The sequence below is a fragment of the Leuresthes tenuis genome, unplaced genomic scaffold (assembly GCF_036924035.1).
Source record: "Leuresthes tenuis unplaced genomic scaffold, fLeuTen1.0.hap1 SCAF_9, whole genome shotgun sequence".
Classification (NCBI taxonomy): Eukaryota; Metazoa; Chordata; class Actinopteri; order Atheriniformes; family Atherinopsidae; genus Leuresthes; species Leuresthes tenuis.
Window position 1 is genome coordinate 11,078,523 of NW_027325363.1, and position 144,179 is coordinate 11,222,701.

The following is a 144,179-nucleotide window of genomic DNA, read 5'->3' on the forward strand; positions in this document are numbered from 1 at the left end:
ATTTCAAGTTTCAGTGTATTATTAAACAAATAATTGACTGATTGATTTCTTCATTTTCTTTTCTGGCTTTATTTGAGCGTCATCACTGGTCAGCATTTTTCCCCTAAGTCTATATTTTCAGACTTTTATGATCTTCTTCTTGTGACCAAATTGACCCTGAATTTGAAATACTGCCTTTAGCAACAACCCAGCATATCATTCTTCAACCAAACAGGCAACAAATATGAATAATTTCTATTCCTAGTTTGTTTTTATTTTTGCAATCTGGACACTTGCTCAACTGACTATTTTAAATCGTAACCCCAGATAGGCTGTGGTAGGCTTCCATCTTTAGTTAAGTTTATTTAACTCCAGAATTCAGAGCTCTGTTATCGTGTCTGTCTCTTTAAAACACAGACTCTCGAAGGTTGGGGAGGATTTGTCGCGGAAAGCTGGGAGTGCGCTGCCCCGCTCGCCGTGTGGAGCGCTTCATATTCGCTCAAACTCACGACGCAACCTGCTACTGGCCGGATCAGAGCGCAGAAAGGAGAGGAATCGTTTCATTTAGGACCGGGCTAAATATAGCCAGGCCTCCTTTTTATGTTGTTTTCAGAAGAAGCAGTGGGGCATCCTAAAAAGAAAGTCAGCGTGTTTGTGTGTGTGAGACCATGCGGGAGTGAAGAAGTGATGCTGCTGAGTTTAGTTATTAGGTTTCTCCGGGGCGGTGCTGCTGCTGCTACTGATCCTGCAGCTGACATGGCCTTCTTTTAGGGGCATCAAAGTTTTTCGGGGTTATTTTACTCGCTTGAAGTGTTCCAGCTGAGTCTCTGTCTCCAAACTTGTTCCGCTGGCCTCGTTTTTCGTCAAATCTGCGCCCCGCTCAATGACTGAAGGTTTGGTTTAATTGATCAATTGAAGCTGAGTGGACAGTCAAGAGGCTACAGACTCCGGATTTGGCATCGGTAGAGTGTGGAGATGAACTTTGGAAATTTCCTACTTGTGATTGCTTCAATCCTCGCCATCGCTTCAGGTAAAATAATTATAATATTTAACGGAATTCTCCCTTTTAAAAAGAAAAGGCGCATTTTCTTACTGGTTATTTTCTTTCTGTCACACACTCGCATGCACTCCCACTCAAAAATGCCTCATAGGAAGCCTAGTTGACACGTCTTATCGTGTTTTCTGTCTCTCTAGATAGATGTAAATGTGTTTAATTGCCACTCCAATACGTTTATACGTTTTTATGGGAACTGAGCACATCCTCCAATCAAAAATGGATCATAACAGGGACTGAGATTGAGTTGTGTAATATTGAAATACCAAGTGTGAATGCCAAGAAGATTCACATTTTCTCACAGTACCACCCCCCCAAGGAGAGACCAACATCGAAAAAATTAAATCAGTAACTCTCTCTTTTAATGTAACTGTGCACATCTCCCCTCACCCTTTGGTACACATATTATTTAAAAATAATTAAAAGCTCAGTTTTGATTGTCTTTCACAAAGGGATTATTAATTTTAACCATTGCTTTAATGTGAGATTACATTCCCAAGCCTTAATCCAAATCGCAAGAGAAATCATGGCTCAGAAAAACTGCTCATGTGTGTGGAGACTGTGTTTTCATTCTCAGATGGGACTGAATGTTAGGTTTCCGTTATTAACTTCGGGGAATATTTATGTTAGTTAAACCAGAGCCTGTTTGTTTCTAGATTATTATGGACGGCACTGAGACAATGGAACATAAATGACATTTTCAAGAAAGTACATTAGCTGAACTGTGTCACAGAAAAACCTAGCATGGACAGTATTTTTCACGATGCCCTAAAGGTACCCTGTAAGGTTTTCAACCACTACAAGTGCTATGGAGCAGTGTTTTTGCACATGGGTCCTACATTTTGTGGCATGGTCTATATTTAGATGGTGCATCCCTTTCAGCTGCAACTCTTAGGAGTTTTGAGCATGGATGCATTGTGGGGAACTGAATTCCAGATTTTCAAGATGCTTTTGACATTCTGGCTCAGCAGCAAAACCTACAGCAAAAATGTAAATATTTTTAGGCTCCAGGAAAGTGATACAGTGCTTTTGTGGATTGACAAAATCACAATAAAAAGAGTAAAGCTGACCTTTGCTGAAGTTGGGGGTGACCTGTTGAAAGCTTTAGAGATGGTTCTTGCATGACTGTCTGTCATGCGAGCAGTACTGCTGGGAAAGGGGTTGCAATAAGGCTGAGGGGTAGTGTCATATTCAGCACTCTATATACTCCTATGGTTTTTCCCATGAACAAATAAACATGGACAGAAAAGAAGAAGATGGATATCAGATAAAAGCAGTGCAGGTTTACATTTCAAAGACGGATATGCGCTGCCATTTTTGTTACACCTCAATACCCATAACACGTGGCATGCATTCAGGTTAGAAACAGTGGCCACGTTCCCTTTGATAGATTCTCAGTTAAAAGACACAAATAATAAAAGGAGCATTGAAATGGTAGAGATAAGTTCCATGAGTGTACAAAATGTTTATGTGCTTGTTTGAGGTGATTTTTTTGCATATTTCAAAGAAGACTTCAGGTGTGTCAGGGAGAGTGGAAACAACTTTAGAAACCTAAAGATTGAAATAAAACTGACTCATAAGCTTTTTCTGGTCTGAGTTGGCAAAAGAACCCAGATATGATACAATATTCCAGATATTTCCAGAGATGAAAGAAATTCTCACAGGGAAAACGTCTCTTCATTTACCTAGTAGGAGTCTCCACCAACTCCTACAATGAATATATTCAGCTGCTATTTGCTCCAGCATGCTTATAGGATAGTTGCCAACATTTTCTGCTTTAAGATTTGTACTAAACAGAATTTTGAAGGCAATGAACCAAAACCATAAAACCATGGGCAACTAAACCAATAAGCATTGTTTTAAAATACCATAAAGTGAAACAAGGCCCTAGAGACATTTGCATAAATGCTGCATACAAAAAACATGCTTATACTATGCCCTATGTTACATGCAAAGGCGTATTTTCAACAATTAGTTTTAATCTTTCTTCAAATCGTGTTTACACGTGTAAACATGAGCAACTTAGAGCTATTTAAGCCTCATTTGGAAAAAAAAGTGACAAAAATGAATAATTAAATATATATATTTCTCAGCTTTTATAATATAGTCTTATTCGTTTCTGATTTTGGGTGCTGTAAATAACCACAGCGCCATGGTTATACATCAGGATGGAAATTAGATTTTTAAACAATAATGAGTACTTAGAGATTGTTCTGATTTTCTAGCACAATATTGATTCCAGATTTCCAGAGGCTGTTTAAGAAAAGCAACATAATGCTCCGTCTGTTAAGCTGTCTCACTCCTCTGGATCTTCTCACTGCAACCCTGTATACTGTTCAGGTTATGCGTTCATCTATTGAAGATTAAGAAGAAGTTACCCATAGCCCTTATTTTCACTATGTGAGAACTGATGTATGTTTTGGACTTCTTGTTTCTAACCTCATGTTTCTAAATCTCTCTCTTTTTTAAAATCTCTGCTGGGTTAAAATGGTTTGTTTACTGATTGATTGATTGATTTGCCCAGCGGTTTTTATTCTGGTTGTGGTTCCAGAACTCAGACCACCAAATAAAACAGATTTAATTTTCTCTACATCACTGATGAAGGTCTCAGTTTCACATTGAGTAAAACTGTACTTCTTCTTTGCTGTTGCTTTCAATGTCCTATTTGATTAGTTGTGGTGCACCACAATGTAATTATATGCAAATGACTAATTACGGGATTCAAGGCTAAAAATGGGCGTGGAAATCAGCCTAGAGCATGTGAGTAAACTTTCAGGGTGACTTAAATTTGTAGGAGGACCATACCTATTGCTTTATAATCCTGCATAAAGAATGTGCATACACAGTTTTATTCATGAAAACTACAGTTTTATGCATCAGACTCCGCATGTCTCTACTTCTTCTGAATTACCTGTGAACACGTCTTGTGTATTTTTGTGTTGTTGTCTCTCATTTTTGGGACTGACACTGATGATAAGCAAAGTAAGCAAATATCAACTGATACTTATCAATGCAGCAGATTGTAGAAGTGCGGCACCGTTTTCAGTCTTTGTGAGGGATAAACTCTCACTATCTCTCAACATTAAAGGCACTTGTCAACACCCATACCAACTGCCTCCATCCATTAATCTGGAGTGAGCATCTCCTCTCAAACTCACCTCTGTTACTGTGCACATTCCCAGCGGTAATGTGTGTAATTTCCACAAAGTGCTTGAAAGAAGAGGATTCAAAAAAGCCACATGGCCACTCTCTGGCAGATACTGTCCAGTTGAAATGTGACACTTGCAGCAAGATAGGCTTTGTTTATGTTAAAGTTCCGTCAATAAATTTCTCTCTGTGGGTTTTGAGATAATGTGCAGAAGGTATCGTCCATGTTCTCTCAAACCTCTGTGTGATTGAGAGGAAAACAACAACAGTCTCCTTCAAAGCAGCTCAGCTCTTCCACACACACACAAAACAAATCTCAATTATTACACTCCAAAACATCCCATTGAAATTTCAGTTATCTGAAGATGTATTCACTCAGCTGTTGTGGTGCTCACTGTGGAACCAATCGATGCTGAAAACAATTCTTAGCTGGTGGTTTGCGTCCACTCTGTCCTTTCGATCATTACTTAGTGACACATGCGGCTGAAGACTGACTAAAGCCTGTTACTTTCCTGCTTGATGAAACAACTGTGGATGATAAAACCACTGTAGATGCTGGTTAGTCATCTAATGTGCCACAGCCTTGAGTCATGTTGCCGGATGATGATGGTGTCCCACTTCTTTTGCAGCGCTTGATGACACAACTTAAATATTAGATCATGGACAAGGAGAGCAGTTGTGTTTTACAAGTGGGGCCAAAAATAAATAAACTTGACTTCTCTGCTTTGAAATGAAGTTTGCAGTGGCACGTTAGAGATTACTTGGCAATGTCACAAGAACTCACTGAATGTTTTTGGCCTTTTCAAGTATGCAAATGAAGCGAAACTGAAAAAAACACAAAGAAATCTCAGCAGACAGCCACCAGCCCCACAGGCAAGCTGCCAGCCTTCTGGTCCTGTCTCGCTTTAACTTGCATGAGTGTAATCTCTGAGCTTTCTGCAGGTTGTTGTTTTTTCTTAAGATATGAAGCTGTGAGCTCAGACAGGTCCAGGTTCTTGTATCTGCTTTATTCTGCGCTTGGCAGTTGCTAAAAGGTTCAGGAGATCTGAGGCAAAACAGGATGTCCCCTCTGTGGCTTCCATGTTTTCACACATTAACACAACAGCAGTACAATTCTGCCCCTGGGGATGATGCAGGGTTAATAATTGTAAATGCTAATTAATGAAAGTCCCCACTCAGACCCCTCCCACCCTCATTACGTAATGCCACAGCTTGGAGCCAAGAAACGCCAGATATGACCTGAATCAACTGGGTTTTCAAGACATGATCTTGATCTCCCTCGCGACTCTTCCCAAGCTTATGCTGTGTGTTCAATGAGGCAAAAATTAGGAGACGCCATGAGCAAACATGTGGGTGTATGTCAGAGTTTGCAATTAGGACCAATGCAGTAACTTGTCTATCAGAGCTGCGTGTGCCACTAATGGGCTTTAATTTAAATGAGTTGTCTCTCTTTTGCAGGAATTAATTTAATTTCCTTTGTGAATAAATGAGAATATTGTGCAGCTAGTCATCATAATACACACTATCAACTCATAGGAACTCAAAACTGTTTCTGCATTAAAGATTTGCAATCTTTGTAACGCCATTTAAAAAAGGAAACAAAAATTCCTGCTAATCAGATGTTTTTTCGGATTTTCACTTTGTAAAAACCTGATGAAAAGTGACCTATTAAACAACAGAATAAAAATAACTGGATGATGTGAAATAATAAACGTGCAGAAGATTATCTGCTGCTCACCTTCTTTTTGTAAAACCCTTTTTGTTTATGTGTCTGGTCAATAAATGTACTTTACCTCTCTGTACACTGTCTGATTAGGCGTCTTTGGCATCTGAAGAGTCATATTTCCCTCAAGAGTTGCGGGAGACCAAAAACAGAGCTGAAAATTGAGAGTGACAGAAACATGACTCCAAATTAAACCTGCTTGTCAGTCTCATGATATGTGGTTTTGGTTTAGTTCTATGTTTCTGTTTTTAGTCAGGAGCCTTTTAAGGCTTGTTTCTTTCTGTTAACTGTACTTTTAGATGTTCTAGGTCTTGGTATGCCTTCACTCTTGTTAATTTAGAACCAGCCTCTATTTGTGTGCCTCAGTTAGTTTAGCTTCCCACCCTTGTTTCACACCAAGTTTTTGTTTTCTGATTGCTCAACACCTGTGGAGTTTTTAGTTTGTCATTACTTCTGTCAGTATTGATTCCCCTTGGTTTCCTTTAGTCATTGTAAGATCCTCATCATAGTCCCTTGTTCTGTTCCTGCTGATGTTCAGCCACTGTCAACTGGATTTGTATTTTTTAATTACATTTAGGATAATTTTTTAAAATTCTTGGTATATCCCAACTAAAATATTTCAATAATCTGGAGACATCTCTGTGTGTAAAAACAGGCATGGTTCTGTCATGGAAATCACTGCATGGATTATGGAACACCTCCAGAATTCATTGTCTGTGAACACAGTTCACAGTACCATCCATGAAGAAGAATATTGCATAAGCCATATGTGAACATGATCAAGAAAAGTCGATGTCTTCTCTGGGCCAAAACTTATTTAAAGTGGGCCCAGGCAAAGTGGAAAACTGCTCTGTGGTCAGATGAATCAAAAGTCAAGTTTTTTTGGAAATCAAGGATGCTGCATCTTCCAAATAAAAAAAAATGGGGTTCTTCCTTTTTGTTATCAGAACTCATTTCAAAAGCCCGCATTTCTGATGGAATGAGGTACATCAGTGCCTATGGAACTTGCAACTTCTGCAACATCTGGAGTACTGAAAGATAAATACAGGTTTTAGAGAAACATAAGTTCCCATCCTGGTGATGTCTTTTTCAAAGAAGGGCTTGAATATTTCAGCAAGACACTGCTAAGCCACATACTGCATCTATTACAACGGCAACTGCACTACTTTATGGTAAAAGACCAACTGAAAACATTTGGAGCATCATGAAAGACAAAATACAACAAAAAAGGCCCAGGACTTGAATCCAATATCAGATGAGTATGGGACAAAATTTCTCTCAGCAACTGGTCTCCTTAGTTCGTAGATGTTTAGACTGTAAGACTAAAAGAAGAGGGCATAATACACAGTGGTAAACATGGCCCTTTGCCAACATTTTGAGATGTGTGGTTGCCATCAAATCCAACATAAGCTATTATTTTTCATGAAATATATGTCTCACTTTCAATATTTGAGACATTTGTTGCTATGTTCTTTTGCGAGTAAACTATTGGTTTATGAGATTTGAAAATAATTGTATTCTGTTTCATCTACATTGTACACAGTGTCCCGACTTTTTGGGGAATTGGAGGTAGTTTTTTTATCGGTTTAAAGTTATTGACTACTTCATAAAGCAGTTGTAATATGGAGGGACATCAGATTTAATGAGATTTTCCTCCAAATCTGTCTCTTTACACCATGTAGTTTATGGCAGGGAGGTAGAAAAAGACGCCCCATGGCAATCTACAACTGGGAAAGAAGAAGTAATGCTCACAATATTAAAAAGTCATAGTAAGAAGAAAAAAGTAAGCACTGATAGTAATTTGGTATTTTGTACTCTCTAGAATATTACAAGAAATTTGTGATATACATTTTTAGCTGTGATTCAAATGAATGAGGCTGTTTAACAAAATGTGCTGCATCTCTCTTTGAGAAGCAACTCTCACTCAGACACATTCATTTGTATACTGGATGGCCTTGAGAGTGTACTGGAGAGCGATAACCTTGTGTGAGCTCGGCACATTCTCATCCTTAAAGCTTCCTCCGTTTGTGCGACAGCTCAAGGTTAACTGCCATTCACTCTTATGGCTTATCTTGACTCTGTTTTGCTCCTTAAGCTCGCAGAAGTTAGTGCATTTTAATGGAATTGTCAGCTCTGACGCCGCAGTATAGAGGTGAAGTGTGCTTTGTGACAGGAGTCTAACAGTGTATTATTTTGAACAACCTCAGTTCCAAAAAGGTTGAAATACTGTGTAAAATGTGAACAAAAAACGGAGTACAGTGATTTTCAAATCTCATTAACCAAAATTTTATTCACAACACAACAAAGAACAGATATTAAATGTGAGACATTATACTATTTTTAATGAAAAATAGTCAAATGCTGCAATCAAATGTAAGATAACCTCATTTTTTTCATTATAGAGTGAAATGTCTCACTTTCAACATTTCATATATCTTCTTTGTTCTATAATGAATTAAATATTGATTTTTGGATTTACAAATAATTGCATTTTATTTTCCATTTTTCACAGCATCCTATTTTGATGTTGACTTCAAAGTTCTTGGTAAATCTGTTGAGAGTGGGATTGAAGCTGCACAAGCTCACTGACACCCACAGGTGTGTTGTATTTGCACCTGAAGCAGTCTGCTGAGGCACCTGTTTCTTCTTCTAAAGTCTTTAAAAAAAATGATTATATGTAAATTGTCAAAGTTTAAAAAGTGCTGTAATTCGACACAACACATCGAATTGTTGCTGGGCATTTTATGATTTGTAACAGTATTTCTGGTGAACGTGAGGAGAACTTTCTAAAGCATCTCTTCCTATTTCTATGTGTTCTTCCCTGCTTGTACATACCTTGTACATTTGAAAGTCATTTCATAGCAGAATGCCCCAGATTCAAATTTTCACACAAGTCACTCTCTGGGTTTCCATATGCTCACAGATATCTCTGAGGACCCAGCTCTGGCTCTAATGGGCCGTGTTTATGATCCGACTAAACACATACCTTTAGAGATCCCCATCGCCTCCCGTGACATTTATTTTTCTGTGACACAAACAGGGTTGACAGAGTTCTTTTTTAGCTAAAAGGTGCTTTCAAGTGCTGCACTGCAATCTTCCTGTCATGAGGCAAACGTTACTCCGAAAATATTCACTCTCACAAAGAAAATGTGTTTCGGCCTTGCTCAAAGTGACGCAGACTTTTGGCTGATTGCACACTTGTCACATGAACAAGTTGATGCTTGTCACTTCGGCCACCTGAAGTTGTTTGTAATTCTTCTTTTTTTTTGACAAGATTATTTTCTCTGTAATATGTCAGCATGGTGCCCCATTGTGCCACTTGCACGACAGCTGTAGTTATAGTAAGTGACTCATTGATAATTTCAGCACTGGCTTTATCAGTAAGAAAAAGTGTTTTTAACACAATTTTATTTCTCAGCTGGACTGTGGCCGCATATCCAGAGGCGTTTAAATGGCTTTTGATATTTTCAAAGGCAGCTATCCTATTAATTGACTTGAATAGAATAAAATCAGTGCACAGAATTAGTCATGGTGTTATTTGTGCTCTTCGGACCAACTGAAAATAACAAGGATTTCACAGAAATTGCCCACACACAGCTGAACAGTACAGAACAAACAGTCTTAACTACAGTGGTTATAAATTAGAATAATTAAAGAATTTAAATGACCTGTTGATAATAAACGATGGCTTTGTTAATAGCTGACAAATGGTTCTTTTGGGTGCTGGTAATGATGAAGTAATCAACTCGATAAGCATGTGTGTCTGTAGGTAAATAGTCATTTGTCAGTATTAAAAGGAGTCCCTGAATGTTAAATTATTTTCCATTTTCCTTTGAGAGTTTGGACAATTTGAATATTAAGGAAATCAAAATAATATAATTTTTTTACTTGTTTTCACATCAGTTGTCAAAAAAAGTCTCGAAATCACAAACATTACCGTATTTTGCAGTTTTAAGTTCAGCAAATCGCTCTTCTGATTTTCGAATGTGAACAGTGTATGTGCAGCATGACGTGTGGTGCCCTTAATGAGAAATCCACTAAAAGAATGTCCGTCGTCTATATACATCTCATCTTCAGCTTGAGCATTTTCAACTCATTATTACGCTGTCGACCCACTGCTTTACAACTCTTATCAATTTTGCTTCCAGCTTCAGTGGGCAGCTGCTCTCACAAAAAAAAAGCTCCAAGAGCCACCCTGACTGCCAACCTGCAGAGCTCTGAACAGCAGACTGACACAGTTAGAGACTAGATGGTGAACAAAGTGGAGCATCTATAGCTAATGAGGCAGACGTTTCCCTGCAGAGTTGAAACAGACTTAACACAGAGCTGAAAGGAGAGTGATTATTGGACTTGTATTCATCAGGAGCCGAGACAAGACTAAGTCAATGTTAATGTTACTTGATATATACTGCATGTTTAGATGCAGAAGTACATGTAGTTCAGCCTGGTCTCACGGTAAGTTCTCAAAACAAAATGGACTCATGCAGATGTGACACCCAGCATGACTTGCAAAATTGTACTTTTTTTAGTTAGAGGTTCCTTCACAACTTGCTTCAGTGTCTCTACTTTAATGAAGGAAAATCCATTTTAGATAGTTTAAATGTAAAGCAAATCCCTTTATGATGCTATCTGTAAAGCCCAAATTGAAATACGAAAAAAAAGAAACCACGAAAGCTAAACATAGCTGTCTTTGTAAAATAATCTGTGGCCCATGATCCAAATATTTAATTAACTTTTTGAAGCATATCAAATTAAAGTTAGCTTTAGTGCTGAACTTTTGATTTGTGTGGTAAAGCCCATTTATTGGGATAGAAACTTGTGCAGAAGTCAGAAGATACTTAAAAGGTGATTTCACTGAGTTCACAGTTTTTTGTTAGTTTGTTTTTTGCATGGCAAGCTGCAGTGCTCAAAGTTTTTAATGACTTTGGAGGATCTTTGCCTAAGAGAATGACCTCTGTCTGTGGGTTCTCTTGGCGTTGGCACAAGGATGTAAAATTTAAAACCATGTCCCCGGGAGAAAGCCCGGGGCTGTGCTGTCACTGGCATTGACATGGCAGCCAAACCTTGTACATCACATGATTCATACTGACCCAAAATGTTTTCCAAAACACAGCGAATACCATTTGTGTTCCAAATGCTGTGAAGTAAATGTGTATCATCAGATTGTGACCCATTTGCTCCAGTTACATATGGCAAGTCTAGAAAGTCAGTATGAATATTTTATTCTCTTCCATTCATGTGCTCTCAGCCTGCTGGAGTCTGGGATGCTTTGTGCTGTGGACTCAACATTACGAAGGTTTGGGAGACCTGCACAAACCTCATGAAAGGACCCTGGCAAATCTTAGGTGTTTTTGCACCACTGAGTGTCTTTGAATGAATGGGGTGTTATCTTTTAATCCAATTTCCAGTTTCTTTTAATACTGTGTACTCATGTTTAAAACCAGTGGTAGAAACTGGGTGTGAGTACTTGCAAATATGTGTATTTTTACTAGATCTGTGAAGATCTATTAAAAGATGCAGCTGAGTTACATTGAGGGAAGTGTTGGATACATTTTTCTGAAGCTTAAATCAGAAGTTGTTCTATATCAGTATCTCGGTTTTAGCTCCAGAGAATTTGGCCTTTATTCCTTTTTTTAGCTTAAATTTTTAGAATCTTTATTCCAAGTATACAAAGTCAATGTGAATCTAAACTACAGGAAGACTCTTAAAAGAGGTCAACTCTTTCTCTCCTAGTATATTTTTTTCTTATGTGTGTGGTAAAATGATGTTACCGCTGAGGAAGAGAGGACCTTTGAGTGATGTAACTGAATTACATGAGCTGGGATTTGAAATCCTTTGCGTATTTTATATCCATGGTTCAACACATCACTGAGCTGTGCAGACTCTTTCTTGTGGACAGTCAAATACATAAATATGTACTGGCTGCAGTTGCACATACAACAGACAGACATGATGAAATATCATCTTAAAGAAAGCATGTAATGCTATTTAAAGGAATATCTTACACGTTCTATTTTTCTTTTTACACCAGGACTCTGAAGGTGCAATAGCACATTTTAGTGGCTCGATTAGTATTCAACCACATCCTGCATTAGTGTCTCGAGCTGTCCTGCTTCGTGACCCCGGGGTGTGAGCTGGGAGCACTCAGATCAGTCTTTATATGTTTACCTCAGGCTTATGCTCTGATGATGACTCCTTGTCCGCATGGATCAAATCAGTCCATGAAAAGACATAAATCTCCTTAGCAAAAGTGCTGGTACATCCTGATGCCCCCTAGCTAGAGTATAATATAATAGCAGCATGTGTGTGATTAGGTTATTCCTGACTGCATCCCTACAGTAATAACAGAGAATTTTTAAACAGTCAGAATCTGACTTTAATGTCTCAGCAGCAGCATAATAATCAGTGACACAGTGACCATTTTATTTCCTTCCTTTAAAAAAAAAAAAGTGAGGTAGAGACCATCTGCTCCTCAGAACCAAACTAGAAGCAGCAGCTTTTGAATTATTCATTTTTCTGACTGTAACACATTGTTGGAGACATTTGGTAGTGCTCTAAGAGCTTACCTCAGGTCTCCAGGCAGCGCACCTTTCCCTCACAGCCAAGATTGTAATGGATCCCGAGGGAGACAGATTTATGTAGAAGAGAAGTTATCCTTATCCCTCTGCATCGCTCCTTCTCTCTATTTGGGTCTTTCCCCTATTAAATACTAAGAACTCCCCGTCTTATTCTCAACTTTCCATCAACTGTTATTTCGACATCTGCAACAATCCTAACTGACATGGAGATTAGCCATTTCCATATCACATGGATGATTGGATCCTAGGAGCAGGTGGTGGCTTCAGCAGAACATTTCACTCCCTATAAAGCTTATGTATGTTGTGCCTGCTGTGTGCAGATAGGGGAAGAGTAAGTAGGCATCAAATGTTTCTAAAAGTCATGGGAAAATGTGAGGTCAAGCTTTAAGAGGAAATCGCCAATACATGTTGCTTTGTTACTCACAAATGTTTCCAGAGCATCTAATGCGGGATGTCCCCATCGTTCAGATGGCTTTGCTTCTGTCTGTCCTCTTTAGAATATTTTATTTGTATGAATGGTATGTGGTCAGCTGGCTATATAACATCTGTCCTCTCTTTTACTCACAGGATCCCGAACACGGTTTGAAGACAGCGCTCCACGGATTGCGGAGGACCCCTCAGATTTAATTGTCTCCAAGGGGGAGCCTGCCACCCTCAACTGCAAGGCAGAGGGCCGACCAACCCCCAGCATAGAGTGGTATAAAGATGGTGAGCGTGTGGAGACCGACAAAGATGACCCCCGTTCTCATCGCATGCTCCTACCCAGTGGTTCCCTCTTCTTCCTGCGCATCGTACACGGACGCCGGAGCAAACCAGACGAGGGAGTCTACACATGTGTGGCCCGCAACTACTTGGGAGAGGCTATCAGTCGGAATGCTTCACTGGAAGTTGCAGGTAAGCCTCTGTATCCTTGATAATTACCTTGATATTGTGTTTTTTTTTGGATTACATCTATATAATTTGTGTAAACAGAGGTTTCATGGTCGTGTCCCAGATCCTTTTAGCTGTCTGCTGGTGAGTCGTATATAAGAGTAATGATAAATGATAGCCAGACTGTTGGAAGCAACTACTGCTGAAATATATTTAGTAATAAGTTCTTGCCTTTAGTGTTGTGACTGATTATACTGCAAAGGTGACAATAAAGCATTTTGTGTTTGTTCTCTACATGGCAGAAAACTTGCAAAAATGCTGTTTTAAGTCCCTGCTTGTATTCACCAGAGCTTTGGTTTTATATAAAAAACAAACATGACACACAATTTTTTAATCAGAAACTGTGACTTTTAAGGACGTTTCACATGTCATTTCAAACCATCAGCAGTTATCCATGACATTTCTTGTTGTCTTGTGTCTTAAACAAAGAGGTGACGTAAGGCCAGCAGTCTTTCAGCTTTACCTCAGTTAATGGCAGTTAGGGTCCTCTGCACTAGCTTCGCCACAATACTGCAGTCAATATCTTTAATGCAAAAGTATCGCCTTTTTATGACAGAAATTAGCTCTTGTTGCATAACAAATTAAGACTTTTACAAAGTCTTAACAAAACACATGGAGAGCCTGTAAATTAAGATGAAATGTTAAACTGAAAGCATGTAAACCTGACGATAAATTGTTATCCATGCTTTCATTGACAAAAAAACTTACATCTGTATTGATGATAATTTTAGATTTAAAAAGGTAAAAAATTCGATCAGTTCCAGCTTCTAACGTGGGCAAATTTGCTGCTTATCATTTGAAGTAGTTTTTTCTGTGTTAAGTTGAAGTAAGAAGTTTGGAAATTTGAAATTAAATTATTTTTCTTCACAAATCAAACAACAATGATTCCTTTTAGATTTTTGTAAAATAATTCAAACTGAGCTGTTCTCACATAGTAAAGCACTAATAATAAAAAAAAATCTGTATTAGTTTGTAGAAAAGATCACTTTATTTGCATTCCTCATACTTTTAAGCTCTCAAAAAGTGACATTAGAGAATTTGACATTGCTCTCTGGCTCTTCCTACAGTTGTGGGATGTAACACCACTGTCATGAAAACAAATCTCCATGTAATCCCTACACACAACATTTTTGTGGTGTTGAAGAGGCAACACAAATGCCACCAAAGGCCCACAAAGCGAAACTGTGTAGTGTGATGCTGTGTATTTTAGCCCCTGGGGACTTTAGGGCACTTTCATGCTCAGAAATGTATACAACAAAAGTCAATGTACTTCTAAATTAGTCATAAGCACATAGTTTTAGGGTTCACAAGTTTATCTGGCGTTGCTTTAATCCCTTAAGTACATTTTCTGAGTAATACTGGCAAACTATTTTTACAATCTTTACATTTACATGCACAGTGAAGTTGAGCCACAGTTATTGCTTGACAAGTCCACGCATTTGGACTCCTCTCCTTGTACTAGTACACATGTACAAGAGGGAAATCAATTTATTCACCAAAGTTAGTCTGAACTCACTACACTAGGAGTTGAAACAACCCCTTTCTGCTTGTGAGTATTGGACTTTTTCCGGTTGACCTATTAAATTACAGACAATTGACAAATAATGTAGCTAGCGGCAAATTATTAACCAAATCAAGCTGTGAATTGGCCAGCTTTACAGGTTTTGACATTTCACACAAGCTGTATGCTTTTTGTTTTTCACAAATAAGGTGCATGTAGGTTATTCTCAGTGTCTGGCTTTTCTGTTACTACTGCGACAAAACCCAGAGCAGGAGCCGCAGAGTGCTGAGGTGAATTTGAATCGTGCTCAACATATATTTGCAGGTATAATTTAAGCATAACTGCATTATCTGGGTGTCTTAGTTCCATTCCAGATATTTGATTAAGTGCAGTTTGGTCAGCCTGGAAAGTTTCTCAGTTGTAAATCTCAACTGCATATAATTTTTCATATAACATCATAGGTGTTGCTTTTTCCAGTTCTGCTGATAGCTGTAGTTGAAATTGTGCTGTTTTCAACATTGTTTTCTGCATTGAACACCTGTAAAAGTCTGCCTTAGGTCTAGCTTACACAATAATTTGAGTGTATTAAGACTTATATAAAAGTGAGGAGTCCATATCTGGAAAGAAAAAAAGCCTCATCTGCTGCAGTCAATAAATAACTGGAGCTCTCCTGTAACATCCAAAAACATTTAACAAAATCAACAAAGAGCCTGTAAAATTTCATCTTTGTGTCATAATGAATCTGTTCACTGTCCCGTGACTGTGTTTAAGGTAACTTTTATTAAACTGAAGAGTTGTAGAAAGCACGAGTTACCAATAGAGAATAACTTCCAGAGTCACTAATTCTGGTATTTCCATTTAGATTACTTCTGCTGGACTTGCTTAACCCTGATGTGTGTTTTACTAATTGTACTTGAAGGAAATGTACTTGTTAATATCAATTAAACATGCCTCCTTGAAGTCCCATTAGCAAGTGTCCGTGCCATCATTTAATGATAAGTCCAGTTGCTGAATGAGCTTTCTCCATCTTTGTTGTTGAGATTCAGCACACAAGAAGTTGAACACGCAGCTTTCCATAAAAAGGTCATTTACACACAAATCATTTTCAGAGATTTCATTTCTGTGTGACCGAAAGTCAATTCAGAATCAGCGGCTTGAAGCAGCCATTTTACTACCTGCATTCAAGTTGTAGTCATGTTCATGAGAAATACGGTTGAAAATTAGTAGACAAAGTTCAGCTCTACACAAAACTCCAAAGCACAGACGACTAGAGCGTGTGTTTTCATTCACTGATCCTCTGCCTTTCATTGTCCAGAGACATATTTTCAAAAGCATTTGGGCAACTCCAACCAGTGAACCGCTGTGATTTTTGCAGAAAATAAATGATCACTGATCAGTTATGTTGGACATCTAGAATATCATTACATTTTGTCGTCAGCTGCTGAAGAGTATGGTGGGGAAGTGTGATCTTCCTCATATGTTGGTGAAAGTGCCAGGGCACGTGCAATTGTCATCCCTCCCTGCTAATTGTGCCAGTGTGGCTCAGCTCTGGGATCCTTGCCTTGAGGAAATGGATTAGTCAGTGGGTTGATTAGGGGAAGGAGCAAAACAGATTTGCAAGGTCGAATTGTCTTCATTAAACATACAAAACAGCAATTTGAGCACTGCCTTATCTTCCACCATGCTAAGGCTTCCTTACTGGCAGTGTATGCGTGTAGGTGTGTGTGTGTGTGTGGGTGTCTGTCCTTATGGCTGGCTGACCTCATCAGCAGCTGTGTCCAAAAATAGGGACAGCCCTCTCAGATATAATGTACATTGGGAGGCATAAGCATCTGCAGCTCATGCAGATATCCAAGCTGGGAGCAGATAGGGTGTGTATACTGTCATATTGCCTCTTTTGAATTGTTGATAATGAAATTTAGCATCGTGTGCTGCTGCAGATTACAGCACCGTCATATGGAAGAAGAGATGATTCACCTGCAGACACAGAGTGACTAACAATATTAATAAGTGCCTGTTTTGTTCTTATCTCTCAGCTTGCAGCCATTGAGGGCATATGCTAAGGTAGCATGGTGGTGGTCTTAGAGTCCCCCTCCCCTCAGTGTGAGGTTGTGCTGACTGTGGGGTAAACAGTGACCCAATTAGCAGTGGCAGGGAGGTAGGGGGCGGGGGGTATGCAGTGTTAATGAGAGGCCAGTTTTAAGCTGGTGGTCTTGCAGAAATGTGTGTTTGCTGAGGCTGTGTGTGAGGTAAGGGTCTGAGGAACAACAGGTGGGCAGAAGAAGAGCTTTAAATTCCCTTTGAGCAGTAATTAATACTGATGCATCTGTTCGACTGTTTCTGCTCAGACGAGGCGCCAGGAGTGCTGATGCTAACCTGGTTTTAACCACATTAGTTTCAGGTTTTTTCCCATCAGTGGTGCATTTTGCTTTGGACTGCATGACCAAGACTTTTACACTGCCACACACTTTACAGCCCTGTGATTCGTTTGCTCTAAATTTGGCACAAATAGCACTTATTCCAGGAAACTGCAGGTGCTACGGGTAACCGGCAATAGCCTAGACCTCATACTGAGAAGTTTTTCTACATTTCCTTAACATCTGAGGCATGGTTTATTTTGTAGTATTGGCACAAATTATATTCTAGCACCCAATAGGCATGTAAATAAACAATCTGTTCCCAACTTTAAATTATTTCATTATTTTATGACACATACATGTGGTTAGCTGTCACTGGGATTAAATTAGAGTGAAGTAGATCTGATGTTCTGTTCCCCAGTGGAACAAAATCTTAGAGATAACAAAGTAAAACGAGGTGGATGGGGTGACACATTTCATCAAGTTGCTGCAAATGTTCCCAAGTAGTTAATTTAAAACAGTGTTTCTCAATTCTGGTCCTCATGACCGGAATTGAGAAACACTGATTTAGAATAAAATTTAAAAAAACAAATAAATACCCTTTGTAAAAATGTAGTGTTTTCCCCAACCGACCAGTTTCCGAGGCACCTCTAGCCAAAGAGAAAAGTCAGATTACTTTAAACCAACCGAAGAGCCCTGAATGTAAAAAAAAAAAACTTCTAGTTTAATTTTAGTGGAAAAAAACACAGCAAACCAGGAAACTAGAAAACATTTGGGCTCATCTTGGAGGCAAGCAGTCAGTTCTCCTTGATACATCCTAGTGGAGACATACTCTGCATCCTCTGCATAGTATGTTAGAGTAAACTGATTTTTATTTTTTAAATGAAGGAGTAACACAACCCTGTCTAGAAGAAGCCAAACCAAAATTCACTTTTGCTTTTTCCCTTTTTGTTACATAAGGAATCATACCAACCGCTAACTTGCATCCCTTTCTACCCATCTGTGCCTCAAATGTTAATGTCTTTCACAAAAGGTATGTTTTCTGAGACATACAACAGCTTTTTCCTGTGGACTACCAGATATAAAATAGCTAAATTTCTTTAAATCATTAGTGTGTTCAAAGTCTAATAGAAACTAGCGCACACCCTTATCCAGACCTCACATGTGACCATCATGTACGCTTATAGCCTGGAAATCCATAATGCCATCCATGTGTAATCCCTTTTGTGAGAGCTTTTTGGGAAATGAATGATATTTGAACATTACCTCTCCTTTCTTAACTGGATTAATATGATCAGAAAGATTCTATTGTAATGATTCTGTTGTCTAAAGTGCTCAAAGGCATATTTCTTTTTAGGTGGTATAACTCAATTGAAACTTTTGCTGACATGAAAAATCCTTTTTTCCATGTATATTGAGTGTTGAATAAAAAACAAATTTAGTTCAGCTTCACAAAGTGAATCTGTGAAGTGTGGCTTGTCACCGTAATATTTGTCATATCGGTTTCTGCTGTGTGTGGCCATTTCTATCATTTCATCCTCCCACCCCTGTGCAGGAGAGGGATGAGGTGTGATCACGTTGGCTCTTTTGAAGTGTGACACATTGTTATAGCTCATCTTTTATTCCCCAAAAATGGGAGGAAAACCAAATGTATATTCATAGCAGATAACTGGAAATGTTGCTCATCATTTCCAGAAGGAATGAGACAAGATTTAAGACTCTGAATGTGGAGATAACCTAGCAGAAACAAATGATGACTTCACCCCTGAGTCACGAGGTCTGCATAAAAGCGTAATTCCTTTAAACGATTCAAGAACATAGACTGTCCCTGTTTGCTGCACATTTGCAGGTTAAATAATGTCTTTCTGCTCAAATGCATTTTGTGTGCCCTAAGGTCCACATGTTGTGTTTTTTGTATAGCCGTTGTTTCTCCCTTGTAGAGTATGTCATAGTAAGGAGCTGGCATTGCTCAGAATGCCAGCAGCACTCATTATTCTAGCTTTCTTTTTTCTGCTTTTCACTGTAGGCTGCCAGTAACCGGCTGACTTGCATGGCTGTTGTAAAACCAGACTAATGAGGCAGTGGGAGTGGACTGAAATCTATTCCCTTATTCTTGGATTTTTTATTTTATTTTATTTTTTCAGGGGAAGGGGGGGAAACGGTAGTTCTGGCAGTTTCAAAATCATGAATGTGAATGTGTTCCTGTTTCAGAAAGTAGACAGTGACATGGTGTGCAAGGATTAGAATAAAGTAGGACAAATGAAAAATAAAACTTGCTTAAAAAGCTTTATAGCCAGATGTTCCTCTTACTTCTGATGAGGGATTATGAAGGATTCAAAGTTCTGAAAGCAGCTTGTTTTCTGTTTCCTTCAGCTTTGTGTTCTCCTTTCATTATAGAGCGTCAGCAGGTATTTATCATCCCTAATAAAGCTGAAAGCTGTGCGCTAAGGGTATATCTAAGTATGCAGTTTCTATGAGACCAGTCAAGGGTCACTGATATTACACAGTGTTGTCTTCATTAGGTGTCTTTTTTTAACAAACATGATCCCATTTTTTGGAACACGGAAGAATTTATAACCAAACGTCTCTCATAAAGGCTGTTTGCTCTCAAGTAGCTTCTCATCCCCCATCAACACATCCAGACAATGGGTGGATTAAAGCAATATCTCTTCTCTGTAGACAAAGCCCCCGTTAGCTATGACAGGGCAGTATCATGGCAATGGGATTAGACCACCTCCCTAACGGGTTTACCATTCATGAAATAAAAGAACAATTGGAGTGATGCAGTAGGATCATTTCAGATTCAAAAATGTGCACTTTTGCTGGCCTTTAAACTTTCCACCTTCCCCCCTGTCATCTACAGACACACAGAGACTGATCTCTATTCACACATCTGTCTGGCTTTCACTGTCTGCTTACCTCTCTTACTGTTGCCTCATGTTTTTATGCTTTTACTTACTGTCCTGGCTGTCTCACGCAGCCATCATGTCCCTGTTGACTGAGAGTACATTCAAATTGTCTGTGAACTGTTTATCACCTGCACCCATGCAAACCAAAGTGCCAAAACAATACCTAGTCATTTTTGTGTTTTCCTCTGTATTGTTCATTTCTCTACAAACACCAACAGATGGCCTTTGTGCTGTGTTTAGCTCCTGAGCTGAACACTGTATTTTAGAGTTAAATATCACTTAGAATTTAAGTGATGAATATTCTCGGAGAGATTAAATCTCCTAATCTGTATATCCCTGAAATATTAAAGTAATGAAAATGAATGGATGCTTTCTGAAAAGCGTCCACAGAAACAATGATCAAAGTTGTTTTTGGTTTGTTTTGCTGTTGTTTAAGCTCACAGGAAGTGCCTTGGGGAATATGAGGATTTGTCTCTGCAGAGTCAGGGTTAAACCTTAGCTTCCCTGCAGGAACTGTGCTGCCTATCTGAGCTCAGTGTGGATGGGCTGGAGCAAGATGAGATTACTTGGCAAACCCAGTTGTTTTATGTCTGGGAAGTTCCTGTGAACGGTAGCCCCCTCGGGAGGGGGAGTTTGTCTCTGTGTCTATGGAGAAGGATCGATTCCATAGTGGAGCCGTCATCGCACAGAAACATAAGTGGGAAGCTCTGTTCTGCGTGGCAGACTTTAAAGCCAGAGCCAAGGAAAGATCACATTAACTTTAACACAGCTTCAAAGAAAATTCTGTGGCACATGATGTCAAGAATATACTCTGCTCCCTGGCATGTGTTTCAACCATCAAATGTCCCACTTTCTAAGGGTCTGTGCCCAGGGGACTCTGGGATCCAAATGCTACAGGTGTGTGAGTGCATGGGTCTTCTGTGTGACTTTTGTTGGTGTGTGCGAGTGTACACTTCAAGGATGAGCTCACTGAGCACAATTTATTTCTTCATTCACTATGACATGGAAACAAAGGTCTCCCATCTAACCAGGCCTCACAGATCTAAAAATAATGCTATGCCTTAATTGAGCTCCTCAGCTCGACAGAGCAGCTGAAACAGGCAAACCAAGTCAACAATGGCAAAGTGATTTGGTGGTTTTGAAGCAGTGTTAGAACCTTGAGTGGTTATAGCTATTAATCCTGCAAGGACTCTTAAACTGTCTTGTCATGTGAGGATTTTTTGGGGGGATGTATTTCACTTCTCTACAGATGACAATCCCCCGCTAATCTCCGATTGGTCCGTTGACACCTGCTCAGACTCATATTACATCCATGAATATTTATAAGCTATCTCCGAAGCCTAATGTAAATTTGATTTTGTTAAACAGGTTATAAGTTTTCATTCTCTTCAGACTTCTCAGTTTTGTTTATCAAATGTCACAGCATTGAAAAAAATGAAAAGAAGGAAAATCCAATTTTCTTTCACAATAAAGAGGGTAAACTCCCATTTCATTTCAATAAAGTTAAGTTATATCACTGTCTGAGTGAAAGAGGCGTGCAGATAAGGTAAATGGATTGCGCAAAGAGAAAACTGTCTGCTGCCTCGCTAAGTTTTGGAATATTTATTGCTGTTTACCGAGGACAATCTCACCTGTTAACCCATTAAGACCAGTTGCAGCCGGATGCTCCCTTTCAGATTTAAAATGGTGTTTATGTGCTTCTCCGCTTCAAACCAGATGCAACAGCGGCTTTTTCATATGTTTTTTACCCCTTTCAAGAAATGTAATCAATGAGTCTTTTTCAAACATTGATGTATTTTGTAAAGACAAAAGCATTGAATGACCATAAAAGATTAAAATTTCTGCTGCGTAAACCTTAGTTACAAGTTCCCAGTTTCTTCAGGAGCAGAGAATTTAAGGATTTGGTGAACATTTGTGAAAATCTTTAGGTTTTAGGATGCTTTTATTAAAATTTGGTGTGTATTGGTTAAAAGGCAGGGAGAAGCATTTTCTGTTCTCATAGAATGACATTTGATATTTCTATAAAATATGAACTGTTCTATATATTACCTTTACACTTGAATCTGGCCCAATAATGACTGAAAGCTGTTTTATGGGCATTTTCAGTGGTAGTATAATTTTCCATTTCTTGGAAAACAATTAAAATGTTGATGACTCGTCCTACACTCAGCATCCTATTTTTGTCGATTATTGTCCGATTTTTATGTACATCCCCCAAGTTTCCAGTGACCTGGATACATTTTTATGAAAACTACCAACAAAAGAGGGGAAGCAGTGTTATTAAGGACTCAACCCATACATGTTAGAGATGTTTCACCCCCCTCCCATATGGAAAAAAGATACAGGACCATAAGGGTGAACAGAGTCAGACAGAGGAACAGCAGCCTCTTCCCCAAAGCTGTAGACTTCATTACCCCACAGACACTGAAGACAGAAAACAAACCAGTCAGCCTGTCTTATCTACTCCACCCCAACCCCAAACTGCTGCCATGGACCAAACACTTTACATCCAAGAGTGCAAATACAGTGTTTCCAATTTGTGCTGTACCAACCGTTTACAGTGGCATATTTTTTCTATGTTAATCAATGCTGCTGCTCCCATAGAGCTACCAAGCCAAGTTTTGCTGAATAGCTCTAATGACATAAAGTGTCATATTTTACCTATCCTTTCCTGGATGAGCAACAAATTGTTTTTAAAAAATATCATCAAGATAAATTGACTCACAAATTACAACATTGTCTGAAATACAATGTGCAAAGCTGAACAAACAACTATAGTTCTCTGAACAAACAACTAATTCTCTGTTAAATTATCAGAGCAAAAATCTGAATTAGATAAACTTGATTTGTTTGAGGGCAGACTATTTTTATAGCAGTTTTAAAGTTTATATTCCCTCGTCATCAGACTAATTAAAAATGATAGAATTGATCGCATTTTGGTTGCTATATGAATACTTCAGTTTTATAAGCAGGACTAGGGAGATGGGAAAGAGAGCAGGAAAAGCTGAGGAGGTGAAGATTGTAACAGAGGCGGATAGGTGAAGAAGAAGAGGGTGTTGGATGAGACCAATAGCTAAAAGTTTGTCATAGATTTGATAAACACTTGTCCTTGTTAGGAGCAGAAACTGACGCATGAGTTGGTGAATTTGTAAACTAATGACAAAGTAACATGATTAAGCATACAAATGTTATCAATTTAAAACTCTAATTGAAACTTCAGATTGTACTAATTTTGTTTTGATTTTATGTTGAAGAATAAGACAATACAAATTACTTGATAAAACAGCTTTCAATGATTTTTCTCTTAAATAACATTACATTTTTGCAACCTGTGTGAGAAAATTCAAAACATTTCTGTGATGGGCTTGGCCTCACACTGCTTCAAGACCCTAACAACACCCAAGAATCCAGAGTTTGAGACCTGCCCTAGGCAATGTTTTCTAGTCCTTCCACTTTTTACTTTGGGGTCAGATGTTAGAAATACATAGTTATGGTTAGAAATCTGTACATGGTCTGAGATTCCCACCATGTCACGTGGATGCTAGCCCACGACGCAGCCTGCTAAGTATACATTGTAAAAATGCGTTTTGCAGATACATGTACCTATTACATGTCTTGCAGAGAGACTGGGCTGAAACTTTATCTCTAGCCGATTTAAAATTAGAACTCTGAAAAGAGTCAAAAGCATTCAAATGGTCAAAAGCTACATGTCCCACACACAATCCTAGCATAAACATAAAGGAACAAGCACTGTTTGCTGAGTTAGAAACAGTATCATTGTAATTTATTAAGAATGTTATTAAAACAGTCTCTTAAAAAGTCATAAAAAATATTCATATGACTTCAGGGTAAGAAATGTAGTAAGGATCTTAAGTCCAGCAATATCCATAATTTTCTGCAGAGGAAAATTAAAAATCACATTTACGCAGAAAACTGGAGGAACTTCCCACCTTTGATGATAAAATGACTTTTTTTGTCCTTCCAGTGTTACTCCTGTGACAATACTTGTGCTTGATGGCTCTAACAGCCTTGAGTGCTACATGTTTTGAATGTCCATCAACAGTCTGAAAATGGAAGAAAATGATAGTTTCAAATTCATTTACCTTTTTCTTTTTTCTTTTTTTTTTGAGTATTTTAATTTCCAGGTCTTAAATATTTCCACATGCTATCATAACTTGAACCATTGTTTTATAGCTTTAATCAATGAGTGGGAAGTATGATTCTATCTAAGACAAGTTTGGGGCTGTTTGGAGTGTAAATGTTGTAAACACCAGACTGAAACACCTGACTCAAAGGTGTGTAAACGGGCTAACATTTGCCACAGATTGCCACAGATTGCATATGGCTGGAAAAGGAGAAGATATTTTTTTGTTGTATCAGCGAGACAGCTCTGAAATATTCATGACAGTGTAAAATGAGACTGCATTGATTGATTAGCCTGGGATAATACACGTTGGTTGAAATAAAAAGCCTGCAGGCTGTAGCTACAGGATGTGGTCCAACATGACGAGTGAAGCCGTTTAGTGTGTCTGTCTGTGTGTTTGAAAATGTGAGCCTGTCAGTGTCCAAGTATGAGTTTCCATGGTACAGGAGGTCTCATGAGAAGGTTCAGTCCACAGTTCACATTGAGGCTTTCATCTGTCAATCACGGCAAAAGATTAGAAGGTCGCCATGTCAAACCTCTCATCCTGCCCTCATCTAGAGGGTGGCAGGAGCCAAAACTTCAGCGTTGACACGAGGATAATTTTTTGCATGTAATGCTGATTCCACTTGAGCTAGAACTGTGCTGAAGATTTATAAAATAGCGATTCAAATCAGAGACACAATCTTTTCTTGAATGCAAGGGCAATTTTCTCCTCCTCCAACATGGGCTAAATTATGAATGTGATATTATTTGTTTACTCAATGTCGGACTGAAAGACGTGCATAATTCATCTGCTCTGACAGGATAGACAGGAGGAGTAGGACGCAGACTTGGGAAAACATTAAAACCACAGTCTAATAGGATGCTGCTGGGGATTTGAGCAGTCATGCATATGCCAACATAATAATGAGCTTAGTCTCATTCAGGTTGTATGCAGCTTACCCTCAGTGAAATGATGCTTCATCCAGGAAAAAGTAGTCTCAATTATATTTGAAGACAAATTGACATTTCATTTGATGATACTGGTTATGTGGTTGTGCTGCTTCTCACTAGTATGATTTCAAGTCATCAGACAGAATCCATCAGACAAACACAGCCTCTCAGCCTAATTAGATTTGTATGTCTTTTCTTCTTAGTCCTGAGAGATGATTTCCGTCAGGCCCCAAGTGATGTGGTAGTGGCTGCTGGTGAGCCTGCAGTTTTGGAGTGTGTGCCTCCACGTGGTCACCCTGAGCCCACCGTGTCCTGGAAACGCAACAACGTCCGAGTCAGCACCAAAGATGAACGCATCTCCGTGAGTTCAGCATTCATACAGAAGATTTAGGGGCCTACATTTCCAACTATAACCTGCTAAACTTTCAAGAAATGCATGAAGTGAAGTGCACAACTACAGTGCTCACACACAATTACATTTTTAAACAGTAAAGGTGGATTTAGGTTGATTTGATACATAATACATTAATACATGATATATCGTCATAAGTGAATTCAGTGAAAACCAAACAAATAAAGACATCATGGTGAAAATTTTTTTTCTCAGCAACCATGGAAGTTGTTGACTTTCACGTTTAGACCAGATTTCACTCAAATTAGCATTAAGTAATAGATTGTGGCTATACAACACATGCTCTTAATAGAGTGGTAGAGGACACATTCAGCATGTTTGGGGCTTCTAAAAAGCAAACAAATCTTGAATCTCTTACTGTAATTCAGTTGAATCTTTATGTAACAGACACAAGTACTGCAGGAAGGATTTTTTTCAGCGCTGTAATCACCCTTTTCATTGCATTTGAAAAAAAATTAAACAAAGTTAGACTTTAATAGCAACAACACACTAAAAATGTTTGCAATATAAGAAAAGAAAGACAGAAAAACTGATAGAATCTACAAGTAACAGTGTCCTGAAATATTGTACAATCAGCAGATTGTACAACAGATCTTTTCAAGCAAGTATGGGTCATGGCTCATCACTTTGTGCCAAACTCTGTCAGGGAATCTTCAATCTGCAACAAAAAAAACCAAATGGTCTTTTAACCTTTACAGTACGCATTACCGTGAAAAGATTCAGAAGGTCTTAGGAAATCCCAGTGCGTAAAGGCCAAGGATGTGCATGACCTTTAAGCCCTTTATCCCCCTTAAGGCATTGCATGAGAAACCTTCCTGACACCATGACCAGTAAAGCCACATGGGCTCAGGAGTACCTTGGAAACCCATTTTTACTCAACACACTCTGCCGCTGCATCCAGAAATGTAGCCTGAAACTGTGTTACACAAAGAGGAAGCTATATAGCAGCTCTGCAGATAATTCCGACTGAGTTTCCTGGATGCAAGCTAATCTCAGATGTACAGAAAGAAAGCGGACGCATTAAATCTGCTTTTGGGAAAAAATGTCTGCTTTCATTGTGCAAAGATGAGGAAGACCTTTGAGACTTTTTAGAGAACTTTGCAAAAGCCGGCATTAGTGACGGTATGGGGCAGCATTAGTATCCATAGCATGGGAAGCTTGCATATGGGTGAAGGTACCATAGATGCAGAGGCATATGCTAGAATTTAGATTATCATTGAGATATATGCTACCATAAAAGAGACGTCTTTTCCCTAGGACGTCCGTGGTTATTTAATCAGAACAATGCTTGATCTCATTCTGCACAACCTCCAAAAAGGTGGTGTCATAGAAACAGACTGACCTGCCTGCAGTCCACATCAGTCTCCGATTGAAAATATGTTGAGGACGATGAAAAGGAGAATCAGACAACAACAACTATAGCCTGCAGTGCAGATAAAGTCTTGTATTGTAGGAACAGACACAGATTCCTCTGAGAAAACTGCAACAATTCACATCCTCTGTTCCCAAAAAATCAAAAAGTGTCTTTAAAGGAAGGATGGTGGAACAAAATGGAGTGTATTGTTGGCATACAACCTTTTCTTTGTACCTCTGTCAAATGAAAATTACATGTTTATGGTTATGTTTTATTTGTTTTGTTGCAACTGCTGGCTTCAATGGAGAAGACTCAAGCTTACACTTTATTCCTTAGTGTCTCACATATGTTCTGACATTGAAGGAGAAATCTATTATACAAGAGGGAGAGATATTGAATTAGATTGACAATGGTTTCAAAAGACTATAATTCAGGGAAGACATCTTGGTATGCTGTGGACTGGAACATATCTTTGATTCCTTGATTCTTTGTGTCACTGTTGTTTTGTCCTCTCATGTGTAAAACCAAGAACTGAATCTGTGAATGCTGAAAGGTTTTTTTTTCAGAGGTGACAAGCTGAAACTAATGAAGGATTAACAGCAGTTATACAAGCAACGGCGGAGGATCATCATTATTTTTGGAAAATAAAATTGTAAGAATTATGTGTAAAGAATTACATCAATCCTCAACTATAAGTAAAGAGCACTCCACCACTTACAGATGACTAACGTTTAATTGTGAACTTCTGATACATGATAACTCTGGAAGTCTATTCCATGTGGATTATGTGGATTTTTTCCATCAAGGGCTGAAATGATATAATTAACATGTGTTATCTTTATTCAGGGTTTACAAAATAATAATGTCTTAAGCTCTAATTACTGTGCACATGTTTAGATACGTGGGGGCAAACTGATGATCTCTAACACCCGTAAGAGCGATGCTGGCATGTATGTTTGTGTGGGCACAAACATGGTTGGAGAGAGGGACAGCGATCCTGCAGAGCTGGTGGTGTATGGTGAGCTATATATTTACACATAGGTATTTCCAGCAGCATAAAGTAGATGTGCATTAAACCTTCTCATACCCTGCAGAGCGTCCTGTTTTGGTTCGGAGGCCAGTGAACCAGGTGGTCATGGAGGAGGAGACTGTTGACTTCTTATGTGAGGTCCATGGGAATCCTGCTCCCACTGTGCGATGGCGAAGAGAGGAAGGAGAGCTTCCCCGGGGAAGGTTAGAGTAATAGACATGAGTGCAGAGCAGTGGAGAGACATATAGGTGATACACAGGCTGAATCAAAAATACAGCTTTGCCATTGTGGTGGAAAATAAGCACTTTGTAGGTGTTGATTCCATGATTTAATTTGATATTCTGTTAAGGTCAAGGTGACTGTTCACGTTTACTCCCCTCAGATTGGAAATCTGCATTTTGCCTATCTTGCTTTCTGGCCCCAGCTGGTAGCAGGGCTCCAGTTAGTCTTAGTTTGCTCACATACTGTTTGAAACCACGGTAATCCCATGGTGGCATGAACTTGGACTGTGTCTCAGGACAGTATGAAAAACAGTTTCTCTATCTCTTGTTCACATATTGCTCTTTTGTGCATTTATAGCTATTTGTAGACTTGATCATTCCTTGAGCTCTGTGTTTATTCTATGCTTAAATGATTCAAAATAACAAAAATACAAATTCCTCTTAAAAAAGTCAAACTGGAATGAAAAGAAGTGAAAATAAGTAAATAAAATGAATAAATACATTTGATTCACATGATGCTTTGCATGGACAATGACAGAGGACTTAAACACTATATTTCATAATTTAAATAATTCTCTGCAAAAGCAGAGACTGATTTGACTTTGTATTCAAAATGCTGTTAGAAAATCAAAATTTATATAATCAAATGGAAAATCTCTTGGTAGGTGAGCTTAATTCCACCTGTTTCTTGATTCCCAATTGTTTTGAGAATTTTCTTGGAGTCTGTGACAATATTTAAGGCAGATAAGGCACACTGTTTTTCCAGATGACACTATCTGATAGGAAAGAAAATCCTGGCAACAAGATGATTGACAAGGAAAGGGAAGATATTATCTTGCACCACTAATAGATTTTTTCATTTTGTGCAGAATAGTGTGGGGATTCTTTTCTTTATCTTCCTGCAAAGCCCTGTTAGCCCTTTTATTATCTCACTTTCTTTATTCCCAGGTTTGAAATCCGCAATGGCAACAACCTTCGTTTGTTCCGTGTGAAAGAGCAGGATGAAGGCACGTATACCTGCACATCTGAGAACAGTGTGGGCAAGACAGAAGCCTCAGCCATGCTGCAGGTCCACGGTAAGAAACACATCATGCATATTGAATTTGAGGACGCACGCATACCTGAGTATGCACAAAGCAGCTCTCAATCCAAGGCTGTGTTCACTCACAAGGTAAAGTTAGGTCGCATAACAACAGCATCAACAGAAAGCCTGCTCCCACACGATATCCAATGGGCTGTGTGTTTTTATATCAGAGCATCTGTGTGAGTCCATGCTCAGGGGTGGTGCCAGGAGCTTATGGTAAACCGTATGGATTACCCCATTTGACAGATGTTTGGTAGATGTGTGCTTTAACTCACTGCCAGAGAGCAGTCACGGTATTAATAAGACATGACTCCCCCTCTCCCTTCCTGTCTCTTTATCTCCCTCCTCTCTCCGCCTTTCTCTGTGCCCCTTTTTTTTTCTCTGTCTTGGTTTGAATGTCTAAGATGACTTCATCCACTAATGCCTTTATCAGTGCAAATGAAATCCAAACCCAGCGTTTTCAGTCTCCTCACTTTTTTGTTTGTTTCCACGCCTTTTCATACTACATCAGGCTTTTTGTTTTGTGGCTCTTTGTTTTATCCATTTAATTAATTTTCCATTTCTCTCCATCATGTTTCAAACCCTGTCATCATTCCAGTCGGCGCATTCCGTAGGCTCACTCTCTATCTAATTCTTATCTGAATAAGGCATTCATGTTACTCGGTAATTCAAAAGAAAAAAAAAAAGAAGCTAATTTCTGTCTCGTATTCTTAATGGTTTTTAAAAGCAACAATCAGTGCTTAATAGCGTAAATAAGTGTCTCCATTAGGTCCTGACATGTTGACAACATTCCTGTTGCTGCAGTCAGGCATTAAATAAGCCTCGGACAGAGTGACTTATTGTACACCAGATTAAGGACTCCTCTCATACACTCATCTGTGTTGAAGGGAGTGTGTCATGATAATGTGACATGTAAATCCTTTCCTCATTCACAGCTAGAGCAGTTAAAATGCAGCTGAAAGGCTTTTATTCACAATTAAACTAACCTGTTTGGCTTAAATAGGAATGTGGTTTGACCCTAATGCTGCATTACTGACCTTAAACTATGATGGATATGCACATGTGCTTTTACATATGAGAAATACGAGGTTCCTATTAAAGGGGTATTTCTAGCTGTTGAGTGATTAAAAGACAAAAAAAAAAAAAGAAAGATCTACAAAATCAATTTCCCATAATGCAGTCCGATAGAATTTTCTACTTCTGCCTCCATTAATGGTAAACCACCACATCTTTCTTCTACTCCCTAATTTTGGAGCGCCCTTTCTTTTCATAGCCTCAGGCTTCACTAAGGATAACCTTGATGAGATCACTGTGACATTGTCAGCGATAACACAATATAGAGTCTGAGGGAAATAAATGTACTCTCAAGAGTGCATTTACAAAATATTGAGCACAGAACACAGACATATTGAGTAGATATAAAGATGTCAGACACGGAGAAATAAAACTGAATTCAAAAGAAGGCACATACAGAAAACACCACAAGTAGCACCAGGAAATGGCCAATGAAATGCCACTCTTGATACAGTGGCATATGCTGTGTTGAGATGATGCTGTCGACTGTTGTGCTACTTTCCAACTCACTTTCTTTCCTGTAATCAAGCTGTTACACGGGACCCGTCCCCTTACACATATGCAAATTTGAAAACCAACTTTACAACGTGCACTGCTCTCAAACGTTTTTTTGTCATCTGTCCCTTAACAGTTTACTTGGTGCAAAACAGTGCGTTTAAAATATGGGAACTTGAACATGTTCTGGTCCCTTATCTTAGTTTATTACCTTTAAAGATATCTGATTGTAAAGGAACTTCATCTTGCTCGTCGATGCAGCCAGTGCTTTATTGAGCTATATTTAGTTGGTATGTCGTCAGCCTTGCCACATAGCCAGGCTGTTTAATTAATGATCAACTGAGAGCTCAAGCTTTCAATCACAATTCTGATTATTTCATTCAGCAATAAACATTCAATCAATGTAAGACCAAAAATATTCGTTGTTATTATTTAGTCTCTCAGAAATGTTTTTAATGACATTATGGAAATGCATACCATATCCAACCCCTTAGTAAACCCATTAGTAGTGCTGTTTGTGTAAAAGTATTTCATTGGCATCTTTCAGCAAAATAAATATCACCACAAGTTTCAAGGATAGTCTGCATATGTGCATGTAAATTAGCGTTGGTCGCTGTTCCCAGCAGCTGTCCTCTCCTTTTTTGAAGAAATCCTTTTAAAAAGCACATTTTAGGGTCTCATTCACAAATAGAAGTTCATGGATATTTTTTTACGATTTGAAAAGAATTGTATATAGCAGTAAGAACTTTTCCCAGTAACCTGTAAACACTTGTAGATTAAATAAAAAATTATGCTTTTCTTTACAGCACTACTATTAGATATTATTAAATTTGCACATTTGGAGGCAGGTGTCATGGCACAATCTGATAACTAGACAGAAATGGTCATTCAAAATCAAACTGCCCATGCTGTGGGAAAATGTCACGAGTCATGAAAATCCTAGTAGCATACCAATCAAGAGCAACGGGGCACTGCTCGAGAACAGCGGCTGACCACAGTAGGATTGGCATATTCCTTTTCATCAAGCGCAGCATAAAAGCAAACACTTTTTTAATTCTCAAGAATTATACAAAGGAGCAAAATAGGAATTAGGAATAGTAAAACATTTATAATTAAACAAACAAATAGTTGCTTAACTATACCCTCATGTGAAGACTCTTTAAAGTGTCCTTTTAAGTCATACTGTAGGAGATATGGTTGTACTTACAAAGCACAGCACAGAGCAGTTGCTCTACTCTTGGTTTACATTTTTTGACATGTTTTAATTTCACCATAAAAATAAAAAGAGCACCATAGAGAGTCAGAGTAATAAAGATGGGTAGAGGTTAAGTTATCTGCAAAAATAAAAGCAAAAAACTGTCTGTAAATTGTTGAGCAATGTCAGAAAAATGCGTCTCTATTTAAAATTGTGGTGACTTTGAATATTCCATCTTCAATAGCTACATAAGAGGAATAATAAAAAAAAAAAACTAAGAGAATGTGGAGACAGCTCTGTGAGCAAGGGACACAGCCAAAAAAAAAAAAAGATTTGTGATCTTCAGTCACTCCACACCACTGCTTTAAAATCAGATATGATTCTGTCTTGGAAATCATTGCATGGGCTGAGGAACTCTTCCAAAATTGAGGAGGCAAAGCGAAAAAACTCTTCTGTGGACAGACAAATCGAAATTTGAAATTCTTTTTGGAAATCATGGACACCAAATCCTTCGTTCTAAAGTGCAGATGGACCATCAGACTATCACGTTTTAGGTTTTGATTCATGTCTTGTCTCGTCATTTCCTGTTTTATTTTGAAATACTAACTGCCCCTCTCGTTTCAGGTACCCTGCCCTTCCTCCTGTGTCAAGTGTCTGATTGTCTTCCCTGATTCCAAAGTGTATCCACCTGTTCCCCATGGCTCCTCATGTGCTCAAACAGTCTGCGTCTCCCTTGTCTTGTGCCAGTGTGTTGTAACTCGTCACGTTCTGCACTCTAGCGCCTTGTCCCACAGAAATCCACAGTCTTGTATCCACGAGCCCGTAGTTGAGCGATCCACCTACAGTGCTATTTTTGTTTGTAATTTATTCCATAGATCTAGTTTATCCTCGGTAAGTTTTCATAGTCTGTTTTGTTCCTCCCTTTTGGAGTGATTTTGATTTGTAACCGTTTCATAGACACCTCCGTTAGAGGAGCTTTGCGTCGTGCAATTGTTTAAGTTTCATAGTCCTCCGCTAGTGGACTGATTTTGTGTTTTGATTTTCAGAGATCCTGTTGTGCCTCTGATAAAGGAGTGCTTCTAGTTAATGGTTAAGTTTTACAGTACCTCCCTTCGTGGAGAGTTTTTTTGTTCTGTAGCGTTTGTGCCCTGTTTATCAGGTGAGCGTCTTTTGTTTAAGTCCGCCTCATTAGGAGATTGTGAAAGTTTATTTTGTAATCGTTCATAGCCTGTTCTGTTTTCCTCCTGGCGGGCAGAGAGTTTTTGTTTTGATAATTTTCACAGCTGCACCATCCTCATATATAGCTATTGAGGAGAGTGCTTAGGATTTTCATAGCCCCTTGTTTTTGCTCTGTCTGGAGATCCTCAACTTGTTTATTCCAAATAAACCTTCTTGCCTTGAAATCGACCCTGAATCTGTGTCTTATGGTCCGTGACACAGACCATCAGTATTCAGTTCAAATGCCCTCATCTCTGATGGCAGGATGTTATCTTAGTGCCTTTGTAAGTGGATACTTGCATATCTGAAAATACACCATCAATACTGAGACGTATACAGGTTTATAGCAATATATACTCTGGGTCAGATGGTGTCTTTTTCAGGGATTGCCCTCTATCATAACCAATTAGATTTTATTTATATAGCACCAAAGTACAACAAATGTCATCTCAAGGAACTTTAAAGATACGATCCAGTTCAAGCCAATTAGAATCCAGTTCATTGTAAGCCAATCAAATTCAATTCATTAAATTCCAGATTATTTCAACAAGACAACTATTACAATAGCACGGCTTCTTGTCACCTCCCATAAAATCCTATATCAGACGAGAATCGGACAATATTCTTCTCCCAAAAGTTATGAAATTGGTCTCCTCAGGTCCCAGCTGTTTTTAAAGGAGAGAGGATGTGACACAGTGGTGAACAGGACCATATCCCAATTTTTTTTAGTCACTTTCAACATTTCATATCCTTCCTATCTATGCTCAATTTTTAATCAGTATCATTTTATGAGATCTCCAAATAATTACACTCTGTCTTATTTACATTTTGCATCCAAACCATTTAAGAACTGGTGTTGTAGAAAATCCTCTTTGAGACTAAAAAATGTTTTAATTGAAAAGAGTCTGAACAACACTAATATCAGGTTGTGATAAAGTGGGAAGAAAGTATTCATTTTGACTAGAAAATAAGCCACATTTTCCAGGTGAAAGTAAGCATCATCTTAGATGTTGTGTTCAAATACGGTTTGATCAGATAATGTTCAAAAAACAGCAGATAAGCAATAAACCAGATACCAAGTCCTTCGAGTATTGTAATCATTTTCACTGTAGGCACAATTTATTATCAGAGCTTCTAAAATTGGGGAAAGACGGCCAAAGGTTGTTTTACATCAGCTGATATACTATCTAGCTGCCAAATGAATTAACATCAATAAGCTGATAACAGGTATTAGTCTCAGTTTATTGAAAATCTTACACCAATTATGAAATTATAGCATAAACCTGACAATAAGAGTTCTTGAGAAGATTCCCTCCTAGAAGCAGCCTCAGCTGAACCCCTTTATAACATCCTAACAACTTAAACACTGGAATAATTGAGAGAAATCTAATACTCTGTGTGACTGAGACATCCCATTTGTTGAAATACGTTAGAGCGTCTGATGAAAAGACATAATCTCATCACTTTCATGTTGATGAGAGTGTGAGGTGTCTTCTGTGGTTGTTTTCAGTGAAAGTATTAAGACACGATGCAGATGACTCAGTTCTCTCGTTTTCCTGAGCCAAATGTGTGTTTGTGTGCTGTTGTGTGATTCTGAAGTATTACTCATGTTATGAGGTCACAGATATTTTTACACACATTTCTGCTGTGGGGACATTTCTTAAGTGTGTGTTAGACAGGTGGTTATAAACAAGTAATAGCTACGTGAGGGAAATTAATGTAAAGTCTGTTTAATGTTTCCTTGTGCCATGAATATATGACCCTGTGTGTGTGGCCGTGTGTGTGCATATGCATTGTGTAGAGAAGATGACACCAGGCTGGATAAACTCCTCATTCAGTGCAGAATGTTAGACAATTATTCAGACTGGAGGTAGCAGGCAGTGGACAGTGTAAATCTTCAGAGGATGTGATAACGCAGTGATCTGACCTAAGCTGGAAATTGGCAGATCTGGAGAGACCTTTCTCAAAATAACTCTATAAATGTCATCAGCTTTTGCTGCTATGATCTGTTGTTTTTTTGTGTATTTTCTTTTTTCTCTCAGAGGACCTGAAGGTGATTTCTCTCATTAAAGATGAGAGAGCAACGGTAGTGTAGTGGCAGATCAAAAAACTTAGAAGGTTAAAGAGACAGCTCTACATCCTGCTTGTTAAGAGCTAATCAGGGCTTTATCACTCGAGATCGGTGTAAACAGAAGTGGTGAAGAGTTTCCCTCCATATTTTTGCATTTTGTTTTTTTTGATGAGCATTTCCCCGCCAGATTAAGGAATAAAGTTGTTTATATTTTGAGAAGACACAATGAAAGACAAGCAGGTACTTTCATGCCGAAGTAAACCTTTTAATGGATGATTGCTCTCCTTCTCATCTTCCAGTACCACCTCAGATTGTTACAAAGCCCCGAGACCAGATTGCCACCCAGGGGAGGCGCATTACCTTCCAATGTGGAACTACAGGAAACCCTCCACCTGCCATCTTCTGGCAGAAAGAGGGCAGCCAGGTAAGAGACTGGAGCACAGCATGGGAAACTGTAGGATGCTAAATATTAGAACAGAAGAGACACCCAGGAAAGTGTATTCTAGTTATTGAATCTCATAATGAGTGATTACGAATACACAGTTCCAAGTTCTCATGTATGCATTAGTTCTTGGTTTTGGTTTTGTATACTTTACTTATTGCGAGATTCACACCTTCTTCATTTTAAAGAAAAGAACGAGTCACCACAACAGAAGCAGGTTTTGTCTGATCTAATCATGACACCTTTTTTTGAAATGCCCACACGCTTCAAGACACATTTTCAAGATACGAATGCAGCAGACTTTCATTTGGCTCAGCCGTATCTTAGAGACAATGTGTTGGAAGATAGTACTGTATTGTGCTGGTGAGAAATGGAGAAATGTTCCTCCTCTTTGCGAGAACAGCATGCTGAAGGGGATGGGAGTGGAGGAATGAAGTCGGTGAAAGAGGGAGGGCTTGCAGGAAGTAAGCCAGGTGTTGAAACTACATCTCCAGGGCAAACCTGCAGATAAACACTGCCCTCATTCCACATTATCTCCAACCTTTTAACACAGTGTCTCTCAATTAGCAGCTGGGATCACTGAGTCAGAGGAGAAGGTTCAGACATTTTCAGGAGGTTGTTTAGCTACAAATATTTATGAATAAGCTACTGTCTGTAGGGTGCTATTGGCATGGCTTGGCTGTTTGTAGAGCTTTTTGCTGTATCTGGGGGATTATCTTTAGCCTTATAACCTTGGTCCGTCTACTGAAATCTAAGCCTCTTAGAGGAATGAAATGGATGGCTGAATGGACTGATGCATCCCTTCCCCCTTGCTCGCATCCACGTCAGTCATAGAAAAACAGGATGAGACTACTATAAAATGTCTGTTACTGGGCATCATCTTCCAAAACAACCCATCTGTTGTTCTTTTCCCTTTTCTTTTCATTTCATTTTGTGTTTGGGAGTTGATATGTTGTCCTTTGGATGCTAAATGATGCACCCAGCAGGGATGGAGTAATTAGTCTGTTAATAGTGAAATAGATCATGATGTATTTGTCAACAAATTAAATAAGTGATTATTTTTTCGAGTCATTTATCAAATGAGACGAATGGCTGCACAAATCTGTGCTCAGTGACAAACTTTATTTCAAACCAGTTGGTGATGGTGGTGACAAGAAATCGGAGGATCAGCAAAGTTATAATACTGCTCAGAATTTGAATTTAAAGCACAAAATTAAGAATACTCTTAAATTATGAATGCAAATAAATCAATAATCAGAATATTTTGATTACAAATATTTAAGGCTATATTTAATCAAATGTATTTTTGACCCAGTTTTGGTACTCTCTTGAATAGAATAGGAAGAACCATTTGTGCCAAATGTTGTGTTCACGTATAATGGTTTTACTACAACAAAAGAGGCTCCCTTGTTTATTTTGAACAGTTTTGAAAAATAAACTTGGCAATGATAAACTGTTGATAATGTCATCAAAAAGTTTCACAGTTCTAAAAAGTGAAAATGAGACTTGTGCTTGTGCTGATTGTGCAAAAACACTGAAGCTGGATCTGATGTGATTAAGTGGGGGTTTCACACACTGCACACTTAACCAAGTCAACCTCTGTAGGCAAAAAGGTCAAAGAGAGCACTGATAATGAAAGAAAGTTCATAATTTAAGTGACCCTCAGACGATGTTCTCTGATAATTTAAAGCTCTTTGGGAATGTCATGCATCAGTTTGTTAATAGGTGGCAGAATGACGCTCATGAGGATGAGAACATAAGACCTACAGTTAAGCACGGTAGAGGTTCAATCATGCAGTGGGGCTGTTTTGATGCCTGTGGTACAAAACTCACTGAATTCATCCTCAAAAAAAGGAGGTAATTATGAAATCAGAAGAATCCTAACGCATTTTAGAGTGAAATTTGTTGCCCAGTCTCCGGGAAGGTCGAGGGTCTCTTAGCAGGATAGAAAACCCAAAGTGCACATTAAAAAGCATGGCTGAAAAGGAAAAGAAGGACTGGTTAACACTGTTTTCTGACCTAATTCCCACTGAAATCATCTGAGGAGCTGAAGTGTGTCATTGCAAAAAGGAGTACTGCAAACATAAAAGAGCTTGAATGCAATAAGAGTGGGAGGAAGTACGAGCAGACATTTTTGGGTGTATGCTTGAACAACAGAGTCAAGCTGATGACACAGTTTTGGTCTGAATGAAAAGAAAATCTTCAACTCTTATTCAATGTGTCCTTTTTCGTTTGTGTATTCAGATGTTGCTGTTCCCTGGCCAGCCACCATCGCAGTCTGGACGTTACTCTGTTTCTATGAGCGGAGAGCTGACCATAACTGATGTTCACCCTGAGGACTCAGGCTTTTATGTGTGCCAGGCCATCAGTGTAGCAGGAAGTGTTTTAACCAAAGCACTCCTGGAGGTGGAAGGGGGTAAGTCTTGGATCCGCATGGTCACATATAAGCCTGGGAGAGGTTTAGTCTATACTATTAACTAATGATGGGAAACATATTAATTACTTAGTGGGTGCATAACAATAAGGCTCAGAGAGGCAGTGAAAACACAGATAGAGACCCATGTTGGATGAGCAATGAATTTAAGGACTAATATTCTTCCCCGGGCAGCTTATACACAACAGATTTATGCTTTTTTTGCCAGTCTTTATGTGACCTGTTGTTTTCTGTCTGTTAAGCACTTAGGCATTTTAACCTTTGCACCCTTAGCTGGCAAGTTTATAATCGTATTTTCTGTCTTTTGTTCATCTTACAAATGTGTTTTTCTCCACTTTTCTTCTCTATATTCTTGTTTGAAAAGAGATGACACCCTTATCACAATATTCTGCTTCCTTTCCACCTAAACTACCAGGTCCTTCAGGTCGTATCCCGCCAATCATTCAACAAGGCCCGGCCAACCAGACTCTATCTCGTGGTGCAACAGTGCAGCTGCATTGCCGCGTTGTCGGAGGTACCTCAGTGAAGATTTCATGGGAGAAGGATGGGGAGCGACTTCAGGGAAATACACCTCGACTGACCTTGATGGAGAATGGCACATTGCAAATCGCAGACATGAAGGTGTGTGTGTGTGTGTGTGTTTGTGTGCATGTGGGTGGAGTATTTATTGGAAAGGGCTTGAAAAGGATGAGTATTGAAAGTCAGCCGCCCTAAAACCGAAAGCAAACTGACTGAATGCCTGATGGAAACTACAAACACTGGACGGAATAATAGAATGTCTCATCTCTGACCTCTTGTCACCTTCCCCACAGCCCACGTAGTGACAGGATTTTATCTCATTTCAATCAGAAATTCCATTTTCGCCTGCAAAATTAAGGTGAGACTGAGTTTCAAAGACCAGTCTTTCCAAGGCGGTGCATTATCTCTCCAGTACAATTATGTGCTCATGCGGTGTGTAATTGTAATGTTAATGAAGGCGCTTGTTTATAAATGCTAATGTACTCTGCTTTGATGGAAGAGGAGTCAGAAGCCCCTTTGTATTGTCACCCCACCTGGAGGTCAGTGAGTGAATGCAGGACAGTGCAAAGGCAGCATCAGTTTCATTAATTGACTTGTGATAGCTTATTAATCATCTAACTGGCTTTTAATTAGATCTCCTGGCTGGACTTTGCCTATTCACCTCCTACCCCACCCTGTTTCTCAGTAGTGCTGTGCAGCAAACTTGGAGCATTAGGGTTTGGTCTAGTGCACCGCTGAGGCAGGGGAAATCTGCCATGGCAATGTGCTCAATGGAACAGAAGACATGCATTAGTGTGGCATCAAGGGGTTGACATAGGGGGAAAAAAGAGGGGAAATGGAGATGACGAGTCAGAGCCTAAAAATATTTACCCTGCTGTTGCCCCTACCATCCATCAATATTTTAGCGGCAGTTTGGAGTCATCTAAAAAAGTTCACCTGCCTGCATGCTGCGCTTTCTGTCAGCCAGAGGTCAACGCTGCGGAGGATGATCTCATATGGTCTGATGGTGGTTCCAGCAGACTGGCTCTCAGCCAGGACAGCACCAGAGCAAACACCACAAGTATCAGTCAAGCGTGCAGCCACATAGAGTTGATGATGTAAACAGACAGACAGGTTGAGTGTGGTGCAGTGGAGCCCCAGCAAGGAAGGAGAGTACTGGAAGATGGTACTGAAATGAAAGTACTGTTGCTTCCTTAATGTTCTTTACAGAAGGAAAATGTTGTGGGAGAAAAATGCAGAAATTGCCTCCGTTAAGAGTAAAAAATGCATTAGTTGAAATGTACTCATTTGACCACATAGTTATTTATAATACATTATTATGACACAACTGAAAAAAAAAAGTGAGGAAACATCTCCAGTCAACTAAATAAACAGTGAAGTGATTATCCCTCTGAAGCATTGCATCAAAGTCTGTATGTTCCAAACAACATCAAATGCCTTCTCCCTCTTCTCTGGAAACAGCTGATGATCATTTATGAATATGTAACCGCCTTCCTCTCTGTGGCCTTGTAAGAATAAGCTATAAGAGAGTCCATAGATGAAGTCTATGGACTAGATGAAGTACGTAGACTTCATCTAGTATTGTGAAGCTGCATTTGTCAAATAGGCAAAGTTTATAGAACTGACATTAGAATAAACTGCTGTCACTGAAGCAAAACAATCCAGGAATGCAATCCATGAATAAGCATGCAGAGATACCAATTATTATGGGAGCTGCACACCTTTTATAGTGTGTAGCAAACTCACGTACAATGCTATAACACAAGTTAACACTGCTTTTTGTATTCTGCTGCTCCACCATGAAACCAATGTTATATAGCATAGAGAATGCCCTTTTAAATCAGACCACATTAAAATGTTAATTCTTCTGCAAAGCACATCTATCAGGTCTGTGTTCAAATATTAGTTGCACTGATAGAGGCAGAGATGTAAGGTATAAAAAAAATCAACATGCATAAACAATTCAATAACAGCACCTTATAAATAAACATAAGCAAAGCTTGTAGCTATTACAGTGGAATAATTAAAATTCTGTTGCAACAGCTGATTAAGTTACTGTACTTGCATATGCTTAAGGTGGTTGGTCTCCACAAGAAGCTATATCTATATTTTTGGTCAAACAAAGCTGACAGTGTATAATAGAGGTGCTGCCTCTCAAGGACTATAAGTTACTTAGGATGTTTAACTTTAGCCTCCGTTGAACGTGACTAGTGTTCAGATTGATGTTAAGTCTTTTTTTGTTTCCTAACATGTATCTGAACATGCTTTCACTCTGAAACAGAGGGGTTTTAAATAGCAGGAAATGGGACTATCCCAAAGTAAGAGTTTAAAACGGGTAGGTATGCACAAAGACTCATGCAGAATTTGTTACTCCCCTTTCTGACAGCTTCTGTGGAGAAAATCAGATTAGCATGAATGACATTTAAATTAGTCAAGAAATATACGGATCCTTTACATAAACCTGCTGGACTCAGTGGCTTTATTTCAACAATGAATCATTGTTCTGTGCGTGCAGAGAAAGGTGCTATTTGTACTGAGAATTATTACACAATGCTGCAGTTGCCTCCAGCTCTGTTGTCCTTTTTGATGTGTTTCAGCTCATTTTTCAGTTTTCATGACCTACGGGGTTAAGGTCCTGGTTGACTTTCACTCAGAGTCAGGCAGCTATCCTCTGATTGCTCCATAACTTAAACAGGGATCTATTTAAATTCCAACAAAGGCTTTATGAGGTAACAATGTATTAGTGTTGTTTGCAGCTTTTTCTGCTGTCTTTTAATGTCAGTTTTGCTGTAACAGTTCTTCAGCAATTTTATAGTAATTTTCCAAGAAATTTGATGGATGTAATTCTGTGCTAATTATAAGCTGTTGGTACACATAATTGCTGTAATAACTTAGAGCAGCAGATATGCACAGCTAACAAAAAGACATTGTATTATATGGGAAATTCACAGTTTTCTAATTATGAATTCATAACAAAAGAATAACAAATGAGTTTAAATGGAGCAGTTCTCTCAGGGGTATTTTTATTCTCATTTTGAATCAGATAAAGTTGTGAAACTATTTGGAAATGACTGACTTTATGAATATTACAATGCAATATTTTACATTATAACTACATCAAACCACATTGGCGACCTGATTTACGTGTGGAATGTTAATTTTTAAAATATCGAGCACTTTTACCTGTCAGATGAATGCAGTGGAGTAGAAGTAAATTATGCAACTGCGTAGACTGACTGTACCAAGATTGCATTTTTTTTAATCATTGCTTAACAAATATAGTAAAAGCATTGTGTATCTCACTGTTCGGTCATCTAAATAGATCCAAAACAACCTTTAAAATGTTTTTTGTAAAAAAAGTACTTTCAGCAGTTACTTGACTTAAATTACTTTAATCTTTAGTGATGGTCATAAATGCTGACTGCTGTTTAACAGGACTCAGATTCAGGGATGTACACATGCGTGGTATCCAGCGCCACGGGGGAATCGAGCTGGAGCGGGATGCTAACTGTCAGAGGTACTTACACCAAAACTCTCCACACTGTCTCTTCGTTACACTTCACACTCTGTCACTCACACACAACACCTCAGTGCTCAAGAAACTACACACTCTGCTGGTGTTTCTCATAAGAGCACCATCTGTTGCCTTAATGAGACAGAAACCACAGCAGTGACAGCCAAACTGTTGGTCAGAATCAGTCCTTTGATGTGGTTGCTATTTTTATGATAGAGGACGGAGCGTCTTCAGGATCCAGAGTTTCTGAGTTCATCCAGCTTCCAGGACCTCCACAGAAGCCCATAGTGACAGAGGTGACCAAAAACACAGTCACCCTCACTTGGCAGTCAAATCCACATGAAGGGGGAGCCGCGGTCACCTCATACATTATCGAGGCCTTCAGGTTAGTAATACAATACTCACATTCCTCCATAATGGTATTTTAGATAAAAGAGCACTCCGCTTTGAATGTCTGAGTCAGAGAAATGTTTGTCTAACACACACCACATAAAAACTGTATGTGTATAAATGATCAAATTAACAATATGGCCTAATTTTATGTCTTTATCTTATAAGAATCATACCAAGCCTTATCTTCCACACTGCAGAAAATGCAGGATTTTAATTAGAATGGATTATATTCCCCATAAATTATTTAAAAAAACCTCTCTCTTTAAGTTATTGACTATTGACTAGTTATTATCACACCTCAGAGAAATGCTTTTAGGACCTTTTTCTTTCACATTTTGAAACTTTACTGTTGGAGGTAGATTATTTTTCTGGGTTACAAAGATTCATGTTTTTAAGACACTGTAGTATTGTGGTATGCACATACAGGCCACTGGACCAATTTAGTCCTCCAATACAATTTAAGTTGTCTTTATGAAATTTCAGTGACATCGATCTGTCAAAATAGTACAGAGGACCATTACAACAGCTCCTCCTTCAGTCCTGTCTTTAGCCTCTTCGTAGTTACAGTCCATCACATTTTTTTAGATCCATTGTAACTTGTAAATGCAAATTTGGATGCAAGTTACATTCAAAAACCCCTGAAGCCATTATAATGTATGAGAGCGGTGGAGAGTGCAATCTTCTTTGCGGCTCTCTGTTGGGGCAGCAGCATCAGGGCCAGAGATTCAAAGAAACTGAACAAACTGATAAAGAAGACTGGCTCTGGGCTTGGGACTGCTCTGGGGTCCCTGGAGCTGATTGTGCAAAGAAGAATGTTCCCAAAGCTGCTCAGCGTAATGGAGCAGCAGTCGTATACTTTGGCTCTATGACCCCTCCCCAGGGTCCAACTTCAATAACCAGTATGAGAATCATTGTGTTAGTGAGAGGTGCTGTCTTTGTTATGTTTGTTTGGAGAAGGTGTGGGTTTATTGTTTGGTGTAAGTTTTCATTTGAGTGGAGGTGCTATTCAGGATTTGTTACACATAATGAAATGTGAACTACTGCTGGCAAGACGTTTGAGGCCAGCTGGGGATTCAAACTCTGGGCATTGGTATTCCCAAGAAGTGGTTCGCTGATTTACTACATACCTTCATAGAATAACTTAAGAAAACAGCATTTTGAGAACAGTCACCCATTGAAAACTATTAATTTACACTTCTCTTTTATTCATTTGCTGTTAGGTTAGTTTTAGCCATTAAGAACTATTTGATTAAGTTTAGGAAAAAATGCTAAAGATTGGAATCAAAATAGACTTCCTTAAGAACATGTACCATCTGTCCCATATTCCCTACAGGCATACAAAATATTAGCTACCATTTCAAACTGATTATAGGACTGGATGTTAAGAAAATAAGGACAAATTGACATGAATAAATTAATAGTACTTATTGTTACTGTTTAAATTTTGTTAAAAAAAAAGGAAATAAATTTCATCTCATTCTGATGGTTTTGTATCAATTCTCCACTATTTTGGAAAGGTTTTGTGAAATACAAAATGTTGTCCCTACACTACTAATTAGGCAGCATTTATGCAACCGCATATAATCACAGATTATAATGACTGATTAGGAAAAAAATCTGTAATTACTACAACATCATAATTTCCCTTTGAGATAAAGATTTTTTTTTCCATTTAATTCCATTAGACACCTGGAACCTTTTCCAGAAACGAAGGTCTTTTGAATGGGATTCTTTCCACCGTTTAGAATAGGCACTAAACTGAGTTTTCATGGAGGTACTTTTCTCCTGAAAATTACCTTTAGAAGGAGGAAGTTCTGGTAGAACCTTCAGGGTGGGGCTTGCATAGCTGAAGATTTCACATTGGTTGAGCATTTCCACTCTTTTGTCTTTCTTTCTCAGTCAACCCATGTTTAATATCCCCAGCAGCTTATAAAACCTCTGAACTTTAAGTTGTAGCCCAAATATTATTGCTACTACGGGTGTGCAGATATAGTGGTGTAACATCAGTATCGGCTTATATTTGGCTTGTTGACTTCCTGGTTTGACTGCTCTGTTGTTTTCTCTGAACAGTACTGCAGTGCCAACATGGTAAGGTTAGCTGGCCTTGGTGTCATGGAGTGAAGATTAATTATGTGTTTTTGTATTATTCTTACTACTTTTAACCTAATTTAGTGCCTTCCTGATTTAAAGTTCAACAGACACCCTCCTCTTAACCTTCCAGCTCTCTTAAAGGTTTCAGTAGTCGACAGACTATTCCCCAATAATAATGTCTTCTTCATTTAGAGTCGTTAGAGTTTGGAAATGACTCATCCATGCCGGAGGGAGAGACAGTTCTGTTAAGTGACGTCGGAAAGTGAAACTGTGACACTTGCTGCCTCTGTGTTTAGCCACAGTCCTGAGGAGAACCGTAGCAGCTCCAACAACTGACCGGAGGCTGCAGCAAGACAGACAGCGAGTGACAGAGGACACAGTTACTGCAGTGGTCAGCCAGGCAGCTCTGTCCTGTCCTCCAGCAAAGGAGGGAGGGAATGCATGCCAAGTCAGAGACATTAGAGAAGCAAGATAGAGAGTACAGACACAAACACAAGCATTCTCTCCTCTATGTATGAGATAGAAAGATCCATTCACCACTGCATGCTCCACCATCTACAAACTGCATGGAAATGCAGATTTGTCAGGCATCAGAAAGAAAAGAGACAGAAGTACCATACACCAAACCTGGATTTGTCAGTTGTCACATCTCTTCTTGTATACCATACACACCATCGCCTACATCTATGCTTTTGATGAAAAGACAAGAAATCTTGATGGAATATTCATAGAAAAGCCTCCACTATAGTTTCCACTTGAAAAGCAATTTGCAAATGCAGCTTGACTCTATTTAAATGGCACAACTGCTTCTCCGGAGAATATTTGGTGAGAAATGTGCCCCTGATGATGGAAAAAATCTGTGACCTGTGTGATGTAATTACTTCGCCATTTTCCTCTCAATGGAGTGGGGGGAAATGTTAAACACTGCTCATGCTGTTTGATAGCGCCCATACCTGCACAGCAGCGAACAGTTTCGTTCTCACCGGACTCATTTACACAATCTGCTGCAGGAGGAAATAAAACTTTATCTGTAAGTGGAGACCTGCTGTGTGTTATCAAAGGAAAAGAATTTTAAAGATCCAAGAAAAGAAATAATTCATTCTTTAATCTGTTTGCTTGCTTTTTTCAATAAAAGCTGCTAAAAGATTGCAAAGGAACCCTTTGACATTTGTGCTCACAGATGAATAAAAAGATCAATATCTGAGTTATCTAAGGTATTTATACCGATCAAGCAAGCGTGATATGTTATTTTATGAGTCATTGAGGTGATGGAAACTGGATTTTGTTACTGGGTGCTTGTTATTGCTTTATATTTGTCAGATGACATAAAAAGCCAGTTCACTGAAAACTCTAATAAGTGCTAGTAACTTGAGATTGCAAATCAAATGGGCATGGTGATGATTGTTTTGATACTATACATAAGGGCTTGCTCACAGAGATTATGGTGGGGGATTAAGTTGATACTTTCTTTCTACACACATATATATCTAAACAAAGTATGATAAATCTTATAAGATTCATTAAAGAATTACATTAAAATGTTGGTATAGGGCTACACAGCGGTGTGGTGGTTAGCACTGTCACCTCACAGCAACAGGGTTCCAGGTTTGAATCCTGGCATGGGCCTTTCTGTGTGGAGTTTGATTGTTCTCCCTGTGCATGTGTGGGTTGCTCCCATTGTCCAAAAATAGGTTGATAGGTTCATTGTTGATTCTAAATTGATCCTAGCAGTGAATGTGAACGGTAGTTTGTTTTTGTGTGCCTCTGTGATGGACTAGTGACCTATCCAGGTTGTACCCTGCTTCTCACCCATTGGCAGCTGGAATAGGCTCTAGTATCCCCACGACCCTGAATTGGATTAAGTGAGCTTAGAAGATGAATGGATGGATGGTATAAACTTAGACCTTTACATACTGAACTACTTATTTAATTACAGATAACTATTGCGATGTTTTCAAAGTGTGAGCCAGACACATCAGATACAGTTACTCCTTGGGTAGCTTGCTGTTTTTCCCAGTGACAGAGATTGCTTCTTTTTTTTTTTTTTTTTTTTTTTTTTTATTTCAGGAATAATCAGAAATATATACTTTAGGATTCTGGACTGTGGTCACCATTTTCTGACTAACAAATAATCATTTACTCAAGATAAACAACTGTCAACCACGATTATAGAGAAAATAATTTTACCTCCAACTGAGTCATACACAGGCCTTGAGATTTCATATTATGTTTACTCATCCTTATAAGATTTGAAATAAATGTCTTAATCTGTTTCTAAGACTACTACAACTGTGTGTTATTTAGAATTTAGATCTCCCTCTGAATGGCAGTTCCAATTTCATCTGTCTTTCCTATCAGGTCATCAGAAGTGAATGACTGAACCTGGATATATTAGACAGATTAAAATAATTCTGTGTTCTTTCTGAGCCTGCAGACATTTTCCTGATAAAGATCTGATAAAACAAAATCTTTCAGTTACGCCACATTCAGGTTAACTCATTATGTCTCTGTAACAGGGTCTGTTAAGTTAAACCATGATCTCAGGTGATCACATGACTTTTAGATGATTAAATGTTCTTATATTCTTTAGACTTATTATGCTTTTGTTTGTCCTGCAGCCAGTCAGTGGGCAGTACCTGGCAAACCGTCGCAGACCACGTGAAACAAGAGAGGCACACGGTTGTTGGACTCTTCCCGAACACAGTTTATCTCTTCATAGTCCGAGCAGTCAACTTATATGGCCTCAGTGATCCAAGTCCAATCTCTGAGCCTGTCAGGACACAGGGTGAGTTACATAAGCAAAAACCATCCTTTTTCTCATAATACCTTTGCAGTACATGAGTCTAACTGTTCAGTCTGTATTTTAGTTTCAGTTTTTAAAGAAAGAAATCAGAGCTCCTGGATGTAGGGAAGAGATCATGTAAAACTTTCTATTTGCTTTCTCAGCATGATGCTTTCCTGCTGTGAGCAGTGTTAAATTTCATGTCTTTTTCCCTTTTTTTTAGCTGAATGGCTGCTATTCAGCTGTTATTTTCCTTCTTTGTCTGGCCTGAACTGAATAGATTTCTTTGTGGTTTTAGATGGGAGTCCAACAGAACAGGGTGTGGACCACAAACAGGTGCAGAGAGAGCTGGGAGAGGTGTCTGTGTACCTGCAGATGCCTGTCGTTCTGTCTCCTAACAGCGCTAGGATCACTTGGACGGTGAGTCCAGTTTACTGAAAGAATAGGTCCTAATTTTCAAAGTCAGCTTGTAGCGAGCTGAGGACAAGCTAATCTTCATCATCATTATCTTCAAAAGCTCATTCATTTCGTAACGTGAACAGATTAACTTGAAATACAAGCTCTTCTGGTGACACTTTGACACACCGATCACTGATGTAAATGTGAAATGTCTCTGTTTGTCCTGCCAACTCTTCAGGTTGCCCGTCAGTCCCGGTACATTCAGGGCTACCGCATATTTTATCGAACGATTGGTAGCACCTGGCTGGTCCAGGATGTGGAGGCCACGTTAGACTACAGCTGCATCTTGGTAGATCTGCACAGCAACACAGAGTATGAAGTCAAGATACGACCTTACTTCAATGAGCTACAGGGCCATGATAGCCTCATGGTTTTGCTGCATACCCCCGAGGAGGGTAAGAAATGCTCGCTGATAGTGTTTTCAGTATCAAAGAATGGTAATTATCAAATAAAAGTGGGTCATTTTGAAAGGGGTTGTTTTATTTTCAGAACATAACTTTTTCCCACTAATCTGTGGAGCAAACTACTCCTTCACATAGTGGAAGGCTGAGAATTCACTTGCTTTTTTAACCTCATGCTTATGTAGACAGACGTCTCTACTCCTGGTGTTACCATTTACATATTTGCTTGTGTGCTACATCTGTAGCCACATTTGTTCCTACACAGTCTCTGGCGGTCACCTCCATACAAATAGTGTTAATTTCACACTGTGAGACTGTGAGAAGTCGTATTTTTTTTGTTAGTTTTTTTTTACTACCAAAAACATTTGAATTCACAAAACAACTAAAATATGAAAAATGAGAAAAGAAAAAATTTAAAAAAGAGACATTTACGAGGTTATCGTGGGAAAATGGAACAATCAAAACAGGCTATTTTGAGTTTGCCAGCACCTGTTCAGTCTGCTCTAGCACGTCACAGTTCAGAGTGTGTTCAGCAGAAAATGATGGCTGAATAAGAAACTTTCCCACCTACAGCTAAACTAATTAATAGTTATGTCCCAGTGTTGAGATATTTTGAGAGTCGGGGAAGAGACATTGATATGAGAGAGACATGAAGCAATGAAAACAAAGCAATGAAGCAATAAAAACTCACTGATGCCAATTTAGAAATGCATCACATATAGAGAATGCTATCAGTATGATGATGGCACAATCCTCCATCTGCTTATCAAAGCATATATTATCATAAGAAATGGTGAGTAAAGTGAAACTTTACATCTGACTCAGAATGTCATATTGTCATATTGACAATTAAACGCCCCCCAAAAATAACGTAGATAAGACAGTCGGTGCTGAAAATTTCTGTTTGATTTTCTCCACTGAGACAAGATAACTAATTAACAGCACAGCGTGCTGCACACAAGAAGGCAGCTTGGCCTCAACCAACAGTCTCTTTCTCTCTCTCATCTAGCTCAATAAAAATACTTACAAGGCCAATCCAAAATGCTCCTTTCCGCTCCAAAACTGAAACCTTGGCTCCACACCTGGTACTTTAATTCAAATACATTTGAATGATTTACTAAGTCACTGAAGAATCTTATGACTAATCATTTAAAAGTACTTCAGAAACTGTGATGACACGTTCGAGGAGCGAGACGTAACCATTTAAAATACCGTTAAATCAAACCAAACAATGCAGAATAAAGTGACCATAAATTTCAACTAATTGTCTGTTAAGTGTCAAAAAGTGGACAGAAATCATTTGTCAGTTTTCAAAATAAACGCTGTATACACATTTATTTTTTAAAGTTCTTATAAATTACTAATAAAAGATGTTTACTTTGGTTTTAATCCAAGCTATTTAAGATTAGTACCAAATCCCATTCCTTTCTTCTAGAAAACATTTTGGAAAATAAGACCTTCAAATGAATCATGATTATATCACTGGTATCTGTTTCTAACTTCACTTATAGTGCCTCTATTTTATTTCTCTGTCACCAGCTTTAAGTGCTGCTCCACAGGCTGTATCAGTGGTGCAGCTCATCAACAGCTCCAGCATCAGCGTCTCCTGGGAGCCGCCTCCTCATGATATTCACAGTGGCATCATTCGCGAGTTTAAGGTGAGAACACACCTGACTGTTTGTCTTCTGAAGTTTATTTGTGCTTTAAAGTCAGACTGTGAGACTGTGATGCAGCCACACAACGTGGAACAAGTTGTATTTTTTCATGCAGGCATTACTCAGCTTTGTACAGAATTGTTGTTTAGATGATTATCAGCTAAACTGATTAACAATTAGTAGCAATTAGTAATTGTACACATTGTCACTCATGTGGTGCCAGTACTTGTTTTGTCATCAGTTTCTCTGCTGAATACTGAGTGTCCATGTCATCTGTTTGCTCTGTGAAAAAACAACAAGTTCTGATTTTCTGACTACTAATCATCAGGCTGCTGTTTCATGAAGGAGTTTAGTTCTACTGTTTTGATTTGTTCACATCGAGAAAGTGAGGAATTATCTTATAGTCGGATCATGAAAATCCAAATTCTTTTAAAGGTAACCCGTAGAAAAAAAAGGATCACACCAAATTCCATTAAATACTTCATTTTCTGTGAACTACGTGCAGCATTTTGTATAAACTTTGATAAGATTAATTGTAAAGAAATGAAATATTGAATCAATTGTTCCACCAACCCTCTGTGTCTTCATCCCTGAAACCTCACAAAAGGTTAATTAATAGAAGGTTTATGCACTGCAGACAGATACAGATAGATTATGTTGGTTATAGCAGAACTGGAAAGGAACTACATTACTGCAAAGTTTAAATGTTACTTTTGTTCTGCAGATGTATTTCTAATCTTTAAGTGAACTTTTCTTTCTATTAAGAGAGTGTTTTGCTGTTCCAGCCTTATGTGGTCTGGTTTTAGCAGTAGCATGTCATGGAAATTGTCTGCAATGCTGCTGAGACGTTCAAATTGTAACGCTGCCTGTCAACCGTATTAAAAAGTAGCATCATTGTGTGCAGTAAATGTCACTACCACAGACGACTGACACTGACTATTTAAAAGAAAAAAGAACATATATGAAGATATGGAAACAAATACACACATATCAATATACAGAAAGATAACGAAGAAATTCATTTTAGAAATTAGAATTAAATGAAAAATATATTTTAAAAGAAATAATTACAGGGAAAATACAAAGATTAAAAACAGATAAGCTCAAATAAAATGACAACCTTCATGTAAAAATATAGCAGAAATATGATATGATACGATTTACCATTTTATTTATATTTTTTGCCTAAAGTATTTATGCTGTTTTTCACTTATAGTTTGAGCCATTTTGGTAATCATGTTTTACTTTGGCTGTTTCAGTCCTCCATACCGTGAGTGACAGTTATTAGAATATCTCAGATATATCTAATATGAGATGATATCTTAAATCCTAGCCCTTATTTCCTCAGTTGCAATGATTGCAAGATACAAACATGCAGATATTTTAATTCTGTTTATTCGACTTTTTGTTTGTGAGAAAATCTTTTCAGCTCAAAGTTTATGAATCTGAAACGACAGTAGTTGGGATTTGGCACTATATGAATAAAACTGAACTGAATTAATGTAAAGAGAAATTTGCTGTTTCTATTGCTACCACATTGCTATCGGGCATTTGCATTTCTTTACTATTTTTATTTCAACTTCACTCGTTTCCTTTAAGTTTAGCTTTCTGCTCAGTGAGGCAATTTAGGTTTCACCTGAGCTTTAAAAGTGTTTTCATCTTAAAGTTGAGTTGGGTTTTGTGGCTTTAAAAAACACATGTATGAGAATGTGGCCTTAAAATGTTGTTTTGGGCTTTTTTTTACCTGCCTTTAACATTCATAGATAACAGTAAAAAATGCTAAATCTTGCATTGATTTCAAGTATTTCAAGAATCGAAAGAAACTAAATATCTTGGAATTTCTTCAATATCAATAACATCAGAGCTTTAAATTAGTCTTTGAATGGTTATTAAATGTCTCCTGTGTCTCTACCACCATTTTCTGCTCTACACTTAAACGCAGATTGAGTTTTAGTCCCAGAAAACGACAGGTTTTTATTGTAATTAATCATAATCAGAGGGCATGTCTCATTTGAAGCGTCAACCCTGACTCTAACTATTTGGTTTTGTCAGGTCTGGTGTGTGGCCAGTGACATGGAGCAGGAGAGCCAGATAAACCGAACCGTGGATGGAGGGGTTCTTTCCATCCTGCTGACGGACCTGCTGACTGACGTCCGTTACACTGTGACCGTAGCTGCTGTCACCAGCCTGGGTGTGGGCGCTCAAAGCCAGCCTGTCAGCCTGCTTCTCAGTGAGTCACTCAAACTGTTACAGCTACCACACATTGAGAAATATGGCAAAAGCACCCCCAGCAGGATTACTTTACAACAGGTGAAATCTGTATGTGGAGTGTGGTGACTTGGCTAAAAAGAGGGTGATGCGTGATCAACATGCATTTTCCAAGCATGAAAATATGAAAGCAGCTTTAATAACATTTATTTATCTGTGTTAATGTCCTTTGTTGTCTCCACTTTTCTGCTAAATTTCCTGTGATGTGGAAAATACTGTGATAAAGTCCATTTGCTTTGCTAACAGCATTTCTTGCAATAAATAGTCCTTCTGTATGGCTAAGGAACTCCTATCTTTAGATAAAAGACCTGGAATTTCACACATGAATACATTCACAGGTCCATGTCTCACACTCATCACTGTGGTGGTGAAACAGTTGAAGATTCATCATCATGTAGCAGTGATAACGGAGAATGTACTGAGCTTTGTCCCCGAAACAATGCCAAGCCTCATTACACACCTGCATGCTTATCTTTCTTTGTTCCTTCTTCAACGGTTTTGTGATTAGCATGTGTGAACAAATGGATTAATGCTCCTCAGAGGAATAGAGGATTTCTTGATTTATAATCGTCTCTGTACACTAAACTAACCTGTGAGCTGACTGAGAAAGGATGGAACATAGATTGATTCATGAAGGAGTACTGTTCATTGAAGTCAATGGATGTGGACTTATGGATGTGGGGACAGATGTTTCCGTATTGGGCCTTTGATCCACAATCACATTCACAATCTCTTTGCCATTTCTTCCATAGCGATACAGAGCCTCTAACAACCATTTATGAATCCAGTGTTTCACATGTTCAGTTAGTGAAGCACAAAAGCCCTTATTCAGTGAGGTGAATTCAATTCAATTCAATTCAGTTTTATATATATAGCGCCAGATTACAACAAGTGTCATCTCAAGGCACTTAAATAATGTAGTCCAATTCAAGCCAATTGGAATTCAGTTCATTGTAATCATAATCCAATGAAATCCAATTAATTAATTTCAAAACAAATCAAATTCATTCATATAGAGCCAATTCAAAGTACAATATGAAGGGTCAGAGACTGTGTAAAAATAACAGACGATAGAAAAAGTTCCACTGAAACTTGGACACATTTTCTTCTGTGGATGTAAATGAATTCCATTCATTTCTACTGTTGTCATGAAATTTCAGGATCGAATTTTTAGAGCTTAAATAAAAAGCCAACATTTAGCTTCTGTTTAAGCACTCTAAGGATCACAATCAGCTTGATGACTGAGAATCTACGCAAACATAACCAGAGTCAAATGTTGCTTGTTAAATCTGACAAAGAAAATGTGAAGAATAAAAAATACAACAATCTGTATTTTTATTATCAGTTGAATTATTTGTTGCTTTGTTGTTTTATAGTCTATAAATACCTGGTTGCACTAATGGCGCCACAGCAGATGTTATTTATGTAGGAAAACTGAGATCTCTCTGTAATGATCTGTCAATTATACCAATAAAAAGAATAAGTTTTCTTAGAGGTGGCTTCGTACCAACCATGGCTGCTTTGTTAATGAATAATAATAAAAATAAAAATAGGTATCGGGTCAGCCCTACCAAAACAATGCTTTTACAATGCACATAAACATGTTAGTCTGACCAATATCATGAAAAACTAAGCTTCTCAAAACTGGAATAACACACACAATTCACATATTAAATTAAAATGCTTTTTCTGGATTGCTGGCTGGCGAGACCTGCTTCCTCTGCTAAAGACGCTAAACCTATTGAAATAGTTTAGTTTTTGGAAATCCATCCATTCATCCATCCATTATCTGCCGCTTCTCTTAAAATTATAGATAAAAACGGGGGGAAGGTGAGAAACAGTTCAGCATTTGACATGGAACTTTATGACCAAACAAGGCCGCTTGTGTTTCATCTTTGTATCACATGGTTGTATTAACTTTTCTTTCAGCTCAACCGCTGGAGGTGAAGAGAGACGGTAATCTCAGCGTAGCGGAGCAGATCACAAGCGTCATCTGCCAGCCAGCCTTCATCGCAGGACTGGGCGTGGCTGCTTGGTTGGTGCTGATGGGCTTCAGTGGATGGCTCTACTGTCGGCACCGCAGGAGGAAGCAGCTGGGACACTACACCACATCCTTCGCATACACACCAGCAGGTGAGCAAGAAAACGGACCATGACTTATCTGTCTGATCAGGGTTTTCGTTAAGCTGTTATGCAGATGAGCAGAAAATATTACACCTGACATGCCTCATGACTTGGATACACTTAAAGTTGTCATATCTTGCATGAAGAAGAAGATATAGAGAAAAAAAAAGGTTCAGCTTGTAGCGCAAACCATCAGATTTTGTTTTCAACCAGAGACAGTGACAAAGCTCTTTATAGACCTCTGGGAATATCTCCAGCAGTGATGAATGTTTTCAATTTCAGTTTGTGTTTTGCAGAGCGACTCTTGCGCTTTTAACACATACTTGGTTAATTAAAATGTATTTATCCCTGCTGGGTTTTTTGCAAGGCATAAATGTAAAAAAACAACAGAGACAAACTGAATGCAATGCAGAATGTAATCACAACAATATGGCCTTTGGTACAGTACATAAGCACACGAACGTATCATTGTTTAGTGCCTAAGGCTTTCAGCAAAACACATGCAGTCACAATTATTTCCCAGTGATTGTTGTATCATATTATGTTTTTAGTTTGCAATCCACTGCAATCACGTCAGTTTAGACGGCAGAAGAATAACATCTGCATTTTTATGTATTGCAAGCATAATGCGTTGTTTAAAGATATGTTATATTCCTCTTAGTGTATGTAGGTCAACAGTGTATTTTCATAGAAATCAATTCAAATCTGCTTTCGTTAACCTTGCTTGGGATAAACTGTTTGTTGGATCATATTGTGGAACATAATGTTTCTGTATAAAATGTCTTTATCCTGTACTAAATCTGTAGAAATGAAAATGTCTTGAGGCAAAAGCTTTCTCTTCTCTGGTGCCAAACAAGAATTATATATTTGCTCTTTTTCTTCACGCAGTTGGCTTTGCTCACGGTGAAGGATCAGGAATCATCAATGGAGGGTAAAGTTTGCATTGTGGTTTGAGTCAGATGGTTAGCTGCCACTCTGTGTTTTACAGAAAAAGCATTTGTATACTCTCATCTCTCTTCCCAGGCCTGGGTTGTTGGGATCAAATATGGGTAACTACCCTTGGCTGGCAGACTCCTGGCCCACTCCAAACCTCACCCACAACAACAAAGACTCAGTCAACTGCTGCTCCGGAAAAATGGACTCGGACAGATATTATAACTGTAAGAGTTGTAACGGCTGTTTAATGTTCAGTGAAACAGCAAATGTTAAGGATTAGATATTTGTTAATAGAATAACACAGTCATTTGCTGTCCAGCTGTAGGGATCAACTACCCAAACCAGACCGAGAAACGTAGCACGGCGTCCAATGAGAGTCCCATCTACAGCACCATTAACACAACTGCTGAGGATGACCTGCTGGCATACTACGACACCTACTCCAGTATGTCCTTCAACCAGGGTCCAGACCCTTACAGCAGCAACCCAGTACTGCCAAACAGTGGGCTGGTGGGTCTGGAGCAAGACCTGGACCGGTGGACCATCCAGTCTGGTCAGTCAGGGTCTGAATATGCTAAACTCCAGTATGCAAAGAAAAGCAACGGTGAGTCTCTTTTGTCTCGCAACTTAAAGTATTTGTACTTATCTTGTGAGTACGACCTCATAAAGGCATCCTAACTTAAGTTGATCCTCTGGTTTTCAAGATTTTCTTTATATCAAAACAATCCATTGATATCTGTCACTGCTCCCAATAGAAATAGCTCATTTGGTGTAACAGTTTTTCCATATTCTAGACTAAACTCTAAGCCAAAAATCAGGGCTCATGCTGTGGCCCACTCTTTGAAAAACTGAGAGCTGTCTGATAAATAGAATGAATCAGATGCGAATGACAATTCATAAGGACTTCACAAGGATACTGTTAAAAGAAAACCTGATCCCACTTTTGATCTGATGTGGGATTGCTATGCTGAAACTAGAGCTGATCAAAGGATGGCACGTTCTTATTGTGTTGTCTCAAGCGGGCTATGTACACGAGCACAACCCAGTGAAAATAATATTTCATAACCTAGGTTTGTAGTAGTTGTAAAAAATAATGAAAAAGGGGAAAATGTCTCAAAAATGGAAAATATTGAGTGTCACTCTGACAGTCGTTGCTCACATACACCCTATGGTGCACATAGTTATCCACAAGTATCTAATTAGTATGACTGTTTGAAACTAAGTGCGACTGTTGCAGCCACAAGAAATTGTGGAACCTCATTATAGGCTCTCATATAGAATGGTCCAGTGTTTCCTGTGTTAAATTAACTAATAAAGGAAGAATCAAAGCTCCTTTCCTTGACATTTGAAATATTCAACCAGCTGTTTGATGGCTGGCACTGGCATACTTTCAAATCTTTTCACTCAATTAGGGACTTTCCTAAAGAAAAAAAGACTGTTCTCCATCCACCAGATCTGTTTAATGCTGTTTGGCAGCAGCACATTTACCCTTTCTGTCCTGTAAAATGCTGCTTTTATTTTCATACTGTAGTCAATTTATTTCCTATTTGTTACATTAAATCAGACACCACTATCCTTGTCCTCTCATATGTAGCAATGATTTATAAGGATCTTAACATCCCAGTTGAAATATTAAGAGGCAGAGTCTCCACATAGATTTTTCTTTTGTGAATGCAAAACACTTTCACAGCGATCAAGTGTCATTTTATGAAATTGGGAAGAAATGTGATAGTTTGTGTTTGTTATTACATTCATTGTTTAATGGCTACTCTAAAAGGGTAGCAGTTGACTTTCATGAAGTTAGCTTTCATAAATAAATGAATCCTCCAGTTTCATCCTCATTGGACTGTGATTTCAAGGAGCTGTTTGAACATTGATAGAAAAGAGTGTTTAATGTCAACTCACAGATTTTATGTCAGCCACTTTCAGAATAAGGGAGTTATGCAGGTCCTAACCCACATGTGCACGTTTAATCAAATTCAAACTACAAATACAAATGCAATATATACGTCTCATACATTTTGATGTGCTATCTCGCAGACTTTATTGCCTCGTCCGGAACTTTGAGCCAACTTTGAGTAAAAACATACCACAGCTAAGAAGATAAAAGAGTGCTGAACGTAGTAGTGCAGTTTGTCAGATGGGAAGAGCATCTTCAGAAACTCAAGGTGCTTTTGCAATTGGAAAAAAAAAAAATCAAAGGCAAGGAAAAAAAAATTGTCAACAAGACAGAACGTCCTTCAGGTGACTCTTGGCAAAGCACAGAGAAAGAGGGTTTCAGAAGACTGCGTTTTGTCGAGCACAATGCTCGTGCATACTGGAGAAGAGTTTGCAGTGTCTGCTTCAGGGTCAGGGTGAAAATGATTTGTAATGCAATGGTAAAACACAGTGATCACGAATTATACAACTGCTTTCAAAAGACTGAAAAGCAGAATGAATTAAAGGAACACAGAGTGCTACAAATCTAAGGCATGTAGCTCAAAGACAGGCTGGGGTATAAATACTGAAGGGCTGATTGATTAAGTGGTAGCAGGTGTCTATGGATGCAATGCAGGTGGTACAAGAAACAAAACAAGACTATCCAGATATGCCAAAATTCCCAAAACTGTGACATTTTCTATTGTGTTTTTAGACAAACCAGTTCAGCAGAGGGCTACGGAGTCCTCGTCCAAATCAGCTCCTCTCACCTGGGTAGATGTTTTATCGCTGCCTCTTCCCGCCAACAAAGACAGAAGTCATGCACCATTGGACAAAGAAGAGACACAGCACAGGTGAGACACACTTTGAAATGTTTTTCAAGGTTCTTTTACTCCTCAAGCAACAAATTTATTTTTGTGCTTAGGCCTCTGACTTCGGTGACAGAGGCAGTTAAGGAAACATATCAAAGCTGGTCTGTAACATTGTAGAGGCTGTCAGGCAAAACTTGAGTGAAATCCGGGGTCCGAGGAGTTTGCAAATTAACAGTCTGTAGGCAGTGAGGCTATTGTGCTTTGGGGCTGCAGAGAGGAGCGTCTGCTCTAACCAGCTCGGACACATTAGATTGCGGACATAACGGGGTGGGATCGGAGGGCTGTTCTGACTGTGCCGTGTCTTTTGTAATGACATTAGCATCCATCTGACAGGCTGGATTAGTACGTTCTACTTTCAATGACATGTCCGTTATTAAATTAGCCCTGATGGCACTGAAATGACAACAGAAATCAGGGAGGTGGATCTCATACTCTGTAACCCTTTACTGGTTCCTTTTTCATAGTCACTTGTAAATATGTTTAAGTTTTAATTATATATCAACATTTGTCACCCTGTATATATCAACATTTTTCTTTATTTCTGATGTCTTTATTGATATTCATGTGGGCATGTTGTAATCTTGTTTTGCTGTCATCTAATGGTTGTTGTTGCAGAAATTTTTTTAAATCAGGTCAAATTGTGTTGAAGAAAATGCAGAAACTCGGCAAGGAGAATGCAACATAACAAGAAAGAATTCTACCACCATGCACTCTGAAGATCGAGCCTCTACTCATACCCTTCGCTTGCATGTGTGCTTATGCTTGCTGAATAAGGTCAAACATAGTTTCTCCTCTGTGGCTCAGGCTTAAGACACTATTCAAATTAGATATGGCCTTCTCAGGTTTGCAAGGGCCACTGCAAACTAGACCTATGTGTCCAATGAGAGCAGCAGGGATCAAAACATCTCATCTGATATGAGATGTTTTGAAGTGTTTTACATCTGAAAAACTCACATTTCAGCCTTTTTCTTTTTTAACAATTTGTCATAGTTGTTTGAAACTTTTACTATGACGTAACATTATCTCCATCCAAGATTTGGAGTCTTTCTTTATATTTTGGACATGAGACAAAGTTGAGGAGCCATTTTACTTTGTTCTCTGCACTGAGATAATATTCATTTTCTGATGTGCAGATAAGGTTAATTGATTCCACTGTTGACCTGCTGTGTTGCAACATTTAGACAAGATTGTTAGGAGGATCAGAATAATTTCACTAACTCTGTTTGCACATAGAATATATGAATAGATTGTAGAACATGGTATTTTGTTACAATCAAACTTCATATAATTTCATGAAATTACTGCTGAAACAATCAGCTAATCAATCAGTTGACAGAAAATGCTTTGCTAATCTCCCTTTTTCAAGCAAAACCATTTGAACGTTCCAGCTTCACAGATGTGAAAATTTGCTGCTGTTCTATTTCATTATTTCAATCGCTGTAATGTATCTTTGATCATTTTGAGGTTTGGATATTTGTTTGGACAAAGCAAACAGTGTTAGGGTGTCACTTTGGGGTAATTGTGACAGCACTGCAGCCTCTTTTCAGCATATTTACAAACCGAACAATCAATTAATTGAGTAAATAATTAGTTGTTTCTCATTGGTTGTAGCAATATACAAAAAATTACTAAACTAGTACCAACTCATGCAACTAGAGTAACATTCTAGTCTAATTGTATGTTTTATCATAGTACAACCCTCACTAGAGACAGTTTTAAGCATTTAGAGCTTTTATCTTTAAAACTAAGTAAAAAATATATCCTGAATCCTAATTATACTTGTAAACTTTAACCCAAATATAATTATTTTATTTGTACCTTTACTGCAGTTTTCCCTCAACAATTAACTGGTCATTAACAGGCTTGTGAAGAGCTTGAGGTCAAACTGTTGAGGAGAGCCATTTAATTTGAACCGGGTATGTTGGAGCATAGACATCTTTTTTACATGTGGGGTAGTGGCCCCTGAGGACCAAAGCTGAGGAATACCCATTACTGTGTAGCGTTTAGTTATTTTACTAACAGGCATCCTAAGCATAATATAATAAATAAAAAAAAAAACATTTTGACTCATACAAAAGAATTCTTCTCAAGCATATATTGTGACACATATAGTGGTGTATTCCACAAGAGACACATCAGCCTCTGTTTCCTATATTTCTTCCTATTTTTCTGTGTTTGGGACAAATTTTGGGAGCTAACTTTACACAGGCTATGTGTAGTCACCAACCAGTGATAGTATCCAGATGTTTGGGTTCAAATGACAGTCTCCGGTGCCTGTTCTGGGTGGAAGCATTTGTGCTACACACACTTTCAGGTTTACTCCGCAGAACCAGTAAAATCTGAGGTAGTGGTTTAGAAACAGTTGCTTGCTAAACATGACACTGTGTTTGTAACACTGTGTTACAAACGTTTTACTCTTACTGATTTTGGTTGATTTTTATGACAAACTTTTGCAATATTCAGTTGTCACCTTCTGGGCACAAATTTTCAGACATTCTCAAGCTTAATTATTCATACCGACAGCAGTTTATTAAACTGATGTGATGAAATGTGAAAATAATCTTTATGTTCCACAATGTTCTCACCACTACACTGCTTATATAAAGAAGCACAAGTAAATTTCACATCTTTTTTGTTTCCCTCAAAGGCATAAACTCATGCTGCTCTTACTCTATGATCCATCCTTTAGCTCTGAGGATGAAGATGATGACTGGTGTCCTCCGCTGCCAGCCAGAACCTACCTGACAGACACTTCCAGGGAGGAACTTTCTAGCCAGACCTCCAAACCAGAGGAGCTTTCCTACACAGCAACACCCATAACTTCCCCTCAGCGAGATGCATCGAAATCTAGTCCACACCTGCAGCACTTTGACCTCCTGGCCCGTCACCACTCGGGCTCCCAGGTGTTCCAGTCTAACCCTGATCTGTTTACCAACACTAAAGCTAGGGATGCCAGTGATTTGTACGTCTCTAGCCAATGGGCAGATGATTTCAGAGGGGAAAGCCTCAGCAAAGGTCAGTTTAAATTCACTTTAATGCCTCACATCTTAGGAGTAGGCTGCACACAACTACACAGTGTCATGTAGAATCTTGTGTATGGTTTAGCTTAACAGAAAGTATTTGTACAAGGAAATCACGTTGTATTTATCTGGAAAGTTTACTTGAGGATGACATCAGCATGCTTTCTTGTCAGTACAATATCCTGCTGCAGCTGCAGAATCAGGCCCCGCAGCCCACACACACAGATCCAGGAGTAAGAAAAGAGCCCCCAAGGATGGACAAAACAGGAGAGAGTTGCACAGCGAAGCAGGTATGATCCGTGGCACCTTATTCATCCTATTTCCTTTTTTAGTTAAGAAAACAGCAGTATTACTAATCATTTAACTCTTCATCATATCGGTTTAAACAGAAATAGCTAAACATAAATTGAATGGAGTGCCCTAGAATTGTATATGTTAATCTTCTAAGGGAATTTAAATTAACTGTGGTGATCACATTTTCCCCCAGAGGAATATGAATGTGCAATTTTGACATTTTTGTTTAAACCAGATTTTCTTGTTTGCTTATTTTGTTTTTTGACTTTGTAAAATTGGGTTTTAACAATTTTGTCACTTCTGATCAATATGTCTTGATTGACAATATGTCAATTTTTGTGCATTTTATGCACTTGACATTTTTTTTGGACAGGACCAGTAACAGTCTCTTGTCTCCTCTGGTTGCCTGGCAACTGGTCATGATGGCCATAGATAATGGTCTATAGAATGCCCAGTGGTTGTTTTTTCACTGCAGCTTTTGTACTGATTAAACAAACATGTATTACATGGTAATCAGGGTGCTTTAGTGTCACTGGTACTTGAGGGCAAAGCCACAGAAACTGTTTCCCACTGTTTCCAGTCTTTATGTAAAGCTGCATCTCCATGTTTAATACACAGGCACAAGAGTGATATCTTCTGATCTAGTTATCAGCAAGAAAGTGAATAAGCATATTTCCCAAAATGTCAAACTATTCCCTTTTAAGCTGAATTCCTTTGTTTCTTTTTTTTTTTTATCATTACTGATCAATCACATGCAGAACTCCCACCTCCACCAACCCCTCCTTCCACAGATGGCTCCCTGCAGCTCGCAGATGTTTTGAGTCGCAGCCGAACAGACAGTGAAAGAAAAGAGGGGAGCGACTTGCCCATTCTTCCAAAGAGGGGGGGACATTTGTCGCCCCAAAGGGAAGGACCTACACAATGGTTATCACAAGGTACAAAACATTACGCTCACTTACAATATCTACACCAGTAGCAGATGTCATGTAGCTTCAACATCTGGACCTCAAATAGATGTGCATTGATATTGTTGTTCAGCTGCATACAAATCCCTTTAAGCTTAAAAACAAAGCAACTGCCACAGGTGCAAAGACATTTTTAGGAGTCACTGAGGTCTATTTTCAATCTGGCCTGATACTTGGGGTTTAATAAATAAATATAGCTGTAACTTTGAGTTACATGTTTATCATCAGCAGATGAGAATGTAATCCCATACGGTCAGCCAAGCATCATGCCCAAGGTTCAGATGTCGGGCTACGGGTCCCTTGGTGGAAGAGCGTTTCCACGACCTTCCACTGCTGCCCGGAGGAGAGATGAGGTATGTCTGACCAGACAAATGGGAGCTGGTTGAGGGGTTAATAGACTGAATAAATCAAACAAGTGATTCTGCACTAAAGCCATAAAACCTGTTTTATGATTGAAACTCAATTGCTGTTGGTTTGAGAGTTTTATGTTTGTAGTCTGCAAAATAATTTTACAAATGACAGATTAGTGAAAATGTAGTGAGCTGAAAATAATATAATTTTGTAATTTTCCCACTCCTACAGTGTGTCATTCAGCTATTTGTCCAATTTAAACAAATTGGTTTAAATAAGTCTGGGCCTGACCATGCAAAGCTCTGAAAGTTAGAACAGGGATTTCAAACTAGATTTAGAACCTGATGTGAAGCCAATGCAAATAAAATCAATAGATCAATAAAAAGCCTTGTTTTAGTGCATGTTTTAGTCTTCTGTTTATCTATATCACAGACGTTATTAAAGTAAATGACATGGCCCTCTGGACATCAGCTGATTTGTGAACTGCTGTTTTGAAGCGTGAGTTCAGTGTTTTAAAAAAAAAAAAAGTACATTTAAACCCCAATACCTTTTTAACTTTGGAATTATTTTCATACAGATGGCCAGCATACTGAGCAGAAGAAATTAATTAGCTTATGACATGATTTTCTGACTTGGTTTGTCATGTGAGAAGCTGCCGCTTGAGCGGGAATCTGCTGGAGCCCGATATGTTTTATAGCCTGTCACTGATTTCAAGTTGAGCTCTGAAAGTCCGTGGTAATGCAGTTTGGTAACACAAATTGGCTTCACTTTTCACAATGAGTGACTAAGTCCATCATTAATATACAATCTGAGCTACATCACCATGTAACTTATTTGTGTAATGCATAATGGTTAGCCTGGTATGCCAAAGAATGAGTAGTTGCCTTGCAGTCCCCTATTTCTATTCAAGAGCTGCTTCTGCTAACCAGAAAATGTCTCGTATATCCCCAACATTTGAGAGAAATGAAGAGCCAGTGCATTACTTCTTTACTTCTTTTTTTTTCTTGACGGCAGTCTCCCCACAATAACAGGAAGATCCTAGGATGTTGCTTTGAAAGTATGGCCAGAGGTCAGAGCTCCATTTAACAAAGACATTAATTTTCAATCCTAATTGACAACAGCATATTTCATGAATATGGGATTGGTTGAAATGTCTTCCTTAACTGAATTCTTAGCTCATGATCTTTTTGTTCTTTACAGGAGAAATATAATGTTGTCATTGTCTTTTACCACAGCTCTAATGTGCAGTGTCATGTCACATACTGTTTACCTATCATTCTCAACCAGACTCTTTCAGGTCAGAAATATTTAACAGTAGATGCTGTTGGCTAAGTTGAAGTACAAAAAGTCTCTTTATTTTCTGTGTCTTGTGTTTTGTTGCTGTTGATGCTTGTGCTAGCTTTGACAGCGTCTGACAGTTTTAGGTTGTGTAATGTAATTTCACCACATGAGCATTCAGATTTATCGAGCTACCACTTTATTTAACCCATGTGGCCAGACTTTAATTTTCCTTTCTCTTTATGAAATACAAAAGTTTTCCAGACATAAATCAATATTAAGGTGTATCGTATGTTGTATGTGTTTTTACCTAACAATTCTAAAAGGTACCCTCACAGTCCAGGAAGGAAAGCAAAATGTAAAATGATGCCTGTTTTCATTCACTGCTCATTAAACAACTGTAGTACAAAAATGCACAATGATATGACAAACTTGAATGAGCAGCAGCTAAACCTTGTTGAATGAAAACCACTTGGAAACTGACAGTATATTTGGAGAAGCCAGACCTGATTAATGCTTTGGATAACACTGAGATGGTCTAATGCTGATATATCTGATATTACTTGCTTCCAGCCTCCTATGTTCCTCATCGAAGACAAATCTTTTGTGTGGCTGAATTAACAAGACAAAAAATATCAATAGAAATTAAAAATACATCAGTATCAGATTTAAAAAATTCTGCATGGATTCTCTGAGCTTCCATGCTTCTCTGTAATTTGCATTTATGTCAGTAGAAATGTTTGCACTCATCTAGTTATTCTCTCTGTTGTGTTTTATTCGCAGAACTTCATCTAGACAGTAGCTGATTACATGATGTGACATCCTCCTTTTTCCTCCACCAGTTTCTGTCTTTGTGAACCATCAATCTGTTGCCATGGCTTCTTATGAAAAACTGAAGACAAAAGGGAAAGTGTCGAGGCCTGCCATCTGCCTTTTCACAAGTTATCTGTATTCTTTTTTTTATTATTCTAATCATTTTATATTTTGGGATTTCCCTCACCCTTCTTCTCTGTATATAAACATCTTCAATGCAATTTTTTTTTAAAGATGTGATCCGTTATATTGCTAAAAATGGACCTGGGAGAAAAAGATATTGTATTTTTAGGCACAGGGAAGTAAATTTAAGTAGTGCATCGATGTACAGCGGATTATTGAATGTATCTTCTGTTTACTCCTGACAATAAAAACCATTATGGTGAGTATTTGATGAAAGACAGAAAAAGACCCAAGGCAGAAAATATGTTAATAGCCCATAATGTTGGTGTGCGTGTGTGTGTGTGCGTGTGCAGTGTTTGTGTGTGTCAGTGTTTTTATCTCTCATTTCTGTTTGGCTGTGTACTGTCGTACTCCTGTAGATCACCAGTGTGTGTTGATTTTTAAAATGAACAATAAAGCATTTGTTACAAAAATGTTTCTGTCCCTGAGTGAATTGTTCTGAATGTGACAGAAGAATCGCAGTTGTGTTTTTTAGCAGAATCACTCTGGGGATGGTAATGCCAGCTTTTATTTGGAGCACACATTCAAGTTTAAAAATAGTCGACACGATTGAGTAAATCATGCTTAACAATTGGTCATTTGTGCAGATGACGCACTGGGTGCTGCAGATTGTTTTTTTTTTTGTATTTTGTGCTAAAATTTGGATGTTGTACTCTTTAATGTTTCTGCTTTTTGATGATTATTATCTGCAGTCCTTTTGAAAGTGTTTTACTATATTTATATAATAGGATTCTCAAATTTTGTTATTTGGCCAGAATTCTAAGTTACTGCAACAAATACTGAGTACACAGAGGCACGTAACTACTGACCCATTAATGTCCACTCAAAGTTACGTAGATGTGCTGAGAAATATCAGTTAATATTGTCTGAAAATGTTCAGAAGGAAACCCCAAGAGGTCTTGAAAAAGTTCCTGATCCTGATTAGAGATTCCAGCATATCTATCAAACACTTTTCTAGTCTTTCTGTTAAACTTTAAGCCACATTCATCCATTCACACACATTCATATGGCACCTCAGTCCATGCAGTCCTATAGGTTAGACATTGCTTTTTTCCCTCACACATTCACACACTGATTAGTGCATCAGAGGAAATGTTGAGTTTGTCCTGCCCACGGACACTTTGATATGTAGACTGGGGAAGTCAGGTATATCACAATCAACTTTCCTATTGGCAGAAGACTTATTTTTCTCCCTGAGCCACAATGTCCCAGACAGCACACTAAAGAAATGAAGAACATACTCATGATATGTCGTTTAACACAAAATTATTTTATGAACACATTAACCAGGTAAAAAAAAATAAAAAAGTAGCTTTATAAAGTAGGTACAATGGGCAACACATAAGGTAGATGTAGGCATACAATAACTTTAGAGGCCAAAAAGCGTAGAAATTTCACAATTTGAGCCTTCATTGCAAAACATTTGATTGAGTTGCTCACATGAGATGCTTCTGTTCTGATTGGGCTCTGATTCTGATTATTAGTGGCATGTTAGTGTTGATGTATGCACAGCTTGTGAGTTAAGTGACATCTGCATTCAGATCTATAGCCGAGACATCAGTTAAATAGGGTCGAAAATTATAGTCAACAGCACATATTTGATAAGGGTGATGCTTGTGCATAATTGTGATTTGTATGGATAAGCAGCTGAGTTGCTCTTCCTCAGGTGACTGGCAACATTTTTGCAGAATGTGATCAGACTATGAACAAGGAGATAATGTGAACATTTAACAGTGCATAAATCTCGTTACAAAGATGATTGCGCATTTGAGAGTTCAGTGGTGCAGAAACAAGAGGCACTGATCAAAATAAATGTGAGATAAATCAGTATTTTAGATATTCCAATGAGAGAAAATACTGTGAGAGATGTTTTGCTGCCATTGTTTAGGTCTTATCTTTTTATTTTCCTGTAATGTGTGGTTGGGTATGACAATGTGTAGATAGGAAGGATAATTCTGGGATTATGTTATTATCTATTTGTGTGTGTGTGTGCATTTTTTAAAATCTCTTGGACAAAACTCTAGGAAATATATTTCAGTGTATGTTGACATTAAAGTGGCATTGTACTGAATCAAATCATATTTTTCCATATGGTATCGTGTTGTATCGTATTGTAATGAATCATAGTATCATTTGATATCATATCGTACTATATGAGTCATCACCTAAGACCTGTAATTATTCTCTTTTGATGGGAGCTGTCATTTCCAGGATATCAGTTATTTCATAAAAGGAAGAGTCATAGAATAATTTTGTGTCAAAATGATGTGAGTCGTTTGTATGTTATGTTAGAAAACACTCCACCACGATACTCAAAACTTTTAACCTACTACTAATACACCATTTGTTTTCCCTTTAATTTGCCACCCATTTGTACAGCATCTCAGTAAGCCATCCAAATAAAGCCTTAGTCAATAATTCAGATGTTACATAATGAGCAAATAAAACTTGTGAAACAATATGGCAAAGCTTAATCTAGTAAACTACTATATCTGAATTCAGCTGCACATATTCCCATATTGCGTGAGCGAAAATTTGTGCTTGGAAAATTAGGTCCTACCCTGTGAAACGTGTGATTTGTTTCAGTATAAACTACAGGATGTTACTATACTAACACGCTGTTAGAAAAATTAACTAACAGACAACGGCATGAAACCAAGAAATCCCTCACAGGCCTCAGAATTTTACTTGCAAGGGGAGAACAACACACGAACCTTCTCTCTGCAGATTCACAAGAGTTCTCCAACGAGTGGTTGCCTCCCTTGCTCTTTTATTAGGTGACACACACACACATACATACAATCCTCTATATGTCCAGGTCTGGTATATCTCCTGAGTTTGGAGGCATCTCCTTATTTGGGGAGCTATAAAGATAACGATCAGTGGGGAGACAACATTCCTTCTTAAAAAACAGTTCTCTTTGTCTCCCAACTTCTCCTTGTGAAGTTTTGATATGAAATGGCCTCTTTGGCTGTGACTTTTATTTAATGATAATAAGCAAACTTTTCTGACACACGCCAAACTAAGACAGTGGAAATAGTACGATTACAACCTTAATAATTTATATCAGCATTACCAATGTGATCATGTTGGCGTGTAACTTGTTAGCTGCTAGCTTTTTTATAGATTGTTCAATTACAGAATGAATTTGTTGGATTTTTGTTTTTAACAGGAAATAAACTATTGTTTTTTTAATCTATTTGTTCGAAAACCAGTTTGTGATGCAAGCAAAGTGAACTAGAAAATGTGACTTGATAATTCAGGGGCTTTATGAAGAGAAAAACAAGAAGAAGACCGAAGAGTGAGCTCATATTTTTCCGCCAGTGCTTAATGACCTTGAGGTCTGAATAAACTGAGTTTGTTGTATCGTATTGCCAGTAAAACGCCCTGTCTGATTCAAGATACTGTGTATGATGTGATGCTTTCCTCACATTGCAGCTCTGTGAGGTTGGTTTTGAATGTGGCTTAATGAGAGGAGGAAGCCGTCATCTCACTGTACGACTCCTGAAATGTGACAGCAGTGGTATATGAAAGGCTTTTCCTTATGTCTGTGCCATCATGTGCTGCATGAGCCTCCTGCGTGCAGATCTTATTAGTTGAAGTACTACAGTAAAGTGAGCTTGACTCCACTGCCATCAACAAATACCCGCTGGGTCCTGCCAGGCTACAGAGATAATGGTAATCCAGTGCAATTTGAATGGGCTACACAGTTTAGAGGGGGTTCTACATTTTTATGCTTTTAGGCCTGTCATATGGATTAGGGTTTCTGTGGTCCACTCATCCTTCCCACAGCTAAGCTTGACCTGCTGCAGTCTGCTATTGAGGTCACTTCACAAATCTACAAATGGACACCACTGGGTCAACAGTTGCATTCAGACAACTTCAAACGCATTTTATGATCTTACTTCCACCAAAACTGACCTTATACATTTAAATCTCCTTATACTAGTGTGTGTGTGTATAAGAGGAGCTTAACATTGCACACCAAATGATTACAACTGGCTGTTCAGATATGTGAGCAAAAATCTTCTCCTATATATATATATATATATATATATATATATACATATTTAAGCTTAAACTGAGCTTTAAAGTGGTCCGAGTGCGATGGGGATTTAAAATCAACATTATGTGATAAATTAGATAATAAAAACCATCTAGGATATAACTGCCAGTGTTTTCATGTGTCATGTGGTCCGTGTGATGCTCTTTACTCAGCCTGGAATATCCGAAAACTAACCAGAAGAAACAGATGCCATCAGTATTGACAAATATACTGAAATTAGATTAGGTAAAATAGGATTATGAAATGCTCACATAGATGTCAAACTGCATTAAGAAACAATATATATTAAACAAAAAGCAATACATAATTCTATTATGTATTTGTGTCAATTTTTTTTTTTCAAACTGAGTAAAATATCAATAAACAGAGAATGAGGGAGTAGGTCCAAATATAAACTGATAGAGAGCAGCCACAAATGGAAAAGTTTTAAGGAGGACTGAGACTTTTGTAAAGCATTCTAGATCAATACATAATGAATGATAGGGGAGGAATTGATTTTGGTTGAGATGAAAGCACACACAGAGCTACAATCTTGAATAAAGAAAGGCATTTATCATATTTGTGGTAGTCGCAAACCAACTAATAAGAGGGAAGTTTTGAGTACTGATTTCAACATGTAACTCAAGTATAAATAAAAGGCACCACCTAGTGGTAGTAACTGTGAGTAGCAGGGTGACTGGTGTGGATAGTAACTTCAAACGATGTGGACTAATTGTGAAATTTACGAGGAGATTATTAAGTTCATAGGGATGCATAAATGTGGCTCTGTTTATGTTCAAGAATCCCTGTAAGACAAACCAAGTCCCTGACAGCGCCGAACATTTTTACCCCCAGTTCACAATAACACCATTATGTGATTTTCTTTCTTTCTAAATCTGCACCAGAAAAAAGGAAGAAGGATTGTGACTACCCCAGTAATGATGACCTCTGCTCATTATACGTGGTAAATTTTTTATCAATACGTTTCATGCTTTAAAAGAAAGAAATAATGAAATAAACTGTGAAAAACTAATTTGGAGGTCCTGCAGATAAAGTTCAGAATAAAGTTGCAAATTTGATCTTATCTGCTCAGGAATGTTGTATCTGTAAAATTTTGTTCAGGTGAACAGTGCTGAATGAACTTGTCCTTTAAACTTTCCTTTCTGAACTTCCAGCACTGTAGAACCTACCAACAGGGGGTTTGATCTGCCTTTATGCATTTACCCTTTGAACCATTTAAGGTAATGCTGGATTCACTGAGTGAGGCAGAGTTTGTGCACCCTTTTGTACAATTTTCTATTGTTTTTTTTTTTTATTTATTTAAAGAAAGCATTTTATTTTTCATTTCACAGGGTTTAACTTTTCTTTCAAAACTTCTCCCAGTTTGGCACAAGAGTTCCTCAAACTGCCAAAGTTATGCTCTTCAGACAAAAAAATAGCAAGAAGTGACATTTTTCATCAAAAATTATACGGATCTGAAATGCTTTGTGTCACATCTGGATCTTATTCATTCACCAATTCATTTACAAATTTAAGAAACTGATCAAACACCCTCTAAGTGTGGTAAGTCCAGTATTTTTGGTTTAACATACTGTTGACAGTTTGTTGTCCAGCTCTTAGTTTCATTTAAATCATTGAGACCTAAGTATATCAGTGTCGTGAGAGCTAGTTATACAATAGATTTTTGATGTCAACATGTTTGATTAGTAATCTTAAAACTAGTGATGAACTTTTATCCATGACTCCCTCGAAGTAGCAAACACACCAAATGTTTTTGAAGATCTTCTTTCTGATCTGATTTATACACTGACAACATGACCCTGATTAAAAACTACTCTTTCCACCTCACACCATAAAAACAAGAAAGTAAAACAGTAGTTTCTTGCCCAGAACTCTCTCTTTCAGCCCTTACTCATTTTGCAAAGTGCTACAATGGTGATAAATCACTTTTATCACACCTTTCTCACCCAAACTGTAGAAACCAACAGCTTTATAAGCCCTACTCATCACACCCTGCTCAGCCAACTTAATCATATGCATGTGGGCCTGAGAATTTATTCTGTTTGGCGACATTCAGTTTCCTAATTATATATATGCTTTGTTTTGCAAATGTCTGAGCAATTCTTTTTTTTATCTGTAATTAAATGAATTCCTCTGGGATGACCGAGTGCCAATTAAAAAACAGGGACTTGAACATTTTAGACTTAATGCATTATAAATTGAAGAGCACAATTTGTCTTTCAGTTGTTGCGAGGGCTGAAAGTACATTAAAAGGACACTGCAGTGAGTGCAATTCTGTAATATCTTCATCAATAATACCACATGTCTGAAAGAATAAATGTTGGATTGATTTTATGTAAATTTTCCAGTTTCAATTATAGTTATCTTGGCACCAGCTAGTGCAGCGAACAGTGTTTAAAAGTAGAAATGATCTGAGACTCACTGAATATAATGTTACAATGTTGTCATTATTACACGCAGGCAAATTTAGCTACAACACAGCAAGTCAGACACAATTCAAAACTTTTAACCTTTTAAACTCTTTACCAGCCACATTATGGGTAAAGCTACTGCATGGCCATGAGTCTACTGTGAGAGGTTGTGGAGCATTTTGAATGAAAAGCCCGGTGTCATCAGTATTACTGAGATGTGAGCAGCGCTTTAACAGTTTTGTATTTTCAGCAGATTCTCTAAAACACAAAACTCATCCTCTGTGATTGGTTGTGGCTCAGCATGCTCCATTGTTCCATCAGCCCGTTTGTTCGCTTGGTTTCCTATGTACAAACAAAACTTTCCTGCCATCCTGGGCAACATTTGGCTCCTCTGTGCCTTGACAAGCCAGAATATTGGATTCTCTGACTTTTTCTGAAGAAAAAAAAGATAAGGTATGTCACCAACATGAAAATATCATGTGTGGATTGTCGTATTGACACCTGTTTAATGGTGAGCATTTTTATGGATATAAAAGTAACTTTGTAATTGATTCAGCAGCCAGCCTTTTGAATTGTAATTTTTTTTTTCCTAAAAGCAAGAGTGGAAATGCTCACTTTGCATAAAATATTCAAACAAGATGCCATGTTTTTACAGACGCACCAATGACTCTAACTGGAAAATTCTTGAGCTAACCCTGCTTAGCATGCCATGTTTGGTATCCCTGAAAATCTATCCGACTCAGTCAGAATTCCATCTATTTATTAGGAGGTTTTGAAAAATGTTTATCAGCACCAAATGTGTGTGTAAGGATGAAGTCACCACTGTCTGGCAGCGTCAAAGGCTAAAGACTTGTCAGACCGAGGTAGCTGCTTCTCCCAGTTGACGACGAAGGGATGTTTCTCTAATCAGACCTGTCTAGCTCTAACATGACATTTTTTGCCATTTCCTGACTACTGCTGCACATTGTTTTATTCATATCCAGCGCTGTCCCTCACTCTGTAACAGGAAGTATTTGCTGTAATTGGTTGAACAGCGGCAGCCAGATGTGGTGAGGCCCTGACCCACTCTGTTTTCTCTCCGTGTGTCAGTCACTGTATTTTGGCAGGATGTACAGCTTCATGGGAGGTGGGTTGTTCTGCGCTGGAGTCGGAAACATACTCCTCATTATCTCCACGGCAACAGACTATTGGATGCAGTATCGGCACTCCAGCAATTACATGCACCAGGGCCTGTGGCGGTACTGTTTGCCTGGGAAATGCATGACACACACAGACAGCATCGGTGAGACTGTGTGCTCGCCTTCCACTGCTCATGCACAGGAAGGCAGCTCCTCATGTATATTTATCAGTTTGCTGACAGCCGGACGGTGACACTGAGCAACACTGGGGTTGGTTCCCTCTCATGGCTGAGAGTGGAAATACTGCTAATGATATATGAACATAATCAAGAATAATATTTTTCCTTCATATATGTTTAAGACGAGAGGCATTTAATTTGTTACACCATAGAAAGAGGCTTTTTTCTTTCGTAAAATTAAAATCTGTCTCCTGAACGAGGACAGGCATAGAGTATTGAAAATGAGTCAGATGTATTTGTGTAGAAGGACTTCTGCTGGAGTTATCAGGTCTCTCCTTTCTCTTCCAGCATACTGGGATGCCACTCGGGCCTTCATGATTCTCTCCCTGCTGGCTTGTTTCATTGGCATTGTGATTGGTGTCATGGCCTTCATTCACTACTCCTCCTTCGATTGGTTTGACAAGACATTTGCAGCCGGCATCCTCTTCTTCATCTCCTGTGAGTTACTCCTCCACAGCGACACGCCGTTTTCTTTTTTTTACAGCACTGAAAAGAATAATCATTCCTGACTTTCTCTTGTGCAGGCTTCTTTGTGTTGCTGGCGATGGCTGTGTACACCGGGGTAACAGTGAACTACTATGGTAAACGCTATGGCAGCTGGCGGTTCTCCTGGTCCTATATAATGGGCTGGGTGGCAGTGGTGCTCATGTTCTTCTCAGGTACGCATCTTACGGTCAGATTTTGTAGTTCCACCTGCATGTTGTGCATCTTGTTATCAATAACCGTTTTACTCTTTTTAAAAAGGTATCTTCTATATGTGTGCCTACCGGATGCACGAATGCCCAAGAAACTCCAACTCTCGCTGACCTGCCGAATACGTCACTCACAACATAATGCACGGCCAAGAGGAGCCAATACCAACATCAACTTTCCAACAACTTCCTGCTAACCTAAAAATTCATGAATATTCAAAATAAAAGAAAAATGTTCAAAATGCATGGATTTGTTTTAATTCTGTCTGCACTGCTGAACATGATCACACTGACATGACATTCCTGCCGCTGCTGATGGAGCTCAGCATCAGCAGATACTTTAAGTTTTTAGTACTATTCACAACTTATTGAACGCGTTGTCTACTGAGTTTTATGGTGCCTAACCTGTGAGCAAAAGTCACACGACCACTTAAACCTCAATGTTGTGCATCAGTGGAAAAAAAAAAAAAACTTGCTTAAGCGCTTCAGCATTTCACAAGAAAACCTTTAAAAACTCATAAAGAAACTCGTAAACAGATTAGTCCAAAATCGAGAGAATTGTTTTATTTAGTCTTATTTAGCAAAGCATTGTGCAATAGAAACAATTTCAGCCTCATAGAGTAACCAAGATAAACACCCTATGGTATTGTAAACGTCAACAACTTTAACTTAAAAAGAACACAAATGCCAAGTAGAACTGCTTATCAAAAAAAGAAAAGAAACAAATGCAAGTGGTGCCTGGCATACAAAATATTGACAAGCTCCCAAAAGAGCTGCGGTTGTTTGTGGCAGTTTGATAATGCTGACAATATGATGTGGATATCATTCACACCAACGTCATGAGAGGAGAGAACATGTTCATGCACGTTTGTTAAGCCACTACTGTAGTTTAGTCCACCTCCTCGATGGTGGGGCCAGTGGAGGCTCCTCCTGCTCCAGGAGCACCACCGGGTCTGGGGAAGCCACCGGGCATTCCACCTGGTACACCTCCAGCACTTTGGTAAAGCTTAGTCATGATGGGGTTACACACCTTCTCCAGCTCCTTCTGCTGATGCTCAAACTCGTCCTTCTCTGCAGTCTGAAGGAAAGAAACAGATGAGGGGAAGTCAGTATTCACTTTAAATCCAGAGACAATGTTTGTGAAATTTTAAGGTGGGAAACCACACAAACCTGATTTCTATCCAACCAGCTGATGACCTCGTTACACTTATCCAGAATCTTCTTTTTGTCCTCTTCGCTGATCTTGTCCTTTAGCTTGTCGTCCTCCACAGTGGACTTCATATTGAAGGCATAGGACTCCAGACCATTTTTGGTTGTCACCTTCTCCCTCTGCACATCATCCTCAGCCTTGTACTTCTCCGCCTCCTGGACCATGCGCTCAATGTCCTCTTTGCTCAAGCGACCTGAGCAGCAAAGAAAAAAGAATGGAATTCATTTTTTTTTTTTTTTTTTTTTAAAAACGCCCACCCAAAGACTGACTGGACTTCTGCGCCTCAATTTTCACAATAAATACGCGTAAGAGCTTAAACTTTAGGTTGCCTTTGTCGTTGGTGATGGTGATCTTGTTCTCTTTGCCAGTGCTCTTATCGACCGCAGACACATTCAAGATGCCATTGGCATCGATATCGAAGGTCACCTCAATCTGAGGAACCCCCCGAGGAGCCGGAGGAATGCCAGTCAGTTCGAATTTCCCCAACAGGTTGTTGTCTTTGGTCATGGCCCTTTCACCCTCAAACACCTGCAAATATGACAGGTAAGGTCAACTCATCTCATACTTCAGTGTTATGCATCATTCTTTTGGGGGTAATTAAAAGAAAAACAATGGTGGTCTGACCTGAATCAGCACACCAGGCTGGTTGTCTGAGTAGGTGGTAAAGGTCTGGGTCTGCTTTGTGGGGATAGTCGTGTTCCTCTTGATGAGCACAGTCATGACTCCACCAGCAGTTTCAATGCCCAGAGACAAGGGGGTCACATCCAACAGCAGCAGGTCCTGCACATTCTCAGATTTGTCGCCGCACAAGATGGCTGCCTGCACAGCTGCAGAACAAACGGGTGGAAATCAGTTACAGAGGAATGTCCCAGTACTGCAAGGTTAGTAATGTTTTGTTTATAGACACATGGGTCATACCTGCACCATAGGCCACTGCCTCATCGGGGTTTATGCTCTTGTTGAGGTCCTTCCCATTGAAGAAGTCCTGCAACAGCTTCTGGATCTTGGGGATACGAGTGGAGCCTCCCACCAACACAATGTCATGAACTTGAGCTTTGTCCATCTTTGCATCACGGAGAGCCTTTTCCACGGGTTCAAGCGTTTCTCGGAACAGGTCCGCATTCAGCTCCTCGAACCGAGCTCTGGTGATCGAGGTGTAGAAATCGATGCCCTCGTACAAGGAGTCAATTTCAATGCTGGCCTGTGTGCTGGAGGACAGGGTGCGCTTGGCCCTCTCACACGCCGTGCGCAGACGACGCACTGCCCTCTTGTTGTCGCTGATGTCTTTCTTGTACTTGCGTTTGAACTCAGAGATGAAGTGGTTGACCATGCGGTTGTCAAAGTCTTCACCGCCCAAGTGTGTGTCGCCCGCTGTGGACTTCACCTCAAAGATGCCATCTTCAATTGTCAAGATGGAGACGTCGAAAGTGCCACCGCCGAGGTCAAAGATGAGGACATTTCTCTCAGATCCAACCTAAAATTAGAAATGGCTGGATTGAGATTCTGAATTAATCTGATAAATTAAGCCGAATGTCACGGCAAATGCTCAAAGACGTTCTTCAAAACATCAGTGTACTGTATTTTGGTGACTACAAATCTTTTGGAGGTTACAGTACCTTTTTGTCCAGGCCATAAGCAATGGCGGCAGCAGTGGGCTCGTTGATGATACGAAGGACATTGAGTCCAGAAATAGTCCCTGCATCTTTGGTCGCCTGGCGCTGAGAGTCATTGAAGTAGGCGGGCACGGTCACAACAGCATTTGTTACAGTCTGCCAACATGAATAGTTACACATTAAAAAGGTTTAAGACATTGCCAACATTTTAAAAACAGCAATTATGCAGTTTTTCACCATATCAAATAAAATAAGACCGAACAAATGTAGAGCCTATATAAATGACTGAGCTGTGGTAAACAGAACACAAGCAGTACAACGTTGTCTTTCTCTGTATAAGAGTACCTTGCCAAGGTAAGCCTCAGCAATCTCCTTCATTTTAATCAGCACCATGGAGGAGATCTCCTCTGGGTAGAAGGTTTTGGTCTCACCCTTGTATTCCACCTCTACTTTGGGGCGTGAGGCATCATTAATAACTGTAAAGGGCCAGTGTTTCATGTCTGACTGGACAACGCCGTCATCAAACCGGCGTCCAATAAGACGTTTGGCGTCTGAGGGGAAACAGAAGATGCAATTAATGAATCGAAATGAAGGCCACTAATCATACCCGATTTCACAATGAATAACGAGAATCGTACCAAATACGGTGTTATTGGGGTTCAGGGCCACCTGATTCTTGGCTGCATCTCCAATCAACCTCTCGGTGTCAGTAAAGGCAACGTAGCTGGGTGTGGTCCTGTTTCCCTGGTCGTTGGCAATGATCTCAACTTTGCCGTGCTGAAACACTCCCACACAGGAGTAGGTTGTGCCCAGGTCAATGCCAACTGCTGGTCCCTTCGACATGGTTCCTGAGGGGGGGGGGGGACACTTCAACTGTCACTTCAGTGCCACTATGTGATAAGACAGATTTAGCTCCTTTAAGTTTTGAGGGGTAGCTCCCATCTTGCACATCTGACGTACGAATTAATGAGGCTATTATCAGAATCTGAGCCGCTCAAACAGAAGTGTGAAAAAGCTGCGTCACTGGAGAGGAAGTCCACAGCGCCTGTTTATGAGCCACAGACCAGGAGTCATGGGCCTGCTCCAGGAACAAAACCCTGTGCAGCCTGTATGACCATCTTTCTTTTTTATAGCTTTCTACAATGTGTGGACTTTGTGTGAAATTCATACTAATATACTGTATTAAGGCATGATAATAAATCAGATGTAGAACCAGAGAAGGGTTAACATGGCAAGTAATACAAGCTGAAAAATGTTCATTTGTAACAAAAAGGTTTTCCAGACAACCCATCCAGATGTTACTTCTGAGCACAGTCCGCATGTTTACTGTTGCTACAGCAGCAGATCATCAGTACACTGTAATGTCAGCCTAATAATAGACCACACAGAGGAGGGAGTGGGGTCACTGCCACTAATCCCTCTGTGATAGTTCTTGTTCTCGGATGTGGGGTCACAGACAGTGTAGAGAAGGTGAATCCTTCATTATGTTGCTGACAACCGTTTAATTTCACGGAAAGTTTTTGGCATCAAGCCGTGTTGACAATTTGGAACTCACTGTGAAGAGAACCTTTACGAAACGTATAAGACGATTATGTGACGAGCTTGGATACTTTCTCACAGTCTGATATAAAACCTTGTGCACATAGAGGAGCCTCCACTCGCCGGCTATAAGAAGCAATGCAGGTTTAAAGCGCTTCGCGTCTGCAAGCTTTGTCCGTGTTTTAGGTGCAGTTTTTGGGTGGTGCACGAAGCATGTGAATGGCACTCTGAAAAATAATCATTTTTCACTCCAGCTCTCAAACGTGAGGATTAAACACAACACTTGAACTGTTAATCAAATAGGACATGCTCAAGGAAACTTTGACAGGCTAGTTTAATCTACTATCTAACACTATACCATCCAAAGCAGGGCTTCTGAAAAGCTTGAGTGAAAAAGACAAGCTCAATTTCCCTTTTTTTTTTTTTAAAAAACTTCGTTTTGCTCCGTTCTTTATAACCGAAGGGGTAATTATGATGTTATCCTACAGACACTCTAAGGTGAACAAACCAATATTTGTGCTAGTTAGAAAAGTTGATCAGATCTTGGGAAGAAGAGGGTGAGCAGCAGCTTTGTGCTGCATCATGACCCAGGCTATCAACAGCAGCTCCAGCGCTGGAGGGCGCGTCACCGCAACATTTCAGTGCGCCGAGAACTTTCTGGAGCTTCACTTTCTCACCACGCCACTTAATTTCAAGGCAAAGGTCCAGAAAGTTCTCCGAGGTCTGCAACTCTGCAGACATTCGTTGAACACAGGACGCAATCTCAATAAAAAAGAAAAGAAAAGACACCGTTAAAAGCCTGTTGTTAAGAGAGTGACTTTAATGAGAAGCAGATATCGGTTAGATTAAGTTAAAGAGCACAGCAACAGTATAGCATAGCAGAGCCAGCATACGGTGCACACTGATAAAATGATATGAAAGTTGGGATGTGGAGTATTTAAATGAGCTAAACAGTGTCAAATGCAAACTAGGTGAAGTTTAGCCCTAACGTTAAGAAACGTAACGGTGAAACTGTGACGTTTTTGGACGTTTGGCGATAATTAACTCATGTTAATGCGACGTTCACGTAACCACAAAACAATACCGTCGCAAACCTTTCACCGACAGCCACTTACCTGCTCAGATTTAAGACCTGTCGTGCTCTCAGCTTACTGTGGCTGCAATTGATACCGTAGACTTCTCTCCCCTCAGTAACTCGGGCCAAGTCTTCGCTTGTCTGATCGATTGCTGCTCGGTCGATCGGCTTGTGCTGGAGCAGCCGCGCCTCCTCTAACACATACCCACCCAGAACCCTCTAGAACACAGGAGGACCGAGGCTGGCCAATCCTCTCATAACTTTCTCTGCCTCCACAAACGGTCCAATAAGAAATATCTTCTGCATATTTCCACAGCAGTTGCTACCAGGAAAATGAAACTGGTTAGTTTCAAAGTGGAGTTTCTTGCAATGTACAGAGGATGGGAGGTCAAATCCAGTAGCTTAGGAGGTCATGGTGTACTCCGGTTGTTCTGCACACTTGGGGCCTCTGAAAGACATACACAGTCACTGCAGAAGTTACCTGCAGCAGGGCCGAATCAGAATATGCCCCCAGTTCCTACATCTGCCGTGACTGTCTTTTTAATGTGTCATGCTTTTCCCCCAGATTTCACTGAATTACAAAAGTTAGCTCCATTTTTAGAGAGCCATGACAGTGGCCATTTACAATGTCCTTTTTTTGTGGGCATGTCTTGGCAAATGCAGTCCTGGAGACCCCCGCTTTGAGAGCAACTCCTAAACTATTTAGAAATTAAATCAAATATGTTTCATTAAAATTTTCTTATTATCATCTCTTTTTTAAATCCATGCAGGCTTTCATATTCGTAATATCTATGCAGTGCCAACAAAACATTATGACTCCTTATATGGTGCATTTGTGTCCACAAAGTGAATTATCCTCATTCTCCTCAGAATCTCTCTCAACCAATTTTTATTTACATTAAGAGAAATGAAAATGACTTTGTGTTCAGTTGAGGGAAGCTAAAGATTTAGAGAAAACTGTAATCATTTGCCTTTTTATGACCACTGTAACTAATCTTTTTATCATCAGTTAGAGCTGCTTTGTCATTGTGCTTAATGACAATATTTTCTGAAGGCAAACCAGATGACACAGAAGCACACACACACATACACACACACATATATATATATATAATCCAAAAAAATACCCCTGTTGTTGTAGCAGCATAACTATGGGATGTTTCAGGGTCACATGAGTCATGCCTAATTCTAAGCTTTAAAAAGTTTCAAGCCTAATATTAAAGGAGAAGAGGGTGATATACCGTTCCCATATACAACATATACTGGCAGATGGTTCCACAAGAGAGGGCCTGATAACTGAAGGCTCTGCCTCCCATTCTACTTTTAGAAACAGTACTCACAAGTAGACCTGCAGTCTGAGAGCAAAGTGCTCTGTTAGGAAAATATTGAACTATAAGATCTTTAAGACATGATGGAGCTTCGCCATTAAGAGCTTTATATGTGAGGAGAATCATTTAAAGTTCTAGATACATGTGGTCAGATGCAACTCAGGGTGATTCATTTTCAAATAGAACAATTCATTTTGATTAGATTCTTCACATTTCTTTGGCATGAATATATATTTTCAGTTGTAAATGTGAACGAGGAAGTTTTATCAAGATTCATTTGTTACTTTCGGTAGATATAATAATAAAAAAAGAGAATATAATAGGCTTCTTTCTTCATAGCACAGGGAAAAATGCATCTGTTTTAAGTCTGGCTCACGTTTATCAGTGAAATACAGTCGACTCAGTCAACGTGCGCCAGTGAAGTAGTGCTGCACACCCACACACTTACCTTTTACTTTGGCAATGTTGTGGGAGTCTTGCTTTGATCCTGTGTAGGAGCTACAGCAAAACTTAATTCAGCTGGATACTGACGTTAGAATTGAGCCATGGACCAAATACTGACACATTTTATTCCTAATGTAAGAACATCCTTAATGTTAAAATGCAGTCCGACTTGTGTCGGTCAGTCTTTACACTCCTGTTATTCTTAAGGATACGCTTGATCTTATATAACTCATCACATTCATTGACAGTATCTTTTCTAGGAGAAATTAGATGCTTAAATGTGTCTGTCGATGCCTGGTACTAAATAAACTAAAGAACCAAGGCCAAAAACAAAGTAAAGAGAAAAATCTTGTGACAATAAATGCTGTGATAATAAGCTTAATTTTGAAAATCAAAAATTAGATAAGTAAAAAAATTAAATAAAAAATTAAAGCAGGTCACAGATAATTGTCATATCCAATACTGGGATTGGTTTACTTTTACAATGCAGTAAATGTGTCCTGATATGACTCTTAAAGAAAATAGGGCTTCTTTTATGTTACTGTAACAACATGTTGTGATACTGCTACTGCTCAGGTGTTGCATGAATTTTCAGATATGACTCATAGTACAGCATGGTCTAGTTACAGTCAATAGTCCTTTGAAACCCTTTTGTAACAATTCAATACTTTCCACTTAATTTGACCCTATAAAGATGCAGTGGAAAGAAAAGAAAAAAAGATATGAGATAGATACAAAAGATATGGACTGTATGTCCATACTTAAACGAAACAATAAAATGATGCTTTGGGAAAATCGTCTTGATAGCAATAATATGTAACACTGTGAGGACATAAGTGGCATAAAACCAGCTTGCCGACAGGGAGATCAAATAAATTATCCGTATAATAGTGATATGATATGAGGGAACATCATAAATCTTTTTATATCTGCACTCAACCTGCTCCATTTGACTGACAGGTTGTTTCATGCCTCTACATGACAAGTGCAAACGATTTCTGAGTGACTCTAAAGGCATAATATCATATCATGAGAAACACAATTGGTGTTTGACATTGTTTTGTGTTGCACAATAGGCTGATAATAAACTGCATTTTCCCAGTTATTGTTGGTTTCTATGTCACCTACTAATACCATAACCGTCCCCTAACAGGTCCATGGCTGCTATTCTTGCTTTATTGTAAACATCAATACCGGCTTTTGTTTGCATTGAAAGTCAACTATCCCTCATCTTTCTGTGTCACATCAATGGACACACGAGACGCGTGTTACATTTGAACAAAACGTAAAGGATGTGTAGTTCCAAAGTAAAGCCTGTAAAGAAACTATTTACACATCACAATCCCTGCGTTTGTCACTGGGAGAAAAAATGAAGGGAATTGTTTCACCTTAGGTTTATTCGCACAATTAAAAAAGATTGCATTAGAGATTAGTTTATGACTTCAGGTCTAATTCTAGACCAAGGTGTCCTGTTTGGATCCTGATGCTTGGCCTTGGAGAACTGTAGGCCATAAAATTATAATTTATTTTGTATAATGTTTTGTGGGTCACAGTCAAGAATGGACCATGACAAGCTGAAAGGTCCACAAACCCACTGGACCAGCATGTGGATATCATAATAGTGGATATAATTTCTCACAGGAAATTCCTGAACCAGCTCATTGTGTCTAAGTTCAAATCTAATGAAATTTGTGTCTGAACCAAGTGTTAAACCTAGATTTTTTTTATTGGTGGATCAATATAATCACAGTTTGAAGAGCTTGTTATACTTATTTACTAGTTTGTTAGTCAATTAAGCAGCTATTGGCAGCATGGACAGGGTTGGAGAAAAGTGTGTACTGACTACCATGCATCTTTTATGTGGCAGAATAATTGCCAAATAACACAGATAGAGAGAAAAGGGAACTCCAACAAGCATAATAGGACTTCTTAAGTCGATTTTAAAATGGTTACCAAAAACTTTTCTGTTTCTGCATCAAGAATGTGGAGCATCCATCACCTGGAGTCATGGTCGTGTCACTTGAACGTTAACTGGTCTGATATTAAGGCGCCAAGTAGATTGGTGCAATATGATCAAATAACCTCAAGCTGTCCCAATTTTGTTCTTCAATATTTTTGTTACTTATTGGCCTACATACTTGTATATGCTGACAGTGATACCAACATATCAGTGAAAAGGGAGGTCTAGCATCTATGTATCCTCCCAAAGCTCACAATGGATGTTCCTGGTTTTCTTGGAAAAGAACAATGTCAGCAATACTGCTCAATTCAGTCTCTGGTTCCCTCCTAATGTAAACATTTAATGTTGAATGTCTATGTGGCTCCATATTCAGGTATGAATCAAGTTCAGTTTATCATCAAACCATACAGGTTTTTAGCAAAAAATTCAAGCTAAGTCCTCAGACTTAGCATTCTCAGCAGGACGCTTTAAAGAAACACGTGACTGTTGAAATGTTTTTAAAGTACAGAACATTTTTGTTTTTGAGTACAGGTCCTGACTCAAATCTGCCATAGGTCATTACTCTTTCAGTTATTGTATTTCCCCAGGGTGACTTCATTAACTGCTTACGGGTCCAGGCTTTGTGAAAATGTGCCCTCAGTTACACTGATGGCATTGCTAGCAAACAAATGCTGTTTATTGACAACAATGGAGAGATTAAAACTGACATTTGACATCAGATATGCCTAAAGTAAGTCTATCGGGGACTTCATTCAAGCTGTATCCTCATGTTGTATTATGTTGGCATTCTTTAGGGACTCGGGAGTCCCTTTTCGTGTCATGATGCTTCACAAAAGTCTTTGGATTTCTCTCAGATAGGTGTGTCTTTTGTTCTCAGAGTGTACAAAAACATTGCTGGCACTTCTGTTTAAAGTTTATGGCCAGAGGTAATGACAAAAAATGATCCATTACAAAATTTGCACTCTCAGGAGTAACAGTGAGACTTTTATCACACCAAAAGATCTCAAAGGTGAACACTTGAGATCAGATCATTGATCTCGGTCATTCATAGACCTATGAAAAACACAGCATTGTTTGTGTGTATACATAGTTCCTATGCAACGCTCTTCTTACACATACAAGAACTCAATCAAGACTTTTATGCATTTGTTACTCTCAATACTGTAACAAATATATAAAGTATAGTGTTAATGTAATGTGTTCATTTATAAAACATATTTAAACAATGCTGAACCAAAGTGATACAAATGAAACAAACCATGGTTTACAAGGTAACAGACCAAAACACCTCACTTTTTGCATAACTTATTAAACAAATTATTAGTTTTAAATTTATATAACTCATCAAGAAATCTTCCTTATCTCTTAAACTTACGATGTGCATCGACAACAATCCCACACTGGTAAATATTTCTGCCATAAAAAGAGGACCCATCAGAGGGCCCTCAAACTTCTGTTCTGTGATAAGTTTGAGGGGACACGTTTTAGAGTGGGAGGCAAAGCGATTTTAGGATAGGCGAAGGCAGAAAAACCAGAATAAACACAGGTGTTGCTCGTCTCGGATGGAAATTGCTGATGGAAAAACAAAGGTCTTCGGACTGACGTTGAAGTCGCTTGTTTTTTCTTCAGCAGGTAATTAAATCTATAAAAACAGAAGCATTTTGTTGATGGACCGAGTATTGGTAACATCTGAGTTGGTTGCCATCTCTAACTTGACCGCTGGATGTCAGCAATTGCTGCAGAATGTTCCTTTAGTCTCTTTTTCGAGTGATGCAGGTTTCTTTCTGGCCTCATTGAGACACATAACATTGTGACAGAATATTTCAAATGTCAGTGTAAACTGTCATAATCTTTATGCAACATACATTTCTGCGATTCTTTGGGAAGGTAAACACATTCTAATCCAGTAAGCGTGAGATATTATTTCAGATTTATAGATGATTTCAAATCTTAGTCAGACAGCAGAATCAGAGCGACTCTGATTATTTCCCAGCTGCCCTCTTTGCTGTGGAGACCAAGCGTGTAGGTGATATGTTTTGCTTCCACCAAAACACCACAAGGGTGTGGCTTGTTTTGACATTTTGCTGTTAGCTTCTTGTATTACTAAGAAAAGCATTGAAAAACAAAGAAAATATTCTCTTTCGCAGAGAACAGACTTTAGAAAGCGTGGTTAAAGACTTGTGTGCTCTCTAGGCTACACAACATCAATTAAACTAAAGCCCAAAGCATTTCTAATTGTCTCCAATTAAGCCGATCAAAGTAAAATTCTGCCTTATCCTTGCCAATAAACTACAAATTTGTCCTTAATGTCAGTTACTCTAACAAGGAAAAGAATATGCAATAATAACATGGGAAAATCGTTACTTAAGTACTTATTATCTTGATTATTTGTCCCCTTTATAGCTCAACTTCCTTTGAGTTCACACACCTGTTCTTTTCAGATCAATATTTCTGATTTAAAAAATTTGTTTTAAAAAGGCAAAACAAGACAACAGTTTTCACTAAGAATGATTTATTCTGAAGCCTTAAATCATCGTTTTCTGAAAATGTCCCCATTGCATTTATATATAAACAAAGAAAAATGCTCAGATGAAAAAAAACAAAAAAACATTTTTCTTTCAAATCAAAATGTACGCCTAATACTTAAAACCCAGTTCAGGTTACAGCACTGTGTTCCCTCCCACTCCCATGTGGGGACGGCGGTATAAATAAAGGGATTTTGCAACTGAGAGCAAGACACAATATGAAGATGTTCAGGTGAGTCCCAAAATAATAATCTATCACTTTACTATACAATACAATACTTCAGATACAATACTTCAGATTGTATTTATTCATACTATATTGTAAAAATACGTTTCTAATGGATATATTTTACATTAATGCAATGAATTTACAGTTTTGTTATATTATATTATATTTATACAGAAAAAGCTGCAAGTTCAACCTAAATCAATCAGCTCTGGATGTGTTTTATGTGGATGTATGAATTGGGATCGAGATGGAACTAAATTTGAGGATAGTAGTATTTCATGTTAAAAAAAAACTTTTTTCTTTGAAATTTACCATGAAGTAAGCATTTTTTATTTTTTTTTCGTGGCTGCTGGCTGTTGCGTAACGGGCTCATATAACTATGACGCCTTTACAAGCTTTTCCCTTTTGTTCAGGAAGGTTGACCAGTTGTCTGTGTCACCAAAAATTTGGCTGTTTTCGAAAAGTTTTCTCTCAAAGCACTTCCCTTTGAAAGGGAAGAAACTGGTGCATGGGTTGGTGCCCATTGTTCTGTTGTTTCTCACAGGTCTGCACAGAAAACAATGAGGCTGGTCTTCCTTGTGTGCCAGCTTGGCCTAATTCTGCAGGCAGATGCCCAGATACCAGACGCGTGTATTACCAGTGATACAAACAGACCTCCAGGTTTGTGCTATTTTCAGTGATCTATTCTCCAACATTCTCTCTCTAACCTCTGCTTTGACTTACACCCTCTCTTTTTTTTACCCCTTCCAGAAAACTCGGATATAACCGTTGTCTGCGGAACCGAGTATATGGACCTGGCAATCTACCTTTGTCCGATGTACCAAGCTCTTTACAATGAGTCCCTGATGGTCCTCAATAATCAGCTCAACAAACCCGAGTGCTTTGGGGCTGCTGACTGGAGTGTTACCCCACCAGTTTTAAAATTCAAATTCCCTATAAACGAGAGTTCCCTCTCGGTCTGCGGCAATAACTATAAGGTATTCTGTTCAGTAGTCTTCTGATGTTATTCCAGAAGATTTTATTCTGAATAGATGTTCATATTCTGTCTTTCTGAACGTATTCTATGTTCCAGTAAATCATTAGAATATTGTAAAAAAATTATCGAAAGTTATCTAGGTTTTTGGCACATTTTGATAAATGAAAACAGCAACGATTAGCAATTATTATATTTTAAACTCTAAATTTGAGCTTATTTTATTGAAACTGAATATTCTATATTGATGGATATTGATGTTTTTTTTTCCCTTATAGATAACCACTGAGCTTGGAACTGGACTGTTTGCGGACTTCTCAAATGTCCAGTTTGTAAACATTTCCGGTATTATTACTTCTATAGACCCCTCTGCGGGTATGATTACCTATCGCCCGCAGATCTTGTACAAGTTCTCCTGCAACTACCCGATGCAGTACCTGCTAAACAACACTAAACTCGGCGTGTGAGTGTCACGTAACACCGATAAAAACTGGATATTTTGATTCATCATAATATAAGGAAAGGTAATATTAATTTCTTTGTCTTTCATTGCAGATCAGGGGTAAATGTTGCCATAAGAGACAACAATGGCAGCTTTATAAGCACGTTAAGCATGCAGCTCTACAAAGTAAGATCTGATCTCTGGCTTTTTGGATAATACAGAAAGATTTTTTTTTTTTAATAACAATAACTTGATTTTGTATTTTCGTTTCCACTGAACAGGATGCAGAGTACAGAGAGATGTTGACTATTCCAGAAACAGGACTTAACCTTAAAACCAAGATCTATGTTGCAGTCAAAGCTACAAATCTAACAGACAGGTATTTAGACTTTGACAGTTTACTCTAAACCAGTGACATCAAGACAGATATTCTCTAAGAGTTCTGCAATTTATCTGTTTTCAAAGGTTCAACTTGCTGCTGGACAGATGCTATGCCACTACCAGCCCGTATCCCATGCAAACTACCTATTATGATCTTTTTGTGGGGTGAGTTGCATGAATGTCGTCACAACAAGGGACATCTTTGTGCTTCCTCCCCTTTGACAAACCGCTCTTGTCTTGTTGCACCCCAGGTGTGAACGTGATGCACAGACAATAGTGGACCACAACGGAGTTTCACAGAATGCGCACTTCTCTTTTGAGGCCTTCAGATTTGTGGAGCACAAAAATCGGACAGTGTCCACTTTCTACCTGCATTGTGCCACCAGACTTTGTGAAGTGTCCACGTGCAGCACATTACTGCCTGTGAGTAACAGGCTTTTTGTCAGTACTGGTCCAATTTTTGGTACACAGTGTTGGTAGACTGTTCTGATGTCTGTTTGTCTTTATTACTTTTCAACAGGACTGCAGCACCACTCAAAACAGGAGAAAGAGGGAAGCCCAGGATGTGCCGACAAACGCTACAATCACCTCTCCTCCTATATTTGTGGGCAAAAAGAGCACTGGTACGTCTGCAAGGCATAAAAAAAACACATTCATACAATACTGTGACATGCAAATACAGATTTAAATGCTGGACAAGGCATCATTAAAGTTGGTGGTATTTTTGATCATCTGAGGAATTTAGAAAAGTACAATTTTGATCATTATTTCTATCTTGAAAATGTTCTTGTTCACTTTCTTGCTGAGAGTTTGATGTGCATCCTTTAAATCTATAAATATATTAGAGCTTGTAAAGTTTCACTGTCTTTACCTGAGCAGTCCGCTAAAATGTGGTTCAATGTGAGAAATAAGAAATCCGGCTGCTGTGTTCTCACTTATATTAGACCTACAAAGCTTGATTTTAAAGTTTGGACCTTTTATATATTGCCAAAAGTTGAGATTTTATCTTTCAGTCTCTGGTCTACCACTTCTCTGTCATTTTAGTATTTCATTGTGTGTGAGTGGTACATTAACACGTTAGTTCTGGTTCAAATACCTTAATGAAACTGTATGTGGATCAGTTCAAGTGTACATCATATTCAGAATATTTTCACTTCAGATCATAAAAGTCTCCTAAAACTCCTAAAAGAGATGATCATTTCTGAATAAGAGGAACCTGAGGAAAAAAAGCTTGAAGTGATGCAGCGTCTTTAAGTGTCTGTTTAATTTGGTTAGATTTGTAAATGTTTTTACATGACATCTTTTGGTACATCAGCATCTTCCCCACCAATGACAAAATGGTGGTGCTGTAGGTAGCGTCTGTCATTTCCTGGAAAGATTTTAAAAGTGTATTTATAACAACTGAAACCTGCCATTCAATCAGACTGATTTATATATTAATAGAATCGTACTGAATGTTAATCTGTTCATTGGTTTATTTTTTCAGGAGACCCTCAACCGTTCTCAGCTTCTCAAAGTAAGAATCTATGTTATAAGCGAGCCCTTTTTAGAGAATATCGGTCTGTATAAATGTATATGTAAATGTTCCCAGAAGGGGAAATTTGCTGTAATAATGTAAAATATATCCATTAGAAATTTGACAGCATCAAAAGAGTAAAAGTTAGCATAGAGGTCTGGAAAATAGTACTGTGTATAATGTATGTAATACTGTCTGAAACCTTAATGCTTATTTCCTTCCCTGCTCCAACAGCTGCATCATCTGAGGGCACCTACAGCAGCCCTGTGGTCGCTATAATCATCTGCATTGTCGTCATTGCTATTTTCATTGCTGCCCTGACTGTTTACTTTGGGTTCTACATAAGACGAAGAAAACATCTCATGGCATAACATCCTCCGACTTAGAGTGGAGCCGTTTTATCTGTCTCCCAGCAGCGAGCATAGAACATTATCTACAAAGCATGTCCATGTTACATTAGAAGCAATAGTGACAAGCATCATGGTGTCATACATCTTTATAGTGTAGGTTTTCATTTTCACAAACATAACATCACAATACGGGGGTCTCCATCTGCAGCTTCACAATCAATACAAATCACATAGATTCTTGAAGTGAGGGGGAAGGCTTAGTACATTTACAATAACTATGTATGTGTGTAATTACATGTTAGTTTCAAACAGATTATCAGACTCATATTGAGGTATTTAATTAGAGGTGGCGTCTTGGGTAATAAGTTGGGTAATGTTCTTTCCAATTGTTTTAAATGAGAATGACAAGGAGAGCGTCTTATCGCTTGACAATTACTTATGACTGGACAGACTGAATCTACGAGGACGAACATGTTTGTGCAAAATGGTAAATAACTGACTGACATTAGTAATGTTGGTTAGATTGGTGGACGTAGATCTAAACAGCAATATTCTGCTAATTTTATTGTCGGCCTGAATGAACTACACAGATATCAAACAACACTGAAATACAGAATAAATATGAAAGGAAGGTGTTCTGTGTCATTTGTCTTTCGGTGATTAAATTAGTTTGGAGACGTTTTCCACCATTCACAGAGAAGCTTTCATATCCGTATACCTGATATACTGTTTGGATATTGGATATTCCCCTTCATGTTAACCATGAAGCTCTTTTTTTACCAGGTGTTGTTACAACAATCTGTCTTCTTCTTATTATTATTGTTCAAGCAGGTTTCAATATACTGTATGAAATCTCTATGAAATTTATGTTAACAACTCAATAAAAAACAAAATAGAATAAAAACAGCTAAAACTTTGCCAAAGGAATGCAAAACATCTGTAAATTGCATAAATGATGCCCTGGTAACTGTAACAGGTATTCAAATAAAAGATAAATAGATAGATAGATAGATAGATAGATAGATAGATAGATAGATAGATAGATAGATAGATAGATAGATAGATAGATAGATAGATAGATAGATAGATAGATAGATGGATGGATGGATGGATGGATGGATGGATGGATGGATGGATGGATGGATGGATGGATGGATGGATGGATGGATGGATGGATGGATGGATGGATGGATAGATAGATAGATAGATAGATAGATAGATAGATAGATAGATAGATAGATAGATAGATAGATAGATAGATAGATAGATAGATAGATAGATAGATAGATAGATAGATAGATAGATAGATAGCTTACACTTACAACTTCTACTGCTACAACACATCAGTGCTGATAACGGTGTAGTTGTATAAATAGTTCTGTTTGTATTTGGCCATATACATACAAGAAAGAAGGTGTAACCAAATGAAAAGTTCATTTCAAGTTTATTTGTCATATGCATGTTAACACACAGTAGGGGATCAATATAACACTGAAATATGTTGGATGTGAAGAGAACACAAAGTCTTTCAGCATGTTGTAATTTCTAAAACTTAAGAGGAGTTGGAAATAGGAAGGGGTGTATAGAGAGCGAAAGGAGTATATACAAAGTTATGTAGGAGTGAGAAACAGTGGATGTATGGAGTGTGGGTACTAATATTGCACATAATGTGAATGGATGATTAAAGAGATTACAATTCATCCTGAAAGGGACACAAATTTACGAAACAAATTTTAGAGCAACCTATCTGACAGTTAAGGAGACATTTTGCTCAAAACCATAAAAGTCAACTTCACTTGAGTGTCTCAAGATGACAATAAATCTGTGGGATTTACTGTAAACAGCAGCATCTGTACAAAACCCAAATGCAGTGAATGTTGAAATATTACAGAAGGTGACTTAAAGTCTTCACCTGCTGCAGTAAAAGAAAAAGAAAGAGAGAAAAAACAGCATCTTAACAACTATTTTGATTTTTATTAATAAATAAAAAGTGAAGATATTTTCTTTAATCCCATTTGTGGTTAACATAATTAAGTGCTTTTTGTGAATGTAGTTCAACTAATAACAAAACTGTCAAAACTGTGTTTTTAGCCAAATCTTTAGAGGATACAGCTGCTATGATGACAGTTTGAAATGACATAACATAGATAGAAACTCTGATGGCCAGTAGTGTAATTGTCCACAGAGAACTGAGTATAGTCTTCATTTCTACACTAATCAATAATATGTAAGAGTATAATACCATATTTGATAGAAGTGCAGTCAAAGCTTAACCTTTTTCAACTTTTCCTGTCGTAGCTCGAGTTATATATGTAAAAATACACGGACATTAGTGCAAGTATTGCTGGGCTGGCGCGTTCGCATATTCTGTCTCTGTCCTGTCCACTAGCATCCAAAGCAGTCAAAGCAAATGGCTGCTGTTCCTGAGTCTTTTTCTGCTGAAGGTCTTAATTTCCACTAACAGAGCGTGACCAGACGAGGTAAGCCATCTGGGCAGAAATGTAAGGAGAATGGTAGAAGTGCTGATGTTGTTTTAAGTCTGAATTCCCTGAATTATATCACAAAAGCTGGCAGTTTTGCAAAAAGACATTGGGAGGAAAGCCTTAGAAATTGGTTACAGTCAAATTCGACTTGTCAGATGTGTTTTCAATGCCAGGCTTTTGGTGTAATATGTGGAAATGATATGATGCAACTATAAGCTAAGCAAGTTTTTCTTACCTTCACACATAAGGTTATTTACTCCAGTATGTATAGTGGACCTTAAATGGGAATTTTAAAGTAACTAAAACACATTTCCTGATTGATTTTAATAAATGTATGAATCTTCAGAATAAAGACTTCACCACGTTTTTATCTGCAGAAATAAATTCAATTTGATTCACTCTGATGTCTTGGAGCTGTTTGGTGTAGTTATTTGAAAGCAGATTTTGCAGAATTCAGCATTCTCAGTGGCAGCACATCTTCCACCCATTCATTCTGGGATGCTATCATACGCTCCCAAAGGGCCACCTCGTAAGGACCCGAGTCCATCCAGTCCACCAAAGCTTCATAACTTCTGCCTGCAGAGAGACACATCCACACACAAGCAACAGGTTCATGTTTAATCACTGATAACCTTTGTATTTAGACATTCCTGCGATTCATTTTCCCTCTCATGGCTGCCGCTGCCCTCTTTCTCAAAGCTTTGATCTAGAAACATTATTCAGAGCTTAAATAGGTCAGAACCACGCTGTGCAACCAGGTTCAGGTTTCTGATGTCTTTTATAGACTTTCTTTTATGAAATTAGATTCAGCTTTTTTCAACTCTAAAAAATGTGGTGCCAGTCCAAAGGTAGTCTCTCCACAAATACTCCATATTCCATCAGCAACTATGCCTTGTCTCAATGTAAACTGCTCATTTTACAGGAGGTTATGTTTTGGCCCAGTGTCACTTCAGAACATGTTAAAGCAACATTTGTTCAAATCACCCAAAATGTAGCAGTGCCACAATAATTATGCAAAAATTGCAACACGGAAATTTTTTTGTAGAGGAAAACCCAAACCATGTTTTTTTTTTTTCTTCGTAATTTCTAACTAATTATCTGGTCTTGATACCTAACCCACCCCATTTATTTGATCATTTCTACATTTCTAACGCTAGAAATGTATTTTTGATTCCTAAACCTAATTAATTGTGAGTTACAGCAGCACTGAAATGTGAAAGAATTTTAGAAAAAGGTAGGTGAGATAGTGCTTGAATCTCTGTGTTAAATCTGCAGTCTGCAGGTTATAACAACCAACCCCACATCCGTCCTAACGAGTGTTTTTGAGGAACTTTACTGTGGCAAACAGGAGTTTTCTTACAGTTTAACATTAAACAAATGGTATATGTTAAACTTTTAAAAGCTAATGCACATATACAAAGATTGTGGAGCCGTGAAACTGTTGTCCTTTGCTGTGAAACTGCAGCACTTACACTGCGGACCCTGCTTTGGAACGAGATTATGCTGTCAGTTTCTCATTCACTACCATTGCAATCTCCTTAGTCAACAAACATGGGCATCTGCTCCTGCACAGTGTTTGGTACATAAATCTGCTGTCAGTGGTAAGATTCTTACCTTTGTGAAGGATGTTTGCCAACAGAAGAGCTCTTACTGCATTTATTCTGATGGTTTTACAGCAAGTATAAGAGCCAACATTTAGCTAATTAGACTTGTCTGAAATGTTTTCAAAAGGAAGAGCCCATACAAAGAACTGATGGCTGAGTGATTAGAATGAAAAGCACACAAGATAAAAGCATCCTCAGCTGACACATCCATGGTTAGACTTCTGCCTGCCCTTTGCTTCTTCTTCTCCCCACATTTCCTGTCTCTTTCCATTACATCTAAGAGGCACACTAATGGAAAAATAATTATTTTAAAATGGAGCCAAAAGTGTGTCCACTGATTATCATAGTAAATACTAAAATTTAGTGAAAAAATTAACCAACGATGCAAAAAAAAATTAATAAATTGATGGTCAATAACTGTGTACTCTGACATTGAGATACTAACTCATACAGCATTGTTTCTATTTCTTTTAACCAATAACAATCATAGGCAGATTACAAAAGGGGTGTCTTGTCTTCAGACAAATGGACCTGATGTGTCAGAGGGTACCTCTTTTTATCCTAATAAGAGACACAAAATATCCAGATGCAAATGCTGAGGAGAGGTATCTGAAGAGACATCAATTACCACAAAGGGCAAAAAACCTCACCAAGAAGCTATAAAATAATCAAACTATAACTGTAAATGATCAAAAATGAATCCAAATACACACAAACACATTAAGAATATCAATATAAGACAAAGAAACAACCAAGAAGAGATACAAAAATGCCCACAAAGTCACACAAAATGATTTAACAGACACACCTCTGTATTTGTTAGAGGCAAAACACATAAGTGAATAATTTGGCAGTTCATTGTGACCCATCTTAAATCTGTATGTTTCTGCATCACAGCAGTTCCTCACTAATCCTCCAGTTTCTACATGAAACAAAATGATGCTCCAGCTGAAGTTATTCTAGACACAATGTAAGGTTCTGCTACCCATACCTGTTCCAGCTCCAAGTCTCAGGCCCCCCAGCAGGTTGCTTGCAAGCCTGTCTCGATCCCAGACAGTCAGCTCTACGCAGGCCTCTGTCAGATCAACTTCACTGATGCCATCATACACCATTGTGTGGTTAAACACCGGGTCCACTGTCCTCCGCAGCACACGTGTCTTCTGACGACTTTTCCTGCTCGTGTCTGGCAGCACAAAGCTTAAAAGAAAGTGGGAGGAGGATAAAAGGTTATCTGAATAGTAGCCGTGAAATGAAAATGTCTTCTTTACTTGGTTAGGTTTGTGTGCATACCACTTAACGTAAGGATCAATGGTAGCCCTGACTAAAGGCAGGTTCTTGCATTCTTTCACCCAAATGTGAATCTCTCCGGTGTTGGTAGCATCTTTTGCAACACCTTCAGAAAAATAACACACAAAATGATAAGCCTGAGATAACACTGCCAAAACTCAGCAACTATACAAGTGTCTGATCAAATATCATGACTTAACATCCAATTTATTGGATAAAACTGAGAATTTCATTAAAAAGGGCTGTTTCTGCTTTTTCTTTATTACGAACAAAGATAAGCTAAACCGGAAAAAGAGAAGTTTTGATTTAGTACCCCAGCTGCAGTGACTACACTGATATGATTATCTCATTTAAAATTTTAAATTGCACTTTTATAAACAAGAAGGGGGTTAGAGGTGCGCACCTGTCAAATGCTTCACTTTACTGTAACACAAAACTAAACATATTTGCACCTCCTAATCCCTTATGTTGGAAAACTAGTACGTTTCATAATGTGGTCCCAGCATAAAGTCCGCCTCATGCTGCAATTATAAACCACATTCTGCCATTTCTGGAGAAATTGTGGTGGGATTGCTGAAACCTCCTGTCCCTCGTCTCCTGGTAATGGCTAAAAGGTTAAAGATGAGCCTATCAGAGTGCGTGTGAATAGGAAAAAGAAGAGATAAGCTGTTGATTATCAAATGTCCATCAGTTGTGACTTCTAAATGGCAGTTTAGGCTGTTGTTGGGATATTAACTACAACATTATATCTGACTATTGACAAAGTTGTGCCACACGTGCACCGACAGACTTTCCCACGGACAGCGGCGAGACGTTTTTGTTTCTGGAGTACAAAGTGTGAACATACAGGCAAGTTAAAATCAGTCACCTCTGGTTTTCACTAAAAAAAGCTGCTCTCATTTTGTATTGGAGTCTGTCAAGCCAAGGTTTGTAGAAATTGTCTTCATTAAAATAATCATATAGTTGGATTTTGCTTTACAGCATTCCCACCCATTCGCTTGTAGGTTTTTCTGATTAAGTTTATTTCCAAATCAGCAGTTAAGAGAAACTCAAATTACAGCAGCAAGAAACAGATTCATCAGATCTCTGTATTGTTGTAAAAAAAAGAAAAAGTATCGAGTCTACCTAATAAATCAGAAACCAGGCAAAATCCAGTTTTTAGAATTGCCTGGTCTCGGACATTACTTTAAAAAGGGCTCAATTCAGCTTTTCTTCTGATGACAGTCATGCCTGTGATGTCTGCCAAGATCCAGCTACCACTATCTGTATACTTTTAAATCATTTTAGATGAAAGCCTCGAGTCAGGCTTTTAAAATCAATGCAGTGTTGTTCCAACAGAAGTGATAACTGTGCCCATAAAATAGTTCTGACTCCTCTGCCTGCTTACTGAGCTCTTTACACAGAGACAGCCAGGAGGGAAAAACGTAATGGTTGCAACGTAAGCTAATTCTATAAAAAAACCCAGAAGAAATTCACAATAAATCTCTAGTAAAGGTAGCGTTATTAGTGTTGTGTAACATCATCAGCCTAATCTCATGTGCTTTAGTGCCGTTAAGTCAGTAACCACTTAATCACTACTTATAAGCATTCCAGCTCATAATTTATTGATTGGATTTGTTTAGGTACAAATAATGTAAACATCTGTAAACACCAAGTGAAACAGTACAGTGGTGCACTAAATTCTATTTTCATGATTAAACTATTTAAAAAGGAAAAGAAAACACATCTATTCCATGAATTCTCTATACCAGCTTAAGCCAACTCAGGGTTGGATGAACCGATTTCATATGTAAATTTAGATCCTGCTTTCCATCTGTTGTTACTTCTCACTGACTTTGTAAGGCTACATTTTGAAGCTCAGATTCTTAACCCAATAAAATATGTCCCAAATCCAAACTTTAAAAAACAGAAAAGGGTCGAGGGCAGACCTTCGCTGTGGGTGATCTGTGGTAGGAAACGAATGGCAAGTCTCATTTCTCCTCGCCCATTTGACGGTGCACCAATCAAAGGCATTGTCTGTAACAGAGAAGACTTTACATCTCATCATGTGATATAAGCAGCCTGAATAGACTCAAGGAAATGAATGAGCAGACTGGCTGCATAGATAAACAGCTGTTATTTGATGAGAAAACAACTTCTGCAGATAAAGCAGTCTTTGTGTGCATGTGTGCTTGTCTTTACCCTTGCTTTCAGGGCTAAGTAATTCATCTGGGTGTGGTCAAAGTCCCACTTGGAGAGGTCCACGTCTACCTCACCCAGGAAGCTGTTCCTGCCAAAGGTGTCGTGATGCCAAACAGAGAGAATGAGTGTCTGGGTTCTGAGATATTCCATGCGAACACGATACTGTAAAGACAAAAAAGCTGCTTTTGTTTGTCGTCAAGCAGGTGTTACAGTGTGGGAAAATCTTTGCGCGTGTCTCTGGTCTTACTCTGAGGATCTCATTGAAAGTCGGATTTAGCGTTTTCTTTTTTACAGATGTTTTCCTCTTTCCGAGATTAGCTTTATCAGGAACCAGGTAGCTTTTAACATACCTTCAGAAGAAAAACAACAAAATTCATTTTGCATAACTTGATAAAGAAGTAAATTAAGACTTGACCTCTTAATACAGTTGCTCCAGAATGCAATGATCTGAGAAAATAAGATGCAACAAATTCATAACTATATTTTAAGTTGTACTGTAACTAAGCAATTTATTGTTATGTTGGCCATATTGGCCATGTGGCAACGGAGCTTTAAATGAATCTGCGGTCACATTTCACCAGTGACTTTGCATTAACGTGCAGATCATGGTGGACTTTTTAAATATCTTAACTGCACATTTTTCTGTGTAGAGATAGTTTCACGTCCTCACAAATGCTACCAGGCAAACTCCCACAGAGACATGTTGGCAGTAACACCTACAAAAGTTAAGTAAAGTGACAAAATAGATGAAAAGCTGATATCTACACAAATTCCCTGGTGTATATGACATGGAAGGAATTTGAATCAAAACCCTGAGTGGAAAACTATCTTAAATCTATCTTGGATCCCAGAACTTATCTGACCCATCACAACTTATCTGTATGTGATGGGCTTTGCAACTATGACGTTCCCAATGTCAATACAAAACACAAACTTTCTGTAAAAGGATGTCAAATTTCAACCAAGATTATCATGGCTGTAGCATTGCTGTTGTAGAAGCGAGCGTTTCAACTGAAATGTTTTATGTTAAATGTTAACTCTGATCTGACATCTTGGTTACTTCACGGTTTAATACAGTATCACATCTGATATTCAAACCACAGGTACATCACTCACGGATCAGAGCGGCCCCTCTTCGGGTCGACTGCTGCCAAGTCTCTGCACTCGGCCACAAAAATGTGAAACTCTCTGAGCCGCTGAACATAGTTGATGGAGAACTGGATGTTTCCCTGAACTTCCACGATGTCACCGCTGTACATGGTCATCACACTTCCACTCAGCTGAGAGCGCACACAAACGAACAGTCAAATCCTTTATTTATATGTGAAATTAAAGAGTGATGAGACATGTTATGGGACATAGAGGAAGAATGTGCACCCATCCATTAATTATCTATAACATGAGGGAGTCATGAGGACTCGATCTGTCCCAGCTGGCATTGTGAGAGTAATGAAAACAGTTTGAAGGCACTTCAAAAATAGACTTAAGTTTTAATGCATCCTTCATCTCATTGTTGTGAGCTATGTTGTTGTCTCATTCAGGCTGTGTGTAGCTGGAGAGGAGCTACCACTGGAGGCATCAGTTTGAGATGCAGCAGTTTCCACAGCACACATTAAAAGCACAGGTTGAAATAACAACATTGATGATGACTCAGTTCAGTTGGAAAGTGAACCAGCATGCACAAAAACAGGACAATGCAGCAGTCATGTGATTTTATAAGTTCATACATCTTTCAAAGAAAAGCAGTCACATATTAAGACAACAGGCAAAGCGGTGTGCTCAAGCTTAAGTGATTCATGCTGTGGTGTGTGAACATACAGACGCCATGTCAGGGGAGTTATTCAGGTTAGTCACTGAGCTGCCTGTCATTAATCTTCCTCGTTGGTATCTGCGCTCATAGGTGGAGTAAGCGTCATTGCCATCGTCCTGAAACACAGACAGCAGGTGCAGAAAGCTCTGTGCACACGGATGCAGAGCAGGCTTTGTCCTACTGGACAAAAGGATGTGGGAGAAGTTTTACCTCCTTCTGTAAGAACGATGGAACAGATTTGCTCATCTTCTTCAGGTGGTCTGGATCCGAAAAAAGGGACGAAGAGGGGGACGTGATGGCTGAAACTGTAGAGTGGTTAACTGAGATGTAGAACATACACAATTTTTCCTTATTTTCCAGTATGCTTGCAAAAAATCCCATCAAGAGAAAGGGAATCAGACAGTTTTTACCATCACTGCCGCGCCTGAGATCAGCAGTCGGGTCTGGTCTTCTTTCTTGTCCTGCAGTTAGAAATATGAAACTTTACAAAGTCATCCAAAGAAATCTGTACAAGAAAATTTAACTTGGATCGGAGAAAATGCTCACGAGGTGATATGGATGCCGTGATGTCCTCCATACTTTTAGCCAGATTTTTAGGCCGAGTTTCTGCTCGCCGCAGAGCTTTCCTGACAGGATTTTGGTCATCATCATCATTTTCACCTACATATTGGAGGAGACGTTCAGATTAACTGGGTCTGTTTGTTAGTGTGGGCAGAAAGTAGTGATACTGAGCAGACTATAAGTTTAACTAAGGATAGTGAAGTTATTTTAAACTAAATAATGAGTTGGTATTTTTACTGTTTTAATAAAGCAGGTAAACACAACAGATTAACAAATTATTATGTTAATTATTTCTATAAAACTTTAGAAATCTGTGACAAATGGTCTACAATATCCTAATATAGTTGACTACATGGGGAAAGGAAACAAATTCTCTAACCTGAAATAAAACAATCTCTCAAGGTGTCGACTGGTGAAACTCAAACGAAGTATTGTTCCACCCACAAACTAAACACATGCAGCTGACCGCGGGAACACACACTGTTTACATAGATTTGCTTCTGCACACACAGATAACCCAACACGGACATGTTATCAAGGATACTGCTGAATCCAGCCCAGTGTGACAGTAAACTGTCAGCAAACAGCAGGAGTAGTGACTACTTCACAACACCGGATAAAGATATCTTTATATATAGAAAATATAACTAATTTTATATATATATATTTTTTTTCAATTAGGACTTATGATGACAGATTGTGAGTTTGTCCCATCTCTCTAACATTTATTACAAATGTAACTATTAAGGACAACCTGTTTCAGATGTAGTATGTTGTTTTAAACATGTGGATCAGTCAGAAATATATTTGAAATATGTTTAAATTTGTTATATTTCAAGTCATAAAACATCTGAGTACAAAGAACTAGCTTTATTACAAGTATCATTCATGACAAAAACTAAACTTTCACTCACCTTGTGTTCTTTCTGATAAGAGGATGTTAGATAGAAGAATAGCCCCATTTATCCATACATATTTGAATGTATGGATAAGTGGCTGCTTTAATGTCAATTCTATTATTTTTAAATTTGGGCTATTTTTCTTTTTTATGAATCTAAGTGCTTGTTTTGGCACAACATGAAAAGTCCTGCTGATCTAATCAAAGGAATGTTCGCTGTGCATGTTGGTTTGTACACAAGCTCAGGAATCATTTTCACATGTAGTAAACTGCATTTTAGAGAGAACTGCAATGAAAGTAAGGCTGGGGCTCACGGTTTGAGCTGGTCCTCGAGTTGGACCAGGTTTCTGACGTGCTGCTGATGGACGACTCCTGACCGGTGTCTGACCCGCCGCAGTTTGACCACACAGGGCGCTGATTCATCTTGATGGTCTTCCTGTTGTGACGCTCCTCTGAGCTCACTGGTGTGCTGGCCCTCACTGGTCCACCCAGGTCAAGTTCATACCCAGATTTGACCTCTGACCCCTCGTCTTTCACAGCCGGGGCGAGTGAGGTGTGAACGCTTGTGTTGTCCGTCATCCCCAGGTAATGGCGGTAGTCTGTGGGGACAAACGCCCGCGCACGTGGAGCCACTGTCTCGTGGTCCTCTGATGATCTCCTTGACAAATTGCCTTTATCAGTGTTCTGCCTGTGTTTTCTGCTCTGGGAGTGGACCGGGTTTCCATCCAGTCTGAGCTGGCCTGAGTCTTTTTCATCAGGAACACTCAGAGCGAACATGCTCGTGGCTCGGCGCAAAGAATTTCCCCGACTGCTGGAAATGCTAAAGCTGTCCTTTCTGCTCTTAGGAGGTCGTGTCTCTTTGGATAAATTGCCTTGTGGTTTTGTCGGCTTGTCTTCTCGAGTGGAGTCTTTTGAGCTTCGTCTGGATTGCCTCTGTGGCACTGACTCAACTGGGACATGATTGTCGGTGAGTGCTCTTGACCCAGACCCCGTCTGTCTATCATGTGGTGACTTTGATCGATTCTGAGGAGATGAAGACGACTTCATAATAGCTGCTTTTGTTTTCTCGACTGCAGGATTCAAGCGAGAAATCTCTGGGTCTGCACCCTTTAACTCCTGAGATGAGAGCTGGACACCTTGTGACTCTTTTCTTTTAGGGCTTTTGGGTTTGTCAAAAGTTAACGATACCCTGGAGTCGGATGTGGCGTCGTCCCAGAACTCCCTCAGAGTGTTAAATTGTGAGCGACTTGTTCCAAGACTCTGAGACACCTTTTCTAGTCTCTGATTTAAGGGGAGAACTGTAAAATGTGCATGATTTTTGTTATCATCTTCGTCATCACTGCCTGATACATTTCCAATTGACCTCAGGTCAAACTCAGATTTTGTAAATCTTTTATTCAGTTTGGCCTGAATAGCTCCACGAGCAACTTTACCTTCTCCAAGAGCTTTAGGCTTGCCGGTATAAAACACGGGCTTGTTGCGCTCCTGCTCCCAGAAGGATTTGAGCTGCTTTATCCTCTCTGCTGTGCTCTCTTGATGTGGTAATGGCTGCCTGTTTAAGTGTGGACTATTAGTCCTGTCTTTATTGGCTGCATCCTCTTTCCTTTTAGGAGACATGCTTAAATGCACGCTTTTATCCTCACTGTCCCTCCTCTTTGTGTCCTCGCTTGAACCTTTGCAGTGGATTTGCACATCATTCCCACTTTGCTTTAAGTCCATATATGGGCTGTTTCTGGACAAAGTGAGCTTCTCAGAGTCTTGACTGACCCTTGTTTGGAGATCTGTATCCAGCTGAGGCACAGTATTACTCTTTGACAGAGGTTCTTGCAGTATTGTTTCTCTGGAATTTGAAATACTGTCTGGTTGCAGCTTTGGTTTGACTACAGAGATGCTCACAGACTCTGGATTGATGGTTGTTCTTTCTGATAAGCTCAGTCTGGTTACACACAGAGTCTCAGTGTCTGAAGCTCCTCTGACAGCTTTTTGTGGGCTGGATATCAACTTTGAATCCACTGAGTCGTTATTGTTCCATTGGGTTTTATTAATCATCAGATTTTCTACTTGCTGGTGATTATTTAAGTGAACGGTGTCTCCTATATTTGTCTGTGAAGTCACCATTTGCAGATCTCTTTTATCACTGGGATTTGAGGGCACTGGGATTTGAACAGAGGGCATATCAGACTCTTTCTCTGCAGAAAGGTGAGCAGGGTCTGGTCCTTTGTCACTGGGCATCACTGATTTACCGATAATTATCTTAGGGCCTGTGTTGCTTTTCTCCCAGAACGACTTCAGATGAGAGATTTTCAGTGGTTGGTTTTCATCAGCGTTATCTTTCACCTCTTGTGAATGAATTATGTCTCTGGTGTCTGTCCTCGCCTCCTCATGTGTTTCTGTCACTTCCTTGCTGTCTTTTCTGTAAATCACTCTTAACTCTTTATCCCCACTGGTTGGTCTTTGTAAGTGACTCCTCTTTGTTTCAAGTGTTTCCTTCTCTATGTCACTTGTATGTCTATCATCAGCAGTATTTCCTGATAATGAATCTTTAACTCTCAATTTGCAAACAGCTGCTTGTCTTTCAGAGTTCTTTGTGGCCTTTGGACCGTCGTCTGCTTTCAGCCGATCACTGCTGTCTGTGCTGCGGTTGAACCAGTCCAGCACCTTTGCAATAGACTCCTCTTCTTCACCAGTGGGGCTGGTGGTCTGAGTGGTCAATTTAAACACATGTTTCTGATTTGACTGCTGGGTAGACGGATCAGACTTGTCAATGAAGTTGAGATTGTATGATAAAGGAGGATCAGAATCTGAAAAACAAGACGTGAAAACAGAAGGGTTGGTTTGCATTATCTGCCACTGACCTCTTTTTTTCCAAATTAAAATAACACGGCTCACAGACTCCTACGCTAATTCAATATATGGTATCATAAAACAGCATCTGTGTAGTTTCCCTCTCTGAAACCAGGGTTGGAGAGGGATCATATCATCTGTCTCGGGGTTGTTTAGCTTACTACTTTAGTCCAAACTGAAAAACTAAACAGCTATTGGAGCAAAAGCCATTAAATTGTGTTGTCATTCATGATCGACAGAGGATGAATCTTCTGACATCAAATTTAACAACATCTGGTCAAATTTCTGGGGGTTTCTTTTGGGGTTTTTTGGACACTAATCATCAGTTATGCTTGAAATAATGAAATCATTGCTATTGTAAACACGCTAGCATGCTACAGTACCTAGTTAAAGTAGAGCTAGTAGCACAACTAAAGTGTTTTTTTCTGAATATTTGTCAGAATACTCGCAATGTCCCTCTCACATTCAGTTCTGGATCTTCTTTCAAATTAAACATTTAATTATAACATATTTCAAAGCTGAATTTACTCAAAGCTAAAGGAACTGTCTCAACGATTTTTGTCTGAATAAACTATATTGCAGAAAGAAGAAACAATGGAGATTACAGTATCATATATTTGCAGTATCTCAAGCTGGATATTTGTGGTTATTTTCTTGGAATAAAAATTCTATTAAGGTACATGTGATACAAACCATTCCGATACCATAGTAACAGGAATGTCAATGAGCGATTAGTGTGTCTAAAAAACAATCGCACTGGACATTATTTGACAACAGATAAGTTTGAAGTTTTGCAGGGAGCTGAGTGAACCGTTGGATAAAGAGCTACAAGTGACTTAAATTTAACCGCCTAATGAGATCAGCGACTCCTTTCAACACGCCCTGTTGTAAGAAGGGTCACGCCATGTGCAACATCAAATCTGATTTGGAAAATGGCCAATTATTGGCTGACATCTTAATTTAATGACAGCAATCAGGATATGTGTCAAACTTGTAAGACAGTTAACTGCTGGGCGTTACTTTTGAAAGACTTAAAAGATGTTAACTGTTTGTGGTTTTCCAGGCTTTTCACTGTCTCGGGATTAGACCGGCAGAATTTTGAGTAACAGCTAATCAGCAGAAGGATATGTTGGGCAGCCTCCTTGCAAGCAAGGAGATTGAACAACATTGATGTTCTTTGGTTCAAAACATAGTGAGAAAGCAAACAACTGTGTCATGTTAAAGTGGCAAGGGCACTGCCTAATTCTACTATCATTACGATGGATGTAACATTTGCTGTGCTTTATTTCTGTTTTAACAAATTTGTCAATTATTGAGAAATAAGAATAATAAGAAACATTAACAATAGATTCACTGACTCATTGTTAAGAGGCTGTTATTTACTCTCTAATTCTTAGCTTTGATATGACCAATGTAAAAATGTACATTTCTAACACTGTTTAATGTGTACTGTTGAAAAGATAAGAAGAATTACTGTATTTCAAAATTCTTGCTACAGTCCCTTATCAATAGAGCCCAAAGCTTTTCAGTTTGGCTTTACAGTTGAAGAGTTGTGGTAGACTGAATTTGAAGATGTTTTTCTGAGTGAAGGCGAAATGGTGATATAACAAGAGTTTGAAGGAAGAAAATACTTGTGTAACAGCGAGGGCCTGTAGGACCTTCATATTTTATCTGTTGCAAGCTTTTGTATCTCAGCTACACACATTCTCTCCCAGATATTTGTGCCTTTCAGATTCTACTCCAGTTGCAGACTGGAGTAGAATGGAGAAAGAATGGAGTAAATGGACACAATTTCAGAACAACAATTTCCACGAAGCATAATCCTGAGAAAATTTCAGAAGCCACAAGAAAAAAAATGCTTAGAAAAATAATTGATGTCATGTAAGTGAACCCACCCACAGTGCTTTGGGGCAAACTCAGCTCGTCCTGTCTCCCTGCTGGTCCCGCACTCCTGATGATTTCTCTCTCCTGAATGTTGCTGCTGGCTAAGCTTACTAAGTTGAAAGCTGCACACTCTCTATTGGTTTGATCATCCTGTGCTTCACTCCTCTGTGGTGTTTCTCTCTCAGCAGACTCATCGGTCCTGGTGTACGTAACTGGTCTGAAATTCAACAGAATTTGAGTTTCTTTGGAAGGGTGAAAGGATTTATATTGATAGACCTGGGGTAAAATGTGTCTACTGACCTGTCTCTTGTTATAGAGGGCAGGTTTCTTTCTCTCTCCAGACTTGAATTAGAGGGATCATGAGATGTATTACACAGTGGCTGGAGAGAATGTTCATCCGCAGGTCTTGATGGCTGAGCGAACTGAGTCATCAGATTCGAGGCACATTTCTGAGGTGTTTCATCTTTGCTCTTCAGGCAAGACTCATCTGAACTCCTACTGGGTCCATGCTGGAGGCTCCGTCTTGGGGCAGGAATAATAACTGCAGGTCTTACCTGAGGGTCTAACTCCAGCTGTCCGTTGCTCTCTGACTGACTGATGGTACGTCTTGAGAGGAACGTCCTCTTCTTTGGCACCGGCCTGAAACCTACAGAGGAGCTTTCTGATGTGATGGACCCCCCTGAAGTCTGACTGGACTCACTTGCTGGAGGATACTTCAGTGGCGAGATGGGCTCTGAGAGGAAGAAGAAATGTAAGAAGGTCGCTGTATCACTCCCTTCTTCACAACATTATAAATGTGTCTGGTCCTAATCTCAATTCTAACCTGTCTCCTGTGGCTCCTGGTCCCCACAGGTTAACGAATCGTGACTATTTTCAGGAGGCTCAACAACAATTAGGGAGGCACGGTTAAAAGGGTTGTGCCTCGGCTGGAAGGAGAAAGAAAAATAAGTGATTTACGTTATAAAAGCTGTGGCTTGACTGCAATAAACCTGCACCAAAGAGAGAAAAAAAGTCCCAAAGAAAGCTGCTGAATAACTCAAATGCCTACCATTTTGGGGGAGCAAACTGCTGAATATCGATTCTCTTTTTCTGCATCACTGTGACGGAAGAAAAGGAAGTGAAATGGAACGAATGAAACACAAAAGCATAAAGTGGCATAACGAGGCAAGGTCCTGATCTCAATATTTTATGAAATTGCCCACAGATTTTGCAAAACACCAGCAAAAGGTTTTCATTCCGTAAATGATGATGAACACCATTTTCATAATCCTTTTGATTAATTTAATACATCTCTCAAACTAAATTTCCCACAGTGTTGAAGATAGGAGATCAGCCTGAGAACATCAGAGATTGTCTCATCATAAAATGTAACAATTGCAAAGGATACAGGACAGTTGCCTGAGATCCTGAAACACCCATTTAAATGGATAAAACTGTTTAAAATAACTTACCACAAAATTAATTAGAGAGGGTATCTGGGTTGGTGTGTATTGGGGAAAAATGCAACAAACAACAACTAAAGAGCTCCAGGCTGACCCAGAGCCATCTGGAGCAGTAATTTCAGCCCACATCGTAGCCTGCAGACTGATACAAGTAGGGGGTGTCCTCCTTGGCCTGGAGGACACCCCCTACTTGGTTCAGTCACCCCAACTGAAAGACAGGCACAAGATGGCAAAGCTTAAGTTTGCAAAAAATTTTCACAGATTTTTCACAGTCTTTGTTAGATTGTGTTCTGTGAAGAAAATGTATTGGGGAAACAGGGCAAACATCAGTTTGTTTACAGGCAATGACAGGAAAAGTCTGCTGTGGCGCTGCTTTGCTGGCTCTGGTTGGCTGTGGTTTTAGAAGCAATGGATGTATCAAAACAGTGAGACAATCAGAAGATTTCCAAGTCAAATGTGAAACCATGTGTTATGAAACCAGGTTGACTGTGAAGGTATAGAGTCTTTGAACATGACAAAACACAGTTTGAAAAGGAAAGATTGATTGTTTTTGCCTGGACAGAAGTGAGTCTGCTATTGTTGCTAAATGTTCTGCAACCAAATGTCGATGAAGGGTAATTGTGTCTGTTTTCAATAGTTCACGGCTATGTAAGCTATTTTCCTGTTGCTCAACAACCTTTAACACTTTATCAAAGTATTTGTACAGATCTAGTTAATTTGAATTTATTTCCAAAGATTTTCTAAATTCTGTGCTTTAAATCCATTAATTCTGATCAGGACTCTACATTAAACATGACGCATCTGTTGCAAAACATCTCAGCAGCAAAAAAGTGTTGTTTTTTACAGGTTTGTTACAGTGTGCGTGACTGAGGCTTTCTGACTTATAACAGACAACATTAAAGAAAAATGCAACCAAATCAACAAAAACATCAAACAAACTCCAAAGCTTTGAGGGAACAAAATATCTTGTATGTTGCGGCTGATGAAAATGAATAAAATCTAATCTATCTGACTGCATTTAAAGCCCATGTGATGCAGTAATTAACTTAGAAACTGCACAGCCTCTGCAGCCTTGACAGAGTAAATACCTGAGAAGGGTTTAGTTTCTTACAACCTCCACAAAAACTCAGAGGCTTGGCCAAGTCAAATATTGACTCTGCTGTAACAGACGCTTTGTGAATGAGTCTGAGCAGCGTCACAAAGTCAGTGAACTATACATTTTTGTTCTATTCAAGCGACCCTTGGCACGGTCACTTGCCCACTGGGAGTAATTCCAGTTAAATAGAGTTAAACACTTTACTGAACCGTTTATCTGTTCTCCCTGCAGTATGCTGTGAGGGATACAGAAGCTGCTGGATTATAAAACGGTGTATGTTCAGTCAGCACCACCTATGTTTACACACACCGAGTCACAAGACACCACGCACCGAACAAACACAAATTAATCTGGTCAGGGTCACAGAATGCCTTTGCAAAGTTAGTGTCTGATTCTCATAGCAACTTTCATGAATTACGATTTTACTGAAATTAGAAAAAAGCTAAACATACTGTATCATTTTACTATTTAATCTAACGTAAGAGCTCATCTTGAATTCGACAGCCGCAGCACGTAAAATACAACAAAGACCGAGCACTGTTGTGCAGCTAGAATCACATATCGGACAAGAATGAGATAACATTCCTCTCCCAAAGGTTAACAAACTGGGCTCCTCAGTTACCAGACATTTGCAGACTGTTAAAAGAACAGAGGATGCTATATAGAGGGAAATATGACCCTGCCCCAACTTTTCTGAGATATATTCCTGTCATCAAGTTCAAGATGATGTAATTTCTTTCATGAAATAGTAAAATGTCTCACTTTCAACAGTTAATGTTTTCTATATTGCAGTGTAAATAAAATATTGATTTCTGAGCTATTTAAATAATTTTTTCTGTCTTCATCCTGTTTTTTTAGATTGTACACAGCATGTCTTCTATTTTTGGTTCAGGGTTTTACATACATGTATGCTGCTAAGTGTTGACTGGCTTTAAGCTAATGAATGACTTGAAAGTAAAAGAAATCAATAGGTTATAGATAGACAGGTTAAATTAACATTGTACTTTATCTGCTGTGGCAGCTGTGCCTCCAAACATCTGGCAGGTTTCGGGGGAGCTATGATGTCTAAACCTCGATTACTGGGCGACTTGGATCGGACAAGTCTAAGAGACCCATCTGCAGGAGAAAGGAGTTTGCTTAAGTTTGAGAATAACAACAATACAGCTTACATGTACATGTTGATAAAACAGAATTGATGGAAATGTTTCTTTGCCTTATTCTGCCATTCAGGCCACAAAAGAATATATATTTAATCCAGTTTAAATCTATAACATTAGAATCTAAAGGTCAAAATAGGTATAACATTCTAGCTGCAAGTACAGGGGTCATAAATGGAGTATTTCCCAAATTTAAAAAAGGGAGGCATTAAAAACAACCCCTTTATCAGTAGCAGAGAGCGAACACACCTAAACCCGACACTTTCCCCTGCTTCATGGACGCCAGGATGATCTCAGAGCCGTGGATCTTGTCATTGTGTCTGAGGGACTTGGCTTCGTAAAACCACTCTCCTGTTAGATACTTCAGCTTGGCGTCTGACGGCGAGCAGTCGTGCAGCACCTTCTCAAGCTTCCTGTCAGGAAAACACAAAAGAGACACGTGCAAGTGCTCAAGTCAAGGGCTTTTTCTGTATCATTTATAGATCTTTTATGCACTGCTGGCTGAGTGTCATTTCATGATCAATGAGGCCTAAAAAGAACAATAACAAGATTATGTCCTCTTCCTGTTGCACTGAATGGAGAATCTGACACCGTTTTAATTCAGTTTGAATTTCCAAATATGAGGTTACATATAGAGCCGAAGGGAAGACAAACCAAGTCATTCAAGCAGCTACTCAGCAGGTCGTGATCTACTTTGTCATGTTTTATTTCATAGTGCTCCAAATCTTTTCAGTGGCTAACAGATGTGAACAGCAGGCAGGTTGGTTTACCTCCTGGACTCTTTAACAAAGCTACTCTGTTGTAATGTATGCAAAGTTTGGTTTGGCATCATTCTGCAGAAATAAGCAAGACCTTCCCTGAGAAAGACATCTAGATGGCAGCATGTATTGCCTTGAAACACATAATTTGTTCCTATTAAGTTGCAACTCCAAAAGATGTCAGAGATAACACTGACTGAAAGCATTTTTGCTCCAACAAACTGAGTACCAATGAGCTATTAGCTGAAAACTTGGCATATCTTGGCATTGTGTCCTTGAAAATTAAAAAAAAAAAAAACTGGACAAGTGGAGGGCAAAAAAGGAAGTCAAAGTCCTAAAAGAGCCATCTACAGTAGATGAACAGCATCTGAAACTAATGTCCTAATGGTCTTCATGGAAGGGTGGCTGTTAAGAAGCCATTCTTAAGGAAGGGAAACAGGGAGAAAAAGCTAAGGTATGCCAAATGGCTGAAAATTAGTGGCAACAGGTCTTATGGAAGGATGAATCCTGTGGAGGCAGCGGGGAAGATGGATGTACTGGGCCTGTGGTACGTAACAGCAGTAAAACGCAACTACGTCATGAAGAACTATTCCTGAAGACTACTTAAAGACATTACAAGAAAGCTTGTCTAAGAAGATTCAGGCTGTGTTGAAGAACGATGGTGGATATAACAAACATTTACCAAAGCAGTAGTTAGATTTGTTTTTGTCTTCTATAATGTATGTTTGCACGTTTCAATAAACCGTTGCAGCTATGTTCTGTTAAGGGGTGGTTCAAGACCTTTGAATAGTATTGCAAGTTAAAAAAAAAAGTCATTGTCATTCATGTTCCGACTTTTTCGAAGGCCTTGTTTAACAAGATTTCCATTTTTCATTCCCCGAACTTTTGAGAACTGATTTTTTTTGTCCACATCCACTTTATGCTTCCACTATTTGGACCTCGGTTTAACGGAATAAAACATTTCTTATTCCACTTCATACTGCAGTGTGAGCATTACATAACCGCCGCACATGATCGATCTTAGGGGTGGAATTCGGAAAATATCTCTATCAAATACAAATTGAATCAAAGAGGGATCAAAACAAATTCCTGTGTCTTAAAATCACCATTCCAACTCATCTTTCCACTTGTAGGGGAATCACAGCTGTCATGTGAAAAAGGGGTAGCGCATTATTACGGGCTGTTGGCTTAATCCTTTTACACTAGACTGGGCAAGACACAGCGAGCATTCAGCCTCCCACTGGCAACAAGGTCGGCCAGCCAATTCCATTAAACTCACCATGAAAAGCTCTTTGTTTTGTGGCAAACCTGACTTTAAAACTAAATTAAATACATGTTCAAATGTTGTATTTTGGTTGAATTCTGACTGGTAATGAAGAAGTTTCTCCTTTTATTTCAGGACATGGGAAACAAGGACAAGGTTTTGAATTCAAGCTGCAATACTTTATTTCTAAGCTGAAAGGATTTGCTGAATGAATCTATGTGCGTCTCATCAGTTAGGGTTTCTATTCTTGTACCAGCATGATCCAGCTGATTCGTGTGTGCATTTCAATTTATCTGTAATCTAATTGCTCACCTCGCATTGAGGTTTCTCCACAATGGAAGCAGTGCCTGTGTCCGGAAAAGCTGTTATTGTGTTATTCTATTAAGCAAAGACTGTCCCACAAATGCCTCTTCTCATGGAGTAGGACTGGATTGTTACTTATAAAATGACATTAGCTCAACATCATGACATTAACTTAAATGTAGGCACAAAATGTTTCAGCTCACATAAATAACGAGTAAAAAAAAATGCTTACATCAGCGCTCAAAATTCCAACTGCTTAAGGATGCCTGAATTTTTTTAAACATAATATTATCAGATGTGATTGAGACAGTAATTTCTACCTGACTCTCTCCTCCTCTGCCTTCTTCAGCTCAGCGTCCCTTCTCAGTACCGTCAAAATCACCTCCTGCTCCTCCTCCGTCAGGTGGCTCAGGTCGATCATGCTTCCACCTCCTGCTTCTCTCAGCTGACAGGTGTGATATGATGGACGAATGCTGGATCTGTGGAACAAAGTCACATGTCAATTGTTTATAAAATACAGTACTGTGCAAAAGTCTTGAGTAACAGAAGCAAAAGTCAAAAACAGAGTTTGTATAACTCTACAAGCTTGAAAGTAAATATTTAGCATCACCTTCATTCTTCAACACTGTCTTCATAGGACCCGTTTTCACTGATTTTCAGTCCAGTTCTTGTGTCATTTGGCATACCTCAGCCTGTTCTCCCTGTTTCCCTTCCTTAAAAGCTGCTTCCTAACAGCCAGCCTTCCATGGAGACCATTTCTGATCAGGCTTCGGCCTACAGTAGATGGATCAACTGAAGATCCAGATGCTTCTTTCAGGTCCTGTGCTGGATTTCTTCCTATTTCTTAAGAAAATTTCATTTCGATAGTGTTAATTTGCTGTAGATATTTTATTAAAGCCGGACGACTCTTCTTTTGTCCTCCACTTGTCCAGTTTCCTCAATTCTTTAAAGAGACACTGCACACCACGCTGAAATATGCCAAGTTCTCAGCTAGTAGCTCTTTGGGAATACCTTTGTTGGTGCAAACATACTATTTCATGACTGTCAAACACAACATGGCAGGCATGAGATAGCATTTTTCATAGATACAGCAAATAGAAGATGGGAACAAACGGTGTGTCTTTGTGACAGGCTGCTAGTGACAAAGTGCCTACAGATAACTTAAAATTGGTTCTTAGCTTAGTTGTCTTTGATGTTTAAACATGAGAATTGTTCATCCTTTGGGTCAGGAGGCTTTTTTATGCTTTAATGAGTCATACATCAGTGTTAAGTGCCTTACAAACAAAAAACACATTCCTCTGAAAATGTTGAGGTACAAGGACTGGACTGAAAAAAGGTGAAAAAGCAGCCGAGGTCCAAAGAAAGACCTTCAGAAAACCTGGTGAACTATCACTCAAGACCACTTTAAAAGATTAAAAGAAAGTTTGGCTGAAGTGCAGCTCAAAACTCCTGCACAGTATTGTAAGTGACACACAGACAAAGCCTGTGAACTGAGATGACTTCCGCACAACAGGCTCCTGATTATGAGTAATGAATAGTGGCATCCATTAGCTAAATTTATTCCAGAAACATCTGCAAGACTTCAAGCCACTCTTTTAATGTAAATCAAGAACCAAAGCCAGTATGTCCTATTTACCTGAACATATCCACTGCTTCCACCTTACATTATTTGGCACATACAGTTACAGAGCTACATTCCTGTAAACTCGTTCTTGTAAGCGGACAACTCGTAAGAAAGGGCTTGTTTTCAGCGTCATACTTGCATTATAAGAGAGGTAACATTATCCAGAAGTTCACACACTAAAACAAAGACGAAAGATGACAAACTTCGTGAAACTAATTCTTTCTTGTTTGCAACATCATTAATTTGAGGGCCAGCCCCTCAAAGTTTGTAATTACTTACTGAAGCTTAAAAAATACTGCTCACGCTTTGCTTTTCTGCATATTTAACTTAAGTAAAAGGTTTGAGTCTTTCTTCCACCTCCTGTTCTACACAGAAATATACCATGTTCATTCCTTTGTCAAGTTTATTTAAGGAGGAGACTGTTGACACAACATGTAAGCCAAAAACTGACTTTTTGATCCTCTCTAGAAAAAGTTGCAGAGTCTAATCCTGGAGAGCCTGCATTTCTTTAAGCAGATAGTGGTTATTAAGAGGTCAAAGTGAATGAAATGCATATACAGGGTGGAAATGTTGTTTTCTTACCCAGCTAAAATCCATTTAAATTTAGAGCTGACTACCTAAATTACTCACTTCCCAAATATATCTTGAATGTCATTCTAGCGCGCTTCACGGTCTGTAAGTGGGAGAAAAACATATATATAGTGTTTTCCTACCTCTCAGGACACCTTCAGGACTCTCACAACCCGCTCATTACATTTCCATCCAGTTGAGGTGGTGAAAGAGCAACAGGAATTAAGAAAAAAAAAAGAAGTTTTCCCTCCTCCGCAGTTTTGCAGCTGCTGCTGGATGCGCTGGATCCTTCGGACATGAGCAGGGGAGGGGGGTGGGTGGGGAGTGTATGGATGATCTGACGAGCATCAACGATGAGAGGAAGGATGGAAAACCAGCAGCAAATACTGAAATATATTATCTTCTATTTCATCTTTTGGTTTAAGGTGGGTCTGGATGTTTCACGGCGAGCGTAAGGTTTCATTTTATTGCCGACTGAAGCGAAATTTGGAGTTGGGCGTGTTGATCCGTCTGGGCTGTAATGACAGGTAGCGTCCAGCAGGTGTCGCCCGTTGCTGTTTGACTAAAGGGTGTGAGCACCCCGACAGGCAGGACAAGCCGAGGTCAAACAGTAATTACACGCTCGCGACACGAAACTGTTTTCCCATCTGTTCGAAGCTTTATGAAGGAGTGCACGTGTTATAAATATTAACAGTCATACCCTGATGTGACTCTTTGGCATTCAGGACACATCCATGGATCCGCCGCCAGAGTCTTTCTCGGTTTTATGTTCAGAGAGAGAAATAAAAATCGCTGGAAAAAAATCCTTTTCTGGGATATTTTTCTCATTAACAGATGAAGATATACTCCCCTCATCCAAATTTTACAATACTGGAATAATCCAAGTATCATAATGTAATTATTATGTAAATTATGTATCAGAATTTTGATTGTATAGCAGTTGCACATTTATTTTTATTTTGTGTTTCCTGAATCAACTTAATGTGACTAAAGATGACTCAGCAATATAAACCTGTGTATTAATCATGTATTATTTCAAATCATCTCATCTGATCCTTCTCATCAGTGGGAAATGCTCTAAACCAGGCAAGCAACTGTTGGATTGGACAGTAGGAATTTGATTAACTGCAACTTTGCCCATCAAGATCCTGACTCCAGGGTTTGATTTAAAGATGGAGAGGTGCATCACGTATCTTAAGTCCTAAAAGGGTTTGATTCTTGGGCTTTGCGTGTTACAGAATAAACAACAAACTTAACAGAGAGTATAAAGATGAGTAGCCCATTAAAAGGGGGGCTGAAAACCTGAACCCAGAGCCACTGCCACGACTGCCACTGCTTCACCTGATTTCCTGTTGTCCGCAGATCTCGCTGTATCCTTTTCCATCTTTGTGAACACCTACAATCTTCTTTTTTTTTTCAGTCCCATCGGTTGATTGTTTTCGACGGGGAGAGACAGGCATAAAGGTCGACTCACCCCAAGCCTGTTAACTGGGAGAGTTCTAGAATTTGAAACTCATTTGAAATAAACTGCAGATGCAGTTCAGCTAACTGTTAAATCCCAGGTGCTAATTTTGTCTGAATGGTTGCTGGTTTTTATTGCTGGAATTTATCAGCCAAAAATCTTCATTTTTGACATTAAAATGGTATTTTAACACAACTGTGGTTGTACATGCACGATGCACCCTTACCTCATGTCGAGTTACTTTATATGCTACAAGAAGAATCCAAACCAAATTCAAATAAAACGTTCTTCTAAATTTAAATAAATATTCCTGTAAGTGTGTCACCAATAGAGCTGCATAGCTTTGGCTCTTCACCTTCACAAAACAAACACGCTCAACTGTTTGTGGAAGCTGCTCTTTATTTGTAAAAGAAAGAAAAAAACTTCAGTCATCGTCTGCTACACGTTCTAATTACATAAAGAAAATATCTGCGGAGACAAACGCAGAGAATATCCTGAATCAAACTTAGGTAGAGTCAAATTTGATTGAATTGCTTTCATATTTCATACATCTTTCGCGTTTGCACTCAAAGAACAGTCAGTGTTTATATACACAGGGCACCGATCAACAGTGCTGCTCCGCTCCACCCTGCTCCTCGGGATCTTTTGTACAATTAATTTACATCAAATCTGCGACCCTCTTGAATTTCCCTCACTGGCGTGACGACTAGCTAACCAGCAAGCAGAAGCCCCTCCTCCCTCCCGCCTACCTACCCGCCCCCGACACACCTCTTTGCTGAGGAACTGCAGTGCGGAAAGATGTGTGCAACATGAAGACAACTCTTTCACATTCAGAGTAAAGGCAGCCTTGATTACAGTCAGTGAGTCAATGGCATGCCAAGCTTAAAGCAAATGGAGCCCACCACCCAGTGCGACGCTTCAGATCTGTGGATGAAGTGTTTTTCTAGTCAGGAGACCGATCCATTGCAAAGTAAAACCCTAGGCACAGAATCGACTATATACTGTTAACTGACTCGTACTCTAACCCCTGCACTGTAAGTACAATGGAGAGTGTGAAATCTTTCATCTAGTAAAAAAATGTTTTCATAACACAAAACTCGGAGAATATTTAGTGCTCTATCATTCCGCTTAATAGGTGTAATTCATATAATATCTATTTTTAACTCTACCTCTTAATGATAGTCTGAGATCCTTGTTTAATGCTGAAGCACTCCCACATGTGTTCAACTGTAGATTTTACATTATTTCACCCCCCCCCAATCTTAAACCAATAATCATAAATAAATACAAACAACACACAAGGAATGTCTACTGTAAACACGGTAAAAAAGACAAAAACTAAACAGGTGTAAACGTCATTAGCATCACTACTTAGTGACAGTTAAATAACTGCAGGGCATGGATGACTGATGATCGGATCAAGAAAGGGAAGGGCTGCTCTTTTTTTTTTTTCTTCCACCCCCCCTCCCCGCTGGACATCAAAGCCTTTACATCCAACCACAGTATCTCCAAATACATAACATTTAAGGTTCTCAGCACCCAAACTATCTTTACAGATTACACTGTAAAATGGATAAGGAGTCCTCTTAAGGAGGGGAGGGCAGGGGGGGGTTAGACAGCAGCATCACTCGACGTCTCGGACAAGTTATTACAGAATTATGGGTGTGAGCTATCGCCAAACGCCATTTGGACATGGTTACCATGGTTTCTGACTGTGGCTGCACCGTTGTGTTCTTGACGTGTCTGTTTTTGGGGGTGTGTGGATGCTTCTCTGAAGAGTTAGACTGCAACGAGGACAAAGTTTTGCTGCTAAGTGCTTCGTCTTCTGAGAGACACTTCCTTCAAATTACATGAACTGCATCTGCAAGAGAGGCAACAGGCAAAGTCAGAGAGGCTGCGTGTGCAGGGGACAACAAAAAGCAAATCAGTTAGCCGTTTGCTAAACTTCTCCCCATGGAAACGCTCGGTCCAGCGGCAGAGACCATAAAGGAAATAAAGGACATGTTCTAAGCATTTCTAAAGAGTGACCATCGCACACGTTGGGCGAACTGAATTCCCCGCACAGACGTTGTCTTTAAGATACATGAAGCGTGACTTCGTTAGAGAACGCTGAGGTTATAAAAATCAGGATTTTAGAGCCACCTGGAGTTGACGTGTGCTCTTAACGAGCTGATTTTCAGCTGATTTCCGACACGTTTTACTGCCTGATGGAGAAAACAGAAAAATGTGTGAATGAGGACAGTAGCTTCGCTTCAGAGGCAGCAGAACGTCTTGAAGGTTTTCTCACACAGCATCACAGAGTCAGGCTTACTTTAATTACGGGACTCTCCTCCCGTGCCTACTGAGACCAGGACGGTGTTCGAACTTTAATCGTAGTTCCACTCAACTGTGCATGGAACTGTGCTGACTGCCTCCCGAACATAATTACCCAACTGGAAACATTAGGCAGGATACTGACAACAAGGCAAGGGATGCACTAAATTTTAGACAGCAGTGGTTTTGTTCTGGGAAGCTGACAGATTTATTCATTTCTCTTTCTGTTGTATGATGCCAGTCGAGGTCATGATGAACATGAAGCGTAATCTGCAGACCATGTGACCGCCAGAAGTGGCAGAAATGGAGAGGGAGGCAACAGGGAGTGGGAATACATGGATGAATTGTCTTTGAAATTTTTGAAAATTTGTATTGTTAATACACACAACACTTAATAAAAGCTTAATAACATGCATCGGACTCGGTGTGCAAGCGTAACCATTTCTGTCAGACGACAGATTAAAAAATGTTACATCCAAACTTTCCTTAAACATGTTGCAGGCATCAAAATGAAAAGGATTTGTCTTAAAAAAACAGCACCTGACTTGTTGTCTGTTCAAGAAAAGTTTAAGTGATTTCCAAACTCACTGGATTTAGTTTTTACTGATATTTTTCCCAATTTTTCCCACTTTTTAAGAAACAAGGCTGCAGCTCTGCACTGAAACACAAGAACAATAATGTGTGTTTTCTTTGGACAATACTCAGGAAGTTAAAGACTTCTTGACAAAAATGCCCATTGAACACTGCGTTTAAGTAGGGGAGACAAAGCTTAGCAAACAGGCAATTAGTGAAATTCACCAGTGGCTTCAAGCTTCAGCAAAAACAGGTTTGAGCAAAATGAGATGGCAGTGGAAGAACAAATGGTCAGAAAACATCAAACCAACAGAGGTCAATTGAAGCAAATCACGAGAGAAAAATACATGTAGGATCGGATCACTCGAGAGGACGTCAAGCATTCGAATATAAAAACAAGAGCAAACATGTTTCAGCTTTGGACAAACATCGCATGCAGGTGCATCAGCAAGCAAACAGCATGATGTACCTAAAGAGATGCTCTACAAGAAATCCTTGAGAGAGAGGTGTGCAAACGGGTCCTGTCCAGGGGCTCGGAGAGGACTCTGGCTGGAAGGACTAGAGGCTGCGGAGGGCTAATACAGGAAGTAGGAGGACCAGAGGAGAAGTCAGAGTCAGTACGGAGACGGAAGGAGGGATGAGATTAGTTTGGAGAAGCTGTGATGTATGAGAGACGGGTTAATAAAAAGGAGCTGTTTGGAACAGGGAGTCGAAACAAGGGAGATGATAAACAGTTTTGTCGCTTTCAGCTCCAGAGAGTGAAGGGTTTATTGTTCAAACTGTCATCATCCCAACAAAGCTTACACAGTGACTAACTATGGTACACGCCACAGCACAATGGATACACCTATTTACTCAACCTGGTAACTGTACAATTAACTGTGCATCACCGCGCTGCGGCAGTGAGGCTGCTGTGAACCCACCTGAGCGCTCGACACAGAGCCAAAGGGGTTGGGGGGCCTCATGGCAGGCTGGGAGTACATCATGGTGGGTGGATTCATCATTCCCATGGAGCCCATTGGTGGAGGCTGCACAAACATGGGTAAGATGGGTTACTTAACTTGCTTTACAGCTACGGGGACACTGCTGACTAAATTAGCTTTATTTTCCTCCGGAAGCTCAATTTTTCTGCAACAAAACTCAACTGCAGCTGCTGGTGTTTCTCAGGTTAAATAATGTATATCATGTGGAAACAGCAGGATTTTAAGATATATTTGGAAGTGTATTAAATGTAACCATATCTCTAATACTAAAATGATTTCAGCAATGTGTATGATTACTATTGATTAAATTGATATTATGTGGGCATGAGCACAAATGATCTACTCAGCTTCAATGATTTAATGACTAAAATTAAGTATAAAAAGAACTTGGTGCCTGCCAGTGAAATCCTATTTACATTTAGCTGAATATGCTTTAAATAAGAACTACTGAATGTTCTCCAGCCTTCATGATTTGAGCTAATAATCATACCAGCAAAGGCTGGACTCATTTGACCCACTTCAAGTGGATTTAATTAATTGTGACTGCGTAAAAAACAGAAACGCATCTATCAAACATGTTTCAAAAGCATCCTGAGCTTTAATTTCCAACTCATTTGAAAAATAAAATGGTGTTACCTCAAAGCAGAGCCAGCAGAAGCTCCACATACAACATCAAGCATGACACTTACCATGCCGTATCCCATCATGCCTGTGGGTGTGGTGGCAGGGAAGGCCATGATTGACTGTGGCTGAAGAGACACAAAAAGTCATTTATAGCAACTACTTCATCTCATGCAAATGAATTAGTGCCGAAACTACACAGCAAGTTCTTCAGGCTGCAATGAAAAAAAGAAGAAGTGCAAAGACAAAGTAAACTAATCAGAGCTACATCAGATTCCTTAAAGAGTAAAGGCCTTTTCCTGGTATCTGTAACGGTAACCACCAAATAAGAAATATGTTAATGTTTTTAATTTATGTTGCCATGTCCAGTATCTAAGCAACTTAAAGGTACTGACACTTTTGGTTGCCGTGTGGCTTTGGTGCTGTGTTTCAAAGCTGTTTGCACATTCAGTGGCACACTCTACTTCCTGCTTCTCTATCAGAAAGTGCTGAACGTTCTGGCTTCAAATACTGTACAATCAAGTTAGTCAAGATATTCAGAATTTTATCATTTGGAAAAACAGCATCAAAGCAAAAGTTCAGGAACACAAAAATTGTGCACTATTACAAACAAAATACTTTTCTCTTGTAATAAAGTGAAACAATAATTCATTTATGAGCAGAAAAGAGACGCAAATGTAATAAAAATAACAGTGATGTGTTCCTATGGGGAAAATTTTCTAGTTCTAATCTCAAATGCTGTGAAGTTCCAGGGTTGGTGTTTAAGGCTCCTGAGTAAATATTGACAGTTTTTCTACAGGTCCAGCACACAAGTGACATAAGCTATTAAAAACTCTCCAGGCGTAACTCTCTCTCTGCAACAGAACCCAGGAGGTATGGTTCCTTGTCAACTCTGGAGGTAAAATGAAAGGGGAATGCAGCACAAGCCACTATTATGAGTACAAAAGCAAAATGTCTGCGTGCGTCACCATGGAGACGGGGTTCCAGGTCGTGGTCGGTGCCGCCTTGGGCTGCCAGTTGGTGCCGCCAGTCATCCTCTTCTCCCCCGGCTGGCTCCAGTGGATGTCACTGTGGATTAAGAAGGCTCGCGTTAGTAGCGGTTCATAAGTGGCCTGAAAGCACCGAGCGGCTGAAGCACACAGCAACATGACATCACTTACTTCTTCATCGTGCCGTTTCCAATGCCGAGGTCTAAAAAAAGGAACATTCATCGAGCTGCTGTTAGTCTGCGAATACGTGATTATTCTGTGCCTTAATGAACAAGCGTGTTAATTAGAGCAAATGAATATGATGCGTCACTTACTGCCAACAAGGTTGGCCAGGGAGGAGTCGAGGTCATCTGACACCAGCTTCTCTGGCTGCTGATTGGACGACAGGTTGGCGCCGGCGAGGGTCGGTTTCAGGATGCCTCCAGTAATATCTGACGAGACAAATGGGACTCAAAACTAATGAATCATTAAACTTTTACGGTATCTTGTCTGTGTCTTTACAACAAACCAGATGTGTGATTGTGTTTCTATGATTATCATTTTTACCATTCATGAGTACTGTTGGAAATGAACCGCAGTGGGGAGGTGGCATTAAATGATTTCCCTTTATAATAACAACATGCACATCAGTGCTGCTAACTATTGTTATCATGAACTAAGGCTCCTCAGCAAAAGGCTTAACAGGCCAGCTTATTTTACAGTAGATAACATCACAAAGTACGTCACTGGTAGGGATTGTTCCGCTCAAAGCTCTAAGAGTCTCTTTTAAAGGTAAGTATTAACTACTACAAAGGAGTAAGAGTCGTCACAAATACCTGGAAAAAACATGTTGGCACAAAATAGCTCCGAACATCACCTGTTTCTGGCCACCGGGCGAACATTAGCCCAATATTCTCTCCTCTGTAGCTCTGTTTTTGGTCCCTACCAACAACCCCAGGTGCTTGAACACAATGCTACTACTATTGTTGGTTCATAAAGATGTTTCACCTCTCGAACGAGACGCTTCCTCAGTTCTGACTGATTGGCCGGGAGCTCAGTTCAGTCAGATCTGAAGAGGTCTTTCAGATGGGAGATGAAACATCTTAAAAAACCAAGAAAAAGAAAAAGGTTGCATTCTATTCAAGCGCTTGAGATAATCATGACCTGGATGACTGAGAATATCAGTCTGAGAGATATCTGGCTCTGGCTGCTGAAGGTTTATCTTCATCTTCAACAGCTAAAACTGGTCTGGCTTTCAGAGTTATTCAAAGTTTTTTTTCCCCCAAATGAAAAAAGCTTCAGTGAAAGTGAACCAAAACAGAAAAGCTGTTAGTTGGAACTGATGATCACCTCAAAAACCTTCATAAGTCTAATATCTTTATTCCCTGTTTTATAATTAAAGGCATCTGTTGTTGGCCTGTTGTTGCTTTTCTTGAAGAATCACAACACAACAAGTAGGTGCACCTTTCAGACTCTTCCTCCACCTTTTACAGTATATCTAAACATAGAGGACGGCTTCGTGCCAGTTGCTTCATGATTGACAAACTCAAATTAAGCACGACGACCTAACTAAAGGACAGAATCCTATTACAGAGGCAAAATCCTCACCATCAGAGTTGAGGCTACTGCTGCCGGTGGCTTTGGCTCCAAAAACAGACTCAAAGTCCACTTGGAGTCCCCCCGCTGTCTGTTGTGGAGGGGCCTGTGGTGTTGAGTATCCTTCAGAAAGAGACAAAGACAGCTGCAGTTACAGAGTTACAGCATCGGACTACGTTTCCACGCATAAATCACTAGATACTCTCGGAGCAGAGCAGAGCAGAGCAGAGCGGAAAACTAGCTTCAATCTGCTGCTGTTTGCTGGAGTGAGCCGCCAGTACTCTACCTCTGAATAGACCTGCTACAGTAGAGGGCTCAGTGGGGTAGGGAGCCTGATGTGGAAGGTGCTGAGCAATGGACACTGGACCACAGAAGGAGTCTGACACGTCACAGGAAGCAGGAAGACGAAAGAGAAAAAGAGGAGGAAAGAAAAAAAAAGGAAATGGCATTTCAAGGCCAGGCCAGAGAGACAAGTGAGAAATGACAACAGCAATACAGACAAGAAGAAGACTGCTAACACTTCTAGAGAAGTTAATTTTTCTATTTTTAGGGAATCACTTAAATATGTGGGACAATAAAATATTGCAGGACATTCATGTATTAACCCAGAGGGAAGGACTAAAGGTATAGTTTCAGATTTTGGGAAATTGCCAAGAGTTTTTCTGTGCAGCAGAAAAAGTGACGTCAGAAAGCAGTCGAGCGTTAGTTTGTTTTAACGTAGAAAAAAAAAGCAGAAAAATCCTACCCTGCCTTTTTAAAAGGCAACAGCATACTGTGACAAAGCTCTATATGATATTGCATCAAAATGCCTACTATATTGGTATCTAACCCCTTCCAGTTCATGTCTAGGATTTTCTTAAAACAAATCAATGTGAAAGCTTCTATTGAGTTAATGGAACCCTGGAAAATCCTAATGCTCCACTCTAAATGCTTTTTTAGTTATGAATTTTTCCAAGTTTTGCCCCAAATCTAATCATTCATCGTCTTCCTAAGCCTCATCAATCACTTACTATTCACCAGATGTGGCCAAAAGTTTCCCGTGAACATTAAAAAAGACGTGGGGATAACTTGCAAACAACCCGTTGAGTTGTCCCAGGTACTTTCAAAGCAACACTCTATAATCTTTTATCAGTTTAAATAGAAGAGATCTGGCCAGTTACATGGAGGATTACCTCTGCCAACAGATTTCTCTGCACTGAAAAGGAACCAACAGGAAATGCCTGAAGCATCACACTAAATGAATGCAGCTGCCAGAATAGTCTGAATCACTGGTAAAAAAAATAAATAAATAAAAAAGGTAATCCTAACAAATGTCCTCATGATAATATATTCAGCAATTCATTGCCCTTGTTCGGCCAACATGAGAAGGCATTTTCCAATCACGTGGATGAAATATGCACTAACGACCTCGTTGTAGAGTGTGTGTGTGTGTGTGTGTGTGTGTGTGTGTGTGGGTGTGGGTGGGGTCATTGTTTCAATAGAATATGTTGAAGACAGAACGTCGTGTCTCAGCTCCAAAGTGTGCAGCATAGCGGCAAAGCCCCGGTACCACGACTGAGTACGGAAGCAAATCCTTGGCAACAAAAGCTGCGAAGGAGCTGGTCATTTGCATCAGCATTTCAGAGCTGGAATGAAGGTTTGATTACCTGCGTGATGGTACCTCTGGTTCTCAAAATGTTTTCGTTCCACTTCATAGAAGCCAAAGTGTTTTCATATGCCAGCTTTAATTACAGAGGGTGCCACTCAGATTTCTAACTCAGCCATCTTCCTGTCAGTACAGTCTCAGAGCACTTCACTCCTAAGTTTTTTTTGTTTTTTTTTTTACACGTGTGAATCGATTCAGAATCTTCCACATTTACATCTGGGTGCATCGAAGAATTGATTTGCTCCCATCCCTATTTACAATAACAATCTAAACGGTAGCAGTCTGTTATTTCAGGACCAGAAACCTTTAATATATTTATTATTTATTATTCAGGATTCTTTTTATGACAACTTGTAGCATGAACTTGGAGATGAGAGCTCCCTTTCTGATTATTGTCAGAGAAAAGCACAAATGAAGCAGAGAGGTATGAGGGTGATGTCGAGCTGTCAGACTTACTCTTGGCAGGAAAATCACCAGCAAGTATTTCCCAAAATGTCAAACTCTTCCTTTAAAACTAGTTCATGTCTACCATAAATATAAAAATAATGGCTCTGGGGGATTTGCATACGATTCTATGTTTACCAGGAAACATAGGCTGAGATGGTGAGCCATCATAGTACCTGAGATGGAGTGTTCTATCCGCACTGTGCGTTTGTAATTGGTTGAAACTGATGAGTTTGTGTCAATAAAGGGATTGTAACGATCTGGAGAATCAAAAATAGTGTGAGAACAGGTTTCAACTTAAAGCTCTACGGCATCTTTGCACTACAAATGCAACACCAAACTGTTCAAGAGAAGAGGATGAGCAGGAGCTGCAAAGTAAACGGCGAAAACAGCTTCTACACTGGGATATGGAGGGTCCTGGTTGATACGCATGAGAAGTAAAAAGGCTAGAAAACAACCAAATCTGAGCTTGGTGTCAACAGCAACAGGAAGAGATCATTTGAGAGGACAAATAATCAACATTAAAACATTAAACATGCAGCCTACTCATGCATATAATTAACTACAGATATATGAAGAGTGACGAGATGTCTGAGGAGAAACAAAATGAGTTGTTACCACCAAACATTTCATGACCAGATGTCCTAGAGGAAAAGCTAACACCGTCTGAAGACACGACAGGTAAGTGAGTGGCATCGACAACGAGTTTTGAGAGGAAAGGGTTAAGGTTTGGCATGGAATCATCTCCAGCTTCAGCAGAGGTGAAAGGATCTATGTAGACAGAAGAAAAGAGACACAGAGAAAAAGGAAAAGACAGAAGAGAGTGGAGGGGAGAGGAAAAGGTGGACGTCAGAGTCAGACAACAACAAGAGAAGGAGAGCATGCAGAAACAAAGTCTCCCAAGTCAGGAGACACAGATGTTGGTTGGAGGGGTTGAGGAGATGAGTTTACCTGCCCACGCTGTTGCCACTGGAAGCCCTGTGGAGCCTGACTGCATGGGGGGCTGGAAAGTCGACTGCAGGTCAAAAAGGTCGCTCTCCATCTTCACTGCACTGCAGACAGGAAATAAAAACATACTCAGCCTCTTTACAAGTGCAGGAGACAAGCCCTGAATCAACTGTTAACAGTTCCCTTTAAACCTTTTGATTGGAGCCATCACCCTAAGCTCTTGTCTGATGTCAACCAGCTAACAAGGCTGTCTATGTATACTGTGTCTGCTGATACACAAACATGCTAAAAAGACAGCTTTAATTGGCATTTTTTCAGCTTAGTGCTTCCAAAAAAAAAAAAAGATTTTAAAACTGCATTCAAATGATCAGAAATTGTCTTTATAAGTACACTGAGTAAAGCATTACATAGACATAATTCAAAATGCATACATAATTCATCATTTATCAAGACATTCAAAAAGAAAAAGAGATGGCAGCTATTTGCATAACAGCATCAGGCTCCAGTTTGTCTGTATAAACATGGTCTTCTTTGTCCTGTGACAGATAATAAACTGGATATTTCAGTGTCGTGCCCTGCTGATGCCAGTGGAGGAAAAACATTTGAATACATTGCATCTGACCGGGGAAATAGATTAGAGAGATTTTCCACTGTTTACGAGTACTGACATCATAAAATCTAGATCACAAAGTTTCCAAAAAACAACAACAAAGACGTGAGGGTTTTGACTTTGTGTAATTAACAGAGATCTTGCAGGGTTGCTTTCTTCATAATTCTGCAGAGTAATTATCAATTGTTTGACTTTATATGATTTAAGGTCAAATGGGACAAATATAGAAAAATGTAGAAATAAATAGCATCACATTCAGTGCAGTCTCAAAGAATACCAATAATGCATTTTACTGCCTGAAAAATATTGCCTGATGTTTTGTTTTTATAAATCAAACACCTGATTTATTATTCAGTTAACTGTTCCCTCTTCGTGACTTCAATGAAATGGAATTACAGAGAATTTAGACTGTTCTCTGAACTCAAACCTGCAACAAGTGGCTACAAATAAAGAGATAAATGAAAACAGCCCAAAGATATACTAAGACTCAAGAAGCGTCGTGGAACATCTGCCTTTTCAAAAGTAATCAGTGGATTCACAGCAGATCTAAGAAGTACCCGTTAGAGCAGCTGGGTGTGGAGAAGAGGTCGATGGTTGGTGCTGTGCTGATGGTGCCCCCGGTGGTGGAGATCGGTGATGTATCAGTGGTGGCAAAAGACGGCCTCTTAGAGAGCTCTTTAAGCCTTTGTTCCTGTGAGAATAAAAGGGGTCCAGTTCAGACAAACAAGCGACAGAGACACATTTAATCAATGCACGTCAGATGTAAAAATCTTCTTCCAAAAGCACGCCAACCTTGAGAGCTTTGAGTCGGGCCTGTTCCTCCTCCAGAGCAGCCTGTTTCTCCCGCTCATCCACTTTAGTGAAAGACATCCCTGTGCTGGCCAGTGATGACACTGCATTTGATAGAGTACTGGCCCTGCAGGGAAACACAAATTCACAACAGATGCAGCACAGATTGGTGAGTATGATTGATCTTCGATAGACAGTACAGCAATGTCCAAGATTCAGGGGAAAAAATTTCAAGGAATTCAACAAAAATGTGAGAGGATTAATGTACCTGCTGGCGGCAGTGGAGTCTTTCACTTTCTTGCCCTCTAAAGAGGCCAAGTGTTGCTCCAGAGCTTCGAGGAGGCTACTGGGAGCCTGTTGCAACAGACAGCACACAATCAGCTACTACCTGAGACTCGGTGTAGTGAGCACAGACATCAACACCAGAACAGACAGTGGTGGGCAACCAAGGTGGAGCAGAAAAAAACATTACATCCCATCAAATACTGTCAAATCCAGGTGCACTCGGCCAATTTATGGATTTGATTACATGGTTTCTACCAGTTTTGGGATATCAGTCACCCACCACTGATCAATGACTGCATTCCAGCAAAAAAGCTACTTTGGATGAGCGTAACATCTGTGTGGGATGACGTACTGCACCACAGCACTTTCAACAACTCGGCCATTGTTGAATCGGCCGCTTCTAAGCACAACAGGGCAGCCATTTTACACAAGATGAGCTACTCTGGTTTTCACCTCAACTACAAGATCCCAAGTGAACGGAATTTACCACAGCGAGCGTTTTTTCCTTCAACTGTTTTTCACCACGATGTGGGAGACAGAGTCAGGGCAGAGGCATGCAAAAAGACAACACTGAGGCAAGTCACGGACATAGAAGAAGAGTGAAATAACAGTACTTACACAAACTGTGAACTAAAGTGGAAAGATAAGGGGAAAATACAGAATATAAAGGTGGTGACAGTCAGAGGGAAAGGCATTGAAACTGAAGTTCTTTGGGATAAAATATTTATGCAAAATTGGTCCCCACAGATGTGCACAGCAGTATGTGCAGTTAATCGTTTAATTTGGAAACATTTTATCATCACTTTGCAGATTTACTCAATGGACTGCAACTACAGTGTAGACTTAACACCTTTATTTGCTGAGGAAGATAAGGGCTAGAAGAGCAGAAGTAGAAGAAGAGGCAGAAGAAGAAGAAAAAGTATGAGAAACGAGGTAGAGGAGAAGAGGAACACTCCCTCTGGCAAACATGCGCCCAAGAAGGAAATCATGCAAAGTGTCTTGCCTTAAACATCTGCACTGTGCATCTATGTCTATATTCTAGTCTGACAAAGAAAGCGCTGATGTAAAAAAAAAAAAAAAAAAAAAAAAGGAGCTGAAAATAAAGAAAAGTAAGCGAGGCAAGGCTTTCTCTCAGGAGAGGAAATCTTGTGTTTTTAGACTGCTTTGAGGAGTCTGTGCTTACCTGTGAAAGATCTGGGATGTCGCCTCGATCAATTCCCACCTGCTATTAGATTTGAAAACAAACCCATGAATGCAAAAGAACCAGAGGGACACATCCGAATCATGGCAGCCGGTTTCTGTGTGAACAAAATGTGGTGTAATTTACCTCTGCGACTTTGAGGAATTCTGATATCCGGGTCATGCGAGTGAGAAACTTCTTGTAAATGTCCAGACCTTCTTTACACTGAGTCTTCTTCATGTCAAAGTATTTCTCTGTTTGGTAAAACAAACAAAAAAAACCACTGGTTTGCTTCTACAAATCATGCAACGCTGTGAAAATGTTTTTACGAAAGACCAAGAGAGAGGGGTGGTCCCTAATGGTCTTACCAAGCAGGTTGATAATGCCTTCATTATAAGCAGCAAAGAGCCTGATGGAGTCTTTGAAGAGGAGCATGAAGGCTGCATTGATGACTCCATTAGTCAGCTCGTTGGCATTGACCTGAGGGAAAGCACCCAGACAAGACATTCATCTTAAAACGTCTTCATAGAGATTTGTTCTCACGCAAAGAGCCTGGGTTTGTATGTTTTGAAAATGCAGCAGCCTCTGCGCAACCTGTACGCTACAGAAAAGCTGCAGATCTGCAGGAGGCTTCACCTTAGGACTCACATTGAAATCAAGAAGGGCATCCATCTGGTTCTGGATAATGGGGATAGTCTTGAGCAGCTTCTCTGTATTCATGGTCCTCATTACGCCATCCACACTGTTTGTGGACACCCGGTGGGGTCGGAGGAAGAGAGGGCAAAAAGGAGGGAAAAAGGAGACAGGGGGACCATAAGTGCAGCTCTTAAAATATAACCGTCGGACTCCTGGTTTACAATGATTGCAAGGCTGAAAACAAACACTTCTTGATTCATAATCTGCTAATCGCTTATACAATGGACGATGGTTGAAGAAAAATGCCATCTATAATTTCCCACTACCCAAGGCCACAAGTGGAAATGTCTGGTTTTATACCACCTAAAGTCCAAAGCCCAAAGAAATTCAGTTTACAAAGATTTACGGTTTCCATAAAACCGACTGGCGACTGGGCCACTTTTAAAACACATTAGTCAAGCTGGTCAAGTCAAAAATTTGCTTAAAGTGCGTTTTTGTGTTCTGTTACACTAAAGAAAATCCAGTCAAAAAGTTATAAATCTGCTGATTTATCTCCAAACTCCTTTGATTGCTTAAAAACTTGCACTTGTGTCATGTCTCTAAAATGAATTTAGAAACAGCTCTATAGATGTATAACAGCAGTCACTGTCTCTGTAAGTAAAAGATCATTTCCAAAATGGTTCTTAAAAGGAGAACTGGTTCTTTAAAGGGTTGATTGCATTTTTGAACAATATGTCTTGCAGATCCCTCTCTGCTGTGCTTCAGCTTTAACTCCAAAACCATCCCTTCAAAGAGGCCTGTGCAGGCTTGTAACCATGGTAACGGAAGAGAAGGCAGTCAGCACGCTTACATGCACCGTTAAAGTCGAGCCACAATTACAGCTTGACTTGTCCAGTAAACTGAACAACTCCCTTTTGCCCCAGAATACATTGTACAAGGGGTTATCAATTTTTTTGCCCATTCCAAGAGAGAGGTGACTCAGCCTCGAATCAGTGTGTGCTTGAACATATCAAGGTGGCGTTGTGGAATCAGCCGAGGGACAACAGTGTCGGTTAGAATGGCGAGATCCACAATGTCAGCTTGCCCTTACACACTTAACCCGTTTCACCTCCTTTGCTACCTCTCTTGCCAGTTCAAAGGAACATCAGCGGTGGATCGACTTGGATCCCACATGCCACCTCTGCACGTTCACACATAACACGATGTACAACCAAAGTGCATCAGTTCCCGGCTTAGAAGGCACATGTCAAAAGGCCCCACCTTCGTTGATTTCCATGGTCGTAATTTGGTTAAAAAGGTATCGAGGGCAAACACACCCACTTTTTTCCCAGATTCTGAAAATGTGAATATTTTCAGCATGCCTATCACTGTGAAGTGAATACAGTGAATGTGGACCGTTGTTTAAACAAAGCAAGCTCCATGAAGACATCTCTAAACAAACATCGCAAATTTCACAGAATTTCTCATAATTCCAGGTGAACATTTCAACTGATGGATTGAAATCGAACAAACGAAATTAACAAAAAAATGATATAATAGTTTTTTGAAGACCTTTAATCAAAAAGTCCTATTTCATCTATATTAACGCAGAGCAGAGGCCGGTTACAATTTTCAATATTGTAAGAACAGAACTATTCATAAAATTGTTAAAAACTTACCCGCGTTTAACTTTTGTGAAATCAAAGGCAACCTGTCGGTATGACACGGCTTTCTCATTCAGGTATCGACTATACCTCCTGATAAAAGTAGACATGTCGTACCCTGCAATGTCAAACACAAATTTAAGATGACCTTTTTTTGTAAAGCAGTCGTTAAAATAGTTACAGCTGCAACGCCGAAAATAATCATAACAATATTAATGATAATAATACCTTGTAGTCCACTTTTGTCCAAAAAATTATTGAGGTTGAAAAGTGTGTTCCTTGAAGCCAAGTACTGGACAAAACGCTGTATGAGGAGAAAAAAAAGGGTTAAAGACAACAACGTGGAGGTGAAGGTGGGGTGATGATGTCTGCTGAGGCGTCTCACCTCGTTCCCATAGACCATGAGGTGGTGAGTGGTGATGAGGGACTTGAACACAACCACCCAGCTGGTGTTGGTGGTTCTCTCAAACAGAGAGTCAGCCAATTGGGGAATGTTCACGTTCATCTCGTTGGTGCAGTGGATTAAATCTTAAACAAAAAAGGGAAAAAAAGCAACAATGAAAAACATCATTTGATTACAGGCTGACCGCCACAAAGCACGTGGAATCATTACTGTGCATCTCTGCAATTAAGTCAAAGAATATTCAACAAATAATGATATTATTGGGATGGTATTGGTGGATATATGGATAAAGGTTAAGCATCAATCATGTACTCAATCAAATCTTTTTTATTAATTATATAAAGTTTTTTTTTTACTGAAATATGTGATTTAAGCTTCCAAATGCTGTATTATTGCCAGATGTGTTACCTTTTCACTATTTTCTGAACAAATGGTTAATTGAGGAAAAATAAAAGATAATTATATATATATATATTGTCTAGGTATATAGCCCACAATTTGAGGACCGCCTCTTCTTGTTTTTCAGGGCTCCATTAAAACCTCGGTGTTCACACTGGTTCCATGTGTCACTAATACGAGTTGTAATGTAATGTATCGCAACCTCGTTTTGATTAAAATATTGTATTAAACACAAAACTCGGAGAATATCAGGGAGCTCAGACACTAACTGTAAGAGATGCGTCTGGACTCTGCTGAGCAGTCTGAACTGAGGAACTCTTGAGCAGGTAGATTTTTGTCTGAGGCATTTTAAACTTCATTTAGAAAGGCTTCTGCTTTTTGTCTCAGATAATCTAATGTTTGATCATTCTATGATCACCAAGCAGCTCGATAATGACCGATACTCTTATGCAAAGAGTAAAAAATCTAGCAAAAGATGCTAAAACTAATAAAAATGTGTCGCTCTACAGCTTGTGTGACTGCTTTTCTGTTTTCTTGCAAGTCAGCATAAAGATATATTCTCACCACTGTCTCAGTGATAGTGAAGAAATTTAAGAAATTTCAGTGCTGTCGGTCTCGTTCAAACTATCTGCAAAACATTTGCCTTTCAAAGCTCCATACAGTCTCTATGAAATAAAATTTGATCTGAGTTTAAAGGTTCTTAGAGGATCTGACAAAAGAATGACTTTTTTATGGTATTTCAGAAAATGATTTAATCGAAAAATAACTAGTTTACTTGGGATGTTTAGTATTTTCAGTTTGGTATATTTCACATTTGGCTTAATGGTGGGCAGAGCTTGATCAGGCCATCGAAGCTGGCCAATCAGAGCAGAGTAGGCTCCTTTTAAGGAGGTCAACCTTTCCAGCTTCAGTTTTTACTAGAAAAAACATGCATGTAAGCTATCAGACCTCCAACACCTGTTTCATGAGAAGTGGCTGCTCTCCTTTTTCCTATGCCCCTGTAATCTAATTATTTCAAAATAATGCCTTACTATGTTCTGTTTCCAAGTTTGTAATCCATTAGTAAACAGCAAAGAAAAAAATGCAACAAAAATATATCAGACTTTAGAAACACATGTAAATGTAATCTGATGGCATCATAAATCCCCCCAAAATGACCAAAGAAGAGGCCCCTTTTCTTAGTTTTTTTTTTATACTGTTATTCTATGTACAAAACAGCTAATTAACTAATCACCCCGATAACTGACTAATGTAATGATGACAAAACAGCTGTGACAGCCCTGGAGTATAGCAGAGTTATAACAATAAAGACACTATAATCAATATCCTACAAAAATACAAGTAAAAGGGGCCGACAACTTGTTAAATGAGGATGTTTTTCACAAAAAAATGAACTTGCATAATAAATAGAAATCATCTCGTGTCGACCATGTTTCACTGAAGCTGATAAAGTTGGTTACGATTGTTCACGGCAAGCCAACATACCCCCTTTAGACCAGTGTTAAGTGCTTTAAGACGTTAACTACTCATGTTCTGTCCCACTTCTTCAGCTCATATGTTCATCCAGCAGCCTTGAATGATGCTTCTTGGAACATCCAGGCTCCATCAGCGCCGATGACCCCGCCATTCACAGCGGTGATCGGACTGACAGGGTAAGTGGGCCTCCCTTTCTGTCCTATATTTGACTTTTTCAAAAGACGGGGGACTCTAAGTAGGACAGGATAACCTTCCAGAGAAGCAGCAGCAGTTAGCATGGGTGGCTGAACTGCCCAGAGAAGAGGATGACGGAGAAGAGCCGGGAGGAGTAGGAGGAGGAGGATGAACAATATGGGGGAAGAATGACAGCACTGTCATGTTGTAATCAGCCTGTTAAATATTCACAGCGGCCGACAATAATGATTTCTTGCTGAATTAATTCTCAAGACGCAAATTAATTCATGTAATAGTCATGACGAAGTGGGATGTTGCTAAATTGGGTGTCTCCATTATGAGCCTGAAATCAATGTCCATCACAGCGTTCACTGTACTATTGTATAAATGTAGCTATTTTGTTTCAAATAAGTGTCACAACTACAGTGTAGCAGAGTGAATTATTATGTAAAAGCATCTTTGTAACGCTGCTGTATCGCCCAGCAGCACTACCCATGTGCAGCCACACCTGCACATGGGCAGTGTATCAAACCCAAGAACTGCTTTGGTATCGAGCCAAAAAGTGTGTGGCGTCTTTTTATAATTCAGTGTCCTGTTGGCCTAATATTTCATTGGGTAGTTCCTTAAATCAATCAAACTTTTAGAGCAGTGTTTGCAAAAGGTTGTTTTCTTCCATAAAGTAACTCTCTTCTTACCTTTTTCTGGCAGCAGTAACAAAACTAAAGCATAATAAAGGCACTAATATCAGCTTGTTTTGGTTTCCTGCTTGTGAAATGGGAGCGTTTGTTGGTTTTCTCTGTTTTATTTTGACTGAATATATGACTGCTGTTGGGTTTTGGACTGTCATCACACTGGGGAATTATCAGACATTTTCCAACCATTTTCTGTCGCTACGTAGACCAAATGTTTAACCACCGTTTGCTCAAAAATGACAAACACTGTTAGATGTGAGCTGGGGTTCTACGATGTTGAAATATTGTGAGTATCAACCAGCCTTTGCCATGCACTGCAGTGGCTATCAAGTCTCTATACTGTTTTAGTACAAACTAAAATGTACCTGGAACACTGAGTTTTACATTATGCCCACAATGAACAAATGGAACTGGAGTGTTTGCTTATCTCCTCTGATAAACCAGTTCCTGTTTTCTACCTACCGTTATAAAATGTTCTTGCACGTTTCACTCTGTGTGACGCGAAAACAAGTTTGTATTTCTCCAACTCAAGTAACGTCACCCTATTGACGTCAAACCTCTGTTACTCTATCAGGTATTTATAACTTTGTAGGAGTGGTCCATTCATTTCTGGTAATCTATTAAGCTGAAATGCAAAACAATCATTGACTGCGGCCTCTCTAATGCGAGAACACACTGCTTTTCTCCGTCTGCTCAACCCAACCAATCACGACCACAGGTGAAGACACCAGACCTCCGTTTCATCCAGTCTTAACACTATATTCGTCAATGCCAACATGCATTTGCAGCCAAACTAAAATACTGATGGATAATGCTGAACTAATTATTGTATCTTTGAATCGTGACAAATTAGCAAAGGTGATAAATCAGCATACGGCACTTATCCTGGTAGTTTCTCAAATTGTCTTCTGTCATTTGTAATGCTGTCAACTGATTATTGAAGGCATGAAATACACTAAAATATACTTAAACAATATATTAAGACCCTTTATGAGGTAATTGCCTTTCCAGTGTTAGAACAGAATACCATCAAGAAACCATTATGAAGACAAAGGGATTATTTAAACCTTTGCTAAACTCATCCTGGCTGCCAACCCAACCAACCAGCATCTCCAATGTGTCAACATAAAGCGAGGGGGGACCTGCTATTATCAAAGCGCACACACCGGCTGTCTGCTCTGTGTGCCAGTCACACTGGACTGCTGACTGCCTTGGGATGAGCCAAAAAGAGTGTCACTGCCAGCTTCCACTCATCTCACCACGGGGGAATCACCTCAGCCACACAACACGTGTAGAACCTGCAACTTTTAACACCACGCCAAACCCAGCGCCACAATTACCATTATGGCCGGCATAAAAGGAGCACTTTCAGCTGTTTGAATCCACAAAGAACTCTGATGAGGTTGCAGTCTGACAGATCACACATGTTCTGTGCAAATGAACTTTAACCATCAAACAGAGCCTTCATAAAACCACTTTTATGACAGCATCTGTTCATTTGCAAGTGCAGATCGATACACAGAAAATCTACCAATGCGTTTCAAGTACTGACAGGCTGTGACTCCTCCGACTAATGGTGCCATCACACAAGGATTTAGGCTCTTGTGCTTGCGTCAGGCCACGTACAGTATGTAACTTATCCGTTTCATGGTCTGTGAGAGGAAGGAAACTCCTCCTGCAGACCTCAGCCACAATCTGTGCCCTTACAGTGTCACCTCAATGTGTCGAAAGCATCAAGAAACAGCTGGTATCACCTTACTCAGTCACTCCAGTGCATATGGGAGATGTGCTTTAAGGGCCTGTGAGTGTAGGGGAGTTCTAGCTCACATATCTGTATTATTGTTGTAATAATCCAGTCATATCATATAGATTGCTTCTTATCTAGGCAAAAGACTCAAGGCTATGAGTCAATATGAGATAACAACGGACAAAACCTGATAGCTTGACAGGCTAATTTGACAGCAACTAACGACATAAAACTGGAGGATAACTTTTATTAAGCTTCAATAAAGGCTGTTATGCTTTTAAAGCCCGCTCAGTGAGACACAACACTGTGTCAACAGGGCCTGTCCTCAATATAAAAACAATATAATCTCCCTGACATGAGCAGGCAGTAGCATGTAGCCTCTGCTGAGGCTTTGAGGCCTTGTAGCTCCACCGTCGCCATAACTCAGCGTTGTTTCATTGAGAAGGAGCCTACGGAGGGCTCACTTCAACACTCGCGTGCTGTTTAAAGATACTCACAATCCAAGTGTTTCTTTTTCGGGCCCATAATTTCGTGCGTGGTGGCCTTGCATACTGTTTTCGACACGGCGGATCCCGTTACACTGTGCTGGGCTGCAGTTATCCTGTCCGTAATGCTCTGTCCCGACATCTTCGCTCGACTCAACGCAACAAAAGACTAAAAAAATGCTAGCCTCGAACCGGTTTATCTCCCGAAATCCACCTGTATGTGTTCGTTAAAAAGTGAAAAACAGCCTCCACCTCCTCCGCAGCCTCTCCGGAACCCCCTTTTTCCCACCTCAGTGGAAATGAAAATCAAAACTAGGCTATGGCAGACGCGGACCAGGGGAGGGCGGAATAAAAGGAAGCGGAATCTGACAACAACTACCGCAAAAAATATATCAGATTGTTTCTTTGCTGTTGCGCCGCTCGGCTCCGTCCAGACTCATTCAGATTTCAGGAATGCCGGGCTGGCAAGTTCCGTTCGCTGACTCATCCGACCCGGTTCTCTGTCTCGCTCTCATCCCGATGTGGCACACCGGATCCCAGCCTGCCTGCCAGCCTGCCTCCGCCGCTCCGCCACTATTCGCCGCTCCTCCTCCTCCTCCTCCTCTTCTTCCTCCTCCTCCTCCTCCTACCGCCGTTACTCGGCTTTAAAGCACTATGAAAGAAAAAGACCACTGAGTGGGGGAAATGGCGGGCCCGCTCCTCTGTCTTGTGCTCGAAGGGAAAAGGTGTGCGCCGCACACTGCTCTGCAGACCCTTAATCAGATTCTGCACCGCGAAGTTTGCACCATTTCCACTGTGGTGCAGGTGTAACTGGTCATCATTAGAGGCCTGGATGGGAGGCTTGAGCCTGGACTTACTGTGGGCTGCACACGGTGTAGTGAAAAGCAGGCTGCAACAGGCCTGAGAGAGTGAAGGAATGAGACAGAACATAATTAGGATTGTTGAGTCTTTACAACCTTTACACACAGCTAAAGAGTCATCTTGTGCTACTGAAAGAGTTTAGAAAATAGAGATTTAACCTGTGGCGCCCAGGTGTTAAAGTTGCAAAAATCACCAAAACTGAACTTAAAACTCGCTGTAATCCTGCTATATTGTGGTAGCAGGTGGCATCTGCTGTGCTGTGGCTTGCAGGGGGAAGCAGCATCAGTGCCAGGGATGCCAGGAGGATCAATAACCTCATTCAGAGGGCTGGAACCATCACTGGTTAGAACCCAGAGACTTTTGATTCAGTGAGGAAGCGGAGGTCGCCGAACAAACTGCTCTCCTTCATGGGCAGTCTCTCCCACCCCCTCCACTGGAAACAGCACAGAAAGTGGTCATAAAGGACGCTTTAAGAAATCATTCCTGCCATTCACCATTTCACTGTTCAACAACTCACCTCTGTGTGACAGTTTTCTAACACCCCATCCCTGCACACTGTTACTAAAACAAATACTGCGTGTGAACAAATCATCACGTGTTAATTACACTGTACACGTCAGTTTCATGATTTTTCTCACATCCTTTTTTCCTATTACTATCAACTTTATTCTTTTATTCTCAGAACAATGTCCCCCGAGCAGGATTAAAGACTTAACTGCATTCAGTTCGCTGACTTTTCAGGGTGCTAAATGGGAGTTCTTTGCACAAGTCTACTTCCACCATATTTACAGCACAGGTGGTAAAAATAATTTGGCTCTATAATGGCCCAAATCCCACAGCACAAGAGAGAAATAAGTCGGCCCAAGAATTGGCCCGGGCACACAGGACTAAGCGAGGATGCTGACACTGAACTAGGTCTGCATCTTGCCCAAATTCAGGTTGCCACATAGAGGCCACTGTCGTACCAGATGGGGCTAAATGTTCCAAATCTAGGCCCCCACACAACCCAATTACACCTAAATATGCCTATTACATTATCTTATTGGGGGTTATGGGGGGTCTGGACACTATCTCTGCTTACAGTTAGTGAAACATAGATATACAAAGAGCCATGTGTGCTGAAAGGAATCCAGAGAGCCAGGATAAAACTCACAAAAACACAAGGAACTTGCAAACTCCAACTCTTGACCAAATCTGTTCGCTGGTGGAAATGGCAGGTGAGGGGTTAAAAAAACAGTTGTCCCTATATTTTGTCCTTACATCTTCATTTAGTTTCTGTAGAAAGTTGGGATGTAGGCCTATCAGGATTAGGAATGAGGTTAAAACAAATGTGATGATGTCTTTTCAAACAGGTGACATCAACAGGTGATTGTGATCAAGATTGGCTACAGCAGAATTATTGAAAGGCTGAGTCTTTGAGGAGCAAAGCTGGGCAGACTGTTCAGCAATAAGTCCAAGAGCCAGGCTCGGTGATGACGTGAGGTTATATCAGTGGCTTTATTTACACCCCTGGGATGGCAGCATTATTGCGGAAAAGTTCTTTGAGATTTTGTTGCTGCATATTGTGTCTTGAAGGTGACATCTTTTCCAGAAACGTTTGTACATTTTCAAGCAAGACAATAGAAAGCCACATTCTGCTGGCATTTTTACGGCAAGGCTGAGGAGGAAGGGGGCACAGGCTCTGAACTGGTCTGTCTGACCCAGACAGAGAACATCTGTAGTTAATACAATGTCAAAGTAGATGTAAGAATTTATTTCCGTAATTTGCATTCTCTTGAACAATCCAACTTTGTTTGATTTGGGGTTGTAATAAGCATCAATATAATGCACCGATTTTGGACAGAGAACATTTAAGTTGTATGATTTGTTGCAAACACCATATGTACATTTCTAATGGATGATATGTGTCGAAGTTCTAAAAAAACAATGACTTTAAACAAAATAAAAAATGACTAGAACCAATTAATCTGTCTTTAAAAAGTTCCGGTATTTGGTTTTTCTAACATTTTGTAAAGCTGTGTATGTTAGCAACCTATCGGCTCGATAAACATGGCTATCTGTCTGTGGGTTTTACATGTTTAAAGTTGAGCTTCTTTCATCATGAGAATGTGAAAGGAAAGATTTATTGGTCAAACAGGAGGCTTAACAGTGCAATTTTACTACCTAGATGAGGCCTTCTACAAATAAAGATATAAAACTTTAGACAGATTTGAATGAACTTGTATACTTTTGTGATGCAGGATATTGAGACTTTTTATGTGGTCTTGAGTCTTTTAAGTTGCTTTATAGTTATGTAAAGCATGTTGAGTTGCACCAATGCTTGAAAAGTGCTGCATATTAAAGTTGAAATTGTGTCCTTTAGGGGGTATGTATCCAGTCAGTCATCAGCAATCAGGAGTTTGCTGCCGTGTGACATTTATTACTGTTACTTTTGTGGTGAGTTTATTTCTCACTCTGGGACATTTTGACATGCATTCGTGGTCAAAGGTTGAATTTCTTTTGTTTTTTGCTGACTATGCTCACCTTGTTTGCTTCTGCACAAACAGATATGTAGGTTTACACTGAACCGGTCCAGAGTTCAGAAACCACCTTCGATTATCAGGCGCGTACTCTAACCCCATTCTCCAGCTTGTCTCGTGTCTGGTTTTATTGCTCTTGATAATGAAATGAAATGAGTGGCACTTGTGGAAGTATTAATATAGTAATGGTTTTTTTTCTTTTTTTTTTATGAATTTCCCAAAAATAAATCATTAAAAAAGAAGTACAAAACTGCTTATTCAGCAGTTGTAACTCTTGCTGAACCAGGACAGATCCTGCCATCAGTGGACTCGAGAAATGCTCTGCCATTTTGATAAGACGTGAGCAGTCCAGTAGGTGACAGTAATGCACTCACAAGCTGCTTGCTGAGCACCATTAACAATGCAAACTCACATCGTGTCAGGCTGTCAGACCTGTAGAAATGCAGGTTGTCCCTCAAAAGACACGAGCACAGAGCTGGCTCTGATCACCACTGTCTGATGTGAGAGGCAAATGTGAAACCTTGATCTAAAGGGAGGGTTGTGACACCCCTCCCATCGTCTTGGCAGCCGTCCTCTTCCTCTGAAGACAACCGACTGTCTTTGGTGCATCGCTTGCTTATGCAGCTCACATGGCTCTCTCAGGTTATTAAAGCCAGTTCAGACACTGCTCACTCTGTGTCCTTCCACCATGCCACGCCACATAGACCCTCATTTTGTGCACGCAATAACTCCACAGCACGCATCCACAGCTTGCACTGCATTCTGCTGAGCTCCAAAATCTGTTGTTGCTTTGTGTTACCTTTGTTTTCAGTGCACCCTTTGTGTAGACTCCCCAACCTTGTTACTTCTCTCTTTTTTCCCTTAATAGCATCGGGAAAGACATTTTTTTTTTCTCATCAAACTTCGATGTAAATGCTGAAGTATTTTGAGTCACAGCTTTTTGCAAGAATTAATTAAAATATACAGTTGCAGCAGAAGGGTGAAGAATGAAATAACAGAGGAGAGTATCCAATCTAATTAATTACATGGTGCATTAAGATGTTTGTGTCATGGGACTAAAATATATATTTTTTAAATTCCCCTTCTTCAACCTATTTGTCTGCTGTGGAAGTTTTAACCTCGCTCTGACAAACCCAGTTGAACGTTTACGTTGCCGTTATAAACGGCCGACAACCATCAGGGGTCACCCATAGTCCTACGTTCCCATTTTCAGGGATATCTCTTCTTTATTCTGTTGTTTATTGGAGGAAAGCAGCTGAGATCCGAGCAGAAGACATCCAACCGTTCGCGGAGACTGTTTTTGTAATTTTATTTAATTTCATCTACAGATAGGTATGTTAGAATCATCATTTTCAATATTTTTGAGATTTAAGATTGTCTGCAAGTTGTTCCATTCTCTACATGTACCATTTTATGTTGCTATTATTACATATATAATATATTTGTTTATGCCATTTAATCAAATATGTTTATGTGTTCTCTATATTTTTTAAACATGAAGTTCTTACTTCAACAATTTTAAAGAAATCAGACTTTTGCAGGTGAAAATTTAAACATCTCTACAATGCAAAGGAGATAGGAAGAAATGATCGATTTTGTGGTATTTCTGCGTCAGTAAACATAGATTTTATTCAGTATAAGGAGGACTTCTAGCTTTCATTTCATCTTTGACAGCCTCACACATCCTCGTATCAAAATTTCTGAGGAAAATACAACCATTTCACCTCTACTTTTATATCAGCTGAGAAAACGGGAAGGTTTACATGAGCCTGTAGAATGCATGTCCACTACACAATCCACCGGAAACATAAGGTAAGAATTTCCCTGCTTTATTGTGGGGTATATGAACAAACCATGATTTGTACTTCTTTTATTTGAGCTTTTCTTCTTTTTTCTTTTTTTTAGTTTTTGATACTGGCGAACTGCAGGGTGCATCCCACCTTTCACCCTATAACAACTGGAATAGGTTACAGTCCCAGGTGACTGAGCTGGATAAAAAGGGTACAGAAAGTGACTTTGTTTTGAATAAAGTGTCTTTTCTTATGGATAATTGTGGACCGTACAGATTGAACCACTTAAAATTACCCCTGTTACATCATTTTATTCATCATTTAAGCTTTTGTTTTATACAACAGAGGGTTATTACAGCTTTCTGCTTTCTAGTTTTGAAAGGACAGAACTACACAAGTTGAGACGAACTCACTCCGAGAGTAGGAAAGAGTACAAGAGCAGAGCAGAAAGAATGTTAATCTATAATGAAAAATGACAAGTTGTGGGTTACATCTAAACTTAATATGAAAATAACCAAACAACCATTCATAAGAAGCAGCTGTCGTATGCACTACCATACAGATACCACTAGGGGGCAGCATAGTGTCGCAACTAGAGACAGGAAATCAGCCATGTTACCATACATGTGGATTTGTCCCACCCAAATGTTTAAGAATTGCTTTAATAAAAATAAATATCCTTTTTGGCTTCCTAAGATGAATATATGCTAAACATAAATCAACAAATTGAAAATAAAAAAACGTCATTTGAAATGGTCCAGTTGTTGCTGTCAATTTCAGTGCATGATAAAAAAAAAAACTATTGTAATGTTACACTAAACTATTCTAAATCCTGACTGCCAATATATTTACTGTAATCTTAGGCTAGCTGATTGGTTATTTCTAGGAAACTTCACGTTAGATATCAGCCTGATTCTCTGATTTTATATCTGGTTAGTTCTAGCCTTATTTTGCCACAAGTATTAAAAAGTGATCCTTTCTTAAATTAAGTTTTAAGGCTTTTTGGTTCGAGAGCAGATACAGGAATAAAAGGCAAAAATAACTGCAGCTCCTTGTGAATCCTTGATGAGGTCATGGTACTGACAGCAGAGATCCTCACGCAGTGTTCTCTAAATATAGGGTTGGGTTTCATATACAAACAATTCTCTGGTTTTCCCCTTTCATCTGGGAATTTTCACATATCTAGTCCAACAAAAGAAACTGACAGAGACTTCTGCAAACGTGTTCTGTTTGTAAAGACTCAGACTTACTTCATTCATTTCTATTTTCAGATGAAATCACTGTGAGAAACAAATATGTTCCTTCTAAACGGGGACATAAGTAGAGCATGGAAAATAAAATGAACATTGCAATTTGTCTTGGTTTCCTCCTTTTTTCTATTCTCAAAGTTACTTGTAGCGACAAATAAATAGTCTCATTACCAAAGAACATTATAAATCTGCCCCTCTACTGTGGCAAGAAAACAAACGTTACTCACTGAGGATCAAATGGCAGGGGGGCCTTTGATCAGGGCTTGACTTTCCTGCCTGTGTTAAAACTGGAGCATCAAATTACAGACCCAGTCTCTCGGGTTTTGTGCTGCAGCTTAGATCGTCTGATTTAGATGTCTGTTTGTTGAATCTGGAAGTTTCAGGTTGATCTGATAGAGACGACTCTATCAGGGAGATCTAAGTTTGGCGGCTGGTCCTGCGCCATTAGAAGTCTCTGAGCACAACGACCTGCAGAAAACGTTCACAAAGCTCACGAGAGTTTCCCGGTGATGTGTGACTTCACAACAAAGGATAAAGCAAGTTTTTAGGTGTTGAGCATAAAGTGAAATATGATAGCTCGGCATGCTTCTAATACTTTAACAGCAATTTTGAAGAAAAACGTGTGAAGACAATCAACAAGACACACAACACACAGAGCATTGTTTTGAGTGTATGGGTATATGCATAGAAGTGGAGCACATGGTTAAATAGGTCATTTGCTTGGTGGGATTTGTAAAATAAGCAGGTTAGCAATGGTTCACCATATGTATTCATTTCATGTAGATGTGGCCATCTGATCCTATTTGCTCTGAATAGCACTTCATATTTCATTTCAGACCTATACCTCATCAGAGAGGCAGGTGAGCAGCAGTGAATAGCAAACAGCAGGCTCTCTGCAGGTTCCTGCACAGATTCAGGTCCAGATGTGAGTGTGACACGTGAGGCCCACTGGCTCAGATGTGCCTGAGCCAAGTGACGAACAGGACATGTGTTGGATATGGGCAACTCTACCGTGGGTGGGAATGCAACAGCAATCCAAGCGTATACTGTTACTATGTGCTCATACTTCAACATACACACCGAATGTTACTGATACATATTTTCCTGAAAGACCACAACGATGGGTCTTCAAAACATTGATACATGTGGGTTTTACTTCGTTGTAATCCGATAGAGCATGCTTTTTACCTTTTGTGTTCTGTTGAAACAAACAAGTACTGTAAGAGAAATAACAGTGACTGCAAAGTTTACCATATTTCAAACCCTTCCTTTACCTGAAACTGAGTTTGCTCATTCAATACAGATGACAAAATAAAGAGATGGTCCCAAACCGCTGTTGTTAAGTCAAGTGAAAAAAATCGAATGTGTTTTTAACATATAGAAACATATGGTTTTTAACATTTTTCCTTGATGGAAAAAAATGAAAATCACAAACATAAGTATTGTGTCATGCTTTGTGGGACTCTATCTGATGTCATCAGTTCAAAATGTTTCTAATACAGCTGACATTGTTAAGCATGTGAACCTCTGCTCTCTGAAACCCTGTGCTGAACAGCTAAGCTTTGAAAGGCTGTGCACAGGGGTAGATTAACCTTGCTGTTGGTGTTAGTGTGTTTAGTGTAACTCTCTGAGATTTCAGTTCTGTCAACATTACAGCAGTGAGCCACACCTTAGCAGGGGAGAGCATTTTGCAAACATGGGCCTGTCCTGACCCCGGCCAGGAAGACTAGGCAATGTCATCTTGGTGCATGGCGTTCTGGGTTGTGGTTGCCATACTGTTAAACCAAAACAAACATGGCAAGTTTGGGCACAGAGAAAAGAAAAGAAAAGAATAAAACATTTTCTTTGATCATCTATGTAGGCGTGCAAAATCAGCTGTGCAGCAAAAACCAGAGCCATAGTTGTCTGGTTGGTACAAACACAAAACAACAATAATTTTCATAACTAATCTAACTTACTTGTGTAGAAATACTGTAAACAATGTGCAAAGGAATGTTGCCAAACAGGATGTCTGGTTGTTTTACATCTGATAGTCATGCTGTGCAAGCTTCTTTGTTAATTCAGCCACCTTACATCAATTATTTTGCTTCCAATTTAGAAAGCAGAAAGGTCTCACATGGTTCGAGTTTCAGTCTCCACGCCCATCATGAGAACAGTAACAGCAGTCTATAACACAGAAAGAGCTCAACATTTTACAGTTTTTTTAGACTGTATAAGAACTGCATGAACAATATGACAAAAAGAGCAAAGTCTAACTCCACTGCTATTGTCACTTCCATGTCATAAGTCTCACAGATTCTTGTGCTTTCTACATCAACTGACATCACATACCCAAAGCCTATTTTTGAACTGGTATATTCTTCAACATGGAAAAATGGAAAATAGTGGACCCAATGATCCACTAGAAAATGATCATTTTCCAAATCTAGTATTTGAATAACAAAATAACAAAAATAATTAAATGAAATCTATCTATCTATCTATCTATCTATCTATCTATCTATCTATCTATCTATCTATCTATCTATCTATCTATCTATCTATCTATCTATCTATCTATCTATCTATCTATCTATCTATCTATCTATCTATCTATCTATCTATCTATCTATCTATCTATCTATCTATCTATCTATCTATCTATCTATCTATCCATCGCATCCTCCATGCAAAGGTAGCTAAAATAAAGT

The 144,179-nt window shown here is 39.3% G+C and overlaps 6 protein-coding genes across 15 annotated transcripts; 3 read left to right on the forward strand and 3 right to left on the reverse strand.

Annotated features, from left to right (window-relative positions):
* Positions 1-463: 463 nt before the first annotated feature.
* Positions 464-65,505, forward strand: LOC140314189 (roundabout homolog 2). Of its 2 annotated transcripts, none has more exons than XM_072392286.1 (26): positions 464-1,009; positions 13,049-13,375; positions 25,459-25,616; positions 27,919-28,039; positions 28,116-28,254; positions 29,221-29,348; positions 35,709-35,833; positions 38,096-38,267; positions 38,701-38,906; positions 42,240-42,321; positions 42,535-42,703; positions 47,421-47,587; positions 47,883-48,004; positions 48,222-48,438; positions 49,984-50,102; positions 52,152-52,329; positions 54,297-54,500; positions 55,380-55,422; positions 55,515-55,651; positions 55,747-56,031; positions 58,060-58,198; positions 60,906-61,231; positions 61,410-61,526; positions 62,289-62,465; positions 62,724-62,848; positions 64,908-65,505. In XM_072392286.1, exons 1-26 carry the CDS (start codon positions 955-957, stop codon positions 64,917-64,919), a joined length of 4,050 nt encoding a protein of 1,349 aa, XP_072248387.1. In that variant the 5' UTR covers positions 464-954; the 3' UTR covers positions 64,920-65,505. The 2 variants fall into 2 exon arrangements, with proteins under 2 accessions (XP_072248387.1, XP_072248388.1); XM_072392287.1 differs by having other exon boundaries at positions 62,727-62,848.
* A 7,199-nt stretch (positions 65,506-72,704) lies between these two features.
* Positions 72,705-73,812, forward strand: LOC140313705 (lens fiber membrane intrinsic protein-like). The gene is made up of 4 exons (XM_072391697.1): positions 72,705-72,879; positions 73,243-73,392; positions 73,479-73,613; positions 73,699-73,812. Exons 1-4 carry the CDS (start codon positions 72,705-72,707, stop codon positions 73,758-73,760), a joined length of 522 nt encoding a protein of 173 aa, XP_072247798.1. The 3' UTR covers positions 73,761-73,812.
* A 390-nt stretch (positions 73,813-74,202) lies between these two features.
* Positions 74,203-79,418, reverse strand: LOC140314190 (heat shock cognate 71 kDa protein-like). 2 transcript variants are annotated; one of them, XM_072392289.1, is made up of 9 exons: positions 79,124-79,418; positions 77,108-77,317; positions 76,815-77,020; positions 76,473-76,625; positions 75,775-76,330; positions 75,481-75,683; positions 75,176-75,384; positions 74,817-75,039; positions 74,203-74,724 (listed from the first exon to the last, which is right to left on the reverse strand). In XM_072392289.1, the coding sequence occupies exons 2-9, from the start codon at positions 77,310-77,312 to the stop codon at positions 74,536-74,538; spliced, it is 1,944 nt and encodes a 647-aa protein (XP_072248390.1). In that variant the 5' UTR covers positions 77,313-77,317; positions 79,124-79,418; the 3' UTR covers positions 74,203-74,535. The 2 variants fall into 2 exon arrangements, with proteins under 2 accessions (XP_072248390.1, XP_072248389.1); XM_072392288.1 differs by having other exon boundaries at positions 74,817-75,049; positions 75,186-75,384; positions 79,124-79,415.
* A 6,711-nt stretch (positions 79,419-86,129) lies between these two features.
* LOC140313706 (zona pellucida-like domain-containing protein 1) lies at positions 86,130-89,293 on the forward strand. The gene is made up of 10 exons (XM_072391698.1): positions 86,130-86,229; positions 86,320-86,546; positions 86,821-87,005; positions 87,098-87,170; positions 87,266-87,363; positions 87,450-87,530; positions 87,617-87,788; positions 87,886-87,988; positions 88,852-88,881; positions 89,116-89,293. The coding sequence occupies exons 1-10, from the start codon at positions 86,130-86,132 to the stop codon at positions 89,250-89,252; spliced, it is 1,206 nt and encodes a 401-aa protein (XP_072247799.1). The 3' UTR covers positions 89,253-89,293.
* Positions 89,294-90,658: 1,365 nt separating this feature from the next.
* sytl2b (synaptotagmin-like 2b) lies at positions 90,659-113,435 on the reverse strand. 4 transcript variants are annotated; one of them, XM_072392291.1, is made up of 20 exons: positions 113,141-113,435; positions 111,124-111,282; positions 108,728-108,891; positions 108,326-108,437; positions 105,832-105,880; positions 105,607-105,709; positions 105,084-105,516; positions 104,795-105,000; positions 100,370-102,856; positions 99,143-99,256; positions 99,007-99,057; positions 98,807-98,901; positions 98,605-98,712; positions 97,903-98,066; positions 97,034-97,136; positions 96,787-96,948; positions 96,534-96,621; positions 94,609-94,711; positions 94,310-94,515; positions 90,659-92,290 (listed from the first exon to the last, which is right to left on the reverse strand). In XM_072392291.1, exons 2-20 carry the CDS (start codon positions 111,222-111,224, stop codon positions 92,142-92,144), a joined length of 4,998 nt encoding a protein of 1,665 aa, XP_072248392.1. In that variant the 5' UTR covers positions 111,225-111,282; positions 113,141-113,435; the 3' UTR covers positions 90,659-92,141. The 4 variants fall into 4 exon arrangements, with proteins under 4 accessions (XP_072248392.1, XP_072248391.1, XP_072248393.1 ...); XM_072392290.1 differs by having other exon boundaries at positions 98,807-98,916; XM_072392292.1 differs by lacking the exon at positions 98,605-98,712 and having other exon boundaries at positions 98,807-98,916.
* A 1,403-nt stretch (positions 113,436-114,838) lies between these two features.
* Positions 114,839-135,663, reverse strand: picalmb (phosphatidylinositol binding clathrin assembly protein b). Of its 5 annotated transcripts, XM_072392294.1 has the most exons (23): positions 135,082-135,663; positions 130,079-130,221; positions 129,922-129,997; positions 129,709-129,811; positions 128,063-128,156; positions 127,783-127,894; positions 127,562-127,668; positions 127,418-127,459; positions 126,218-126,303; positions 125,953-126,076; positions 125,718-125,851; positions 124,554-124,654; positions 124,221-124,373; positions 123,779-123,862; positions 121,800-121,892; positions 121,526-121,636; positions 120,253-120,369; positions 120,110-120,140; positions 119,918-120,017; positions 119,018-119,077; positions 118,269-118,373; positions 117,815-117,920; positions 114,839-116,320 (listed from the first exon to the last, which is right to left on the reverse strand). In XM_072392294.1, the coding sequence occupies exons 1-22, from the start codon at positions 135,209-135,211 to the stop codon at positions 117,828-117,830; spliced, it is 2,199 nt and encodes a 732-aa protein (XP_072248395.1). In that variant the 5' UTR covers positions 135,212-135,663; the 3' UTR covers positions 114,839-116,320; positions 117,815-117,827. The 5 variants fall into 5 exon arrangements, with proteins under 5 accessions (XP_072248395.1, XP_072248396.1, XP_072248397.1 ...); XM_072392295.1 differs by lacking the exon at positions 117,815-117,920; XM_072392296.1 differs by lacking the exon at positions 123,779-123,862 and having other exon boundaries at positions 135,082-135,662.
* Between the last annotated feature and the right edge of the window lie 8,516 nt (positions 135,664-144,179).

Bases quoted from the DNA above. Each gene is read 5' to 3' on its own strand.
- LOC140314189 (XM_072392286.1), top strand. From the start codon at position 955: ATGAACTTTGGAAATTTCCTACTTGTGATTGCTTCAATCCTCGCCATC. The intron at 1,010-13,048 runs GTAAAATAATTA...TTTTACTCACAG, and splicing joins AATCCTCGCCATCGCTTCAG to GATCCCGAACACGGTTTGAA. The intron at 28,255-29,220 runs GTTAGAGTAATA...CTTTATTCCCAG, and splicing joins GGAGAGCTTCCCCGGGGAAG to GTTTGAAATCCGCAATGGCA.
- LOC140313705 (XM_072391697.1), top strand. From the start codon at position 72,705: ATGTACAGCTTCATGGGAGGTGGGTTGTTCTGCGCTGGAGTCGGAAAC. The intron at 72,880-73,242 runs GTGAGACTGTGT...TTTCTCTTCCAG, and splicing joins GACACACACAGACAGCATCG to CATACTGGGATGCCACTCGG. The intron at 73,614-73,698 runs GTACGCATCTTA...CTTTTTAAAAAG, and splicing joins GGTGCTCATGTTCTTCTCAG to GTATCTTCTATATGTGTGCC.
- LOC140314190 (XM_072392289.1), bottom strand. From the start codon at position 77,312: ATGTCGAAGGGACCAGCAGTTGGCATTGACCTGGGCACAACCTACTCC. The intron at 76,331-76,472 runs GTACTGTAACCT...TTCTAATTTTAG, and splicing joins CTTATGGCCTGGACAAAAAG to GTTGGATCTGAGAGAAATGT. The intron at 74,725-74,816 runs GTTTGTGTGGTT...TCTTTCCTTCAG, and splicing joins GCTGGTTGGATAGAAATCAG to ACTGCAGAGAAGGACGAGTT.
- LOC140313706 (XM_072391698.1), top strand. From the start codon at position 86,130: ATGAGGCTGGTCTTCCTTGTGTGCCAGCTTGGCCTAATTCTGCAGGCA. The intron at 87,006-87,097 runs GTGAGTGTCACG...CTTTCATTGCAG, and splicing joins AACAACACTAAACTCGGCGT to ATCAGGGGTAAATGTTGCCA. The intron at 87,364-87,449 runs GTATTTAGACTT...CTGTTTTCAAAG, and splicing joins GCTACAAATCTAACAGACAG to GTTCAACTTGCTGCTGGACA.
- sytl2b (XM_072392290.1), bottom strand. From the start codon at position 111,224: ATGATCGACCTGAGCCACCTGACGGAGGAGGAGCAGGAGGTGATTTTG. The intron at 108,892-111,123 runs GTAGAAATTACT...TTTTCCTGACAG, and splicing joins GCAGAGGAGGAGAGAGTCAG to GAAGCTTGAGAAGGTGCTGC. The intron at 98,917-99,006 runs GTAAAAACTGTC...TCTACATCTCAG, and splicing joins TCTCAGGCGCGGCAGTGATG to TTAACCACTCTACAGTTTCA.
- picalmb (XM_072392294.1), bottom strand. From the start codon at position 135,211: ATGTCGGGACAGAGCATTACGGACAGGATAACTGCAGCCCAGCACAGT. The intron at 129,998-130,078 runs GTGAGACGCCTC...CTCCTCATACAG, and splicing joins TCATGGTCTATGGGAACGAG to CGTTTTGTCCAGTACTTGGC. The intron at 119,078-119,917 runs GTGACGCACGCA...GTGTCTCTTCAG, and splicing joins CCTGGAACCCCGTCTCCATG to CCACAGTCAATCATGGCCTT.